The sequence below is a fragment of the Ovis canadensis genome, chromosome Y (assembly GCF_042477335.2).
Source record: "Ovis canadensis isolate MfBH-ARS-UI-01 breed Bighorn chromosome Y, ARS-UI_OviCan_v2, whole genome shotgun sequence".
NCBI classification, from domain to species: domain Eukaryota; kingdom Metazoa; phylum Chordata; class Mammalia; order Artiodactyla; family Bovidae; genus Ovis; species Ovis canadensis.
This window is the reverse complement of record NC_091271.1, coordinates 3014266-3158444: the sequence shown is the minus strand read 5'-3', so window position 1 is coordinate 3158444 and position 144179 is coordinate 3014266. Positions and strand designations below refer to the sequence as shown.

General features: G+C 42.8%; 3 protein-coding genes and 1 pseudogene across 3 annotated transcripts; all 4 read right to left on the bottom strand.

Annotated features, from left to right (window-relative positions):
• Positions 1-38776: 38776 nt before the first annotated feature.
• Positions 38777-45613, bottom strand: LOC138431269 (allergen Bos d 2-like). Its single transcript, XM_069573392.1, has 6 exons — positions 45480-45613; positions 44788-44927; positions 44519-44589; positions 43088-43195; positions 40839-40940; positions 38777-38844 (listed from the first exon to the last, which is right to left on the bottom strand). The coding sequence occupies exons 1-6, from the start codon at positions 45558-45560 to the stop codon at positions 38777-38779; spliced, it is 570 nt and encodes a 189-aa protein (XP_069429493.1). The 5' UTR covers positions 45561-45613.
• A 3207-nt stretch (positions 45614-48820) lies between these two features.
• LOC138431267 (allergen Bos d 2) lies at positions 48821-55277 on the bottom strand. Its single transcript, XM_069573391.1, has 6 exons — positions 55197-55277; positions 54514-54653; positions 54257-54325; positions 52632-52741; positions 51549-51650; positions 48821-48963 (listed from the first exon to the last, which is right to left on the bottom strand). Exons 1-6 carry the CDS (start codon positions 55275-55277, stop codon positions 48821-48823), a joined length of 645 nt encoding a protein of 214 aa, XP_069429492.1.
• Positions 55278-68581: 13304 nt separating this feature from the next.
• LOC138431266 (allergen Bos d 2-like) lies at positions 68582-73520 on the bottom strand (annotated as a pseudogene).
• A 6187-nt stretch (positions 73521-79707) lies between these two features.
• LOC138431265 (allergen Bos d 2-like) lies at positions 79708-142398 on the bottom strand. Its single transcript, XM_069573390.1, has 5 exons — positions 142318-142398; positions 83555-83694; positions 83292-83362; positions 81873-81980; positions 79708-79844 (listed from the first exon to the last, which is right to left on the bottom strand). Exons 1-5 carry the CDS (start codon positions 142396-142398, stop codon positions 79708-79710), a joined length of 537 nt encoding a protein of 178 aa, XP_069429491.1.
• Between the last annotated feature and the right edge of the window lie 1781 nt (positions 142399-144179).

The following is a 144179-nucleotide window of genomic DNA, read 5'->3' as shown; positions in this document are numbered from 1 at the left end:
TTGAAGGCAAGAGGAGAAAGAGATGACAGAGGATGAGACGGTTGGATGGTATCATTATCTCAATGGACATGAGCAAACTCCAGGAGATGGTGAAGGATAGGGGAGCTTGGCGTGCTGCAGTTCATGGGGTCACAAAGAGTCAGACAGAACTGAGAGACTGAACAGCAAGAAATTATACCAATCCTCGTAAATAGTAGAAAGAAAGAAAAATAAACTAGCTGAATAAAGAGTTTAAGGGAAGACTTAAAATTGCCATTAGTTGCAGAACTGATCTCCTACAAGACAAAAAAAAAATTTTTTCTATATGACTCAAATGTAATGAGAACTCAGCAAGATTATTTGACAAAAGGTTAGTTTACAAGATCAATTTTTATTTTTTATTTTTTTTATCTTTCACATTTATTTATTTTTTTTAATTTTAGTTTTTTATTTTTTAAATTTTAAAATCTTTAATTCTTACATGCATTCTTGTAGTATTTTTCTACTCAATAATGAGGTGTTAAGCATAATACAAACTAAATATATTGGAATATCTACTGGAATGTATTAAAATCTCAGAATTAACTTCTCTAAACACTTACAGTTCAACAAAGGAACACAAACTAATAGAGATGATTATCCAGATTCTGTAAAGCATGACAAATATATTAAGATAACTTCCCTCCAGACTTTAGTGTGCTGTCAGAGACATATCTGTAAGTTCCTGTTGGTTCTTTACAAACTGTAGTGACTACCTGAAAGTTCATATGGAGAGTAGAAAATACAACATAGCCACGTTAAAACCAAAAAATAAGAATGAGCAGAGCTGACTGTCTCATCTGATAAATATTTGCAAAGCCGTGAGTGAAGTAAGTGAAGTCGCTTAATCGTGTCCGACTCTTTGCGACCCCATGGACTGCAGCAGGCCAGGCCTCCCTGTCCAGGGATCGAACCCATGTCTCATGCATTGCACACAAATTCCTTACCTCGACTCTGTGCGACCCCACAGACGGCAGCCCACCGGGCTCCCCCATCCTTGGGATTCTCCAGGCAAGAATACTGGAGTGGGTTGCCATTTCCTTCTCCAGTGCATGAAAGTGAAAAGTGAAAGTGAAATCGCTCAGTTGCGTCTGACTCTTAGCGACCCCAGGGACTGCAGCCTACCAGGCTCCTCCACCCATGGGATTTTCCAGGCAAGAGTACTGGAGTGGGGTGCCATAACTTTCTCCGTATTAAAACTTACATGCTGGTAATTATATTTGTAATGTAATAATGGGAGGAAATCTATAGGTGGTGCTAGTGGTAAAGAACCCCGCTGCCAATGCCGGAGGTGTAAGGGACCTGGGTTCTTTCCCTGGGTCAGGAAGATTCCATGGAGAAGGGCATGGCAGCCCACTCCAGTATTTTTGCCTGGAGAAGCCCATGGACGGAGGACCCTGGCAGGCTACAGTCCATGGGGTCTCAAAGAGTCGGACACAACTGAGCAAGTAAACACTTAATGGGAGGAAAGCTATATAACAGAATAGAGCATGGGCCTTAGTATCCTAGTTTTCATTTTATGGGGTTGGCCAAACAGTTCATTCCGGTTTGTGTTACGGAAAAACCCAAACGAACGTTTTGGCCAACCCAGTATATCTTGGCCTTGTCACTAAGGTATGATATTGGATAACTGAGTCTCTGTGGGCCACACTCCTGTCTGTGGAAATGGAATAAGAGCGGTTCAAAATTTTGTAAGGATTAAATGATTTAACACATTGAAAGCAACGAAACTAATGCATGCAAATCTTCGCTCTTACATTAATTTTTCCTGAAAGGCTCATAAAGCAAATCCTAGACGTGTTTTAAGAAAGAAAATAAAATCCATCAGCACATGAAATTGAAATGTAGCGGACCAAAAAGATACAGCAGGAGATCCATTTACAGAGTGGTTTTCATTCTTGCTGTAATCTTTGGCCTAATGTTACACACACACACACACACACACACACACAAATTCTGTGTTTGTTTCATTCTCTGTAGTCCTCCGAGATGAGCCATTTCCGTTTCGCCAGCCCACATTTTGATGTCATTTCAAGACACTGCCTGCCGGTGCGGGATACAAGAGAGACGTGGGTTCCATCCCTGGGTCGGGAAGATGCCCTGGAGAAGGAAGTAGCAACCCGCTCCAGCGTTCTTGCCGGGAGAATCCCCTGGACAGAGGAGCCTGGCGGGCTACAGTCCACGGGGTTGCAAAGAGTCACACAGGACGTTGCAACTGAGGATTCAGGCAGACAACAGTAATTTCAGATCCTCTGTTGTGAGCTGCCGGACCGACCGCTCAGTTCAGTGACCTCACTGTCAGAAATGCTGGACGGCGGTAGGAAGGAAGGAAGGGAGCAGAGAGAGAGAGGGAAAAAGGATGGAAGGAAGGATTGATGGAGAAAGGGAAGAAAGAGGAAAGGGAGTGAGGAATGATGCAAGGGCAGGGCAGGAGAGAGGGCAAAACAGGAGACTCTAAGGGAGGGAAGAAAAGGGAGGAGCTCAGAGGAACGAAATACTCCCCATTGCTTGCTGCGGTCTCATCGAAGACAGAGGGATGTCCCGGTCCTCGCCGGACCAGCAACATGCAAGCCGATGTTCTCAGCAGCGTTCCCGGGTCAGCGTTACAGGGCAGGCTTTAGAGGGGAAGTGGGGAGGCTTTGATTTCTGACTCCCTGGGTGGCTGTCACTGCCTCTGTCTCTGGCACGGCCTGCTTTTTGTTAACCAGCTGTGGACGGAACCAATGCTGATACGTGCGTAGCTGCCTGCCGCGGGTGGGCAGGCTTGTGACTCAGCCGCAGTCTGACAGCAGAAAGCATCTGAGATCAGGTCCTGAATATTCACTGGAAGAACGGAAGCTGCAGCTCCAATGCTTGGGCCACCTGATGCGAAGGACTGACTCATTAGGAAAGACCCTGATGCTGGGCAAGATTGAAGGCGGGAGGAGAAGGGGACGACAGAGGATGAGATGGTTGCATGGCATCACCGACTCGATGGACATGAGTTTGGGTAAGCTCCAGGAGATGGTGATGGACAGGGAGGCCTGGCGTGCTGCAGTCCATGGGGTTGCAAAGCGTTGGACACGACTGAGCGGCTGAACTGAGCTGATGGTGAGAAGGGCCTCCAGGGTTGACCTTCTCATCACGTGCAGTGTTGTCTCCCCTCCCTGTGAACAACTGAGATCACCTCCCCATCCTGTTAAGAGGCATTACCTTCTCACACGGAGCAATTTTTGCTTCTTTCACGTGTACAGACAGTAATAGCATACTAGTGCTGAACGAGTCTGAGCTCCAAGGCAGTCACCATGACCTGTGGAAGGCATATAGCCTTGTCACAGAGTAAAAAAACAGTGTCTGTAAATATAATAATATATGGTTGCCCTGGATAATAGAATGGCTTTTCCTGGTGGCTCAGTGGGAAAGAATCTGCCTGCAGTGCAGGAGATGTACGTTGGATCCCTGGTTCGGGAAGATCCCCTGGAGGAGGGCATGGCAACTCCAGTATTCTTGCTTGGAGAATCCCATGGACAGAGAGGCCTGGCGGGCTATGGTCTATGGAGTCACAGAAGAGTCAGACACCACTAAGCAAATAAACATCAACAACAAATACACCAGGATTATGACATTCTGTAGTGATACTTGCTAACCCAGGTGTCTAGCATTACAGGCAGTGTCTTTACTATCTGAGCCACCAGGGAAGCCCAGTTATACGTTACACATAATATTAATATATTAAAATAGTGATATAGTTTCATTTCCTAAGGTGGATTGGCTTGCCTGAAGAGTTTGTGCATATTTTTCTGTTAACACCTGTTTTGAAAAAACCTGAATGAACGTTTTGACCAGCCCAGTATAATCTGACATAAGGATGAGATGGTTGGATGGCATCACTGACTCCGTGGACAGGAGTATGCCTAAGCTCTGGGAGTTGGTGGTGGACAGGGAAGCCTGGTGTGCTGCAGTCCATGGGGTTGCAAAGAGTCGGACACGACTGAGTGACTGAACTGGACTGAAGGATACACTGTTTAAAAAATCATTTTCTAGGGGGACACATGTACCTGGTGGGTGATTCATGTCAATGTATGAATGTATGTTAATATTTGGCAAAAACCACCACAATATTGTAAAGTAATTAGCCTCCAATTAAAATTAATTAAAGAATAATTTTCCTGCAAAATAAATGCTTCGTATTTCGTCATATCAATCCTTTGAAAACAGTGAAAGAAAGAAGCCATATAATAGAAAAATCATGTTACTATGCTAGTGAATGTTATATGATGTATTAATGTATTATACACTGTATCTATACATTGTGATAGATATATCATTAGCAATATGACGATTGATATGTACAAAGACTACATTCCTTATTGTTACAATTACTTTTTACACAAAATGAATCCATGTTAGTTTGTTTCATCAATTATGTATAACTACTCATTGGAAAAGACCCTGATGCTGGGAGGGATTGGGGGCAGGAGGAAAAGGGGACGACAGAGGATGAGATGGCTGGATGGCATCACAGACTCGATGGACATGGGTTTGGGTGAACTCCAGGAGTTGGTGATGGACAGGGAGGCCTGGCGTGCTGCAATTCATGGGGTCGCAAAGAGTCGGACACGACTGAGCGACTGAACTGAACTGAACTGAACAGTGAAGATCGGTGAAGAATCCCACTTTATGAAGGTGAGATCCCACTTTATGAATCCTTTATGAAGGTCCTCATGGGGCCATCAGAGAAGACGTGATCTCAAACGACATAACATATACTCAGGGGATCAGCTGTGTGCAGGGCCGTAGGGTTGGGACCTGGCTTGCAGCTACTCCAGGCTCTGAAATACGTTAGGGGAAGAAAGACACGGTTTGGTTGACCAGAAGGTGGTTTTGTTGTTTTTTTTTTTTTCAGGCAATAACAAGAGGTGTCTTTTCCACAAGCAGGCAGTAATCATTCCAGAACATGTTGACAGACACCTCAGAGGGAATCAGTGAGCTCTTTTAGACTGACCGCTGGTGCCGTTTAAGCGGAACTGCCTACCTGCACTGTGAATGAGAGAGGGGATACTTAGTCTGCAACCCGGGAGGTTGAATCCTTTCAGAAATCTCATGTTCTGTTATGTAGGGACAGTCCGTCCTGTGTTTCATGAAGTTCACGTGCATGCCTCTGTGTGTCTGTGTGTGTGTGTGCACGCTCAGTCGTGTCTGATTCTTTGCAACCCCGTGGATGCATAGATAGATATAAATTGCTATATATATACATTTCATGGCTTGTCTAATCACTAAGTCCTGTCTGTCTCTTTTCGCAACCCTATGGACTATAGCCCGCCAGGCTCCTCTGTCCAGGGGAGTCTCCAGGCAAGAATGCTGGAGTGGGTTGCCATGCCCTCCTCCAGGGGATCTTCCTGACGCAGGGATCAACCTCCTGCCTCTTATGTCTCCTGTATTGGCAGGTGGGTTCTCTACCACTAGTGCCTCCTGGGAAGCCCCTAAAAGAAATATGCAGCCCCAAAATATGAATCACAGACTATATATATATGCATTTTCCTCTCTCTGTATATATATACACATTTTCTTTCTCTCTGTTTATACACACACACACACACACACACACACACACACACGTTTCCTCTCTATATATACATATATTTCCTCTCTCTATATATATATACATATACAGACAGACAGACATACATACATACATATATATATATATATATACACATATATATTTCCTCTCTCCGAATGCCAGAGATCTTCCCAATCCAGGGACTGAACCCAGGTCTCTGCACTGCACGCAGACTCTTTACCGGCTGAGCCACAAGGGAAGCCCAAGAATACTGGAGTTGGTAGCCTATCCCTTCTCCAGGGGATCCTCCGAACCTAGGAATCCAACCGGGGTCTCCTGCATTGCAGGTGCATTCTTTACCAGCTGAGCTATCAGGGAAGCCCTTTCTTTCTCTCTCTCTGTCTCTCTCTCTCTATATATATATATATACACACACAGATATATATATATATATGTGTATATGTATATATATATATATACATACATACATCAGTTCAGTTCAGTTCAGTCGCTCAGTCGTGTCTGACTCTTTGCAACCCCATGAACCGCAGCACGCCAGGCCTCCCTGTCCATCACCAACTCCTGGAGTCTACCCAAACCCATGTCCATCAAGTTGGTGATGCCATCCAACCATCTCATCCTCTGTCATCCCCTTCTCCTCCTGCCCTCAATCTTGGCCAGCATCAGGGTCTTTTCCAGTGAGTCAGCTTTTCGCATCAGGTGGCCAAAGGATTGGAATTTCAGCCTCAACATATTTATATATATATATATATTTATAAAATATACATAAAATACGTAAATGTGACTTTTTTCCTGTAATCTTTCCCTTTAAAATGACTAAAAATGCCACTTTCTTTTCCAAAACACCCTCACAAAGGAAAGAATATTAATTCAAGGACTCAGGGTTGTGCAGAGCCACATGGTATCTCTGTTGGCATAGAAATAGGGAAATGTAATTAATGGCGATTCCTTCAAGGAGAGGATGCCCCCCACCTCTCCTGCAGGAGCCTTTATTAGCACCATTTCATCACACAGCATGAGGCTGCTTTGTAATCTAGCTCCATCCTCAGATGGAAGGATGGATGGCAGGCAGAGGGTTTTATCCTTTTTTTTTTTTTTCCTTTGGTGAATACTATGCAGCTGGGGACTGTCTCTTATCCTGTATTTAAGCGGTCAGTGAATTACTCCCAAGAATTTGAGAGGAATGACTTTGTGCTTGGAGGATTCAGGACTGTTTCAGGATTCTTTGGGGGGGCAAGTACACTCAGCCTTGAGAGAGAGAAAATTAGAGAGACAGACACGGAGAGTCTGGCAGAGATAAGGAGGGTCAGAGAAAGGGAGAGACAGAGAGCATCAAAGAGATGGAGACAGAGAGAGAGGGACAGAGACACAGAGAGAGACAGACAGACAGAAAGATACAGAGAGAGACACAGAGAGAGAGACAGAGGGAGAGACAGAGAGCGTCAAAGAGATGGAGACAGAGAGAGAGGGAGAGAGGCAGACAGAGAGAGGGACAGACAAAGAGAGAGACACAGAGAGAGACAGAGAGGGAGAGGCAGAGAGAGACACAGAGAGAGACAGAGAGGGACAGAGACAGCATCAAAGAAATGGAGATGGAGAGGGAGGAGAGAGATGGGAGACGTCGAGGGAGAGACAGAGAGGAGAGCAAGTGAGGCGTGGGGCGGAGACGCACAAACCGAGCGAGAGGCAGAGGTGGAGAGGAGCCCCTCCCCGCGCAGGGCGTCTCCCCCTGGGGTCGGCCGTGGCTCCATCCAGCGGCTCCTGAACGACCCCCGCCCCGCCCCGCCCCCAGCCTCCACCCTCGGGCGCCCCGCGCCTCCACCGGCCCAACTGTAGGCGGGTCTGGGCCCCCTGCCGGGGTGTCCCGCTCCCCTGTTTAATTCAGCGATTTCCGTGCAAACCAAAGTGCCACATTCCAGCCTCCCCCGCAGGCCTCCTGGAATTTCCGGGCGCAGCCGCACATCCGGTCTCTATGGAGCCTTGCAGAGCTAGGCTCGGCTCACAGGCCCAGGAGGGGCCTCCCTGGAGAAACACTGGGGGCCCGTGTGGCTGGGATCCCGTTACAGCTCGAGTCTCTGTCTGCAGGCAGAGGGGGCAGGAAGTATAGCAGGTTGCAAGGCCCGCTGAGCTGTGCAGAGTGCATACATAGGCTGGGCTTTGCAAGCACATGCTCTTGGCTTCCTCTTGCCCCCCTCCCAGGTAATGAGGGAATCTCCCCGAGCGCCACCCGCCCCCACCCCCAGAATATCAGGAGCACAGTCTGTGGATGAGCCTCTTTAAGCAGCTCCTGGGAGGACGCAGGGTTCTCTGTCGGGAAACGGTGAAAGCTCCCTCTCCAAGGCTCTGTTGGCCATTCGTCAACCAGCTTCTTGCTTTCCACCATAATTCGAGTTTGAGATACAGGTGCGATTTGTTTTAGTCCATCCAGGCTGTTTGAACAGAATGGATACATTGTCTTGACTGGTAAAGCACAGATGTTTATTGCCCACATGGAACCCGCAGCGTCAGAGCAGCGTGAGGTTCATTGTCTGGGGAGGCACCCCTTTACAGAAGGCACAGGAGGCTCCCCTTTACAGGAGGCTCCCCTTTACAGGAGGCACCCCTTTACAGAAGGCTCTCCTTTACAGGAGGCACCCTGTTACAGGAGGCATCCCTTTACAGGAGGCTCCCCTTTACAGGAGGCTCCCCTTTACAGAAGGCTGTCTTCTAGCTCAGTCCTCACCACGTGGAAGGGGCCGGTGGCTCCCTAGGGTCTCTACTCTCTCTTTTTTCTTTTCCTTCTACCAGTTTATTGCTACCAACCCATCTCCCTCCACCCTCATGCACGTAACTCCATGGACTGCAGCCCACCCAGCTCCTCTGTCCGTGGAATTTTCCAGATGGGAATGCTGGAGTGGTTTGCCTCTTCCTTCTCCCTGGGTTATGTCCTCTAAGGCCACCAATCCCCTTAGGCGGCTCCATCAACTCCCAAAGGCTCCATCCCGCAGTTCTATCATTCTGGGCATTTGGATTTCTTTCTTTCTTTTTTTTTTTCCTTTTTACTACATAGTTAATTTACATGACGACATGAGTTTCAAATGTACAACAAACTGATTCCATATTTTGAGAGACTGGTGCTGGTTTAGTCTCTCAGTTGTGTCCGACTCTTGCCACCCCATGGACTGCAGCCCACCAGGCTCCTCCGTCCATGGAATTTTCCAGGCAGGAACACTGGAGTGGCGTTGCCATTTCCCTCTCCACGGGATCTTCCCGATCCGGGGATCAAATTCAGGTCTCTTGCACTGCAGGTGGATTCTTTACTGACTTGAGCCACCATCAATATCAAGGGAAAGTATCACTAGGTGATGAAAAGCATTATTCAAGGGTGTCCTGTGATAATACATCAGCTGATAAATTATAGATTATGCCAGGCTTTTATCGTCAAATATTTTATTTTTCCTGGGAGAAATTTTAGCTGATGTTTTAGGATTTGTTATTGTGCACTACAGTATTATGTCAGTAAAGATAATAATAATACTGCGTGGTGGTCAAGTTAGGGGGCTTGCTAGCTTGTTGTTTGCTCTCTCTTTCTCTTTTTTTAATCCAGTGATATTGCCCAAATAAAAGAGAGTAAGAAACTAACATGACTATAAAATATACCTAACAAACAAGGTAGAAAATGTACCAAGTAAATACATTATGTTTTGAGTACAGCAGTAGTACTCTTTTATAGATTATACTCCGTTTAAACTTATTGCAAAATCATGGCTATATTTCCCTGTGTTGTACAATATATTCCTTAAAAAAAATTGTTAGTTTTGAATTGGGGTAGAGGCAATTAAGAAACAAGGCGTTAAGATTTAGCATATGAATTTTCTTGTTGTTCAGTTACTAACTCTGTACGACTCTTTGTGACCCCACGGACTGCAGGATGCCAGGCTTCCCTGCCCTTCACCATCTCCCTGGTGAAGTTGCTCAAATTCATCTCCATCGAGTTGGTGATGCCATCCAACCACCTCATCCTCTGTCATCCCCTTCTCCTCTTGCCTTCAGTCTTTCCTAGAATCAGGGTCTCTTCCAATAAACAAGCTCTTCACAGTGGCCTAAGGATTGCAGCTCGAATTCCGGTGAGGCACATTTAGACTATAGCACTATTTTTTTCTTTTTTGGTAACTCCATATTTTTTTCTGATTAATAAACATCAAATGTGCCCATCTAACTTATCATTCATTACTTTATTATAAGCATTCAATAAAATGCTTTTGTAATAAAACCTTCAATAAAACTGATTCTAATAGTTCTTCACTTAAATATCTGGTCTACCAGGAAACATTTTAAATTTTTAAAATAAGAAGTATTAATAATCTTTAGTCATTCTATGTCAGACTTCACAGGTTTTTGTTACATCAAAAATGAAATGTATGGCTTAGACCCTTTGTTGTTCACCTGAAATTGTCACAGCATTGTAAATCGGCTGTGTGTGTGTGTGTGGCCAGGCATTCAGTATTCTTCAACTCTTTCGACCCCTGTTGACTGTAGCCCGCCAGGCTTCTCTCTCCATGGGATTCTCCAGGCAAGAACACTGGAGCGGGTTGCCATGCCCTCCTCCAGGGGATCTTCCCCACCCATGGATTGAACTCGTGTCTCTGATATCTCCTGTATTGGCAAGAAGGTTCTTTACAACTACCCCCATCTGGGAGTCAAACAAGGAAATGAGAGAAAAAGAGCAGTTTGAACTCCTGCTAAATTTCAGATGATGGGAAGGACAAGAACTAAGCTTCCATTCAATCAACTTCTAGATAAGCTAATCAGCTTCTAGATAAGCCCGTTCATCTGCAATACCTCAATACAAAATGAAAAGTTAAAGAAAATGAAATTACAAAGCAAGTATAATAATCCATTATTATGGAATAATAATGAATCCAAGGGGTAGAGCGGATTATTTTTTTCCATAGCAGCTGTAATTTTTTTCCCATCGTCTGTGGTTTATTTTCTTCATTTTTTTTTCTTCCTCCATCCATTTCTCCTTGAATAAAAGGCCTCAGGACTACATGTCTGTGACAGCTCATTGTACTGAAGTGACCCAGACTCCTACATCAGGATTTGGAATAGGGCCTACGTTTGATATTTGTTCACTGGGTGAAAGAAAGATGAATCTGCTGGACAATGACAGAGCCCTCAGCAGTGGTATTTAAACCCAAACCTCAGGATACTCACCATTACAGTAGACCCTACAGGTTCACTGGCTTCTACCCCTCCACTCAAAATGCAGGTTCAGTTCAGTTCAGTCACTCAGTCGTGTCCGACTCCTTGCGACCCCATGGACTGCAGCACACCAGGCTTCCCTGTCCATCACCAACTCCTGGAGCTAGCTCAAACTGATGTAGGTAGAAATGTTGAGAGGATACTAAAAAAAAAAAAAAAAAAGGCTCTGAATGGGATGGGCAGGAAATAAATATATGAGGGAAAAATAGGTAAATTTCAGATGATCAGGACAAGAGCTAAGCTTCCATGCAGCCAACTTCTAGATAAACTATTTTTGTCTTTTTCCTATATTGCAATTTAGTGTGTGTTTACATGGGGTTCCTTTGTGGCTCGGCTGGTAAAGAATCCACCTACAATGTGGGAGACCTGGGTTCCATCTCTGGGTTGGGAAGACTCCGCTGGAGAAGGGAAAGGCTACCCACTCCAGTATTCTGGCCTGGAGAATCCCATGGACTGTTTGTGTGTTTAGATACAGAAAGGGTTCATCTTTAAAATATTTATTTTTAAATTATCTTCAGCTGTGTTGGGTCTTCGTTGCTGTGTGTGGGCCTTCTCTAGTTGAGGTGTTTGGGCTTCTCACTGAGGTCGCTTACTTGCTCTGTGGAATGTGGGGTCTTCCAGGACCAAGGATCGAACCCGTGTCCCCGGCATTGGTGGGCAGGTTCTTATCCACACTGCCACCAGGCAAGTACTTTGTAGGCTTCATTTTTATAAGAGTTAAATTCCCATTGCTTTTCTTTCTTTTTTATAAAAAATGATTAATTTATTGTTTTACTTTACAATATTGTACTGGTTTTGCCATACATTGACATGAATCAGCCATGGGTGTACATGTGTTTCCCATTCTGAACACCCCTCCCTCCTCCCTCCCCATCCCATCCCTCTGGGTCATCCCACTGCACCAGCCCGGAGCACCCTTGTCTTCTGCGTCAAACCTGGACTGGCCATCTACTTCACATATGATAATATACATGTTTCAGTGCTATTCTCCCATATCATCCCACCCTCGCCTTCTCCCACAGAGTCCAAAAGACTGTTCTTTACATCTGTGTCTCTTTTGCTGTCTCTCATACAGGGTTATTACCATCTTTCTAAATTCCATATATATGTGTTAGTATACTGTGTTGGTGTTTTTCTTTCTGGCTTACTTCACTCTGTATAATAGGCTCCAGTTTCATCCACCTCATTAGAACGGATTCAAATGTATTCTTTCTAATGGCTGAGTAATACTCTATTGTGTATATGGACCACAGCTTTCTTATCTATTCGTCTGCTGATGGACATCTGGGTTGCTTCCATGTCCTGGCTATTATAAACAGTGCTGCGATGAACATTGGGGTTCACGTGTCTCTTTCAATTCTGGCTTCCTCGGCGTGTATGCCCAGCAGTGGGATTGCTGGGTCGTATGGCAGTTTTATTTCCAGTTTTTTTAAGGAATCTCCACACTGTTCTCCATAGTGGCTGTACTAGTTTGCATTCCCACCAACAGTGTAAGAGGGTTCCCATTATAAGAGTTAAACTCCCATTGCTTTTCACGCTGAGCTGCAGTCTGTAAAATCCTGAGACAGGAAAAAAATACAGGTAAAACTTGCCTTCTCATTCGGGCAACTGACATAATTCACGGGCCCAAAAGCCTTAGATTCCGGCAATGCTTGAGTGAGTTAGAAGACATTAAAAAAAAATTAACTGAGAATTAAAATGATTCAGATGAGCTTGACCTCTTGAGTGCAGCTGAATGTGAACACTAATGTTCCCAAGGAAACAACACGCTCTTTTAAAAGGGGAATAAAGACTTTCATTATGCGAACCTGAATACGAAGCTCCATTATTCCCTTGAACTGTTCCATTGTCTTCCTACTGGCCTTCAGCACTGAAACAATCCGTTTCAAGTCACCCAGTCTATTCGCGTCACCAAAGCAACTGGTTTTTTTAAATGTTATTTTTCCCTACTTGGAAGACACGAAAGAAAAAAGTTTGTTCTTTAATAATAGGATCCTGATATCCAGTCCTTAACTTCTTCAGTTCAGTCGCTCAGTCACGTCTGACTCACTTCCCTGAAATTGCTCTGATGTATTTGTGATTGAAAGAAAATCAGTGATATTGGATCCAGCCGGACAGTTCGTACACAGGGTGTGGTGGAGAATTTCAGTGCATTCATTTAAGGGCTTTTGTGTTTTTCCTATCTCTCGTGGAGGCTAGTGGTCTTTCATTCCAGACAGAGAGTCAGACGTGATGGAACTCAGCATTGCCAAGACACTTCGGATCATGGTCGCTGGGACGCTGAGGAGAAAGTTCATTACTTAAAGTCAGGCATTTATAAAGTCTTGGCTGTGCTGTGCTTAGTTGGACAGTGTCCGACTCTGCAACCCCATGGACTGTAGCCCGTCAGGCTCCTCTGTCCATGGGATTCTCCAGGCAAGAATACTGGAGTGGGTTGCCATGCCCTCCTCCAGGGGATCTTCCTGACCCAGGGTTCAAACCCAGGTCTCCTGCATTGCAGGCAGATTCTTTACCAACTGAGCCACAAGGGAAGCCCCAGAATACTAGACTGGGTAGCCTGCCCCATCTCCAGGGGATCTTCCCAACCCAAGAATGGAACCGGGGTCTCCTGCATTGCAGGTGGATTCTTTACTAGGTGAGCTACCAGGGAAGCCCTTATAAAATCTAAAAAAGTATAAAAATAATTTCAGTTTCAACCAATGATTCTTGTTGTTCAGTTTCAATGTCATGTCTGACTCTTTACGACCCCATGGACTGCAGCATGCCAGGCTTCTTTGTCCTTCACTATCTCCCAGAGTTTACTCAAACTCATGTCCATTGAGTCGGTGATGCCATCCAACCATCTCACCCTCCGTCATCCCCTTCTCCTCTTGTCATCAGTCTTTCCCATCATCAGGGTCTTTTCCATTGAGCAGGCTCTTCCCATCACGTGGCCAAAGTATCAGCTTCAGCATCAGTCCTTCCAATAAATATTCAGAGTTGATTTCCTTTAGGATGGACTCGTTGGATCTCCTTGCTGTGCAAGGGAATCTCAAGCACCGTATTTTGAAACCATCAATTTTTGGATGCTGGAGCTACCCACTTCAGTATTCTGGCCTAGAGAATTCCGTGGACTGTATAGTCCATGGGGTCATAAAGAGTTGGACACGACTGAGCGACTTTTACTTCGTTTCAGCTTTCTTTATGGTCCAACAAATGAATGAAAAATTAGCTAATTGCCCAAATCAGTAAATCTCACATATCACAATTTGTTGAGGAATAAAAACACTATTTTAAAAAAGAACATTGTAAAGCTATCATCCTTCATTTAAAAATACATTTATAAAGAATGGAAACATCCTGAAACATTTGAATGGGAAAAACATTTGAATGGTGCCCTGAGTACATTCCGTAAGAGGTCCCTCTCATTGTAGCATTTGTAATTCGATGATTTGGGCATTCCCCCTTACATTTAATTGATAATAAATTGATAATAAGTAGGACTGCTGTAAGGGCTTCCTTGAAGCTCAGTTGGTAAAGACTCCGCCTGCAATGCATGACACCTGGGTTTGATCCCTGGGTCGGGAATATGCCCTGGAGAAGGGAAAGGCTACCCACTCCAGTATTCCTGCCTGGAGAATCCCATGGACAGAGGAGCCTGGCGGGCTACAGTCAGTGGTGTCGCAGAGAGTCGGACACGACTGAGCAGCTAAACCACCAACCACCACCAGGATTGCTGCACTGATGAATGTCACTGCGACTTTCCGTAAGGAAAGACTAAATCAGACCCCGTGAGCTTGGGTCCCCATGGCGTTTCTAACATAAGTAGGTGAGCAGTTGATGAAGACTCCGGGTAAGCTGAGAAGCAATTACGCTAGCTGGAACAAAGCCTGGAAGGGCCCTCAGTCCAGGAACTCCGTCAGGAAGGCACAGGGATTTCACTCCCAGAGCAGTTCTCTTGCTGATGGAGATACGAAGAAGGAAGCGACACGGAGAGAGAACACACGGAGTCTTCGTGGAGACACAACCCAGACAAGGCAGTGGTCCCCACTAAGTGGGAGGAGCGTGGTGCTGAGGTTGTAGCCACGACAACAGCGTCTGTCCAGGAAGCAGAGAGACACCATCAGAGCCGGTTCCCTTGTGGGAACAGCAGTCATCCGTGATCCCCTCTCCTCCTGGCTGCGTCTGTGTTCCAGCATCATCAACACTGACACTCAAGAAATCCAATGAACTGAAGCCGTTGGGAAAAAGCATGACTCAATGATGTTTACCAGGTCCTCTTGACAGGCATATTGTATTAGCCGCTTAGTCTTGTCTGACTCTTTGCCACCCCGTGGACTGTAGCGCGCCAGGCTCCTCCGTCCATGGGATTCTCCAGGCAAGAATACTGGAGTGGGTTACCATTCCCTTCTCCAGGGGATCTTCGTGACCTAGGGATGGAACACAGGTCTCCTGCACTGTAAGCAGATTCTTTACCTCTGAGCCACCAGGGAAGCCCAGAAGCCTCTTATCCCCTGTTTATTTAGATGGTAGACTCTCTGATGATACAAAGGATGTCATTAACAAAATATAATAAAGAGTGAGTCTCCAGAGCAAAAGCAGATTCGCACTTTCTGAGCCGGGGGTCGGGTTAGGATTCATTTTTGACTTTTCTCAGATAAATATAAATGCTTTTTAAAATTTATTTTTAGAGAGATTTAATTGACATAGAGCATCACATTAATTTCAGGCATAGAATATAATGATTCAGTATTTGTATACACTGTGAAGTGATCACCACAATAAATCTAATTAATATCCAACACCATGCATAGTTACAAACTATTATACTTGTGATGAGGACTGTTAAAATCGACTCTCTTAGTAACTTCAATGTATACAACACAGTATTGTTAACTGTGGGCTTCCCTGGTGGCTCAGACAGTAAAGAATCTGCCTGCGATGCAAGAGAGGTGGGTTTGATCCCCTGGGTTGGGAAGATCCCCTAGAGGAAGAAATGGCAACTCACTCAAGTATTCTGGCCTGGAGAATTCCATGGACTGTATTGGTATAGTCCATGAGGTCACAAAGAGTTGGACACAACTGAGTGACTTTCATTTTCACGAGCATATACATTTATGTATATGATATATATATCTATACATATACATGTATACATATAACATTTATATAACATGAATATACATTTATGTTATATATAGCATATATAATTATTCTAATATAATATAAATATAAATTGTTACAACTACTTCTAAATATAACAAATAATTATAAATTATAATTGTAAAATACACATTTTAATATATAATATACCATTTACAATATCATATATTATAATACAGTATATGTCATACAAATGTATCTGCATACCTTAACATCTTTTTCTCCCTAATATGTTATTCACTGTTCAATCTCATGAAATAAAAATGGGTAGTTCTTGTTCATCCTTGGTATTTTGGGTTAACATGTTTTTTTTGTTGTTGAACATATAACACCAATTTATATTTTCCTTTCCTTTTGCCATAAGAAAATATTTGTTTGACATGTGGACCAGGAAGCATATGCAGTTTTTATGTACTTTCCCTCTGTGAGTGTAATATGTGTGAAAAAGATAAGTAATTTAAATACCAGACTCTGATGCTCACGTTTACTAAAAGGAGTTCACTGCAAGATTGCCAAAGAAAGCAGTCAGCACACCTTTGTGCGTGCGCTGAAAAGAAAAATGGCTCTGAAATCAGTATCTCTGGCCAAGATGTTATCACCAAGCCACTGATTTTAACGCATCACGTCATGAGTGGATGAAGCGCTAGTCGCTCAGACTCTTTGTGACCCCATGGACTATAGCCTGTCGGCTCCTCCGTTCATGGGATTTTCCAGGCAAGAATATTGCAGTGGGTTGCCATGCCCTTCTTTAACAATGATAAAGCTAAAGCACATTGGAGAATTACTTTTGTTGCATCTTGAAAATGATAATCCTTGATGTTGAGTGGCTAGAACTAAGATCCTAGTATAGTGAGGTTTTTGTATTTGTTTGCTTGTTTTAAATGATGTGGTCTAGTAGGTTATTTAGACTCAAGTTTCTGCTTAAAAAAAACAACAACCTTGAATTTTAGGAAAAAAGCACTTTTGAAGTATGATGGTGCTCAAGAAGAGAAGAATAATGCCTAAGTTGGAACTTCAAACATGAAAAAATAAGACAAAATTATAATAAAAAAATTGTAAAACTATGTAAGTTTTTTTTTTCATCGAAATAAGTGACAGTTCCTTTTACAGCTTACTTCTACAAATCAGCATTGGATGTTTGGAGCTGGCAGACTGATTATCTCCACTGTGCTCAGTTTACAGAGTTGAGGATTATCGTTTTTATAGAAATACCATTTTCCCTCCAAATCCAAAATGATTACTTCGTATCCTGTGCCATTCAGAACTCACCAAGGATCTTTCCTTTTGGCATGAAAAGGCAGAGAAATCTGTGCTTCTCTAGAGGAAAATCAATTTGAAAAGAAAAAAAAATATTTTTATTACTTCTAAGGGAAGAGATTAAATCTAATTAAAAAAGTAATAAAAATACTATTTCTTCCACAGCATTTTTCTTGTTAGATTCGGGTTGTGTGTGTGTGTGTGTGTGTGTGTGTGTGTGTTTTCTGGCTTCACATTTTATTAGCTTCCTAGTGGAAAGAGGAATGATTTTAGGATGCTTTCCAAAAGCTTATTCTAGTAAAAACTAGAACAGAGTTTTAACTGAATCATTCTCATCTTTGAGAACAAAATTCTGACTTTGAGAAGAAATATACTTCTATAAATGAACAGAATTTGAAGTGGAAAGAATATTTATTCTGCATATATGTACATACAATCTGTATGCAAATGAGCTAACTTTTAAAAATGAATGTGCTTCTTTAATTTGCAGTTAATTATGATAAAAAGGGGTTTGGCCTGATAGCTTTTAAATTGCACATTAACTTATGTTGAAAACTCCACAGAACTAATTCTTGCCTTTGGGGGCCGATGTGGGTATCAGACATGCTGGTTCAGAGACAAGACTTTTCTCCTATAATTTAGAGAACTCCTTTTAGGACATTTGTGTTTGGTCTGAAAAAAAAAGTGTTCAACCTAGAACTGGCCCACTTTCCAGTTTTCTTAGAAGCTCGCCAAAACAACAGTAAACTCGATTGTGGATGAACTGATGTGGGTTAGGAGAAGGAAGAGGTTTCGGTGCTGTGCTCATATTTCAGATTCCATATAGGGTCTCATATATGATAATACAAGCTTCCCTTACTTCAGATTTCATTTAGGATCTTACATATAAGATATTTTGCTTTTGAACTGTGGTGTTGCAGAAGACTTTTGAGAGTTACTCGGACTGCAAGGAGATCCAACCAGTCCATCCTAAAGGAAATCAGTCCTGAATATTCACTGGAAGGACTGATGCTGAAGCTGAAGCTCCAATCCTTTGGCCACCTGATGCGAAGAGCTGACTCATTGGAAAAGACCCTGATGCTAGGAAAGATTGAAGGCAAGAGGAGAAGGGGACGACAGAGGATGAGATGGTTGGCTGGCATAGAGTCAGACACAGATGAGCAACTGAACTGAGCTGATATGATGATATCCGCTCTGTAGGAGTGACAAAGGCAAGTTGACTTACTTTTGTAGTATTTTGAAATGACTCGGAAAGCATAAAGACCATTGCTTTTCTCTACCATCTGCATGCTCTGTTGTGCCCAACTGTTTGCAACCCCGTGGACCATAGCCCGCCAGACTCCTCTGTCCATGCGATTTCCCAGGCAAGAATACTGGAGTGAGTTGGCATTTCCTTCTCTATCTTATCTCGAGGTGTGAGGCTAAGGACATAATGAGATGGAAAGAGGGAGAGGGAGAGAGAGAGAGAGAGAGAGAGAGAGAGAGAGGAAAGCAGAGAGAGGAAAAAAATATAGGGAAGTATCAGTAGAGTCTTTGTCCCCTGCAAACTAATATAAGAGTTGGATTCCCACCTGGGAAGTGGATCAACACCTTAGGAAATGGGGTGGGGGAATTGGGGGAGGCAGGGAAAGTGAATATCAGCTTCTGTTAGATCAACTGTGGGTTCATTCCTAGGGTATCCTAGGGTTTCATGGATGAATTACTCTCACTATAGACCTGGAAATCATAGATGATTAAAAAAAATTGTCACAGTAATTATGAATGACCACTAGCACTCTGTACAAGGAACTTGAAATGTGTACACTCACTCGTCACTCTTATCAGAGACTTCCAGATAAGGGTCTGCAATGCTTACATAGATAAATCTCAAGAGATGAGACAAGGCATCTCAAAGGGCTTCCCTGGTGGCTCAAGTGGTAAATAATCTGCCTGCAGTGCAGGAGACCCAGGTTCGATCCCTGAGTCAGGAAGAACCCCTGGTGAAGGGCATGGCAACCCACTCCTGTGTTCTTTCCCGGAGAATCCCCATGGACAGAGGAGCCTGATGGGCTACAGTCCATGAGGTCTCAAAGCGTTGGCCACAGCTGAGGGACTAGCCTTTTCAACCTTTCAAGGCTCCTTCAAAGTGTTCACGATTACTGCCCCAAAGTTTTCTTTGACAAGAAGTAGAGGAAATTCCCAGGTGATCCAGTGGTTATGACTTCATCTTCCGAGGCAGGGGGTGTGGGTTTGATCCCTGGTGGGGGAGCTCAGATCCCATACGCTTTACGATCAAACAACAGATAAAGGAAGCAATATTGTAACATGTTCAATACAGACTTTAAACATGGTCCTCATCAAAAAAATTTAAAAAAAAGAATGTATATGGATGTGAAGAGCCAGCTCATTGGAAAAGAGCCTGATGCTGGGTAAGACTGAAGGCAGGAGGAGAAGGGGACGACAGAGGATGAGATGGTTGGATGGCCTCATCGACTCAATGGACATGAGTTTGAGCGAGCTCCGAGAGATGATGATGGACAAGGAAGCCTAGCGTGCTTCGGTCCATGGGGTCGAAAATTTGGACACGACTGAGCGACTGAACAACAACTAAATTCCCAAACTAAGCAAATAATCCTAATAGACGATATATTCAGACATACTACATATAGTATCCTCTCATCCAGTGAGGAAAGTTGCTTACTCATTAGCAAAAGTCAGAAGTAGAATGTGGCATTTAAAATGCTCTCTCCCTGTAGCTTCTTTTCTCTGTATCTTCATGAACAGAGATGACTTTCCTGCAGGCTGCATGCATTCAATCCCTGGTTGGGGAGCTAAGATTTTGTATGCTTCATGGTGCAGCCAAAAAAATAAAAAATAGGGAGAACATTGTGGACCAGGCAAATCGTTTTCATGAATAGACTTTTTTGGACGCTATGCAGACACTCTATTTTCGTGTGCAAAAGTCTGCGTGATCATTACAAACTGAAGAAGCAGGACCACACGCTGCAGTTCAGTTCAGTTGCTTAATCGTGTCCAACTCTTTCCGACCCCAAGGACTGCAGCACGCCAGGCCTCCCTGTCCATCACCAACCCCCGGAGCTTGCTCAAACTCATGTCCATTGAGTCAGTGATGCCATCCGACCATCTCATCCTCTGTTGTCCCCTTCTGCTCCTGCCCTCAATCTTTCCCAGCATCAGGGTCTTTTCCAATGAGTTAGTTCTTCCCATCAGGTGGCCAAAGCATTGGAGTTTCAGCTTCAACATCAGTCCTTCCAATGAATATTGAGGGTTGATTTTCTTTAGGATGGACTGGTTGGACTGGTTGCAACACACTGCATTAGATTCTAAAAATATCCCTGTCTTAAGTTCATCATCTATGCTGAAAACTCACTGTCTGCAACTAATTGCCTGTCAACAGTCACGATAATCTGATCACATTTCTTAATAAGGAGCTAAAAACTGTTGATCTTAAGGAACAATAATTAATACAGGTTCCCTATAGTGCCGGCATCACATTCTCGTAGCTGCAGTGTCTTGCCAGCGTAAAGGACTCAAGAGTGAGCCGGTGACCCACATAGATCTCACATGCGGAACCGCTCAACCATCTCCTAAAAATTATTTCCCTCATAAAATGTAAACAATCACAGGCAGATTGCTGGAATGTAAAGTCATGCTTTGCTTGTTGAGTGGGATCTGCAGTCATCTGGAAATGCCAAGGAGCTCTTCAGAACAGAAGGGTTTACCTACAATACACCAAACGTTCTGTCTGAGTCTCCCTCAGGTTACAGTGGTAAGAAAACAGCCTCGTGGAGGCGTTTGGAGCATGCCATGCGTCAGGAAGTTCCCCTGGAGAAGGGATTGGCTACCCACTTCAGTATTCTTGGACTTCCCTGGTGGCTCAGCTGGTAAAGAATCCACCTGCAAGGCGGGAGACCCGGGTTTGATCCCTGGGTTGGGAAGATCCCTTGAAGAAGGGAAAGGTTACCCACTTCAGTATTCTGGCCTGGAGAATCCCATGGACAGAGGAGCCTGGCGGGCTACCATCCACAAAGCATGGAGTCACAAATTGTCAGACACAATTGAGCGACTAACACTTACTTAGAGACAATTAACAATGCTGTGATAGTTTCAGCTGGACATAAGTTGTCAGCTGCTCAGTCGCGTCTGACTCTTGGCGACCCCATGGACTGTAGCCCCACCAGGCTCCTCTGTCCATGGGATTCTCCAGGCAAGAATACTGGAGTGGGTTGCCATGCCCTCCTCCAGGGGATCTTCCTGACCCAGGGGTCCAACTGGCCTCTCCTGCATTGGCAGGGGGGTTCTGTCCCACTGAGCCACTGGGCAAGTCAAATGCTATAGATGCATAACTAATGAAAACTTACTGTATGGCTCAGGAACACTGCTGAACTCTCTGTGATGACCTCAGTGGGAAGGAAACCCCAAAAGAGGCGGGGGGTATATTTATACAGAAAGCTGATTGACTTTGCTGTACAGCAGAAACCAACACCAGCCTGTAAAGCAACTATACGGCAATAATAATTAATTAAGTAGGAAAGATGAAGAGAGTTGACAGGACAAACACACTCTTGTCCTCAGCAAACCCTTTCTGTCCATGGTTGCAGATGATTCGTAGTTCCTCCCTCCTGGTTTGTGCTTCATGCCGTCCCAGGGAGCCTCCTTTCTCACTGTGTGCACACCTGCCCCCCCCCCCCCGGGGAGGTGTAGTGGGAGCATGTTTCCCATCCTGTTGATCCAGGGGGACTGGAACCATGATCAAGGAGCAGACTCATCACTGTTTCCCTTGCTGCTTGAAATACAGGGCATCCAACAGGAAATGAACTCCTGCCGCCCTCAGAGCTTCACAGCTTATTTGTAGATGTGGCATCGAGTCCACATTCCACACCTAGCCAATAGGGCAGCCAATAATACCTACCTGTTTTGCCGTATAACACAAAGTGGTTGTTCAGTCCCTTGCTGCTGCTGCTGCTGCTGCTGCTGCTGCTGCTGCTGCTAAGTCGCTTCAGTCGTGTCCGACTCTTCACAACCCCATGGACTGCAGCTCACCAGGCTCCCCCGTCCCTGGGATTCTCCAGGCAAGAACACTGGAGTGGGTTGCCATTTCCTTCTCCAATGCATGAAAGTGGAAGTGAAGTCGCTCAGTCGTGTCCAACTCTTAGCGACCCCATGGACTGCAGCCCACCAGGCTCCTCCATCCATGGGATTTTCCAGGCAAGAGTACTGGAGTGGGGTGCCATTGCTTTCTCCGGTTCAGTCCCTTAGTCGTGTCCGACTCTTTGCGACCCAATGGACTGCAGCACGCCAGGACTCCCTGTCCATCACCAACTCCCGGAGTTCACTCAGACTCATGCCCATCGATTCAGTGATGCCATCCAGCCATCTCATCCTCTGTCACCCCCTTCTCCTTTTGCCATCAATCTTTCCCAGCACCAGGGTCTTTTCCAAAGACTGTATCAGGTGGCCAAAGTATTGGAACTTCAGCTTCAGCATCAGTCCTTCTTATCACTAGTCAGGGTTGATGTCCTTTAGGATTGTTTTGATCTCCTTTCCATCCAAGGGACTCTGAAGAGTCTTTTCCAGCACCACAGTTCAAAAGCATCAATTCTTTGGCCCTCAGCCTTCTCTATGGTCCAACTCTCACGTCGGTATATAACTCCTGGAAAAACCATAGCTTTGACTAGATGGATCTTTGTTGGAAAAGTGATCTCTCTGCTTTTTAATACTATAAGGGGGGGAAACATCAAATACTTGTAACATAAATTATCTCATTTGTACTGATCAGGAGTAAGGGGACTTAACTGATGTTCTGGAAACCACTTGCATTCTACTTATTTTGAGAGGATGACTTTAGATTTTTATGGAAGACTGCTAAACACACACAAACACTTCCTCTGATTAATGTGAACTTCTCTACCTGAAATTAGCTTCATCAAAGAAAAAAATCATCTTAGGATAGCAAATATAAGTGCCTTATCTCCTAATTTTAAACATAATCATCTCCTTGCTTGCATACTGATAGAAAGTTAATCAGAGAGAGAAATCTCTAACAATTTTTGTCCCTTTAAATATTAATAGGATATACCTGATGTTTTATGTTTCAGGAATAAATTTCATGACTGTCTACTATATTTCCTCAGATAGAAGTCTCAATAGATAGTTGTTTTCATCATGAATTCCTTTCATTTTTACATGTGCCATAGTTGGCAAATTTTGTATAGTCAGTGGAAATATAATTTTTCATGAAGATCAGGCAGCACAGTTTTGTGAATTAATAGCGAAAGAGCTTAAACAGAACATGTAACCACATTTTGTGGTGACATTTATAAATATACTTTAGCTTTAAATCTATGAGATTGTTTGCATGCCCAAGTCAGAAAACCAGTGTATAATTTTGTCCTTTGTCTTACGTATCATGTCTCAAACTTGTAGTAGTTGTGCTGGAGAGATTCTGTCTCTTTCACATTGCGCTTGCAGGCTATGTCGCTTCGGTCGTGTCCGGTTCTGTGTGACCCCATGGACTGTAGCCTGGCAGGCTCCTCTGTCCATGGGATCGTTCCAGCAAGAACACTGGAGTGGGTTGCCATGCCCTCCTTCAGGGGATCTTCCCCACCCACGGATGGAACCTGCATCTCTTTCATGTCCTGTGTTGGCAGGTTGGGATCGTTACCACTAGCGGCACCGGGGAATTCCCACCATTTTCACCTTTAGAAAAATGTAATAAAAATCTTCTAGTGATGTTAGCTGTACCTTTTAAAAAACTGGTATTTAACAAATGGCATTAAATTGAGAAAAGACGGTTTTCCTTGAGTTAAATTTTGTTTTCCTCAGTGTTACATTAATTTTCGAACACAAACTCACCCCCACTGGTCAGTCACTGACAAGCATATTGAATATCTACATGTGGCTTGTTGGGATAAATAGATTCTCAAGAATTCTTTTAAGCCACAGTCTATCAATCTATGCGCTCAAGAGTTTTACAGAATATATTCATTTTGAGAAAGTACCTCCCAAGATTTTTAAAGAACATGATGTTAAGATACTTTCTGAAATTATTTGACCGTATGTAATATGTGCATATATATGCAAGGGCCAAAAATCAGGCCTCTTTGTAAGTGGCAACGTCCATTGTTGGGACTGCTAAGGTTTCAGCCAGGGAAACTTCAAGCTGGATTAGAAATAGTCTTAGTTTTGTAGTTTAATACTAGGTTGATCCATTTTGGATTATGGAAAAAACTGATACTTCCTAACTATGTATTTCAGGGCTTATAAACTCATTATATATGCAAGACCTATGTTGATTAATATTATATATATCCTCTGCTTCATTGATGGTCTTAATTCTCAGATTTCAGTTTCCTCCATTTTTAAAACCATTCCCATTCAATGTCATAGCAACTGCTATTCAAACATTTCTTAAGTAAGATCTTTAGCACCCTGCTTCCTAAACTGAATCATCATTGTTTCGTCACTAACTCATGTCCACCTCTTTTGTGATCCACCATGGACTGTAGCCCGTGAGGCTCTTCTCTCCATGGGATTCTCCAGGCAAGAATACTGGACTGGGTTGCCATTCCCTTCTTCAGGGGATCTTCCTGACCCAGGGATCAAACCTGGGTCTTCTGTATTGCAGACGGATTCTTTACAAGGAAGTCCCAAATCATCACTAGACACTTTTTTTATCATAGCATTATTTTTTGTGCGTGTGTCTGTCTATAGTGCACGTGTTTCCATGAGTGAAACTGTAATAATTGAATCTGTTTACCTGTAGAAAACTTAGCTGTTATCACTATCTCCCTCTATATTTGCATAATGTCTGTCCATACCTAATGTCTAATCTGTATCTACAGTGAGATGATAAATAATGAAAGTCTTTCTAGGTGGTTGAGAATGTTAAAAGTAGGGACAGACTTTTGTTTCTTTTTAACTGCCTCAGTTTTATGTCAAAAATATAAATATTATGTTGTAATACATAAGAAAGGAAAGGGATTCCATTTAATATTTATGTTATAATGTTGATTGTCCATAAAACGTATAGTAAATAAGGTGTTATCCCTAGCCGTTTTATAAATAGGATCTCTTAACTTTAAACCAAGCATTTTGGAGCAAGAAATGATGATTTCATATTTGAGGAATATTGGCAGGTGTTTACAACTCAGAGTTCTGGTGTTATTTCCAGGAAATAAGAATGATACATTTGCATTCAAAAGCATGATTTTTTCTTTTTTTTTTTTTTAGAACTGAAAAACATCTGGAACGGTGTTTATTTATTTATCTATCTTGATGGATAAATCTGAACAGTGCATTTTAAGCTCAACCATATACAGTTTTAGGGCTTTCTTAGTTGCTCAGATGGTAAGGAATCTGCCTGCAATGCGAGAGACCCAGCTGTGATCCCTGGGTGGAGAAGATCCCCTGGAGAAGGGAATGGCAACCCACTCCAGTGTTCTTGCCTGGAGAATCCCATGGACAGAGGAGCCTGGCGGGCTACAGTCCATGGGGTTGCAAAGACTCGGACGTGACTGAGCGACTAACACACACACACACATACACACACACACATATACACACACACACATACAGAGTTTTGCTGTTTTGTGCAGTGTACACACATCCTTGCGTCATTTTCATTTCCTACCTATAGTACATACTTGCCAGCATATTTATAATTATTGCGTTATTAAATGTGATTTTAAGAATTTTTGACATGAGGTTCAATTATCCATGCTTGGCCAAGTGTCAAGGTTCATGGGGCCATCCTGTATCTATTTCAGACGTTAGCGCAATTTTTATGATCCAGTGTCTCTTCTTCTGTGGCTTTCTTTTGGCTTTCTTTTATCGTCCTTACAGAGAACTGTTTATAAAGCAGCACTATGATTCATTTGACTCTCTCTCTCTTCCTTTGCTTCTCTTTGCTAAAATTCTTAAAACTCAATTTAATTAGTTCAGTTTTGGTAAAGATAATTAAAGCAAAGAGACAAACATGCACGTTGCTGAAAGTACTAAAGTGAGAGATTTATTTGAAAAGCTCCATTAGGTGACAGCATGTATTTGCACACATAGGAAGGTATGCATTGTATATTTTCCATATCTGCAGCCATGTATCTTTATTCATTTTCATTTTGTTCTGTGTACTCACCACTCACACAAATGATGGAGAGAGCCATTCTGAAATGTTCTCAGTATTTTACTTAAATGGTCAGGGGGAAAAAAAAAAAAGACTATTTAAATAGGAGACTATTAACTCAATCATTGAAGCAGAAAATGTTCCGAGAGTCATCCAAAAGTATCTTCCTTTATACCACTTTCATTTTCATTCCAGAAAGTTGGGTTATTAAGACCATAATGTTTTCCTGGAAATTCTGACATTTACAGATAGGTGCAAGTCAGCTGGAAAGCAAGTCCAAAGACTTATTAGGCATCTGTAGCTAGCAGCTGAGTCTCTCCATGTGGACTTCATTTTCGTCACCTATTGTCTAGATTTATTTTAGGTTAAAAGTGAAGTGAAATGGAAATCTGTGTTGTGTTACTCGCTCAGTCATGTCGGACTCTTTGCGGCCCCATGGGTTGGAGCTCAGCAGGCTCCAGGCAAGGATACTCCAGGCAGGAATTCTCCAGGCAACAATACTGGAGTGGGTTGCCATTTCCTTCTCCAGGGCATCGTCCCAACCCACAGAAAGAACCCAGGTCTCTTAGGTCTCCTGCATTGGCAGGCAGCTTCTTCATGGTCTGAGCCATCACGGAAGCCCTTAGTAACTAAAAAGACAATTCTGATTTTTCACAGTTGAAATTGGTCTGAGAAATAGCACCCACCTGATGGGACGTCCCTGATGCGTCAGTGATTAAGACTACACCTTTCAATGAAGGGGTTGCCGATTTGATCCCTGGTTGGGAAACCGAGGTACCACGTGTCTTGGGGCCAAAACACTAAGATGTGAAAAAGAAGTAATATAGTAACAACTTCACTGCTGCTGCTAAGTCGCTTCAGTCATGTCTGGCTCTGTGCAACCCCACAGATGGCAGCCCACCAGGCTCCCCTGTCCCTGGGATTCTCCAGGCAAGAACACTGGAGTGGGTTGCCATTTCCTTCTCCAATGCATGAAAGTGAAAAGTGAAAGTGAAGTCTCTCAGTCGGGCCCGACTGTTAGCGACCCCATGGATTGCAGCCTACCAGGCTCCTCCGCCCATGGGATTTTCCAGGCAAGAGTACTGGAGAGGGTTGCCATTGCCTTCTCCGACAAATTCACTAAAGCCTTTAAAAATGGTTCACATTAAAAAAAAAAAAAAAAAACCTTGAAAAAATGCAACGAAAACAAGAGGCAGAAGGGACATATAAAAGCCAATTTTGTGTTTTGCATGTTCTCATGAAAAAGATTTTTAGTACATCTTTTCTCTTTATAATTTCTTTAAAAATAACATTTGACAAAATAATGCCACTTGCCGTGAAACTGATGGACCTGGAGACTGTGATCCTGAGTGAAATTAGTCACACAGAGAAGGCCAAATACCCTATGGCATCCCTTATACGTGAAATTTAAAACGAAATGATACAAATGAACTTATAAAACAGAAACAGCCTCACAGAGTTTGAGAATAAGCTTATGGTTGCTGGGGAGAAGGATGGGGGAAGGGATAGTCAGGGAGTCTGGGATGGACATGGACCCACAGCTGCATTTAACATGGAGAACCACCAAGGACCTGCTGGACAGCACAGGGAACTCTGCTCAATCCTCTGTAATAACCTGATGGTTCCCAGGAGGAAGGATGGGGGAAGGGCTACTCAGGGAGTCTGGGATGGACATGGACACCCTGCTGTGTTTAACATGGAGAACCAGCAAGGACCTGATGGACAGCACAGGGAACTCTGCTCAATCCTCTGTAATAACCTGATGGTTCCCAGGAGGAAGGATGGGGGAAGGGCTACTCAGGGAGTCTGGGATGGACATGGACACCCTGCTGTGTTTAACATGGAGAACCAGCAAGGACCTGATGGACAGCACAGGGAACTCTGCTCAATCCTCTGTAATAACCTGATGGTTCCCAGGAGGAAGGATGGGGGAAGGGATAGTCAGGGAGTCTGGGATGGACATGGACACACTGCTGTATTTAACATGGAGAACAAGCAAGGACCTGCTGTCCAGCACAGGGAACTCTGCCCCGTGATATGTGGCAGCCTGGATGGGAGGGGAGTTTAGGGGACAAGGGATCCGTGTGTATGTGTGCCTGAGTCCCTTTGCTGTCCACCTGAAACTGTCACAGTGTGGGTCATCTGCTATTTCTTGTCATTCAGTTGTGAAGTCCTCTCCAGTGAGTCAGCTCTTTGCATCAGGTGGCCAAAGGATTGGAGCTTCAGCTTCAGCATCAGTCCTTCCAATGAAAACTCAGGGTTGATTTCCTTTAGGATGGACTGCTTTGATCTCCTTGCTGTCCAAGGGGCTCTCAAGAGTTTTCTGTAGCACTACATTTTAAAGCATCAATTCTCATTGCCTGTACCTCAATACAAAATTTTTTTTAAAAAGAAATAAATAGAAATAACATTTGAAATGCTTCTTTGCTAAGAGATTACTGAAAAATAGATTCCACCAAAAGAAAACAAACAAAAAACGCAAGAATGCTAATGGTTGAAACTGCTGTCCAGTTTTCACTTTTTGAAGGCTTCCCAGGTGACAGTAGCTCTGAAGAACCCCCCTGCCATTGCAGGGAGCAGATTCGATGCAGGTTCTATCCCTGGGTCAGGAAGATCCCCTGGAGGAGGGCAGGGCAACCCACTCCACTATTCTTGCCTGGAGAATCCCATGGACAGAGGAGCCTGGTAGGGGCCACAGTCCATTGAGTCTCAAAGAGTCGGACATGACTGAAGTGACTTAGCAAGCAACCACTTTACCTTTTTCTTTGTTGGTTGGCTGATCAATTTTTCTCTTTATTAGGCCCCTGGAAAGGAATTGCTCACCCTGGAGATAATAAATTAACAAAAAAAAGAGCCTGTCCTGGTTTGTTTTCTTTTTTTTTTTTTCATTCTTGCTTGTTGAAGGGGTCCATCTCAGTGTGGCTGCTCCCAGGATGATGGAATTGGGAACTTTTATTAGTTTAATTGTTGAAATGCCTTTCCCTATAGGCCACTTACAGAACTCTTAACAGAAGGCTGTAAATTGTGGGAGACAGCCAGATGAACTAGGACACAGTCTCATTTGCTGTTGAACTGGACAAGCAGTTAATGGTTGGCAGGGGGACGTGGGCGGACGGGAGTGAAGCAAAGCTAGATAGAAACGTCTGCTAATAGACCGACACGTGTAACATGGGATATTTTGTAATTAGATGTCTTTGGTTTTTTGGAGCAGAGGGCTGTTGTCTCCGGGAGCTTGACCTGCAAAAAGCATGACCTAGCCTCAAGCCAGAAAATACGTATTCAGTGCCAATGTTTAAGGAGGTGCTGTGAATTTCCCGAGAGAGGCGAAGACTCCGAAGACTTCCACAGATTTGTGTCAACAGCATCAACTGTCCATGGTTCATAAACTTGTGAAAATAGAATTGCTTATCCATTTGTCAATCATTAGGCTGGGTGGCATCACCGACTCGATGGACGCGAGTCTGAGTGAACTCCGGGAGTTGGTGATGGACAGGGAGGCCTGGCGTGCTGCGATTCACGGGGTCGCAAAGAGTCGGACATGACTGAGAGACTGAACTGAACTGAGCCCTATTATACATTTCTACCGATTTTTCCCTAGGGGGCCTGTCTGAAACAAAAAGACATTAGTTTTGCTATGTTTTGGACCCAGGTCCGAGATCATCATCATCTTTTTTTTTGTTGTTGTTAATATTTATTCATAGATTTATTTGGCTGCGTTGGGTCTTTGTGGTGGCATACGGGATCTTTTGCCTTGGCACACGGACTACAGTTTGTATCCCCTGGAGAATGAATAGGCTACCCACTCCAATATTCTTGGGCTTCCCTTGTGGCCCTTGAGGTTTGAACTGTAGGGACTGAACCCACGTCCCCAGCATTGCATGGTGTTCCTAACCACTGGACCGCCACGGACGCCCCCAAGGCCATTCTTTCAGCAACCTTCTTCCCCTAGACTCTGAGAGACAAGCCCCTCTTCATCACCTAGAGACTTCTGTGGGGCCTTGTGAGACTGCGTGAACTAGAATCGTTGTTACATGGACACTCATTCTCTAGGCTGCCGTGATTTCAGGACTCACAGTTTGCGAGCAAAGAGGCAAGCCTTGAAAACATTAATTGTAGCTGAGCAAAAGCTTGAGACTCGCTGACCCCTCAGCCGAAGAAGATGGTAGTGTGTGATATGGTAGTATGTGAACGTCACTCAGTCGTGTCCGACTCTTTTGTGAACCCTCAGACTATACAGACCATGGAATTCTCCAGGCCAGAATCTTGGAGTGGGCAGAGGTTCCCTTCTCCAAGGGATCTTCCCAACCCAGGGATGGAACCCAGGTCTCCCGCATTGCAGGTGGATTCTTTACCAGCTGAGCCACTAGGGAAGCCCAAGAATACTGGAGTCGGTAGCCTATCCCTTCTCCAAGGGATCTTCCCACCCCAGGAATTGAACCCAGGTCTCCTGCATTGCAGGTGGATTCTTTACCAACTGAGCTATCAGGGAAGCCCCCATAAGCTAATAATAACCTAAGAAGATATACATTTTCAAACATAAAGTTTTAAGTGACGGAAACAAGTCCTCATTTTTTTTTCAATTATATGAAAAACCCTAGTAAATTCATTCTAGTGTAATATATATGTGCTGTAAAAAAAAAAAATGTCTTTCAGCGACTTATAGTCTCATTCTCTGTGAAGAATTTCAGAAACAGGAAATGTGGGCCTGCCCTCCCTTGTGTGAATCTGTAAATACATTTTGGAATTAAAACTATTTTGAATTTCAGCTAATTAATGTACCTTCCAGAGTCTAAAAAGTTTTGCAAATCTTTGTGCAAATTTATCTTTCGCTGCACAATATTAAAGACAGAAACGGGCCCTCTTTTCCAGAGCATGGTCTACTAAGAATCTAGTGTGTGGGGAACCGTGGTGAGGTGTTTACTGCCTGGTAATGTTTTCTCAAGAATTAAATGGTAGCAGCAATCTCCCTGACTCAACGATTCATACACCTCCCGTCTTCTGACCACACCTCCACTCTCTGCTGGCCTTATGAGCGAGTTATGGAAACTCTGAAGCCTTCTGTGTTTGAGAAAAGTCACCCCTTCACTCATCAAGTTATTGGAGAAACGTCTGTAAAGGGTAGCACGTGTGGTGTCTGTGTGCAATCTCTCAGTGACCTCTTCCCATTAACTACAGAGCTGCCCCCGTGATTTTCAGTCCAGGACCAAGAAAAACAGCATGTGTGCAGACACACACACGCACACACACAAAGACACACACACACACACAGAGAGAGAAATAACATGTACATACAGACACACAGACATATACACAGGGAAACGCAGAGACACACACACAGACACACACACACACACACAGATGCATACACAGATATACAAACCCACACACACATAGACACACACACACACAAACACAGCTGCACACAAACAGAGCCACGCTGGTATCCTCAATCTGTGGGCACATAGTAGCTCTGGTTCCATATTTGTCTTGCAAAACTTGGCACGTAGATAAGCCTGGGGCTTGGTTGCCCAGGACCCTTCCAGGCGCTCCGCAAGTTTCAAGATTCCTCCGCCATCTCTGTCTATGGTGTTGCAAGCCTCAGACTCACAGCAGGCAGCATCCAGGCAGGTTAGAAGCAAGGTCAGAGGCCCGCTCTGCTTTGCCTCTGAAGCCCCAACAAGACTATTTATTTAATTCCCCTAAGGACGGTCCAGCCAGACTAAATAATAATAGTTTGGTCATTAAGCAAAGTCAAGGACCTTCGGTTCCTCCTCAAGGGGTGCAGGCAATACTCTGAGCCGTATTCTGTGGGCTGTCTTATAGCTACCGAAACTCTCACCAGGTGGAGAGGTTTCGATGACCAGACTGTAGCCAGGTCATGGGCTGACACAGTTCCAAGACCTGGCCTCGAGAAATGGGAATGGAGCAACTCTGGAACTCAAGGTTAACTGCACCTGAGATAGTTAAGATGACGCTTAGCAGACAACCGGTGATCAGTTTCAAGCTGACTGTGAGAGGTGCCTGCTGTTTGTACTTGCGTGGAGCAGCCCCCCTCTGGCTGTAAAAGCTCTTGCCTCCTGACTGTCAGCTGGAGGGAGGGGGCGGGCAGGGTGTCAGCCTTTGGACAGGAGTTCGGTCTCCACCTCTCCCTTGCTGCCGGCTTTCAAAATGAACTTTCCTTTCCATCAACCTGGTCTTATCACTGGCTTCGGAGCAGGGAGCAGCCAGACCCCACTTTGGGTGGCATTACGAAGCTGCCCACGTTGGTGGGTTGTTCCACTTCATTTCTGATTAGAATTCATGTGTGAATACCCCATCTTTTTTTGTTTGTTTGTTTGATCCCTTGTCTGTGCTGTGGGCATAATGAGAGTACTTCCAGTTTGGGGTTCTTGAGGAGGAAGCAGCAGGCAGTTAGTTGACTTTCGTGGGGACCGGGCTCAATCATCTTACATAAATATCTAGGGGGGAAACTAGATAGGAGAGATTGCCATAGATGTCGGGGAAGTGGGAGGGAACTTGTCAGAGTGGCTGAACTGGTTTTCATCCTCCCCTGCAGGGCATGACAGCTAAATAGGCTCCCTTTTAAGAACCCTGAAGGGTCTGTAAGGAAAGACACAGGGAAGGGGAACAGCTGCTGTCTTTTCACATGTCTTTTCTGGCATCAGAGAAGTTGGTGCTGGAAAATAAAATATATACGGTAGCAAAGAAACCCCTGCTGACGCAGCAGACCTGGTTTTCATCCCTGGGTTGGGAAGATCCCCTGGAGGAGGAGCTGGCAACCCACTCCAGTGTTTTTGCCTGGAGAATCCCACGGACAGAGGAGGATGTGCTTTGTCACTCAGTTGTATCTGACTCTCCGAGAACCCTGGAGTGCAGCCCACCAGGTACCACCATCCGCATGGATTCTCCTGGCAAGAATACTGGAGTGGGTAGCCATTCCCTTTTCCAGGGGATCTTCCCAACCCCAGGGATGGAACCCAGGTCTCCCGAATTACAAGCGGGTTATTTACCGTCCCTAAGTCCCACTCGTGTGACCTCCATGGAGTGAAGCCCGCCAGGCTCCTCTGTCCATGGGATTCTCCCGGCAAGAATACTGGAGGGGGTTGCCATTTCCTTCTCCCAGAGTAGCCTAGTGGATTACAGTCCATGGGGTCATAAAGAATTGAACAGACTGAGCTACTGAGCAATAAGCAGCCCAGGTGTCTCTACTGTAGCAATCACGCTGCAATCGTGGGTTAATCCGTGATTAACCGCTACCCTGAATTTTTGGTTTGTTTTTATTGTAGTAAAAGTCACATAATAATAAAACATATTATTCTAACCATATTTAACTGTGGTAAAGGGCTTCCCTGGTGGCTCAGACGGTAAAGCATCTGCCTGCAGCAATCCAGGAGACTCGAGTTCGATTCCTGGGTCGGGAAGATCCCCTGGAGAGGGAAATGAGGTAAAAGTCATATAATAATAAAACATATTATTTTAACCATATTTAACTGTACAGTTCAGAGGCAGTAAGCACATTCTCATTGTTGTGTCCTGCAAGTATTTATTTATCATCTCTGGCCTAGTTATTATGTTGTTTTTCTGTAAGGTTATACCCAACTCTTGCCACCTCATGAATTGCACGGATCCAACTCTTGCTGTGTGTGTGTGTAAGGTTGTATCCTTCTGTGTAAGGTTGAATCCTTGCACAAGGATACAAAGTTGCATCCTTACTTTTGTGTAAGGTTGTATCCAACTCTTGCGAAACCCCATGTAGCCTGCCAGGTTCCTCTATCCATGGTGTTTTCCAGGCAAGAATACTGGAGTGAGGTGCCATTTCCTTCTTCAGGGAATCTTCCGACCCACGGATCGAACCTGAGTCTCCTGCATTACAGGCAGAGTGCTGTCTGAGCTGCACTCTAGACCGTGCTTTTACATTTTAATTATTTATTTTTATTTTTGACTCGACTGGATCTTTCTTGCGGCACACAGGCTTCCTTTATTTGCAGGGAGCCGGGGCTACTTTTCCTTGGGGTGGAAGGTTTCACGGTGTCTTCTCTTGCTGCACAGCACTGGGCTACATGCTCAACGGCTTCAGGAGTATTTCTCTCTCTCTCTTTCTCTCTCTCTCTCTCTTTCTCTCTCTCTCTCTCTCTCTATATATATATATTTATTTATTTTTCTTTGAAAGCTTTACTCTTTAACCAAAGACCTACAGAGAGTTACCAGTCTTCCAGTCAGCAGGCAACCTGCAAGGCTGCGTGGTTGGCTGCAGTCTTTCTCTCCAGGAACCTGGAGTCTCAGCTACGCTTGGTTGAGCTGAGCGACTGGCTGGCACCACGCGCCCCTCCCCAGGCCTGCGCACCTGTGCCTGCGTGTGCGGGGTACCCTCGTGATCGCGGGGGGCTGGGGGCACAGTCCTGTCTGCACAGAAGGACCGAGAGCAGGCCTTGTCCGCATCTCCTGTGTGCCCCTGGCCTCACTGTGCTGTCTCTATGGGCCTGCCCGCCAGTGTGTGTGTGTGGGGCGGGGGGGGGGGGGTACCCTTGTGATCACAGGGGTCTGGGGGCGCTGTCCCGTTTGCATAGAAGGACCTCGGGCAGGCTTTGTCTGCATCGCTCTTGTCTCTCTGGCCTGGCTGCATAGTCACCACCGGGCCTGCAGCTTCGTCTCCTACCATCCACCCTCCGCCCTGGCCTTCCCTGGAGGCGGACTGGCGGCCGGGTCCTCCCATCGCCTCGCCTGGTGCCAGCTGGACGCCCTCTCCTTCCACCATGCTGGGCGTCTGCATTTGCTGGGCGTCCAGCTAGACGAACTTGGTTCAGTGACCTGTTCCGGAAGCCAGCAGGAGCCAGTCCTTTTAAATTAAAAAAAAATTTTTTTTAAATTTATTTTTGACTTTGCTGGCTCTTCGGTTGCTTTTGTGTGGGCTTTCTGTAGTCATGTCGAGCGGAAGCTTCTCTTCCTTGCAGGGAACAGGGGATTCTCATTGTGGTGGCTTGTCTTGTCGTCCAACATGGACTCAACACTTGTGGGTCCCAGACTTAGTTTTTCTCCAGGAGACATGTGGGATCTTTATGGAGCAGCCCCGTGTCTCCTGCATGGGCAGGCAGATTCTTTTTTTATTTTTACTTATTTTTTTTTAACAGTATACCATTTATTATTGATGGTTTTAATGAAGTTAGTGAAGCTGAAGAGAAAATCAGGCAAAATTTATGTATTTGATAGCTTAGTGCAAGTTACGTTTACGTTTAGATCCATCTTTTTGAATACATCACCAGTCAGTTCAGTTGCTCAGCCGTGTCTGACTCTGCGACCCCATGGACTGCAGCACACCAGGCTTCCCTGTACATCAACAACTCCCAGACTTTACTCAAAATCATGTCCACTGAGTTGATGTCACTAATGTTTATACATATTTGCACATGTTTGTACACATTTGATGCAGAAGGTGATGGCACCCCACTCCAGTACTCTTGCCTGGAAAATCCCATGGATGGAGGAGCCTGGTAGGCTGCAGTCTATGGGGTCACGAAGAGTCGGTCTCGACTGAGCAACTTCACGTTCACTTTTCACTTCCGTTCATTGGAGAAGGAAATGGCACCCCACTCCAGTGTTCTTGCCTGGAGAATCCCAGGGACGGGGGAGCCTGGTGGGCTGCAGTCTATGGAGTCTCACAGAGTTGGACACGACTGAAGCAACGCAGAAGCAGCAGCATACACATTTGATGGATATATTGCTCATTATTCCAAACACACTTTCTAGGTTCTAGAAAGTTTATTTGCAAAAAATCTTGGTATTTATAGACAACATCTATTCATTTACATGATAGAGTTTTACAAATGTCCTTTAAATTTAGTACTTTTTTTGTCATGGGAGTATTCTGATATGTAGTTGCCAAATAATAATAATGGCGTTCGCGCTACATTTTTAAAAGAAAACAGCAATTGACTTCATCAAGTACCTAGTTTAGATCGTTGTGGTTGGCAGGTGGATTCTTAACCACAAAGCCACCAGGGAGACCCAGGGATGGCTTTAAGAATGAGCTGTGCGCATTCAGGGATGGTGGCTTTTTCTGTGGGGTTCAGGTGTCCCGCTCCAGGCATCTGTTTGGGGACCCAGCCACGTGCGTTACAGAGAAGCAAGCAGCTGATGACTCATAGGAGCATGACACGCAGACACCCTGGATCCTTCCAGGCCTGCTTGGAACAACCCTTCAGAACCCCCATTCCAGGGCCTTGGCTCTGAATGCAGAAAAGCTGGGTCCTTCTCTGCGTCCTGCTCACTATAAACCGTGAACGTGGCTTTTCCTTCTGTCTCGGCATCCCTGACAGCACATCCCATTCTCACCAAGGGTGGAGGTCGGGGGACCGACCTGGTAAAGGGACCCAAGGCATCCAGTTGTACTGACTTGCGGTGGGGTTAGGCTGACTGCGGTGTTTACTAGGAGATCACGTGTTGAGGGAGGAAGACTGAGCTAGTGGAGGTGATGGAACCCCAGTTGAGCTGTTTCAAATCTTAAAAGATGATGCTGTGAAAGTGCTGCACCCAATATGCCAGCAAATTTGAAAAACTCAGCAGTGGTCACAGGACTGGAAAAGGACAGTTTTCATTCCAATCCCTAAGAAAGACAATGCCAGAGAATGCTCAAACTACCTCACAACTGCGCTCATCTCACACACTAGCAAAGTGATGCTCAAAATTCTCCAAGCCAGGCTTCAACAGTACATGAACTGTGAACTTCCAGATGTTCAAGCTGGTTTTAGAAAAGGCAGAGGAACCAGAGATCAAATTGCCGACATCCACTGGATCATAGTAAAAGCAAGAGAGTTCCAGAAAAACATCTATTTCTGCTTTATTGACTACGCTAAAGGCTTTGACTGTGTGGATCACAATAAACTGTGGAAAATTCTGAAAGAGATGGGAGTACCAGACCACCTGACCAGCCTCCTGAGAAATCTGTAGGCAGGTCAAGAAGCAACAGTTAGAACTGAACATGGAACAACAGACTGGTTCCAAATCAGGAAAGGAGTACGTCAAGGCTGTGTATTGTCACCCTGCTTATTTAACTTCTATGCAGAGTACATCATGAGAAATGCTGGGCTGGAAGAAGCACCAGCTGGAATCAAGATTGCAGGGAGAATATCAATAACCTCAGATATGCAGATGACACCACCCTTATGGCAGAAAGTGAAGAGGAGCTAAAGAGCTTCTTGATGAAAGTCAAACAGGAGAGTGAAAAAGTTTGCTTAAAGCTCAACATTCAGAAAACTAAGATCATGGCATCCGGTCTCATCACTTCATGGCAAATAGATGGGGAAATAGTAGAAACAGTGACAGACATTATTTTTGGGGGCTCTAAAATCACTGCAGATGGTGCCTGCAGCCATGAAATTAAAAGACGCTTACTCCTTGGAAGAAAAGTTATGACCAACCTAGACAGCATATTGAAAAGCAGAGATATTACTTTGCCAACAAAGGTCTGTCTAGTCAAAGCTATGGTTTTTCCAGTGGTCATGTATGGATGTGAGAGTTGAACTATAAAGAAAGCTAAGCGCTGAAGAATTGATGCTTAACTGTGGTGTTGGAGAAGACTCTTGAGAGTCCCTTGAACTGCAAGGAGATCCAACCAGTCCATCCTAAAGGAGATCAGTCTTGAGTGTTCATCTGAAGGACTGATGCTGAAGCGGAAGCTCCAGTACTTTGGCCACCTTATACAAAGAGCCGACTTATTAGGAAAGACCCTGATGCTGGGAAAGATTGAAGGCAGGAGGAGAAGGGGGGCGAGAGAGGATGAGATGGTTGGATGGCATCACTGCCTCAATGGACATGAGTTTGAGTAAACTCTGGGAGTTGGTGATGGACAGGGAGGCCTGGCGTGCTGCAGTCCACGGGATTGCAAAGAGTCAGACACGACTGAGTGACTGAACTGAACTGAACTGTGCAGACTAGTGACTCAGTTGTACACATACAGATATTCTTTTTCTGATATTCTTTCCCCATGTGGTTTATTTCAGGAGACTGGATATAGTCCTGTCCTCTACAGTAGGACCTGTTGTTTGTCCATCCTGCATATACAAGTTTGCATCCGCTAATGTCAAACTCCCACGCCATCCCTTCCCTACCTCTTGGCACCCACAAGTCTGATCTCTATGTCCGCGAGACTCTATTTCTGTTTTGTCAAACAGGTTCACTTGTGGACGCTCTATGTTATTATTGCATGTTGTTCCCATTGCAATCCAGGGGAGGCACTGTAAAACTACTGTCTGTGGTTTATTCTCTCTTCTTACCAAGACAGTTTAAGGATTCACACCACGTGTCCTAAACAGGGTTATCACCTGCTTCATTGTGCCCTCGATTTCTACCCGGTTGGATTTACATGCTTTGTGCGTTAGATGTATGGCACACGCCCTCACTGACACCTATGTGCATTAATCAGTTTATTGATCACTTTAGGAATCCAGTAACATCAACAAGAGCACAGGGGACTCGTAGTAGGCAAGTCGCGGGTCGTGACTTCCTGGGAGAGACGAAATGACAATTTCAAGGAAAAGGTCTATTATCCTGATACAGATGATTAGTGCTATGATGCTGCTCGTATTCTTGACTTTGTTTTCTGCTTGAAACACGAAAAAAAAAAAAGTAGCACTTGCTGAGCTGATTAGGATTAACATGATGTTGGTGATAGCAGAAAGGAGAAGAGAGAAGCAGTGGATGGTGGACCCAGGGGAGAATTTTTTCCCTTCACCTTTCACAGAAGTCCTTCTGTGAGTGGGGCCGTGAGGGATTATTCCTACAAGACCCTTTTCACAGAAGTCCCTGTGTGTGTCCCTGTGGGCTTGCATAGCGTTACCACCTGGTGAAACTAGCGATAAGCAGTCCTGCATCAGCTCATCTGCTGAGAGTCGCTAGGTTACATATTCAGAGGCCTGAGATGTAGGAGATGATATCCTGTGTCACCTGTGCGGCTTACGTCGATTGCAGTCTCCTTTATCATCACAGATGTGTTGCGGCTGCAAGGTCCTTCATTCCCAGTGGGATTCACCGGGGGGGTCATCACATCTCACAGCTCGGGGCTTCACACCGCCTCCTCCTCTGTCCTCAGAGCATCTCACCGTGGAGTCTACACCAGTGTTGTGTTTGGACATTTAAATCCAACCACTTACGGAAGCCCGAGGCTTTGCTGTCCAGCAAGGTGGACTGTTTTCTTCTCCTATTCTTTCTGTAAATCAGTTTTTATTGAAACATCCTAGATTTGCAGCGTTGCGTTACTTTCAGCTGTACAGCAAGTGATTTGTCTGTACATTTGTGGTGGTTTAGTTGCTAAGTCATGTCCCACTGTTTGCATCCTATGGCCTAAAGCTTGCCAGAGTCCTCTGTCCATTGGATTTTCCAGGCAAGAATACTGGAGTGGGTTACCATTTTCTACTGCAAGGGATCTTTCTAACTCATGGACAGAAGCCACGTCTCCTGTGTCTCCTCACTGGCAGGCAGATTCTTGACCACTGAGTCACCTCCAAAGCCTCAGTTATACATATATGTAGGTAAATGTATTTCGAAGAAGGCAGTGGCACCCCACTCCAGTACTCTTGCCTGGAAAATCCCATGGACGGAGGAACCTGGTGGGCTGCAGTCCATGGGGTCGCTAAGAATCGGACAGGACTGAGCGACTTCACTTTCACTTTTCACTCTCATGCATTGGAGAAGGAAATGGCAACCCAGTCCCGTGTTCTTGCCTGGAGCATCCCAGGGACGGGGGATCCTGGTGGGCTGTCGTCTATGGGGTCACACAGAGTCGGACTCGACTGAAGCGACTTAGCAGCAGCAGGTGAATGTATACCTTTTAGATTCTTCTTTTGAACGTTATTACAAGACATTGCGTATAGTTCTCTGTGTTATCCACTATGCCTTTGTCATTTATTTTAAAAGTTTTACTGTGTATCTGCTCATCTTAAACTCCTAATTTACCCCTTGCCTGCTTCCCCTTTGGTGACCATTAATTTTGTCTGTGTTTGAGAGTCTGTCTCTGTTTTATGAATGGTTCATTGGCATCATATTTTTACGATTCCATGTGGAAGTGATGGCATATGATGTTTGCCTTTCTCTGTCTGACTTAGTTCACTTAGTAAGATCATCTCTGGGCCCATCCATGTGGCTGCAAATGGCATCGTTTCATTCTTTTTCACGGCTGAGTAATATTCCATTGTGTATGTATCCCATTCTTAAAACAGTGAAAACTTGCACCTCCCCCAAAGAGCGAACCGACGGAGAAAAACCTCAGTGTCGGAAGTGTTACGTCTCTACTCACCCAGCTGATGTTCTCTGTTCTTATGGAGGACAGTCGTCTGTGAAAGAGAATGAATAAGGGGAATAATGACCATTGATATGCCTCTGTTTCCAAGGATTATTTCATAACAGCTTTGTACAAAGATATCTGTGTCAATGGGAATTTTGAATTGGATGTCCTAGTGACGTGTTTTCATTTTGGAAACCTGTCATCCTCTGGGGCTTTACCTGTTTCGATGACATGTTCTATATTTTCATTTGGAATCCCTCTCTCAGTGTTCAGCTGCTGATACTTCTGAAATTCTTCTTGAGTGAAACTGGTTCCTTTGGCTGGATTTCATAGCAGACAGGGCAGAAGAGGTGTGTATTAGAATCTGTTTTGGGTTGTAGAGAGTCACCTGGCTCCTACCTGTAGTGATCAGTAAGTCTCACCAACACCGCTGGCCTCCACCATCACCTAAACCCAGGTATTTTTCTACAGACGTGCCTGTGTGTGCACACAGGTCTTCACGGGAGTCCATGGGGGTAGAGTCCACATAGTTACCATGTTACCACGTTCCAGTTCTTACCACTACTGAGTGAGCTACAGGTCATTCAGCTGTGAGCTTAAGCATGCCCCAGGGAGATGCAGCTTTTCATGGTACAGTGGAGAAGGTCGTGGTAAGTCTGAGACTCAACTCTCAGACTCTAATGCTTCCTGTCCACTTTGTCTACATCCTAGAATTCCATCCCTGGGGTTTTCACGAACCCTCATGAAATGGAGAAGGAAACGGCAACTCACTCCAGTCTTCTTGCCTGGAGAATCCCAGGGACAGAGGAGCCTGGTGGGCTGCCGTCCATGGGGTTGCACAGAGTCGGACATGACTGACGCAACTTAGCAGCAGCAGCATGGAATGAATGGGCGGGGGGATGATTTGGAATTTTCAAAAGCACACTGACCCCACTGAGATGGTGGATCACCTTATGTTCAATGCCCCATAGCTGATATTTTCTGCCTGCTTTTTGTCTGTGAACGATTTTAGTCAAAGTGTAAGTTTATCAGAGGATTGCGAATGTCATATAGCAAAGGAAAACTGTCAGAGGAGATGAAATAATAATAATGTAGTCATGAAGCATAGACAAGGATCTGTAGTTCCTCCCCAAGAGCAATAGATACTGTTCTGGGTCATATCCTATGCGCTGTCTTATAGACGCTGAAACCCCACCCTGATGGACAAGTTAACTACAGGATGACTAGATTGTAGCTGCAACATAAGCTGCCACAGTTCAGAGAATTGGTTTCAAGGAGTTGGGAACTGTCGATTCACTGTGCCTAAAACAGTCACGATGATGCTGTTCGGACCACTGATGATCGATTTCAAAATGACTGTTGGAGCTGACCTCTGTTTTTGCAAGGAGCCCTCTCCCTCTGTCTATAAGAGCACTTTTCCCTCTGTTTGCCAGTTGTGGGCTGGGGCAGTCAGCCTTTGGACAGAAGTCCACTCTCCCTGTAGGTGTCTGCATCTGAATGAGAGCAGACTTTTCTTTCTAAGAAGCTGGGCTCTTGGTTGCCTTTTGAAAGGCAGGCAGCAAGATCCCACATTTGGTGACAACGTCACACATGCTACTGAGGAAAACTCACACTTTGTCATCCTCAAAGAACAGACACAACCCCCACCCATCCCCGATGAGGATATAATATCAGAGGGGATAAAGCGGTGTGGGAGTGAACCCAGGGGATTGGGCGGATGGCAGAATGACTACCATTCCAGACCACGCTGCCTCTGCAGTCTTCAGTGTGGTCCGGTGGTATCTGCAGAGCATTGGGTTCAGGTTCAGGCAGTACTTTCATGACTGTGACAAAGGAGAAAGCATTTGTCATGGAGATGAATGCAGTCATGGCCGGGGACCTGTGAGTTTCTAAACTCAGGTTTACACCTTGGTTCACTTTGGCGTCAGGACCCAGCAACTCTGTATGATACTTGACAAGAAACTCATGGAGCATCCTGAAATGTTTCCTTGGATCTCTGGGATAACTATATCTCATTTTTAAAAGAGCCATCTGATAGAATCCCCCAGTGGATACTTTTCCACAGTTTTCTAGCAGACAGACTTTCTGTATCCCCGACTCACATCACATGAAGTCTGAATTCGCCGTGTGAACACACATCTGTTCAAATGCGCTTCATATAAGGTGCTGTGCTCAGTCGCTCAGTCATGTCTGACTCTTTGTGACCCCATGGAGTATAGACCACCAGGCTCCTCTGTCCGTGGGATTCTTCAGGCAAGAATACTGGAGTGCATTGCTATTCCCTCCTCCAGGGGATCTTCCCAACCCAGGGATCAAACCCAGGTCTCCCACACTGCAGGTGATTTCTTTCACATCTGAGCCACAGGTCAAGCCCTAATATAAGTTATGTGTGTACCTCTCTCCTTTCTGTAAAAATACTGATCATGTGAACACATCTAGTTTGTATTGGGGAAGCTATAGTACATACCGCAACCTTCAGTTAATTTTGTGATCTTCTGTCCATCATCATTTTCAAAATAAAGTACCAGGATGTTGTCTGATACGTGAATGATTTGCAAATAATTTGCACCTTCGACTGTGGCAGAGGAAAAAAAACAAACAAACATCAAACCTCAATATGATTAACTTCTTTTCTTTTCATTTGAGCCTGACTTATTCTTCACATGCTATCGTGAGTCTTGCCTTGGATGGTGAACTGTATCTCACTGAGATTTCTAGTGATGCGTTGTTAGAAGTAGTTAAGATAGCTAGTGAACTAGGAAAGCTTTCTCCACCCCACCCCCTCTTCTCCTGAAGATGAAGACTTCCAGTCTTCTAGACTGAGCAGTCTTTGAATGAAAAAAAGTTGTCTATTGTGACTCTAGGAGGTGTTGAACCTCAGCTATGTCATAGGACCTCACAAGAGCTGACTGTTAAATTTTCAAGAATTTGGTAACCCAGTTTGCAAGTACAATCATGGTTTGAGAGGAATTCAAAAATTTAAATGAATGATATTAAAATAAATGTCAGTCCATCATCCAGAGTTATTTCCTAGGACAAGAGGAGATAAAAGAGGTACAGATTAGTCTATCGCAAAATGTTGGGCATATATAATGTGAAATGCTTGCAGATTAGATCCTGCGGCTCTGTGTCCACAGTTGAAATTAAAATAAATGCATAAGACCACGATTAGAGTGCTCTGTTGTACATTTTTTTCCCCATAAAAATGAAACATACAGACATTTGATCACTGAGTAGACTATTACAGTACTGATATTAATATTTGAGATTTATGTCCTCTTATTTTAATTATAGGTAGAAATCTATGTTAATCCCCCTTTTAAATTATGTATTAATATTCATATTTGAGAATTATTTCTCCTTATTTTAAGGTATAGAGATAGAAGTCTATGCTAAAGTCCCTTTCAAATTATATAAAAAATGAGGTTGAAATTTTGGCTGTTATTTTAACTGTTTCCATTTTTGGACTTTAAGTTAATCATGTTCTACTTACTAAACCTATTAATGAAAAACTTTGAATATTTAAAGAATTTCTTTAGTCCAAACAAATTTAATCATGTAGGTCAAGTAAAAGAAAAAATTGTAAAAGAGTCATCATTATCCTAAGTAGGTGATCACACTTCTCCATGCCCAAGGAACATGAGGAGTCCATGTTCTGGGGCTTTTTCTCAGAGACCATCAGTGGCCACATTCCAACCTCGGACCTCATCCTGGTGTTGTGGGACGGAATTCATTGCTGAAAAGTTAAATGGCTTTTCCAAGGTTGCACTGGTAACAAGTACAGGAAATAGTCCACCCGTCGAGACATCTAGTTGTTTTGGGTGAAACACAGACTATCCATCTGAACATGCTCCATGCTTTGGGGAAGACCACCTGTCCGAGGAGCTGGAATACTCACATTCTATGAAGTAAACACCTCCTTCTTGTCTCTTTAGCACTCCTGAGAAAAACTGGCATCTCCCGTCAAATCTGAAAAACACAGCAGACAAGACAATTCCTTCCCACCCGTTCACTCTCCAGGGCTTGAGGAGGACACCCTTCTGGGAATAGAGTTCGCACACCCAACTTCACAGCCATGCCTCACATCTCTCGCTGCACATTGGAGCCTGGACCCCATGTCAGAAGTCAACAGACTGCTGGCTTTCAGCTGAGGAGGACTGTGCTTACTTGACGTAAAATGAAATGGAGAGGTGTTCGCAGTCATCAGTACATTCGATCTTGCGATTGTAACACCTCAGCGGGCCCCCTTCCACAATCTTCTCCTCGTTATCCGCGGCCGAATAAATCGTGCGCCACTCACCTGTAACCTAAGAAGGAAGTTCCTCATAAACAGCAGTCAATCTCTTTTCTGCTTACTTACCAATACACCGCACCACTATGCTTCTGCGTTTACCACAGAAGAGAAGCAAATTGAATCTTATTAAAGCAAAGAGGAGTCCCTCCCTCTACCTTGCAGAACGACACGACAGGAAATCATCTTTCCTATTGGAGCACAAAGCGTAGAATTCAGAAAGTTTTGCAGACAATGCAGAGTGTTTTGAAATAGCTAAAAGCACGCCTGTAAAGGCCGTGACAGTCCATATCTTTCTGAACGTTAGCTTGTTAGGCTTTTTGTTTGTTTCTTTTGCCTACAGATGAATAAGATAAATGGAAAATAACCAAGAACAGATAAACAGAGGGCAATATTACGTTCATGTAGATATGTCGACCACAGAAGGTACACAATCTGGTCATACATGTACACAGAATCATCTCTGTCAGATGCACACACAGCCTCTCACACACACATGCACACACACACACACACACACTCGATCAAGCAAGCAAGACCTCCTAGCAGATCAGCTCATGCTGGGTACCTTTGAGGGGTCTATCTCAGCTGGAGTTTCCTGGGCGGCACAAACCAGGACAAGGACGAGACTCAGCAACAGAACCTTCATCTTGTGACTCTCGACGTCCTTCTTCTACAGAATCTGAGGGCTCCCCGGTTACTGGAGAGTATGTACACTGGTCCCGCTTTTTATAGGATACATCCCTTGGCAGAATACATATTGGTCAAACAGTGGCTAATCGCACCATCACGGTGACCTAAGCATAATCTTCTGACATCCTGGTTGGCAGCGGAGCAGTTTGGCATTCTGTCCTTCTTATACAACTCCTGTGTTATTTCTTTCACATTGAAGAGGTCTGTTTAAGCTTATTTTCTAAAACGAATGTTGGCACCTTTGGTTTAAGAAGATAAATAGGAGGTATCTCTACCAGGAATCAGTTACCAGGGAATTCGTCAGAGGGGTCAATATATATATTTTTAATATTAAAATTGCACTACAGATGATGTACAATATTTTTTTGCTACAAGTGTAGCACATAGGTATTTATAATTTCATTTCTACCTTTAGACTTATAAAATATTGCCTTTGTTATTCCCTATGTTTTCCAATCTTTATTTGTCAAATAATCTTTGTATGTTATTAAGAGTTGGGCACGACTGAGCAACTGAACTGAACTGAACTGACCTCTTATTCCACTCCTTGTCTGCGTGTTACTGACTTCTTTCCCTCAGCATATTCATTTGAATAAACATCTATGTATTTTTCTAGACTCCTTCCCCACTGCCCCTGCATAGTGCCATCAGGATATGTCCCACTTTTATCCATTCCGGTGTTGATGGATACACATTTATAGGCACGATTTCGTAAGGAAGTGAGCCATCTTAACTCCTGGGTAGAGACTTAGGGGTTGAGCTGCTGGATCTCTGTGGCTCTGATTTTCGATCCCTACCAACAGGAGATGAGAATTTCTGCTGCTCCATCCTTGCCAGGACTCAGTATGGTCAGCTGTTTTCATGTCAGAGACTGTAACGAGTGTGTTCGTGCATACAGTTTCAGGAGTATTTTCCATTTCCTCGGTGAGTAAAGTGGGGTGGTTGCCATCTGTTTATTCCCTTTGTCAGGCATCTCTGCAAGTCGGTTTGTTCACTACTGTGTGAATTATTTGTTTTTCATGAAGTCTGTAGGTTTTTACCTTTTCTGGATATGAGTCTCTTTTCAGATGGAGATGTGCGAATATTTTCCCCCTGTCACTGGCTTCACTTGTGTTTCCTTAAGGTTGTCCCTCAAAGATGTAAATATTTTGATTGAGGCTTGGTTATTAACATTCTGTTCCCAGTGTGGGATCCTGTTTGGTGTATATTTTAATCAGTAACCGCCTAATCTTTGATCACTGTGTCCACCTGTGTTTTAACTCTAGAGTCTTTCTTGCTTTGGGTCTTACATACACGTCTATGAATCTCTCTGTGTTAGTTGTAAAACGTGGAGCAATGAAAGAGTTGAAGTTATTATTATTTTTTTTTTGGTCACATGAATTCTCAATTTCTCCCACAGTTTTCCTTATAAGATTATTGTTCTCTTCTGAATTTCCTTTGTAACTGTATCCAAAATCTATTTGTCTCTATATTCCTGTCCTTTCCCCACGAGCATATTTGGTTGTGTCCTGGTTTGTGTTTCTCCATTCTTGGTTCTCTTTTTGGGGCAGTGTTAAAAAGACAGTTAGAACGTGAGGATCACACGAGTGGCCTTCAACAAGTTTGTGTCAAAAGCAAAGCATTCACGGTTCCCATCTTGTGAAAATAGAATTGTCATCCATTTACGGATCATTAGAGCAGTACATGTTTCTGTTGATTTTCACAAAGCGTGTCTGAAAGAGCAAGACATTAGTTTTGCTACATTTTGGAGCCAAAAGAAATAATCCTTGAATAAATGGTGGCTTCAGAGTTCTCAGCATAAGCAAATACTCAGTTTCACACATAAGGGTTTAATTGACTTAAGTTCTACTTCAGGTGTTTTTTTTTTTTTTTTCTTTTGTTATATTTTTTCCTGTTTATTTATAACTAGCTAAAGAGCTCCTGTGATTTAAAGAAATATGTAATGAACTGAATGGTGACTATGACAAATAGGATTGCACATATACCTGTCAGTGGCTTAGAGCAAAACTTTTAAGTGTTTTTATCACACACACACACACACATACACACACGGGGTAAAATGAGTAACAGATGTGTTAGTCAACTTATGTCTTATGTAAATCACCAATGATGGTTTTTCTTTGACTCTAGCTTCCTACTCCTGATCTTCCTGCAAACTTCTAAGAGTTGGTATATCCACACTGATTAAAGTTTATACACTTGTGAGAGAGGATCCCTCTTCCCCAGGATGTGATATATTGTCAACTGGATAGAGATCCTTGAAAATAATTTTTCAGGTAAAATTTTTTTTAACGGTTCCTATTTCCTGCCTGGTTCCTAATGTTTTCATTATTCACACGTCAACTGTTTCCCTGAGAATTTTTTAAAAGTATTTTAGTGGGGTATCTCAGTGGCCATACTTCTTATAGCTTTTGCTAAGGGTTTGTTTTCGTTTTAAATTTTACAACGCACACTGGCTCTTGCTTGCTGTGTTCTGCCTTTCGCTCGTGATGGAGGGAGGGCTTGTCGTTGTGATGGTTCTCTTGTTCAGGCTCTGGAGCACGAGCGGAGTTTGTGTAGTGTGTGGCCTTTGCTATCATACACACGTGGGATCTTCCAGGATATGGATTCAGTGTGTGTCCCCTGCGTTGGCAGGTGGAATCTGAACCACTGGACCCCTGGGGAAGGCCCTCTGCTCCGTTTGTCCTTTCTTCGTTTTAATTCTTGTTTAAGGTCGCTTCCTTGGATCAGACCTAAGTGAGCATAGCTTCATTCTTCCTGGGGCTATTAGTAGCTGTCCTCCACACCACGCCAGGAGCAATATTGGACACCTTCCAACCTGGAGGTGGGGGGCTCATCTTTCAGTGTCATGTCTGTTTGGCACTTTGTACAGCTCATGGGGTTCCCACAGCAAGAATACTGCAGTGGTTGGCCACTGCCCCCCTCCAGTGGGTCGCCTTCTGTCAGAACTGTTCACAGTGACCCGTTCTGTCTTGGGTGGCCCTACACGAAATGGCCCGTAGCTTCGCTGAGTCATGCCAGCCCCTTCAGCACAAAAGGCAGTGATCCATGTAGGGAGTATAGCTTATTCGTCAACCGCCATTGTTCTGTTTTCCATCAACAACCCGAGTCAACGGACACCAGTATCTTGACCTTGGACATCAGTGTGTGCTTGTAACATGCATTCAGAGTGCACGCAGCTTACATTGAGCCCTGGCAGGGTCCAGGCCCAGTGCCCTATTCTGTCTTGCCTCTCACTTCACAGCCGTTCAGGTGCACCCAGCCTTCCACCTCCTCATGAATCCACCAGAGATCTCCAGAGTGGTCTAGGATGGCCTCATCTTTTTCACCTCCCTGACACATTTTTCCTGGTGCCTTGTCTGGTCAAGTGGCATGACCTACGGGACACCCATGATGCTTCTTTGGCCCATTGGTTGGCACCAGTCAATGACTATTACTTTGAGAAATATCTGACGAGCAAGCACCTTCTATGCAGAGCTTTAGGTAACTCTGCACCTGCATTGCGTCAGCATCAAAGTCTCTGCTTCTGGGGTTTGAGAAGGAGAGTAGCCCCCCTCTAGTCGGACATCACAGACCCTGTGCTTTGTAAACACCATCGCTGCCCTTTCTTTAGTAAACACTGTTCACTTTTGGTGTGTGTGTGTGTGTGTGTGTGTGTGTGTGTGTGTGTGTGCGCGCCCGCGCGCTCAGTTCATAAATCATGCCTGACTCTAACGGCTCCTTGGACTGTAGCCTGCCAGACTCCTCTGTTCATGGATTCTCCAGGCAAGAATACTGGAGTGGGGTTCCATTACCTTCTCCAGGGTATCTTCTTGACCCAGGGATCAAACCTACATCTCTTCCATCCCCTGAAACAGTAGGTGTATTTTTTTTACCACTGTGCCCCCTGGAAGCCATGTAAGACTTCATTCTGAAACATCTCTACCACCTCCTGCAACCCCACAGCAGATGAACACTGCTTGACACCATCGTTGAGTTGTTTTCAGGTTCCACTTAGGACAGCTCAGAATAAGGTACCTGAAAACCAATCCCATTTCTCATGTGACAACTGATCAGAACCTCATTTCAGCATATAAAACTACCTTCTGTGGCTTTTTCTCTCATCTCACAGAAACACTTGCAGAATTCACACCATGCATCCTAAACAGAGTTATTTCCACCTTCTTTGTACACTCGATTTTCCACACAGTTGAATTTACATGTGTAGAGTCTTTGCAAATATAGAAACTTTGTTCACTACACATATGTGCTTTAATCAATTTATTGATCAGTTCAGGAATCCAGTAACATTAGCAAGAACAGAGGACATTCATAGTTGGACAGCCGTGGGTTCAGGGTCATGATTTCCTGGGAGAGAATAAATGATGATTTTGAGGAAAAGGTCTACCGTCTTCATATGGATGATTGGAAGACCTTAGTGCTTTGATGCTGCTCTATTCTTGCTTCATTTTTCTCTTTTAACATGAAAAAAAGTAAAACATTGTTGACCTGATTAGCACGAATATGATATTGTCTGAAACATGATAGAAGCAGTTGCTGATGGAAGCAGTGGGGAAATTTTCCTACAAGACTCATTTCACAGAAGTTGGTCTGTGTGTGTACCCCTGGGGGTTCCATGAAATTACCATGTGGTGAAACTAGCTGTGAGCAGTCTGGTATGAGGTCTGATATCCAGAGACACTAAGTTACATGTTCACAGCTCTTTGAGATGCAGGAGATTATATGCTGTGTGCCCTGTGCCGCGTACATCTTCTGTGATATCATTAATCATCACACATGTGTTGTGGCTGCGAGCCCATTCATTCACAGTGGGATTCCCCAGCGATCATCATCACTCCCAGCTCAGGCCTTCACACCACCTCCGTTGTCCTCAAAGCATCTCACAGTGGATTCTACACCAATGTCAGTGTTTAGATATTCTCAATCAAAGACTAAGGAAGCCCAACCCTTTGACACTTGGCAAGGTGAAGGGTTTGGTCATCCCAATCTTTTTTTTAAGTTAATTTTTATTGAAATGTAGTTGATGTTCAATGTTGCATTAGATTCAGGTACAGAGCAAAGTGACGCATTCATACTTTTGCTGCTGCTTTCTCGGTATGTTGTTGCTACCGTGACGGTATGCACTATAGCTTCCCAGATTCCTGCGTCCATTGGAATTTCCAGGCAACTTTACTGGTGTGGGGGTGCCATTTCCTATTCGAAGGACCTTCCTGACGCAGGGATAGATTCATGTTTCCTGTGTCTCCTGCATTGGCAGGCAGATTCTGGAACTCGGAGTCACCTGGGAAGCCCTCACTTACATATATGTGTAGGTAAATGTATACCTTTTTTCATTCTTCTTCTTAAAAGTTATTAGAAGACACTCAGTATAGGTCCCTGTTCTCTCCAGTTGGTCTTTGTCATTTGTTTTGTGTATTTTAGTGTCTATCTGCTCATATTATCTGTGTTTGAGTCTGCCTCCATTCTTTATTGGTTCATTTGAATGCTATTTTAGATTCCACGTGGAAGTGATGGCATATGATATTTGCCTTTCTCTTTCTGAGCTACTTTACTTAGTAACATCATCTCTAACCCCATCCAGGTTGCTGCAAATGGTATTTTTCATTCTTTTTGTTGGCTGAGTAATATTCCATTGTGTATGTACCCCATTCTTAAAGAGGCAAAAACCCCCCTCCCCCAAAGTGTTAAGCTACTGAGGAAAAAAAAAAATATGTTGTAAGCGTCATAATTCTACTTACCCAACCGCTCTTCACTGTTCTTATGGAGGACAATTGTCTGTGAAAGAGAATGAATAAGAGGGAAAATGATTATTGACATGCCTCTATTTCAAAGGATTATTTCAAAACAGCTCTTATTCAAGATATCTCTGCCAATAGGTAATTTGAATGGGATGTTCTGGTAATGTGTTTTCATTTTGGAAACCTGTCATCCTCTGGGGCTTTACCTGTTTCGATGACATTTTCTATATTTTCATTTGGAACCTCCCTTTCGCTGTTCAGCTGCTGATACTTCTGAAGTTCTTCTTGGGTGAAACTGGTTCCTTTGGCTGGATTTCATAGCAGACAGGGCAGAAGAGGTGTGTGTTAGAATCCGTTATGGGTTGTAGAGAGTCAGCTGGCCCCTACCTGTAGTGATAGGTAAGTCTCAGCAACACCACTGCCCTCCACCATCACCTAAACCCTGCTTTCCAGGTAGTTATTTACAGAGGTGCCCAAGTGCACACAGGTCTTCAGATGTGTCCGTGGGGGTAGAGTCCACACGGTTAACATGTTATCCCCTTCCAGTTCAGAGTACTAGTCATTGAACTGCTAATCATTCAGCCGAGACCTTAGGCAGCCCCCTGTGAGATGCAGTCTTTCATGGGACATCACAGAAGGTCATGGCGGGTCTGAGACTCGGAATTCCTCCCAACTCCATCTCTTCCTGTCCACATTGTTGACATTCTAGAAGTCCATCCCTGCTGTTTTCATGAACCCTTGTGAAATGAATGGGCACGGGAATGGGGAAGTTTTGAAACCACACTGGTCCTAGTGAGATGGAACAGAACCTTGTGTTCCTTGCCCCACCCACCCTGTTTTTTGGCCTGCCTTTTGTCTGTGAAATATTTAAGTCAAAGGATAAGTTTAATCAGAGAAATGAGAATGCGGGAAAGCAAAGGGAAATGGTCAAAAGAGACCAAGGAAGAATAATGTAGTCATGAAGCAAAGACAAGCACCTGTAGCTCCCCTCCAAGGACAACAGATACTGTTCTGGGTCATATCCTGCAAGCTGTTTGTTACCCCATGGACTCTAGCCCGCCAGGCTCCTCTGCCCATGGGGTTTTCCAGGCGAGAATACTGGAGTGGGTTGCTATGCCCTCCTCCATGGAATCTTCCCTACCCAGGGATCAAACCCAGCTCTCCCACATTGGATGTGGGTTCTTTCCCAGCTGAGCCACCTGAAGCCCTATCATAAGGTGTCTGTACCTCTCTCCTTAGTGTAAAAGTACTGATCATAGGAGCTCATCTACATAAGCTCCAGTGCTTACCAAGACCTTCAGTCATTTTTGTGATCCTCTCCCCATCATAATTTTCAGCATAAGTTACCAGCATGTTTTCTGACACATGAATCACTTCCAAAGTATTGGTACCGTTGACTGTGACAGAAAAAAAAAAAAAAAATTCAAACCTCCGTATGATGAACTTCTTTCCTTTTCAGTTGAACATGTATTATTCTTCTCACGCTCTCTATCGTCTGTTTTCTCTCTGATGGTAAACTTTGTCTCAAAGACATTTCTAGTGGTGTATTGTTAGAATCTTTAAGAGAGCTAGTGAAGTAGGAAAGCCCTCTCCACAGCCCCCTCTCCTGAAGATCATCAAGAATTTCAGTCTTCGAAACTGAGCACTCTGTGGACGATAGCAAAGTTGCTTGTTTGCAACTATAGTTGAACCTCAGCCATCTCATAGCCGCTCACAAGAGCTGACTGTTACACTTTCAGGAATTTTGTGACCCAATTTGCAAGTACCATCATGGTTAGAAAGCAGTTCTAAAAAATTAGATGAATCTTAGTAAAATGAGAGTTACTGCATATCCAGAGTTATTTCCTAGCATAAGAGCTAACAAAAGAGGTATACGTTAGTCTACTGTCTGATGTTGGACATACATACTCTTGAACGATTGCAGATGAGATCCTGTGGCTGCATGTCCACAGCTCAAATTAAAATAGTTGCATCAGACCAAGATCAGAGTGCTCTGTTGTATACGTTGTCAATGAAAATGAATCCTGTGGACACTGGATCACTTAATGTAATGTTACAGTGTTGGTATTAATACTTGAGGATCATTTCCTGTTATTTTCAAATACAGGGAAAGAAATCTGTTAGTGCTCCTTTCAGCTTATGTATTGATACTATATTTGAGAAATATTTCTTGTTATTTCAAACTGTGGAGATAGAAGTCTATGCTAAACTCACTTTCAATACATGCAAAGATTCTTTGAAATTTTTGCTCTTGTTTTGAAGTGAAGCGAAAATCACTCAGTTGTGTCTGACATGTGTGAACCTCGGCCTGCCACCCATCAGACTCCCCTGTCCATGGGATTCTCCAGGCAAGAAGACTAGAGTAGGTAGTCATTTTCTTCTCCAGGGTACTTCCAAACCCAGGAATAAAACCTGGGTCTTCTGCATTGCAGAGCTCTTATTTTAGCTGCTCTCATTTGGGGGCTTTAAATTAATCTTGTTCTACTTACTACACTTACTAATAAAGAAAGTTAATACTTAAGAAATTTCTTCACTTTAAGCAAATTTGATCATGTAGATGAAATAAGAGGTAAAAACAACTTTGAAAGAGTCTTTATAATCTTAAAATAGTAATATATACATAATCTTATGCCCTTCACCATGCCCAGGGAACATGTATAGTCACCGTTCTGGGGCTTTTTCTCAGAGATCATCAATGGCCACATTCCACCCTTGGACCTCATGCCGGTGTTGTGGAACAGAATTGATTCCTGAAAAATTAAATGGCTTTTCCAAGATTGCATTGGTAATGAGTAGAGGAAGCAGTCCACCCATCCAGACATCTAGTTTTCTTTGATGGAACCGAGGCTATCCAACTGAACATGTTGCATGGTTTTGGGAAGACAGCCCATCGGAAAAGCTGGAATACTTATATTCTATGACGTACACATATCCTTCTTTTCTCTTTGCCACTTCTGTGAGCAACAGACATGCGCCATCGTCCCTGAAAAACCAACAGACAAGACATTCCTTCTCACCATCCATTTCCCAGTGCTTGAGGACACCTTTGAATAGAGTTCACACCCTCAGCTTCACAGCCATGACTCCCACCTTTCACTGCACATTGGAGCCCAGACCCTGTCTCCAAAGTCAGCAGTCTCCTTGCTTTCCATTAAGGAGGACTGTGCTTACTTGAGATAAAATGTAATGGAGAGAGATTCACAGTCATCGATGCATTCAATCCGACGATAGTAATTCCTCAGTGGGCCCCCTTCCACAATCTTGTCCTTGTTATCTGCAGCTGCGTAAATGGTACGCCACTCTCCTGGAATCTAAGAAGGAAGGTCTCCATAAGCGTCAGTCAATATCTCTTTTGGTTACTCACCAGTACACAGCACCACCTTTGCTTCTGCCTTTCACACAGAAGAGAAGTAAATTCAGCCTTATTAAGCAGAGTTCTACCCCTTACCTTGTTGAATAACATGACATGAATTCATGATTCCTGTTCAGGCAGAAAGTGTAGAATTCAGGGGTTTTTTTGAAATAAAACATGTCATGATTGGTCATGACTCTCTGAATGATAGCATGATAAATTGTTTCCTTTTTTTTTTTTTTTTAGCCTATAGACTAATAAGATGAAGAAAAAATAAAAGAGCGGATAGACAAACGGTTGCATTTTTCTCAGGTAGTTACATGGACCCCGGTATGTATACAATCTGACCCTGCATATAAATGAGCTAATCTCTTACATGTACACAAAAACAAGCACACACACACACATGCACCCAGACATACACACACACACACACACACACACACACACACACACACTCAAACAAGCAAGACCTTCTAGGAGATCACCTCATTCTGCGTACCTTTGAGGGGTCTATCTCAGCTGGAGTTTCCTGGGCAGCACCAACCAGACCACAGAGGAGAGTCAGGAACACAGCCTTCATCTTGGGATTCTCGTGGCCCTTCTTCTAGAGAAGCTGAGGGCGTCCCAGCTGTTGGAGAGGTTGTGAATTGGTTGCACTTTTTATAGGATACGTCTCTTGGCAGAATACATAATGATCAAACAGTGGTCAGTCACACCATGTGCTTACATAGATGCCATCTTCCCATATCCTGGATGGCAGCTGAGCTTTTTTCGTGGTTTTCTGTGGATCTTATAAAGCTATTTACTTTTAGACAAGCTGCAGTGGACCTGGACATTAAGTCTTCGCTGTAAATAAGAAATCACAGGACACTTGAGGTATTTCCAGGACAGTGATATTTATATTCTTGTCCATCCTCCAAGCGTCCAAGACACATATCCTCAACCTCTGTGTTATTTCGTTCCCATTGAAGAAGTCTGTTTAAGCTTATTTTCTACAAGTACAGATGGCACTGTCCAATTTAAGAAGATAAATATGAGTTGTCTCTACCAGGACTCAGTTCTCAGGGCCTTCCTCAGAGGGGTCTGCATGTTTTTTATGTTGAAATTGAAATATAGTTGATGTACAATATTTTTTGGTACTGGTATACCGTATAGGTATTCGTAATTTTATTGCTTCTTTTGAAGTTACAAGTATGCAGGCTTTGTTTTATTGCCTATGTAGTACAGTATATATTTATATGTTATTTATCTTAACATAGTAGTTTGTACGTCTTATTCTACTCTTCCTGTCTGAACCTACCACTTTCCTTCACCCCACTGGTTGCAACTAGTTTCTTCTCTGTATCTTTTTTGTTGTTGTTGTTATATTCTGGAGTTTGTTTTATTTTTTACTTTGCACATATAAGTGGGATGCAACACTTTGGCTCTCCATTCTTTTATTTTTTCTTCATCTTATTTTTCTGTAGGTCTATAAAAAACTTGGCATGTTATCATTCATAGAGTCCTGAACTGTCACAGCCATTTGCCATGATATTGTACGGTATTCGCCTTTCTCCATCTGACTGCTCTCACTTAGCATCATACCCTAAGGTCCATCCACACTGCTCTAAAATTCACATATTTATGGTTGGCAAGTATTCCACTGATTTGTGTATGCATATACACAAATAGATACCGGAGAAGGCAATGGCACCCCACTCCAGCACTCTTGCCTGGAAAATCTCACGGACGGAGGAGCCTGCTAGGCTGCAGTCCGTGGGGTCGCTAGGAGTCTGACATGACTGAGCGACTTCCCTTTCACTTTTCACTTTCATGCATTGGAGAAGGAAATGGCAACCCACTCCAGTGTGCTTGCCTGGAGAATCCCAGGGACGAGGGAGCCTGGTGGGCTGCCGTCTATGGGGTCGCACAGAGTCAGACATGATTGAAACGACTTAGCAGCATACACAGGTACGTCTGTGTGTGTATACGTATATAGATGTTCAAGCTGAATTTAGAAAAGGCAGAGGAACAAGAAATCAAATTGCCAACATCTATTGGATCATCCAAAAAGCAAGAGAGATCCAGAAAAGCATCTGTGTGTGTGTGTTAGTTGCTCAGTCGTGTCTGACTCTTTGCGATCCCACAGACTGTAACCAGCCAGGCTTCTCTGTCCATGGATTTCTCCAGACAAGAATACTGGAGTGGATTGCCATTCCCTTTTCCAGAGGAACTTCCCAACTCAGGGACTGATCTCTCGTCTCCTGCATCGCAGGAAGGTTCTTTACTCTTTGATCTACAGGTAAGTCCATCTACTTCTGCGTTATTGACTATGCCAGACTTTGACTATGTGGATCATAACAAAATGTGGAAAATTCTTCAAGAGATGGGAATACCAGACCAACTTACGTGCCTCTGGAGAAATCTGTACGCAGGTCAAGAAGCAACAGTTAGAACAGGACATAGAAGAATGGACTGGTTTCAAGTTGGGAAAGGAGTACATCAAGGCTGTATGTTGTCACCCTGCTGATTTAACTGATATGCAGAGTACATCATGAGGAATGCTGGGCTGGAAGAAGCACAAGCTGGAATCAAGACTGCCAGGAGAAATATCAGTAACCTCAGATATGCAGATGACACCACTGTTATGGCACAAAGTGAAGAACTAAAGAGCCTGTTGATGAAGGCTAAAGAGAAGAGTGAAGAAGCTGTCTTAAAACTCAACCTTCCAAAAACTTAGATCACAGCATCTGGTCCCATCACATCATGGCAAATAGAGGGGAAACAATGGAAACAGTGAGAGACTTTATTTTCTTGGGCTCCAAAATCACTGCAGATGGTGACTGCAGCCATGAAATTAAAAGTCACTTGCTCTCTGGAAGAAAAAGCTATGACCAACCTAGACAGCATATTGAAAAGCAGAGACATTACTTTGCCAACAAAGGTCCATCTACTAAGAGCTATGGTTTTTCCAGTGGTCATGTATGGATATGAGAGTTGGACCATAGAGATGGCTGAGTGCTGAAGAATTGATGCTTTTGAACTGTGGCGTTGGAGAAGACTCTTGAGAGTCCCTTGGCCTGCAAGGGGATCCAGCCAGTCAAACCCAAGGGAAATTAGTCCTGAATATACATTGGAAGAACTGATGTTGAGGGTGAACCTCTAATAATTTGGCCACCAGATGCGAAGAACTGATTCATTGGTAAAGACCCTGATGCTGGGAAAGATTGAAGGTGGGCGAGAAGGGGATGACAGAGGATGGCATCACCAACTCAATGGACATGAGTTTGAGCAAACTTGGGAAGATGATGAATGACCGGGAAACCTAGCTAGTTGCAGTCCATGGTGCTGCAAAGAGTCGGATATGACTGAACGACTGAACTGAACTAATGTATATAAATAAATATATATGCATAAACTTCCTATGCTTCTTTGGGCTTCCCAGGCAGTGCTAGTGCTAAAGAACCCACCTGCCAATGCAAGAGATGAGTGCAGATTCCGTCCTTGATTTGGGAAGATCCCCTGGAGAAGGAAATAGCAGCCAACTTCAGTGTTCTTTCCTGGAGAATCTCAGACACAGGAGCCTAGCGGGCTACAGTCCCTGGGGTCACAAGGGTTGGACATGACTTAGTGACTAAACCATCATCACCATGCTTTCTTTATATATTTTATTTAAATTTAATGAAAAATTTTCAACAGGAGAAAATTTTCATCTTCTGCCCCACTCAAGAATGCCTCCCAAATTTGTCTCTCCAATGTACTTTTGCCTTTAGGTTATAAACTACAGTCAGTGCAGCGTATGAGATTTCTGCCCTGCATGCAGCCCCTGACACTGAGATCCAGGTTCTTTCAACCATCCTCCTGCCTGTTGATGCATCAGGCAAACTAGATTAACGAACCTATGGGCAGCCACTCTCTAAATGACAGTCTCTTGGACAGTTTGCTTCCAGGATGCCACCAGCACGACGATGATCATCAGTTCAGTTCAGTCGCTCAGTCATGTCTGACTCTGTGACCCCATGGACTGCAGCACGCCAGGCCTCCCTGTCCATCAGCAACTCCCAGAGTTACTGAAACTCATGTCCATTGAGTCAGTAATTCCTTCCCACCATCTCATCCTCTGTCGTCCCCTTCTTCTCCTGCCCTCAATCTTTCCCAGCATCAGGGTCTTTTGAAATGAGTCAGCTCATCGCATCAGGTGGCCAAAGTATTGGAGTGTCAGCTTCAGCATCAGTTCCTCAAATGAACACTCAGGACTGATTTCCTTTAGGATGGACTGGTTGGATCTCCTTGCAGTCCAAGGGGCTCTCAAGAGTCTTCTCCAACATCACAGTTCAAAACCATCAGTTCTTCAGCGCTCAGGTTTGTTTTCAGTCCAACTCTCACATCCATACATGACTCCTGGAAAAACCATAGCCTTGACTAGATGGACAGTTGTCGGCAAAGTAATGTCTCTGTTTTTTAATATGCTGTCTAGGTTGGTCATAACTTTCCTTCCAAGGAGTAAGTGTCTTTTAATTTCATGGCTACAGTCACCATCTGCAGTGATTTTGAGCCCCAAGTCAGCCACTGTTTCCACTGTATCCCCATCTATTTGCCATGAAGTGACGGGACCAGATGCCATGATCTTAGTTTTATGAATGTTGAGCATCATCTTGTAGGATTTGAAATAGCTCAACTGGAATTCCATCACCTCCACTAATTTTGTTCATAGTGATGTTTCCTAAGGCCCGCTTGACTTCACATTCCCAGTTGTCTGGCTCTAGGTGAGTGATCACACCATTGTGATTATCTGGGTCATGAAGATCTTTTCTGTACAGTTCTGTGTATTCTTGCCACGTCATCTTAAAATCTTCTGCTTGTGTTAGGTCCATATCATTTCTGCCTTTATTGAGCCCATGTTTGCATTAAATGTTCCCTTGGTACCTCTAATTTTCTTGAAGAGCTCTCTAGTCTTTCCCATTCTACTGTTTTCCTCTATGTCTTTGCACTGATCACTGAGGAAGGCCTTCTTATCTCTGCTTCTTATTCTTTGGAACTCTGCATTCAGATGCTTATATCTTTCCTTTTCTCCTTTGCTTTTCACTTCTCTTCTTTTTGCAGCTATTTGTAAGGCCTCCCCAGACAGCCGTTTGCTTTTTTGCACTTCTTTTCCATGGGGATGGTCTTGATCCCTGTCTCCGGTACAATGTCACAAACCTCCGTCCATAGTTCATCAGGCACTCTGTCTGTCACATCTAGTCCCTTAAATCTATTTCTCACTTCCACTGTATAATCATAAGGGATTTGATTTAGGTCATACCTGAATGGTCTACTGGTTTTCCATACTTTCTTCAATTTGAGTCTGAATTTGGCAATAAGGAGTTCATGATCTGAGCCACAGTCCACTCCAGGTCTTGTTTTTGCTGACTGTATAGAGCTTCTCCATCTTTGGCTGCAAAGAATATAGTCAATCTGATTTTGGTGTTGACCATCTGGTGATGTCCATGTGTAGAGTCTTCTCTTGTGTTGTTGGAAGAGTGTGTTTGCTATGACCAGTGCACTCTCTTGGCAGAACTCTATTAGCTGTCGGGAGCCAGCATGAGGAATTCCACTCGTGACAAGGTCATGCGGCAGAACTCTGATGGCAAGGCTAATCAGACCTCAGGTTTTCCCCCTGGAATTTCCTGAGCATCCACCCCTCAAAAATAAGAATCTGCCTGCTTTTCCACTCTTCTAATATTCTCTGGAAAAAAGTCAAATCAGGGCTTTAGTCTTCTGCATTTGAAAGGGATGTTTCAGTTAAAACCCCCTCTGATAGCTCTCTAGCTTGCCTAACAGGTTCCCTCGGACCTCTTACAGCTTGTGAATTGCTTACAGGCCCCCAACTGCGAGAAGCATAAAGCTTAAAAGCATCTTAAAGATACAGAGCCTTTTCTAAAGAGTTAAAAATTATATTGGTAGAGGGTTTTCACTGTTGACTCAATGACTGCTGCCAGGCCTCCGTATTCTTTACCTTTTTGGCACCTGGGAGGATGTTAATCAATGTAAACGAGATATGGAAAAAGATATATAGTAGTTTTGATGTTACCAACACTAGACTTTTGAGTTAATTACTTTTCTCTTTGTTATATATCACTGCACTCCTCTTGTGTCCTTGCTACTTAAGAATGCAACTTTATTTAGTGCTTTCTGAGAGGGGCACCAGACTTTGGGAAGATCAACACAAATAAGTCTTCTGGTTGACAAACCCTTATCAGAAAAAAGGCTGCAAAATGTTAATTTGCCCTTTTTGGCCAGAAGATGATGTAAATCACCTAAGACTTGTGTATACAATTAGGTATGCAGAGAGAAAAGCCTGGTTTTGATAACAGTCTGGACTGCTAACGCTGCATAACTTTGTGTTAACCATTGATCTCCATGTTTTATCAAAAGTATAAAAGGCCTTCTGAACAATAGAGGACAGAGCCAGTCGCTGGACTGGTTTCCCCCGTGTCTCCTCTTTACTCTAATTTCAGGCGGAATTCCCATCTGGAGCGGGGTGGCTCACTAAGTCTACTTACTTGCCCTGGTTTTTAAGACCCGCATGAAAGGGAGCTTAAGGAGGGGCACCCTTAGATATTCAAGTGGGCGCTGGTGGCCCAGCATAGATAGTGCAGGCTCCTTGTCTGGAACTTTATTGGCCTTCCCCATAAGCCAAGTTATTCAGCCTTCTTTCTCCCCTTAATATTCCTACTATACTATTGTTTCTTAATCTAATCTTATATTAATAAACAAATAAGTCTTTCCTCGCCAACGCCGTCCTCGCTTTGAATTCCCTGGATTCACCGGGGCTGGACCCGGCAATTAGCCTTTGCCCTGCTTCATTCTGTACTTCAAGGCCAACTCTGCCTGTTACTCCAGGTGTCTCTTGACTTCCTGCTTTTGCATTCCAGTCCCCTATAATGAAAAGGACATCTTTTGGGGGTGTTAGTTCTTGAAGGTCTTTTAGGTCTTCATAGAACCATTCAACTTCGGCCTTTTCAGCATTACTGGTCAGTACATAGACTTGGATCGCCATGAATTTGAATGGTTTGCCCTGGAAACGAACGGAAACCATTTTGTTGTTTTTGAACTGCATCCAAGTACTTCATTTACAACTCTCTTGTTGACGGTGATGGCTACTCCATGTCTTCTAAGACGGCAAGACAGTAAGTGTGGCGAGTTCGCATTTAGAACCAAACCCTGTTCCTGCCAGAGACTCTCAGAGGGCCCAAACAAACCTTGTGCTCACCAGAGATCCCACAGAGACTGAGGCAGAACTGTGTTTGGGCATCTCCTGCGGAGGTACATGTCAGCTGTGGTCCACCTCACCGACAGGGGCTCTGGGTGTGGCTATGACATAAATCGTCTTGGAGGAGGTCGCCATTAGCCCCACTATAGAGAAGCCAGAACTTACAAAGATTGGGAAATAGACTCAGAGGACACAACAGAACCTTGTTCTCCAGGACTCAAGAGAAACGAACACTGACCCCATAGGAGACATGCCTGTGGGTGTCCAGGAGTCTCTGGCGACGGTGTGGGTCAGTGTTGGCCTGCTGCAGGGGTGTGGGTATGGGCTGTGGCAATGCATGCTTGGGATGTTTTGATGGAGGTCACCATTTTCTTCATTACTGCCACCATAGTTTGAGTGAAGTGAAGTGAAGCCACTCAGTCATGTCTGACTCTTTGGGACCCCATGGACTATAGCCCACCAGGCTCACCGGTCCATGGAATTTTCCAAGCAAGCATACTGGTGTGGGTTGCCATTTCCTTCTCCAGGGGATCTTCCCAACCCAGGGATCGAACCTCGGTCTCCAGCATTGCAGGCGGATTCTTTACCATCTGAGCCACCAGGGAAGCCTCCATAGTTTGGCCCTTCGGTTCGGCAGTAGTCAGCCACACGGTCAGGGTCTCTGGGTATGGGAATGGCATTAATCCTCTTGGAGGAGGTCGCCATTAACCCCACTATAGAGAAGACAAAACTTATATAGGACTGGGAAATATACTCAGAGGGCACAACAGAAGCTGGTGTACCAAGACTCAAGAGAAATGAACACTGACCCCATAGGAGATATGCCTGTGGGTGTCTGGGAGTCTCTGGCGACGGCCTGGGTCAGTGTTGGCCTGCTGCAGGGTTGGGGGCATGGACTGTAGCAGAGCATGCCTGGGATCTTTTGAGGGAAGTCACCATTTTCTTCATTACCCCCACCATAGTTTGGCCCCAGGTAAATAGGGAGAATCCCAGGGGTGGGGGAGCCTGGTGGGCTTCCGTCTATGGGGTCGCACAGAGTTGGACATGACTGAAGGGACTTAGCAGCAGCACAAAATGACAGGGAGAGAACACAGCTCCACCCATCAACAGAAATTGGATTAAAGGTTTACAGAGCATGGCCCCGCCCATCAGAGCAAGAGCCAGTATCCCCCTCAGTCAGTCTATCCCATCAGGAAGCTTTCATAAGCCTCTTACCTCTCTCCATCAGAGGGCAGACAGACTGAAAACCAGCATCACAGAAAACTAACCAGTCTAGTTGCATGGACCACAGCCTTGTCTAAACTCAGTGTAACTATGAGCCCGGTGTGTAGGGCCACCCAAGACGGACGGATCATTGTGAAGAGTTCTGACAAAATGTGGTCCCCTGGAGAAGCGAACGGCAAGCCACTTCAGTATTCCTGCCTTGAGAGCCCTATGAACAGTATGAAAAGGCAGAAAGATAGGACACTGAAAGAGGAACTCCCCAGGTTGGTAGGTGCCCAGTATGCTACTGGAGATCAGTGGAGAAATAACTCCAGCCAGAATGAAGAGATGGAGCCAAAGCAAAAACAACACCCAGTGGTGAATGTGACTGGTGATGGAAGCAAGGTCAGATACTATAAAGAGCAATATTGCATAGGAACCTGGGATGTTAGGTCCATGAATCAAGGCAAACTGGAAGTGATCAAACAGGAGATGGCAAGAGTGAACGTCGACATTTGAGGAATCAACAAAGTAAAATGCACCGGAATGGCTGAATTTAACTCAGATGACCATTATGTCTACTACTGTGGGCCAGAATCCATTAGTAGAAGAAATGATGACCATGGTAATAATAAAAAACGAAAACGCATGGATCCTGATTAGAGCTGTAAAATACAAAAATTAAACTAGACCTGTGTTACTGAACTGAGCTGTACAGCTGAACTGAAAGAAGAGTTTTTAAAACTCTTGGTTGAGATGTAACGGACACACAACAGAAACTCACATATTTCTGATTGTACAGTGGATAAACTTTGGATGAATAGAGCTGTGAAACCTTTTCCCCAGTTAGTATCTGAGTATATCTGTCAGCTTCAAAACTATCCTTGGGCTCCCTGATGATACCTACTTCTGCCCTTTTCAACCACCTCCCCCAGCCCAGACTTGGGAACCCACTCCTCAGTTTGCAGGCACAATAGGTTAATTGGTATTCTTTAGAATTTTTCAAACTTTGAATCTGTGTGTGTGTGTCTGGCTTATTTCCGTCAGCATATTCGTTTGAGCAAAACCTAAATTTTTGTATTCCCATGGGCCCTGCATGATGTCTTCAGGGTATGTCCCACTTTTATCCTTTGCAGTGTTGATGGATACATGTTCATAGGCAGGTTTTCTAAGGAACTAAGCTGCTCATCGGCTGGGTCGTCACTTAGGGGTGGAACTGCTGGGTCTCAGTGACTTCTGAGTCTTGATTCCTGCCTACAGGAAACGAGAGTCGCCTTTGCTCTGTCCTTGCCAGCATTCCATGCGCCCAGTCGTGTTCCGTTTAGATAAGTGTGTGGTGGTATGCAGTTACACTTGTGATTTCCATTTCCTGAATGAATACAGAGGGGGAGCTGCCATTTGTCTATTCTCTTTGTGAAGTGTCTCTGCAAGTCATTTGTTCCTTCCTGAGTTTATTAAGGTTTTATTTTTTATGCAGTTTGTAGGTTTGTAAGATATTCTGGATATGAGTCCCTTTTCAGATAGGGACTCAATATCTTTCCCCCATCGCTGGCTTGTCTTCTGCTTCCGTAAGGTTGTCCCCCAAAGATGCAAATATTTTGACTGAGGCCTGGTTATTAACATAGTGTTCCCAGTGTGGGATCCTGCTTGGTGTATATCCTAATCAGTAACTATGCAAACTTTGTCCACAGTGTATCCACGTGTGTTTTGCCTCTAGAGTCTTTCTTGCTTTCTGTCTTACACAGGTCTGTGAGTCTCTCTGTGTAACTTGTAAAACACGTAGCAATGCATGGGCTGAAGTGATTATTATTATTATTTTTTTGGTCATATGAATTTCCAATTTCCCTGACAGTTTTCCCTATACGATAATTATTTTACTGAATTTCCTTTGTTACTGTATCCAAAGTCTATTTGTCTGTATATTCCTGTCCCTTTCCCAGGAGCAGATTTGGTTGTGTTTTGGTATATCTTTCCCCACTCTAGATTCCTTCCTTTGGGCAAGGCAAAGACAGTCGGAGGATGAAGGTCATATGACTAGCCTTCAGCAAATCTGTGCCGAAAGCAAAATGTTCACGGTTCACAAGCTTGTGAAAATAGGATTTTCATCCATTTATGCATCTTAGAGTATTGCATGTATGTTTTGATTTTCACAAAGGGTGTCTGAAATAGCAAGACATTAGTTTTGCTACATTTTGGAGCCAGAAGAAATAATCCTTGAGTAAATGCTGGCTGCAGAGTTTTCAACAGAAGTAGATATTTACTTTCAAACATAAGGCTTTAATTGACGTAAGTTCTACTTTCTTTCTTTCTTTCTTTTTTTTTTTGTATGTGTTTTTCTGTTTACTGTATTATCTGAAGAGCTCATGTGATTTAAAGAAAGATGTAATGAACAGCATGGTGACTATGATGAATAGGATTGCACATACACCTATCCATTGATTAGGGCAGAACTTTAAGTGTTTTTATCTCCAACACACACACACACACACACGCGCACACACACACACACACACACACACACACACACACGGGCTTACTACGTGAGGAGACCAATGTATTATTTAACTTGTGTCTTATGTAAATCACCAGCGACGTTTTTTTTCTCTGACTCTACCTTCCTGCTCGTTAACTCCCTGGAAAGTCCTGAGTTCCTAGATTCAGTGGATTAAATGTAATGCACTTGTGATAGAGGATCCCTCTTTCCCAGGATTTGCTATAGCCTCAATTGGATAATGTTCCTTGAAAGTAATTTTTCAGATAAAATTTTTTAATGGTTCATGTTTCTTACCTGATTCCTACTGTTGTTTTCATGATTCAATCTGCACCTTTTACTGTTAGAATTTTTAAGACACTTTTAATGGTGTGTCTCAGTAGTGATACTTCTTATAACCTCTGCTCAGGTGTTTTTTTTTTTTAATTTAAAAACACAGACTGGGCCTCAGTGCTGTGCTCTGAGTGCTTTTCTCTACTTGCAGTTCAAGCGCTTCTCATGGGGACAGTTCTATCTTTCAAGCTCTTTAGCACAAACACAAGTCCATGGGCTTGTCATTCAGCACGTGGGATCTTCCCCGATGAGGAATTCAGTCTGTGTCCCCTGCATTGGCAGGTGGATTCTGAACTAGTGGGCCTCTGGAGAAGTCCCTCTGCTCAGATGTTTTGGTTTGTTTCTTAGAATTAGTTGGTTTTTTTTTTTTTAACTTTTTGTTGTTGTTGTTGTTGTTTAATTTTTTACTTTTTTTAAAAAAATTTTTATTTTTACTTTATTTTACTTTACAATACTATATCGGTTTTGCCATACATTGACATGAATCCACCACGGGTGTACACGCGATCCCAAACATGAACCCCCCTCCCACCTCCCTCCCCACAACATCCCTCTGGGTCATCCCCGTGCACCAGCCCCAAGCATGCTGTATCCTGCATTTTAGGCTGGCTTCCTTGGGTGAGACCTAAGTGAGCATAGCTTCACTCTTCCCAGAGCTATTAGCAGCTGCCCTCCACTCTTCCGCAGTAGCAATACTGGACACCTTCCAACCTGGAGGGCTCATCTTTCACTGTCATATCTGTATGCCATTTGACACAGCTCATGCAGCTCTCCAAGCAAGAAAACTGGAGTTGGTTTGCCATGCGTTCCTCCAGGGAATCACGTTCACCTTCTGCCAGAACTCTCCACTGTGACACGTTTGTCATTGGTGGCCCTACACGAAACGGCTCATAGCTTCACTGAGTCATGCCTTTCAGCACACAGGCAGTAGTTCAGGAAGGGGGCACAGCTTATTCGTCAACCAATACTGTTCCATTTTCTGTCGACAACTTGAGTCAATGGACACAAACACCTGGACCTTGGAGAGCCGTGTGTGGTTGTAACATGCATTCAAGGTGCATGCAGCTTGCAACGAGTCCTGGCAGGCGACATCCCCAGTGCCCTGTTTTGTCTTCCCTGTCACTTCTCAGCCTTTCAGCTGCACCGAGCCTTCCACATCCTCAGGAGCCTACCAGGGGGCTCCAGAGTGGTGTAGGACTGCCTCATCTTTCCCATACCACTTACAGACTTTTCTGATCTCTTGTCTGGTCCAGTGTCATGACCTGCGGGGGTGCCCTTGATTCTCCTTTTGCCCATCAGTTGGCAGCAATCCATGCCTATCACTTTGAAAAGTGTCTGATGAGGGGCTTTTATACAGAACTGTAGGTAGCTTAGCACCTGCAGCAGCATCAAGGCCTCTGCCTCCGGGATTTGAGCTGGAGAGTGGCTGCCCCGAGTCAGACACTGCAGACCCCATGCTTTGTAAATACCACCCGAGCTCTTTCTCGGTAAACACTGTTCATGTCTGTTGTTTGTGTGTGTGTGCTCAGCTGAGAAATCAGGTCTGACTCTTGCAACCCCGTGGACTCTAGCCTGCCAGGCTCCTCTGTCCGTGGGATTCTCCAGGTGAGAATTCTGGAGGGGGCTACCTCTTCCTTTTCCAGTGCATCTCCTTGGCCCAGGGATTGAACCTGCGGCTCAGGTGTCTCCTCTCTTTGTAGGTGTATCTTTTTTCCCCACTGCACTTCCTGGAAGCGCATGTAAGACTGCATTCTGCAACATCCTTACCACCCCTGGCAAAGCCACAGCAGATGAACGCTGCTTAACACCATAGTTCAGTTTTTATTTCAGGTGCCACTTGGAACAGCTCAGATTCTGTTTGTAGTAGTCTGACTAACCAGTTCCATCTCTCACATGACATCTGGTCAGAAGCTTATATCACCATATAAAAGTACCATCTGTGGTTTATTCTCCCTTCTCGAAAAGAGACTTGTGTGATTCACACCATGCGTCCTATGTAGATAAATGTATACTTTTTTAGATTCTTCTTCGTCAGGTTATTACAAGACATTGGGTATAGTTCTCTCTGCTCTTCAGTAGGTCTTTGCTGTTTATTTTACATATTTTAGTGTGTATTTGCTAATTTACCCCTTGCCTGCTTCCCCTTTGGTAACCATTAGTTTTTTCTCTGTTGAGAGTCTGTTTCTGTTTTATTAATGGCTCATTTGCATCGTAGTTTAGATTCCACATGGAAGTGATAAAACCATGTTTCGCTTTCCTTTGTGACTTGCTTAGGAAGATCATCTCTAGCTCCATGCATGTTGCTGCAAATGGCCTATTTCATCCTTTTTTTCATGGGTGGGCAATACTCCACTGTGTATGCATCTCATTGTTAAAGCAGTGAACGCCTCCCCCCACCAAAGTGTTAGCCTAGTGTAAAAAAGCTCAGTGTTATACGTGGTATATTTCTACTCACCCAACTGATTCTCTCTGTTCTTGTGGAGGACAATTGTCTGAGAAGGAGAATGAACATGGGGAATAATGACCATTGACATGCCTTTATTTCCAAGAATTTTTCATAACAGCTCTTTACGAAGATGTCTGTGCCAAGGGGCATTTTGAATTGAATGTCCTAGGGATGTGGTTTTCATTTCAGATACCTGTTGTCCTCTGGGGCTTTACCTGTTTCAATGACATTTTCTATATTTTCATTTGGAATCCCTCTTTCATTGTTTAGCTCCAGATACTTTTGAAGTTTTTCTTGAGTGAAACTGTCTCCTTCTGCCAGATTTCATAGCAAACAGGGCGGAAGAGGTGTGCCTTAGAATCTTTCATAGGTTATAGAGAGTCACCTGGCTCGTACCTGTAGTGATGGGTAAGCCTCACCAACACTGCTGCCCTCCACCATCACCTAGGCAGTGCTCTCCAGATAGTTTTCCACAGAGGTGCCCAAGTGTGCACACTGGTCTTCAGCTGGGTCCGTGGTGGTAGAGTCCACACGGTTAACATGTTCCACTCCTCACAGCTCCCGAGTGAGCTACAGATCATTCAGCTCTGAGCTTAAGCATGCCCCAGGGAGATGCAGTCTTTCGTGGAACGTCGAAGAAGGCCATGGACAGTCTGAGACTCAGAACTCCCCCCAACTCTAACTCTTCCTGTCCATTTTGTCCACATCCTAGAAGTCCATCCCTGAGGTTTTCATGATCCCTCCTGAAATGAATGCGGCGGGGGAATGATTTGGATTTTTCAGAAGCACACGGACCCCATTGAGACAGTGCAGGACCCTGTGATCCTTGCTCCACTCAGCATGATTTTGGCCTGCCTTCTGTCTGTGAAAGATTCTACTCAAAGAATAAGTTTAAGCAGAGCAGTAAGAACCTGGGAAATAAGGAAGCCAGTCAAAGGAGAGCAAATAATGGTGTGTTCGTGAAGCAAAGACAAGGACCTCTATTTCCTCCCCAAGGGGCAATAGATACCGTTTGGGGCCATTCTGTGAGCTGTCTTATAGACACTGAAAGCCGCACCCAGTGGACAGGTTAACTTCAGGATGACCAGACTGTAACCGTGACATAAGCTGCCACGATTCAGAGAATTGACGTCAAGGACATGGGATTACAGTGACCCTGGAGCTGTCGATTAACTGTGCTTGAAACAGTCATGATGATGCTGGTCAGACCACCAATCAAGTTCAAAGTGACTGTCTGAGTTGACTCTGTTGTTTCTGCAAGGAGCCTGTTTCCTCTGTCTATAGAACTCTAACTTCCTGAATGTCAGTTGTGGGGTGGGGCATTCAGCCTTTGTACAGAAGTCCACCCTCCACCCAGTTGTCAGCATCTGAACGAAAGAAGACTTTTCTTTCTATGAAGCTGGCGTCTCATTTGGCTTTTGAAGGGTGGGCAGCAGGAACCCACTTTTGGTAACCACATCACAGATGCTACTGAGGAAAAAACTCATGCTTTGTCATCCTCAAAGACCAGACACAACACCCACCCATCTCCAGTGAGGGTATAATATGAGAAAGGATAGAGGGACATGTCAGTGAATCCAGGGGATTGGCCAGATTGCAGAAAGACTGACATTCCTGACCACACTGCCTCTGCAGTCTTCAATATGGTCCAGTGGTATATGCAGAGCTTTGGGTTCAGGTTCAGGCAGTACTTTCATGACTGTGATAAAGAAGAAAGTGTTTGTGGTGGAGATGAATGCAGTCATGGCCGGGACCTGTGAGTCTGCTAAACTCCGAGTTAAACCTTGGTTCTTTTTGGTGTCAGGACCCGGCAACTCTGTTGTGTGATACTCGGCGAGAAAGTCATGGAGCATCCTAGAATATTTCATTTGAAGTCTGGGATAAGTGTATCTCATTTTTTTTAATAGTTCTTGAGCTCTGCTTTTATTTTTAAATTTATTTATTTTTTAATTGAATGAGCTCTGCTTTCATAATTTTTTTAAATTTATTTTTAATTCATTTTTAAAATTATTTTATTATTATTATTATTATTTTTTTTTTACTTTACAATACTGTATTGGTTTGGGAACTTATGTATCTCATTTTTAAAAGAGCCATCTGATAGAATCCCCAGTGGATACATTTCCTCATTTTTCTAGCAGACAACCTTTCTATATCCCTGACTCATGTCCTGTGAAGTCTGAATTCTCCATGTGAACACACATTTGTTCCAGTGTATTCCATATAAGGTTCTGTGCTTAGTCACTCAGTCATGTCCAACTCTTTGTGACCCCATGGACTGTAGCCTATCAGGCTCCTCTTTCCATGGGTATTTTCGAGGCAATAATATTCGTGTGGGTTCCCATGCCCTCCTCCAGGGAATCTTCCCAACCCAGGGATCAAACCCAGGTGTCCCTCACCGCAGGTGGGTTCTTTCCAATCTGAACCACCAGTCAGGCCCTGATATAAGTTATGTGTGTACCTCTCTCCTTTCTGTAAAAACACTGATCGTGTGAACACATCTAGTTTATATTGGGTAAGCTACAGTACCTACCGGCAACTTCAGTTACTTTTGTGATCTTCTGTCCATCATCATTTTCAAAATTAGTTACCAGCATGTTATCTGGTACATGAATCAGCTGCAAAACATTTATACCCGTGTCTATAACAGAAGGAAAAAAAATCAAACTTCAATATGATTAACTTCTTTTCATTTGAGAGTGTCTTATTCTTCACATGCAATCATCAGTCTTCCCTCAGATGGTTGACTCTATCTCACTGAGATTTCTAGCGATGTGCTGTTAGAACTGGTTAGTGAACTAGTTAGCAAACTAGGAAAGCTTTCTCCGCACCCCGTTCTCCTGAAGAGAATGAAGACTTCCCGTCTTCTAGACTGCGCAGTTGGTGGATGAGTCAAAAGTTGCTTATTGCAGCTCTAGTAGGTTTGAATCTCAACCATCTCATGCGAGCTCACAAGAGCTGACTGTTAAATATTCAGGAATTTTGTGACCCAGTTTGCCAGTACAAAATGGTTAGAAAGGAATTCAAAAATTTTAAATGAATGATATTTAAATCAAAGTTAGTACATCATCCAGAGTTATTTAGTAGTAGAAGGGCTAATTGAAGACGCACAGATGAGTCTATGGCAAAATGTCAGACGCATAAACTCTGAAATGATTGCAGATTTCTTCCTGTGGCTGTGTTCCCACAGCTGAAAAATAAAATAAATGCAGCAGACCAAGATTAGAGTGCTCTATTGTACATTTTTTCCCGTCATCATGAAACATCGACATTTGATCACTGGATAGAATATTACAGTATTGATATTAATATTTGAGATTTATTTCCTGTTATTTTATTACAGATAGAAACCTATGCTAATTACCCTTTCAAGTTATGTATTAATATTCCTATTTGAGAATTATTTCTCCTTATTTTAAGCTATAGAGATAGAAGTCTATGCTAAAAGTCCCTTTCAAATTATGTAAAATTAAGTTTGAAATTTTCACTCTTATTTTAGCTGTTGTCATTTTAGGGCTTTAAGTTAATTTTGTTCTACTTACCAAACTTGCTAATGAAAAACTTTTAATATTTAAAGAATTTCTTTACTTAAAGCAAAATTCATCATGTAGGTCAAGTGAAAGAAAAAATTGTGAAAAAGTCCTTATTATCCTATGTAGGTTATTTCAGTTCTCCATGCCCAAGAAACGTGAGGAGTCAATGTTCTGGGGCTTTTTCTCAGAGACCATCAGTGGCCACATTCGACCCTTGAACCTCATCCTGGTGTTGTGGGAAAGAATTGATTGTTAAAAAATTAAATGGCTTTTCCAAGGTTGCCCTGGTAATGAGTAGAGGAAATAGTTCACCGATCTAGACATCTAGTTGTCTTGGATGAAACGGAGACTATCAATCTGAACACGTTCTTTGGTTTGGGGAAGACAACCCGAGAAGCTGCAATACTCACATCCTATTTCGTAAACTTCTCCTCCTTCTCTCTTTAGCACTTCTGTGAATAATTGGCATCTCCCGTCAATCTTGAAAAGCCAACAGACAAGACATTCCTTCATCACCATTCACTCCCCAGGGCTTGAGGACACCCTTCTTGGAATAGAGTTTGCACACCCAACTTCACAGCCATGACTCACACCTCTCAGTGCACATGGAGACCAGACCCCATGTCAGAAGTCATGTTCTCCGTGGAGGCAGATTGTGCTTACTTGGCATACAATGTAAGGGAGACGTATTCACAGTCATTGATACATTCAGTCTGAGGATAGTAACCCCTCAGTGGGCCCCCTTCCACAACCTTCTCCTTGTTGTCTGCGGTGCATAAATGGTGCGCCACTCTCCTGTAACCTAAGAAGGAAGTTGCTCATAAATGCCAGTCCATCTCTTCTCTGGTTACTCACCAATATACAGCACCACTATGCTTCTGCATTTACCACAGAAAAGATGTAAATTAAATCTTATTAAGCAAAGAGGAGTTATACCCCCTACCTTGCTGAATAACACGACATGAAATCGTCTTTCCTGTTGGAGCAGAAAACATCAAATTCAGAGATTTTAGCAGAGAATTCAGAGTTATTTGAAATAAATGAAACAATGACAATAAAGATTGTCACAGTTCATAACTTTCTGAATGATAGCACTTTTTTTTAACATACAGACAAGATTAAAAAAGAAAAAAAAGGGAAAGAGCAGATAGACAGAGGGTGATATTATGCTCATGTAGATACGTGGACCAAGATATGTATACAAGCTGTTCATGTATAGAAACATATAAAAGAATATCTGTGCCACATGCACACACAACCTCGCAGACACACACACGCAAACACACACTCACACACTCAAACAAGCAAGACCTCCTAGCAGATCAGCTCATGCTGGGTACCTTTGAGGGGTCTATCTCAGCTGGAGTTTCCTGGGCGGCACAAACCAGGACAAGGACAAGACTCAGCAACAGAACCTGCAACTTCTGACTCTCATCATCCTTCTACAGAATCTGAGGGTGCCCAGTTACTGGACAGAATGTGCATTGCTTCCACTTTTTATAGGACCCGTCTCTTGGCAGAGTACATAGTGATCTGACAGTGTTTAATCACAAGACGTAGGTTACATAGATGTGGTCTTCTGACATCCTGGTTGGCAGCGGAGCATTTTGGCATTCTGTGCTTCTTATACAACTCCTGTGTTTTATCTTTCACATTGAAGAGGTCTGTTTAAGCTTATTTTCTAAAACTGATGATGGCGCCTTCAGTTTAAGAAGATAAATATCTGGTGTCTACCAGGAATCAGTTATCAGGGCATTCCTCAGAAAGGTCTATATTATTTGAATATTGAAATTGAAATATAGTTGATGCACAATATTTTTTGTTACAGGTGTACCTTATAGGAGGTATTCATAATTTTATTTCTCTTTCTGAAGTTATATAAATATTGGCTTTTTTATTCCCTGTGTTGTACAATCTTTATTTTTCAGATAATCTTTGTCCATTATTTATCTTATACATAGCACTTTGTACCTCAAGTTCCATTTCCTCGTGTGTGTGTTTCCAACTTCTTTCCCTCCGCATATTTGTCTGAATAAACATCTATATTTTTTTATAGACTGTTCCCATTACCCCTGCATAGTATCATCAGGATATGTCCCATTTTTATCCATGCCAGTGTGGACGGATGCATGTTCATAGACGAGTCTTTGTACGGAAGTGAGCCATCTTATCTTCTGGGGAGAGACTTGGGCGTGGAACTGTTGGATCTCAATGCCTTCTGATTTTCGATTCCTGCCAACAGGGAATGAGACTTTCCATTGCTCCATCCTTGCCAGGACTCAGTGGGGTCAGCCATTTTCATTTTATTATTATAATAATGTGTGATTGTATCCAGTTTCCATGGTACTTTCCATTTCCTGAAAGAATAAAGAGGTGGAATTGCCGTTTGTCTATTTTCTCTGTTAAGTGTCTCTGCAAGTCACTTGTTCATCACTGAGTGAATTATTTGTTTGTTTTCTATGAAGTTATTACGTTTTTCAACACATTCTGCACACGAGTCTCTTTTCAGATGGAGATAGGCCAATAGATTTCCCCCATCGTTGCTGGCTTCTCTTGTGTTTCCTTAAGCTTGTCCCTCAAAGATGTAAATATTTTAATTGAGGCTTGATTATTCATGTTCTGTTCCCAGTGTGGGATCCTGGTTGGTGTATATTCTAATCAGTAACAACCTAATCTTTAGTCAGAGATTATCCACCTCTTCACCTCTAGAGTCTTTCTTGCTTTTGCTCTTAAATGTACGTCTATGAGTTTCTGTGTAAATTGTCAAACATGGAGCAATGAAAGGATTGAGCTCTCGGTATCTTTTTTGCATGTGCGTTTCCAATTTCTCCAATAGTTTTCCCTATAAAATTATTATCTTCTTCTGAATCTCCTTTGCATCTGTTTCCAAAATCTGTTTGTCTCTATATTCCAGTCCCTTCCCCTAGAGCAGATTTCTCTGTGTTCTGGTTTGTGTTTCCCCATTCTTGATTCATTTTTGGGGGGCAGTCTTAAAGACAGTTAGAACGGTAAAGCGTCTGTCTACAGTGCGGGAGACTCGGGTTCAATCCCTGGGTTGAGAACATCTGCTGGAGAAGGAAATGGCAATCCACTCGAGTACTATTGCCTGGAAAGTCCCATGTTCAGAGGAGCCTGGGGGTCCAGGCTGGGAGTCCATAGGGTCGCAAAGAGTTGGACATGACTGAGCGACTTCACTTACTTACTAAAGACAGTTAGAACGTGAAGATCACATGCGTGGCCTTCAACAAGTTTGTCTCAAAAGCAAAGCTTTCATGGTTCACAAGCTTGAGAAGATAGGATTTCTCATCCATTTATGGATATTCGAAAGTGAAAGTAATTCAGTCACATTCAGCTCTTTGTGACCCCATGGACTATAGAGTCCCTGGAATTCTCTAGGCCAGAATACTGGAGTGGGTAACTGTTCCCTTCTCCATGGTATGTTCCCAACCCAAGGATTGAACCCAGGACTCCTGCATTGCAGGCAGATTCTTTACCAGCTGAGGCACCAGGGAAGCCAGAGTAGTGTGTGTTTCATTTTACTGAGGGTGTCTGAAAGAGCAAGACATTAGTTTTGCTACGTTTTGGAGCCAAAACACATAACTGTTGAATAAATGCTGGCTGCAGATAAGGAAATGGAAACCTACTCCCGTGTTCTTGCCTGGAGAAATCCAGGGATGGAGGAGCCTGGTGGGGTACCGTCTATGGGGTCGCACAGAGTCAGACACAGTACTGAAGCGAGTTAGCAGCAGCAGTAGCAGCTTCATCCTTTCTGGGGCTATTAGGAGTCGCTCTCCACTCTTCCCCAGCAGCAATATTGGACACCTTCCAACCTGGCGGGCTCATCTTTCAGTGTCATGTCTGTTTGCCTTTTTATACAGCTCATGGGGTTCCCACAGCAATGATACTGGAGCGGTTGGCCATGCGCTCCTCCAGTGGGTCACGTTCTCTCGGAACTCTTCACTATGGTCTGTCCTGCCTTGGGTGGCCCTGCACGAAAAGTTTCATAGCTTCACTGAGTTATGCCAGCCCCTTCAGCACACAAGGCAGTGATCCAGGAGAGGGTATAGCTTAGTCGTCAACCACTACTGTTCCATTTTCTGTCAACAACTCCAGTTAATGGATACAAATATCTTGACCTTGGAGACCACAGTGTGGTTGTTACAAGCAATTAAATGCATCTAGTTTACAAAGAGCCCTGGCAAGGTGGGTGCCCAGTGCCCGATTTTGCCTTTCCTCTCACTCCTGCAGGATTTCAGGTGCACCCAGCCTTCCTTATCCTCAGAAGCGCATGACAGACGACTGAGTTGTCTAGGACTGCCTCATCTTTCCTATCTCCTTTAAACATTTTTCCTGGTCTCTTTTCTGGTCCCACCAAAGAATACTCAAACTGTTTTTTTTTTTTTTTCTTGCATGGGAGGTCCTCCAAAATCACTGCAGATGGTGACTGCAGCCATGAAATAAAAAGACGCTTACTCCTTGAAAGAAAAGTTATGACCAACGTAGACAGCATATTAAAAAGCAGAGACATTACTTTGCCAGCAAAGGTCCATCTAGGCAGGGCTATGGTTTTTCCAGTGGTCATGTACGGATGTGAGAGTTGGACTATAAAGAAAGCTGAGTGCCGAAGAATTGATGCTTTTGAACTGTGGTGTTGGAGAAGACACTTGAGAGTCCCTTGGATTGCAAGGAGATCCAAGCAGTCCATCCTAAGGACATCAGTCCTGGGTGTTCATTGGAAGGACTGATGCTGAAGCTGAAACTCCAGTCCTTTGGTCACCTGATGCAAAGAGCTGACTCTTTTGAAAAGACCCTGATGCTGGGAAAGATTGAAGGCACGAGGAGAAGGGGATGACAGAGGATGAGATGGTTGGATGGCATCACCTACTCAATGGACATGAGTTTTAGTAAACCCCGGGAGCTGGTGATGGACAGGGAGGCCTAGAGTGCAGTGGTCCATGGGGTTGCAAAGAGTTGGATAGGACTGAGTGACTGAACTGAACAGAACTGTCTGGTCCAGTTGCATGATCTATTGGGTACCCATGATGCTATTTTCTTCCCATCAGTTGGCACCAATCAATGACTGTTATTTTGAAAAATGTCTGATGAGGAACTTATATGCAGAGCTTTAGGTAATTCTGCACCTGCATCAGCATAAAGGCCTGTGCTTCTGAGGTTGAGCTGGATAGTAGCACCCCCTAGTTGGACACGAGAGACCCCGTGCATTGTAAACACCATCAGGGTTCTTTCTTTAGTAAACACTGTTCAGTTTTGTTGTATGTGTGTGTGTGCTCAGTTGATAAATTGCGTCTGACTCTTGTGACCCCATGGACAGTAGCCCACCAGGCTCCTCCGTCTGTGGGATTCACCTGGCAAGAATCCTGGAGTGGATTACCATTTCCTCCTCTGGGGCATCTTCTCGACCTAGGGATCAAAGTTTATCCTTGTGTCTCCTGCCTTAGTAGGTGTATTCTTTCCCACTGTGCCCCCTGGGAGACTGCAGGCTGCAAAATCCTTACCAGCCCCTGCAACCTCACAGCCGATGAACACTGCTTAACCCCATACTTGAGTTGTTTTCATGTGTTCCTCAGGACAGCTCAGATTCTTTTTGAAGCTGTCTGACTAAGCAATTCCATCTCTCCCGTGACATCTGATAGGAACCTTATGTCACCATATACAACTACCCTCTGTGGGTTTTTCTCTCTTCTCGGAAACACACTTGCAGAACTCACACCACATGTCCTAAACAGTTACCTCCTGCTTTGTTGTACAAAGGAAGATTTTCTTCATAGTTGAATTTACATGTTGTGTGCATTTGCCAATGGAAGTTTGTTCACTACACATATATGCAGTAATGAATTTATTGATCAGATTAGGAATCCAGTAACATCCGGAAGAAGAGAGGACATTCCTAGTTGGAAACCCGTGGGTTCTGGGTCATGATTTCCTGGGAGAGAGGGAATGATGATTTCAAGGGAAAGGTCCATTATCTTCATACGTATGATTGGGACACATTCCTGCTTCGATGCTGCCCGTATTCTCCCTTCATTTTTTTCTTTGAGCCTGAAAGGAGAGTAAAAGGTTGTTGAGCTTTCTAGGGTTAATATGATATTGCCCAGAGGGGGAATTATAAAAGAAAAACCGTTTTTAATGGAAACAGTGTAGAAGTTTTCCTACGAGATTCATTCCGCAGAAGTTCATCTGTGTGTGTTTGCCCCTGTGTGGTTGCACAGAATTACCACCTGGTGAAATTAGTTGTGAGCAGTCTGGTATCAAGTCTTATGTTGAGAGGTACTACATTACGTATTCAGAGCTGTGAAATGTAGGAGATTGTAAACTAAGTGACTTCTGTAGGCTCATATTTCATCAGGGATGTGTAGTGGCTACCAAGTCATTCCCAGTGGGATTCCCCAGCAATCATCGTAACTCACAGCTCAGGGCATCACACCACCCCCATTGTCCTCAAAGCATCATTCTGTGGAGTCTAGACCATGTCAGTCTTCAGATATCTAATACAAATACTTAAGGAAGTCTGAGCTTTTGGCCAGCGGCAATGTGAAATGTTCTGTCATCCCATTCTTTTTGAAAATTGATTTTTGTTGATGTGTAGTTGATGCACAATGCTGTATTACAGGAACAGGAAAGTTGCTCAGTCATGTCCAACTCTTTGCGGCCCCATGGACTGTAGCCTACCAGGCTCCTCTGTCCATGGGCTTTTCCAGGCAATAGTACTGGAGTGGATTGCCATTTCCTTCTCCAGCGGATCTTCCTGACCCAGGGATCGAACCTGGGTCTCCCGCATTGTAGACAGATGCTTTATGTGGCATTAGTGTCATGTATAGAGGAAAGTAATTCATCTAAACATTTGTTGTTTCCGAGTCACTAAGGTGTGTCCCAAACTTTGTGTCCTATGGACTATATCTTGCCAGACTCCTCGTTCATTGGATTTTCCAGGCAAGAATATTGGATGGGGTTTCCATTTCCTACTCCAAGGGGTCGTCCTGAGCCAGGGATAGAACCAGCCTCTCCTGTGTTTCCTGCATTGGCAGGCAGTTTCTTGACCTCTGAGTCACCTTGGAAACCCTCATTAATATATGTGTGTGTGTGTGTGTGTGTGTGTGTGTGTGTGTGTGTAGGTAAATGTATACCTTTTTATCGATTCTTCTTCTTTTATGTTACTACAAGACATTGACTATAGTTCAATTGTAGATCTTTTTAGTTTATTTTATATATTTTACTGGGTATCTGCTCATCTGAAACTCCTAATTTACCCTTTGGTAACCACTAATTTTCTCTATGTTTGAGAGTCTGATTCTGTTTTATGAATGGTTCGTTTGCATCATGCTTTAGACTCCACATAGAAGTGATAGCATATATTTGTGTTTCTCTTTCTGACTTAACTTCTCTCAGTAAGACCATATCTAGGTCCTTCCATGTTGCTACAAATGACAGTATTTCATTCTTTTTCATGACTGGGTAATATGACATTGCGTATGTATCCCATTCTTAAAGCAGTTAAAAATACCCTCCCGCCCCCCTTCCCCCAAAAAATGTTAACCTACAGAAAACAAACTCAGTGTTGCTACCTGTCACCTGTCTACTCACCCAACTGATGTTCTCTGTTCTTGTGGAGGACAGTTGTCTGTGAAAGAGAATGAATAAGGGGAAAGATGGCCACTGACATGCCTCTGTTTCCAAGGATTATTTCAAAGCAGCTTTTATAACAGATGTCTCTGCGAAAGGGAAATTTGATAGGAATGTCCTAGTGATGTGTTTTCATTTCCGATACCTGCTGTCCTCTGGGGCTTTACCTGTTTCGATGACATTTTCTATATTTTCATTTGGAATCCCCCTTTTACTGTTCAGCTCCTGATACTTCTGAAGTTCTTCTTGAGCGAAGCTGTCTCCTCTGCCTGGATTTCATAGCAAACAGGGCACAAGAGGTGTGCATGAGAATCCTTTATTGTTACAGAGAGTCACCTGGCTCCTACCTGTAGTGTCCAGTAAGACTCAGCAGCACCATTCTCTCCCCATCACCTAAACCCTGCTCTCCAGGTAGTGTTCCACAGACGTGCCTGAGTGTGCTCACAGGTCTTCCGGTTTCTCCATGGGGTGAAGTCCACATGGTTAACATGTTATCACGTTCCCATTCTCACAAGTACTGAGTGAGCTACAGATCATTCACCTGTGAGCTTAAGCTCACAGTGAGATGCAATACTTTGTGGTACACTGAAGAAGTTCATGGCGAGTCTGAGACTCAGAATTCTTCCCAACTCTAACTCTTCCTGTTCACTTTGTGTGCATTCTAGAATTCCATCCCTGGGGTTTTCATGAACCCTCATGCAATGAATGGAGAGGGGAATGATTCGGAATTATCAAAAGCACACTGACCCCCCAATGAGACGGTGCAGGACCTTACGTTCCTTGCCCCACCCCTGACATTTTCTGCCTGCCTTTTGTCTGTGAAAGATTTTAGTCAAAGAATACGTTTAATCAGAGAATTGAGGATGTAGATAGCAAAGGAAAACAGACAAAGGAGATGAAATAATGATAATGTAGTCATGAAGCAAAGACAAGGACCTGTGGTTCCTCTGCAAGGGCAGTAGATATTACTCTGGGTCATATCCTGCGAGCTGTCTTACAGACACTGAAACCCCCACCTAGTGGACAAGTTTACTACCTGATAACCAGACTGCAGCCACGACAGAAGCTGCCACGATTTAGAGAACTGACGTCCAGGAGATGGGAACATAGCGACCCTGGAACTGAAGATTAACTGTACCGAATACATCAAGATAATGCTGGTCACCCGCTCACGGCCAATTTCAAAACGACTGTCAGAGCTGACTGCTGTTTCTGCAAGAAGCCCCCTCCCTCTGTTTACAAGAGCTCCTGCCCCACTGGTTGCCAGTTGTGGGGTGGGGCAGTCAGCCTTTGGACAGAAGTCGACCCTCCCACTTTGTTTTCAGCATATGAATGAAAGCAGGCATTCCTTCCTACGAAGCTGGGCTCTTAGTTGGCTATTGAAAGGCGGGCAGCAAGAACCCACATTTGGTAAAAACATCGCATGGCCCACTCAGGGATTCGTTCAGGCTTTGTCATCCTCAAATACGACACAGAACAGCCATCCACCTCCGATGCCCATATAGTAGCAGAAAGGATAGCGGGATGTCAGAGAACCCAGGGGATTGCGCGGATGGCAGAATGATTGACGTGCCTGTCCACACTTCCTCTGCGGAATTCAGTGTCATCGAGAGGTATTTGCAGAGCTTAGCATTCAAGTTCGGGCAGTATTTTAAACATTGTGACAAAGAAGAAAGAGTTTGTTGTAGAGATGAATGCAGCCATGGCCGTGACCTGTGAGCCAGCTAAACTCAGACGTAAACCTTGGTTCTCTTTGGCATTAGGACCTGGCAACTCTGTTGTGTGATACTTGGTGAGAAACTCATGGAGCTTCCTGGAGTATTTCATTTGGAATCTGGGACAAGTGTATCTCATGTTTAAAAATGTCATCTGATAGAATTCCCAGTAGGTACATGTCCTCATTTTTCTCGTAGACAGACTTTCTATATCCCTGACTCATGTCACATGAAGTCTGAATTCTCTGTGTAAACACACGTCTGTTCTGGGCTTCTTCATATGGTGGGCTAGGGTTAGTTGCTCAGTCCTATCTGACTCTGATCCCATGAACTCTTGCCTGCCAGTCTCCTCTGTCCATGGGGTTCTCCAGCCAAGAATACTGGAGTGGGTTCATATGCTCTCCCCCAGGGATTTCCTGACCCAGGGAGAGAATCCAAGTGCCCTACATTGCAGGTGAGTTCTTTCCTGTCTGAACAGCAGCGAAGCCATAATATAAAGTATCTGTGTACTTCTCACATTAGTATAAAAATGCTGATCATAGGAACACATCTACTTTGTACTGGATAAACTACAGTATGTACCAACACCTTCAGTTATTTTTGTGATCTTCTCTCCATCATCATTTTCAAAATAAGTTACCACCATGTTGTCCGACACATAAATCAACTGCAAAACATTGGTACCCGTGACTGTAACAGAAAAAGAAGAAATCAAGCCTCAGTATGATCAACTTCTTTTCTTTTCATTTGACCGCGTCTTCTTCTTCACATGCTGTCATCAGTCGTCCCTCGGATGGTGAACCTTGTCTCACTGACATTTCTAGTGGTGTGTTGCTGAAACGAGTTCAGACAGCTGGTGAACTAGGAAAACTTTCTCCACACCCCTTTCTCCTGAAGATGAAAGACTTCCAGCCTTCTAGACTCAGCAGTCGGTGGACGAGGCAACGTTTCTCATTGCAGCTGTAGTAAGTGTTGAACCTCAGCCGTCTCATACCAGCTCACAAGCTCCAACTGTTAAATTTTCAAGAGTTTTGTGATCCAATACGGAGGTGCAGTCATGGTTAGAAAGGAATTCTAATAATTTGAATGAATCATAGTACAATAAAAGTTAATGCCCAATCCAGAGTTATTTCCTAGTACAAGAGCTTAAAAAAAGAGGTACAAATGAGTCTATTGTGAAATGTTGGACATATACACTCTGCAGTGATTTCAGGTTAGATCCTGTGGCTGTGTGTCCACAGTTGAAATTAGAAAAGATTCATCAGACAGAGATTAGAATCCTCCGTTCTACATTTTTTCCATGAAAGTGAAATATATGGACACTTGATCACTTAATATATTACAATATTGATATTAATATTTGAGAATTATTTTCTGTTATTTTCAACTACAGAGATAGAATCTCTGTTAATACGGCTTTCAAATTATAGATTGATATGTGTATTTGAGAATTATTTCTCCTTATTTTAAGCTCTAGAGATAGAAGTCTATGGTATAAAGTCCCTTTCAATTCTGTAAAATTAGTTTAAACTTTTGGGCTCTTATTTTAGCTGTTGTAATTTGGGGGGCTTTAAGTTAATCATGTTCTACTTACTAAACTTGCTAATGAAGAACCTTTAATATTTAAAGAATTTCTTTAGTTTTTGCAAATTTGATCGTGTAGGTCAAATGAAACAAATAAATTTTGAGAGAGTTGTTACAGTCCTAAGTAGGTTATCACACTTCTCCATGCCCAAGGAACATGAGGAGTCAGTGTTCTGGAGCTTTTTCTCAGAGGCCATCAGTGGCCACATTCCAACCTTGCACCTCATCCTGGTGTTGTGGGACAGAATTGATTGCTGAAAAGTTAAATGGCTTTTCCAAGGTTGCATTGGTAATGAGTACAGGAAATAGTTCACCCATCCAGACATCTAGTTGTCTTGGATGAAACAGAGACTATCCATCTAAACATGTTCCATGGTTTTCTGGAAGACATCTCTTCTGAAAAGCTCAAACACTCACACTCTATGACGTAAACATCTCCTTCTTGTCTCTTTATCACTTCTGTGAATAACTGGCATCCCCCGTCATCCCTGAAAACCAAACAGACAAGACATTCCTTCTGACTGTTCATTTCCCAGGGCTTGAGGACACCCTTCCGTGAATAGAGTTCACACACCCAACTTCACAGCCATGACTCACACCTCTCACTGCACATTGGAGACGGGACCCCATGTCAGAAATCAACAGACTGCTTGTTTTCAGCTGGGTCAGATTGTGCTTACTTGGCGTAAAATGTAAGGGAGGGGTATTTGCAGTCGTTGATACATTCAATCTGATGGTAGTAACATCTCAGCGGGCCCCCTTTCATAATCTTCTCCTTGTTATCTGCAGCTGCGTAAATGGTGTGCCACTGTCCTGTAACCTAACAAGGAAGGTGTCTGTTAACATCAGTCAATCTCTTTTCTGGTTCGCCACCAATACACAGCACTGTCTTGGTTCTGCATTTACCACAGATGAGAAGTACATTGAATCTTATTAAGCACAAGATTGGAAAAGGTCAGTTTTCATTCCAATCCCAAAGAGAGGCAGTGCCAAAGAATGCTCTAACTACTCCACAATTGAACTCATCTCACACGCTAGTAAAGTAATGCTTAAAATTCTCCAAGTCAGGATTCAGCAATACACGAACCATGGAATTTCAGATGTTCAAGCTAGTTTTAGAGAAGGCAGAGGAACCAGAGATCAAATTACCAACATCTGTTAGATCATCAAAAAAGCAAGAGAGTTCCAGAAAAACATCTATTTCTGCTTTATTGACTATGCCAAAGCCTTTGACTTTGTGGATCCAAGAAACTGTGGAAAATTCTGAAAGAGATGGGAATAGCAGACCACCTAACCTGCCTCTTGAGAAACCTATATGCAGGTCAGGAAGCAACAGTTAGAACTGGACATGGAACAACAGACTGGTTCCAAATAGGAAAAGGAGTATGCCAAGGCTGTATATTGTCACCCTGCTTAATTAACTTATATGCAGAGTACATCATGAGAAACGCTGGGCTGGAAGAAGCACAAGCTGGAATCAAGATTGCCGGGAGCAATATTAATAACCTCAGATATGCAGATGACACCACCCTTATGGCAGAAAGTGAAGAAGCACTAAGGAGCCTCTTGATGAAGGTGAAAGAGGAGAGTGAAACCGTTGGCTTAAAGCTCAACATTCAGAAAACTAAGATAATGGCATCCGGTCCCATCACTTCATGGGAAATAGATGGAGAAACAGTGGAAACAGTGTCAGACTTTATTTTTTTGGCCACCTCATGTGAAGAGTTGACTCATTGGAAAAGACCCTGATGCTGGGAGGGATTGGGGGCAGGAGGAGAAGGGGACGACAGAGGATGAGATGGCTGGATGGCATCACTGACTGGATGGACATGAGTTTGGGTGAACTCCAGGAGTTGGTGATGGACAGGGAGGCCTGGCGTGCTGCGATTCATGGGGTCACAAAGAGTCGGACATGACTGAGCAACTGAACTGAACTGAACTGTGTTATTCCTTTCACACTGAAGAGGTCTCTTTAAGTTTATTTTCTAAAACTAAAGATGGTACTGTCCTGTTTAAGAAGATAAATATGTAGTATCTCTACCAGGAATCAGTTTTCAGGGAATTCCTCCTAGGGGTCTCTGTTTTTTTATGTTGAAATTGTGGCATAGTTGATGTACAATTTTTTTGTTGTTGTTGTTACAGGTATACCGTATAGGTACTCATAATTGTATTTCTCCTTTTGAAGTTATAAAAATATTGGCTTTCCCCTCCTTTGCTGTACAATCTTTATTTTTCAATCTTTGTCCATTATTCATTTTATACATAGTACTGTGTGCCTTATTCCACTCCTCCTGAGTGCGTGTTTCCGACTTCTTTCCCTCAGCATATTTATTTGAAAAAACATCTATATATTTTTATAGACTCCATTACCATTGCCCCTGCAAACTATTGTCAGGATATGTCCCATTTGTATCCATTCCAGTGTTGATGGATACGTGTTCATAGACAAGTCTTTGTAAGGAACTGACCGTGTTGTCTTGTGGGTAGAGACTTGGATGTGAAACTGCTCGATCTCAATGCCTTCTGATTTTCAACTTCTGCCAACAGGAGATGAGACTTTCCATTGCTCCATCCTTGCCAGGACTCAATATGGTCAGTTGTTTTCATTTCAGAGATTATAATAAGGGTGTGACTGTATCCAGTTACAGTAGTAACTTTCATTTCCTGAATGAATAAAGTGGTGGGATTGCCGTGTGTCTATTTTCTCTGTTAAGTATCTCTGCAAATCATCTGTTCATTCCTGAGTGAATTATGTTTTTTTTTAAATTTTTAGGTTTTTAATATAGTCTGGATTGAGTCCCTTTTCAGATATAGATGTGCCAATATTTTTCCCCACTTGCTGGCTTCTCTTGGGCTTTCTTAAGGGTGTCTCTCAGAGATGTAAATATTTTGACTGAGGCTTAGTTACTAGCGTACTGTTCCCAGTGTGGGATCCTGGTTGGCATATATTCTAATCAGTAACCACCTAATGTTGGTCACAGAATATCTGCCTGTGTTTTGCCTCTAGAGTCTTTCTTGCTTTTGGTCTTACATACAGGTCTATGAGTCTCTCTGTGTCGGTTGTAAAACAAGGAGCAATGAGGGGGTCGAAGCTTGTATTTTTGTTTTTTTTCTATTTGGCATATGAATTCACAATTTCTCCAAAAGTCTTCTCTATATGATTATTATTTTCTACTGAATATCTTTTGTAGGTATTCAGCTCAGTTCAGGCGCTCAGTCATGTCCGACTCTTTGTGACCCCATGAACCACAGCACGCCAGGTCTCCCTGTCCACCACCAACTCCTGGAGTCCACCCAAACTCCAGGTCCATTGAGTCGGTGATGCCATCCAGCCATCTCATCCTCTGTCATCCCCTTCTCAGCCTGCCATCAATCTTTCCCAGCATCAGGGTCTTTTTAAATGAGTCAGCTCTTCGCATGAGGTGGCCAAAGCATTGGAGTTTCAGCTTCAGCATCAGTCCTTCCAATGAACACCCAGAACTGATCTCCATTAGGATGGACTGGTTGGATCTCCTTGCAGTCCAAGGGACTCTCAAGAGTCTTCTCCAACACCACAGTTTGTAAGTATATCCAAAATCTACTTGTATATTCCTGTCCCTTCCACAAGAGCAGATGTGTGTGTGTGTTGGTTTGTGTTTCCCCATTCTTGGTGCCTTCATTTTTGGCAAGGCTAAAGATAGTTGGAACATGAAGATCATATGACTAGCCTTCAACAAGTTTGTGTCCTAAACAAAGTGTTCATGGTTCAGAAGCTTGTGGAAATAGAATTTCTCATCCATTTATGGATCATTAGAATATTATATATTCTGTTGATTTTCACAAAGGATGTGTAAAATAGCAAGACATTAGTTTTGTTACATTTTGGAGCCAAAATAAATAATCACTGGGTAAATGCTGGCCACAGAGTCCTCAACATATGCCGATATCACATTAAAACATAAGGCTTTAATTGACTGAAGTTCTACTGGTTTTTTTTTTTCTCTTTTTGTATGCATTTTTCTGTTCAGTGGTAATTACCTGAAGACCTCCTATGGCTTAAAGAAAGATGTAATGAACAGCATTTTGACTATGGAACTGAACTGAATAGTACTTCACACACACATGTCAATCACTTAGAGCAGAAATTTAAGTGTTTTTAATCTCATATACACACACACACGTACATGGGGTAGCTATGTGAGGAGACAGATGTGTTAGTTCTCTTGTTTCTTATGTCAATCAGCCATGTCATTTATTTTTCACTCTTCCTTACTACTCCTTAACCGCCTGCAAACTTCTCAGTGTTTGTACATCCACATTGGTTAAACGCAGTCCACTTGTCATATATCCCTATTCCCCAGGATTTGATATATCGTCAACTGGATAAAGATCCTTGAAAATAATTTTTTAACCACTCTGTATAATAGGCTCCAGTTTCATCCACCTCATTAGAACTGATTCAAATGAATTCTTTTTAACGGCTGAGTAATACTCCATTGTGTATATGTACCACAGTTTTCTTATCCATTCATCTGCTGATGGACATCTAGGTTGTTTCCATGTCCTGGCTATTCTAAACAGTGCTGCGATGAACATTGGGGTACACATGTCTCTTTCAACATTTCAATGTATGGCAAAACCGATACAGTATTGTAAAGCAAAATAAAGTGAAAATAAAAATGAAAAAAAAAGTTTAACCAAAATTTTTTTTAATGGTTCGTATGTCCTGCCTGGTTCGTAATGTTGCTTTCATTATTCAAACTGCAGCTTTTTCTCTTAGAAGTTTTAAGCTCTTGTAGTGGTGTGACTCGTGGTGATGGTTCTCTCTTCCGGGCTCTTTACCTCAAGCACAGCTGATGGAGTGCATGGGCTTGCTTGTTGTACAGCATGTGGAATCTTCCCAGATGAGGAATTCAATCTGTGTTCCCTGCATTGGCAGGTGGATTCTGAACCACTGGGCCCCTAGCAAAGTCCCTCTGCTCAGTTGCTTTTTTCCTGTTTCTTAGTTTTGCTTCTTGTTTTAGGCTGCCTTGCTCGGGTGAGACCTAAGTGAGCATAGCTTCCTTCTTTCTGGGGCTATTAGCAGTTGTCCTCCACACCTTCCCAGTAGTGACACTGGACACCTTCCAACCTGGGGGACTCACGTTCAGTGTCATATCTCTTTGCCATTTGACGCAGCTCATGGGGATCTCACAGCAAGAATACTGGAGTGGTTTGACACTCTCCTCCTACAATATATCATGTTCTGTCAGAGCTCTTCACAGTGACACGTTTGTCATTGGTGGCCCTACACGAAATGGCTCATAGCTTCACTGAGGCATGCAAGCCCCTTTAGCACACAAGGCAGTCATCCATGAAGGGAGTATAGCATAGACATCAACCAACATTTTTCTGTATTCTGTCAACAACTTGAGTCAAAGGACACCAATATCTTGACCTTGGAGAGCCGTGTGTGGTTGTAATGTGCATTCAAGGTGCGTGCAGCTTACAATGAGCCCTGGCAGGGAACGTGCCCAGTGCCCTGTTTTGTCTTCCCTTTCACTCCACAGCCTTTCAGCTGCACGCAGCCTTCCATGTCCTCAGGAGCCTACCAGAGGTCTCCAGAGTGGTCTAGGACTGCCTAACCTTTCCCATCCCCCTTATACATTTTTCCTGGTCTCTTGTCTGTTCGAGGGGCAAGACCTACATGATGCCAAATATTTTCCTTTTTTCAAATCAATTGGTACCATTCAGTGAGTATTGCTTTGAAAAATGTCTGATGAGGAACTTTTACGCAGAACTTTAGGTAACTCTGCACCTGCAGCGAGGCCTCTGCTTCTGGGGTTTGAGCTGGAGAATAGCCCCCTTAGTCAGACACCACAGACCCCATGCTTTGTAAACACCATCAGTGCTCTTTCTTTAGTAAACACTGTTCACTTTTGTTGTATGTGTGTGTGTGTGTGCTTGGTTGATAAATCGTGTCTGATCTTGCGATCCCGACCCCATGAACTGTAGCCCACCAGGCTCCTCTGTCCATAGGATTCTCCAGGCAAGAACACTGCCATTTCCTCCTCCAGGGCCCTTCTTGACCTCGGGATTAACCTGTGTCTCCTGCAGCTCTTGCATTTGTAGGTACTTTACCACTGCACCCCCAGGTAGCCCATGTAAGACTGCATGCAGAATCCTTTCCACCCCTGCAGCCCCACAGCGGATGAATGCTGCTTAACCCCATAGTTGTGCTGTTTTCAGGGGCCACACTGAACAACTCAGATTCTGTTTGTAGTTGTCTTGACTAACCAATCCCGTCTCTCATGTGACATCTGGTTGGAATCTTATACTGCCATATACAACTACCATCGGTGGTATATTCACTTTTCTTTGAAGGACACTTGCATGATTCACACCATGCGTCCTAAGCAGAGTTATTTCCCCTTTCCTTGAACACTCGATTTGCTGCATAGTTGAAATTACATGTTTTGTGCATTTGAAAATGTAGCACCTTTGTTCACTACACATTTGTGCTTTAATCAATTTATTGATCAGTTTAAGAATCCAGTAACATCAGCAAGAGCAGAGACACTCATAGTTGGAAAGCTGTGGGTTCAGATTCTTGATTTCCTGGGAGAGAAGAAATGATGATGTCAAGGAAAAGGTCTATTATCTTCATCTGGATGATTGGGACACATTAGTGCTTCGGTGCTGCTCATATGCTTATTTCGTTTATTTCTTTAAAAATGAAAAAAAAAAAGTAGCACTTGTTGAGCTGATTAGGATGAACATGATGTTGGTGATAGCAGAAAGGAGAAGAGAGAAGCAGTGGATGGTGGACCCAGGAGAGAATTTTCCCTGCACCTTTCACAGAAGTCCTTCTGTGAGTGGGGCCGTGAGGGATTATCCTACAAGACCCTTTTCACAGAAGTCCCTCTGTGTGTCCCTGTGGGCTTGCATAGCGTTACCACCTGGTGAAATTAGCGGTGAGCGGTCCTGCATCAGCTCGTCTGCTGAGAGTCGCCTGGTTACATATTCAGAGGCCTGAGATGTAGGAGATGATATCCTGTGTCACCTGTGCGGCTTACGTCGTCTCCTTTATCATCACGGATGTGTTGCGGCTGCAAGGTCCTTCGTTCCCAGTGGGATTCACTGGGGTGTCATCACATCTCACAGCTCGGGGCTTCACACCGCCTCCTCCTCTGTCCTCAGAGCATCTCACCGTGGAGTCTAGACTGGTGTGAGTGTTTAGATATTTAATCCAAATACTAAGGAAGCCCGGAGTTGTTGCCACCTGGCAAGGTAGACTTCTTTGTTATCCTATTCTTTTTCTGTAAGTTAATTTTAATTGGAAAGTCCTTGGTTTGCAATACTGTGTTACTTTCTGCCGTACAGCAGCGTGATTTATTTATACCTTTGTTGTTGTTATTTAGTCACTAAATTGTGTCCCACTTTTTGCGCCCTATCGACTGCAGCTTGCCAGACTCCTCTGTCTTTTGGATTTCCGGGGCAAGAATACTGGTGTGGTTTACCATTCCCTGCTCCATGGGATCTTCCCCTTTTCAGGGATAGAACTCACCTCTCCTGTGTCTCCTGCATTGGAAGGAAGATTCTTGACCTCTGAGTCACCTGGAAAGCCCTCAGTAAATGAGAAAATGTAGGTAAATGTATGCCGTTGTACATTCTTGTTCTTGTGAGTCATTTCAAGACATTGAGCATAGTTCTCTCTGCTCTCCAGTAGGTCTTTGTCATTTACTTTCGTGTCTATCTGTTCATCTCAAACTCCCAGTTTATCCCTTGCTACTTCCCCTTGGTAACTATTAATTTTGCCTGTGTTTGAGAGTCTGTTTCTGTTTTATGTATGGTTATTTTAGATTCCATGTGGAAGTGATACCATATGATATTTGCCTTTCTTTTTCTGACTTCCTTCACATAGTAAGATCATTTCTAGATCCATCCATGTTGTTGCAAATGGCATTATGTCATTTTTCTTCGTGGCCAGGTAATATTCCACTGTATACATATACCATTCTTAAAGCAGTACAACCCTACCCCACCCCACCCCACCCCCCAAAAAAAGTGTGAACATAGTGAAAAAAAGCTCAGTGTTGTTGGTGTCACATGTCTACTCACCCAACTGATGTTCTCTTTTCTTATGGAGGACAATTGTCTATGAAAGAGAATGAATAAGGGGGGAAATTACCATTGACATGTCTCTATTTCAAAGGATTATTTCAGAACAGCTTTTATAAAACATGTCTCTGTCAATAGGAAATTTGACTTGAATGTCCTAGAGATGTATTTTCATTTTGGGTACCTGCTGTCCTCTGGGGCTTTACCTGTTTCAATGGCATATTCTATATTTCCATTTGGAGTCCCCCTTTCACTGTTCAGTTCCTGATACTTCTGAAGTTCTTCTTGAGTGAAGCTGTCTCCTTTCACTGGATTTCACAGCAAACAGGGCAGAAGGGGTGTGCGTTAGAATCTTTTATAGGTTATAGTTGGTGATGCCATCCAGCCATCTCATCCTCTGTCGTCCCCTTCTCCTCCTGCCCCCAATCCCTCCCAGCATCAGAGTCTTTTCCAATGAATCTACTCTTCTCATGAGGTGGCCAAAGTACTGGAGTTTCAGCTTTAGCATCAGTCCTTCCAAAGAACACCCAGGGCTGATCTCCTTTAGAATGGACTGGTTGGATCTCCTTGCAGTCCAAGGGACACTCAAGAGTCTTCTTCAACACCACAGTTCAAAAGCATCAATTCTTCAGCACTCAGCTTTCTTCACAGTCCAACTCTCTATACATGACCACTGGGAAAACCATAGCCTTAACTAGACATACCATTGTTGGCAAGGTAATATCTCTCCTTTTCAATATGCTGTCTAGGTTGGTCATAACTTTCCTTCCAAGGAGTAAGTGTTTTTTAATTTCATGGCTGCCGTCAACATCTGCGGTGATTTTGGAGCCCCAAAAAATAAAGTCTGACACTGTTTCTACTGTTTCCCCATCTATTTCCCATGAAATGATGGGACCAGATGCCATGATCTTCGTTTTCTGAATGTTGAGCTTTAAGCCAACTTTTTCACTCTCTTCTTTCACTTTCATCAAGAGTCTCTGGTTCCTCTTAACTTTCTGCCATAAGGGTGGTGTCATCTGCATATCTGAGGTTATTGATATTTCTCCTGGCAATCTTAATTTCAGCTTGTGCTTCTTCCAGCCCAGCGTTTCTTATGATGTACTCTGCATATAAGTAAAATAAGCAGGGTGACAATATACAGCCTTGACATACTCCTTTTCCTATTTGAAACCAGTCTATTGTTCCATGTCCAGTTGTAACTTTTGCTTCCTGACCTGCATACAGGTTTCTCAAGAGCCAGGTCTGGTGGTCTGGTATTCCCATTTCTATTAGAATTTTCCACAGTTTATTGTGATCCACACAGTCAAGGCCTTTGGCATAGTCAATCAAGCAGAAATAGATGTTTTTCTGGAACTCTCTTGCTTTTTCAATGATCCCGTGAATGTTGGCAATTTGATCTCTGGTTCCTCTGCCTTTTCTAAAACCAGCTTGAACATCTGGAAGTTCACGGTTCACGTATCACTGAAGCCTGGCTTGGAGGATTTTGGGCATTACTTTACTAGCATGTGAGATGAATGCAGTTGTGCGGTAGTTTGAGCATTCTTTGGCATTGTTTGGCATTGCCTTTCATTTGGAATAAGTGAGCATACCTTCATTCTTTCTGGGATTATTAGTAGGGGTCCTCCACTCTTCCCAGTAGCAATAATGGAGACCTTCTGACGTGGTGGGGGTGGAGCTCATCTTTCAGCGTCATAACTTTTTGCCTTTTTATACAGTTCATGCAGTACTCACTGTAGGAATCCTGGAGTGGTTTGCCACTGCCTGCCCCAGTGATCACATTCGGACAGCACTCTCTGGGATGACACGTCTTTCTTGGGTGGCCCTACACGAAATTGCTCATGCCTTCACTAAGTTATGCATAGCCATTTGCCACACACGTCTGGAGAAGGGAATGGCAAATGGCAAACCACTTCAGTATTCTTGCCTCGGGGACCCCATGAACAGTATGAAAAGGCAAAAAGATGTGACAATGATCACTGATCTTCCGGGGCCAGTAGGTGCCTGATATGCTGCTGGAGACGAGTGGAGAAACATTTCCAGGAAGAATGAACAGGTGTAGCCAAAGCGAAGACAACGGTCAGTTGTGGATGTGTCTGGTGATGGAAGTAAAGGCTGATGTTGTGAAGAACAATATTGCATAGGAACCTGGAATGTTAGATCCGTGAGTCAAGGTAAATGAGAAGTGGTCAGACAGAATATGGCAAGACTGAACATCAACAATCTAGAGATAAGTGAACAAGAGGGACTGGATTGGGTGAATTTAATTCAGGTGACCCTTATATCTACTACTGTGGGCGAGAATCCTTTAGACGACGTGGAGTAGCCCTCATAGTCAACAAAAGAGTCCAAAAGGCAGTACTTGGATGCAGTCTCAAAAACGACAGAATGATCTCTGTTCGTTTCCAAGGCAAACCATTCGATATCACAGTGATCCAAGTCTCCTCCCCAAATGCTAATGCTGAAGAAACTGAAGTCGAACACTTTTATAATGACCTAGAAGACCATCTAGAACTAACATCGAAAAAGATGTCCTTTTCCTTATAGGCGACTGGAATGCTAAAGCAGGCAGTCAAGAGATCCCAGGAGTAACAGGCAAGTTTGACTTTAGAGTACAAAATGAAGGAGGGCTAAGGCTAACAGAATTTAGCAGAGAGAATGCACTGGTCATAGCAAACACCCTCTTCCAGCAACACAAGAGACGACTGCACACAGGACATCGTTAGATGGTCAATACGAAATGATATTGGTTATATTCTTTATGACACGAGGCAGTGATCCATGCAGGAGGCATAGGCTAGTAGTCAACCACTATTGTTCCATGTTCTTTGAACAGTTCAAGTGATCAGGCACTAAGATCTTATCCTTGGAGAGCTTCGTATGGGTATAACATGCATTCAAAGTGCATGTAGCTTACAGTAAGCCCTGGGTGACCAGGGCTCTAGTCTGTCCTTCCTGCCCCTCCACTAGTTTTTCAAGTGGACACAGCCTTCCACATCCCCAGAAACCTACCAAATGTCTCCAGAGGGGTCTAGGCCTACCTCATCTTCCCCATCTCCCTGAGACATTTTTTCACAGTTTCTTGGCTGGTCAGCCGCACGATCATTTTGGGTACCCACAATATTCCTTTCTTTTCCCCTTCAGTTGGCACCAATCAATGAATATTATTTTGAAAACATCCCTGATGAGGCGCATTTATGCAGAACCTCAGGTTACTCAGGACCTGCGTCAGTAACGAGGCCACTGCTTCTGGGGGTGGAGCTGGACGTAGCCGCCCCAAGTTGGACACGACAGACCCCGTTCTTTCTAACTACCATCAGTGCTCTTTCTTGAGTAAATACTGTTCACTTTTTGCTGTACACATATCCATGCTCAATCAGTAAATGGCATCTGACTCTTTGCGACCTCATGCACTGGAGCCCACTGGGCTCCTCTTTCCATGAGATTCTCAGGCAGGAATACTGGAGTGGGTTGCCATTTCCTCCTCCAGGGGATTTTCCTGACCTAGGGGTCAAAACTGCATTTTTTTACGTCTCCTACATTGCCAGGCAGGTTCCTTTCCACTGTACCACCTTGCAAGGCCATGTAACACTGTATTCTGCTAAATCTTTACCACTAGCAGCTTCCCTGATGGTTCCGCTGGTGAAGTATCCGCCTGCAATGCAGGAGACCTGGGCTCGATCCCCTGGAGAAGGGAACGGCTACCCATTCCAGTACTCTGGCCTGGAGAATTCCACGGACTGTATGGTTCATGAGGGTCACAAAAATTGGACACGACCGAGCGACTTTCACTTCACTTCACTTCACCCCGCAGCTGATGAACACTGCTTAACTGCATAATTGAGTTGTTTTCAGGTGCCAGTCAGGACAGAACATATTCTATTTTGAAGCTGTCTGACTGACTAGTCCCATCTCTCACGTGACATCTGGTGGGAACCTTACATCACTTTGTAATAAACTACCAAATGTGGCTTATTCTCTCTTTCACCGTAACACTTGCAGGATTCACACCGTGTGTCCTAAACAGAGTTATTTCCTCCTTCATTGTATACTTGATTTTCTGCCTGATTGGATTTACAAGTTTTGTGCATTTTCAAATATGGCACATTTCCTTACTGACACATATGTACGTCAATCAATTCATTGAATAATTTAAGAATTCAGTAACATCAGCAAGAGCAGAGGAGATTCATTGTTGGAAAGCCATGGGTTGAGGGTCATGATATCCTGGGAGATAAGAAATGATGATTTCAAGGAAAGCGTCTGTTATATTCATATGGATGATTGGGACACATTAGTGCTTCTATGTTGCTCATATTCTTTTTTTTTTTTTTCCTCTAAACAAGAGAAAAAGTAATACATTGTTGAGCTGATTAGGATTAACATGATATTGGCCAGAGCATGAAAGGGAAAATAGAAGAGGTTACTGATGGGAGCTGTGGATAAATTTCCCTACAAGAGACATTTCACAGAAGTCCCTCTGTGTGAATGCCCCTGTGGGTTTGTATAGAATCACCATCTGGTGAAACTAGCAGTGAGCAGTTGTGCATCAGTTGTGTTATGTTGAGAGGCACTAAGTTACGTGTGCACATGTCCAGGATGTAGGAGATGGTATAGCAGGTAACTTGTGCCACTTATATCATCTGTAATCTTATTTATCATCATGAAGGTGTTGTGGCTGCAAAGTCCTTCATGCACAGTGGGATTCCCCAGGGATCATCATATTTCCCAGCTCTTCTTCCCAGGTCTTCTCCTTTGACCTCAGAGCATCCCACCGTGGACTGCAGACCAATGTGAGTGATTGGACATTTAAATCCAAAGACTTAAGGAAGCCCGAGACTTTGTCACGTGGTAAGATGCATGTTTTGTTATCTCAGTCTTTTTAAAAAATTAATTTATATTGAAATGTACATATTGCAGGCAATGTAATTTATTTGTGCGTTTCTTCTTGTTCGGTCACTAAGTCACATCCGTCTCTTGTGTTCCTGTGGAATGTAGACTGCTGGACTACTCTGTCCGTGGGATTTCCCATGGAAAAATATTGGAGTGTGTTGCCATTTCTTCCATCAGGCTATCTTTATGACCCAGAGATCAAACTCACATCTCCTGCATTGGAAAGCAGATTCTTTACCCTTGAGCCGCCAGGGAAGCCCTCAGTTATACATCTGTGTAGGTAAATATATACCTTTTTAGAATCTTTTTGTTTATAGGTTATTACAAGACAAGTAGATTTCTGTGTTATATAGTAGTTCCTATATAGTAGGTCCTGTTATTTATTTTATGTATAGTAGTGTATATCTATTAATCTCAAACTCCTAATTTTCCCCTCCCCCAAAATTTTCTCTTTAGTAATGACAAATTTGTCTCCTGTGTCTGTGAGTCTGTTTCTGTTTTAGAAATAGTTCATTTGCATCTCATTTTACGTTTCCCCTGTAAGTGATGTCATATGATATTTGCTATTCTCTTTCTGACTTACTTCAGTTAGTATGATCATCTGTCCAACCGTGTCACTGGACATGGAGTTACTTATTCTTTTTCTTAGCTGAGTAATAGTTCATTGTGTATCTATCGCATTCTTCAAGCAGTACACAACAGAAGAAATGTCTTCGCTTACAAAGAAAACTCAGTATTGTATGTATCACTGTTCTACTCACCCAGCGGAGGTTCTCAGTTCTTGTTTAGGACAGTTTTCTGTGAAAGAGAATGGATAAGGGGCAAAAAATGACCACTGACATGCCTCTATCTCAGAGGATTGTTTTATAGCAGCCTTGGTAAAAGATGGCTGTGCGAATAGGAAATTTGAATCGAGTGTCCTTGTGATGCGTTTTCATTTATGATACCTGTTGTCCTCTGGGGTGTTACCCATTTTGGCGGCATTTTTTCAGGAATCCCTCTTTCGTTGTTTGGTTCTTCATACTTCTGAATTTCTTCTGCAGTGAAACTGACTCCTTCGGCTGGATTTCATAGCAAACAGGGCAGAAGGTGTGTGCATTAGAATCTTTCATAGGTTGTAGAGTATCACCTGGCTCCTACCTGTAGTGTCCAGTAAGCCTCACCAGCACCACTGCCCTCCACCATCACGTAAACGCTGCTCACCAGGTCATTCAGTACAGCGGTGCCTGTGGTGCATACAAGTCTTCAGATGGGGGGTCCATAGGGGTACAGTGCACACAGTTAACATTTTCTCACGTTCTACTTGTTACAACTACTGAGAGAACCACAGACCATTCACCTGTGAGCTTAAGCATCTCCGAGTCAGATGTATGCACTAATGATATGCCAGAAAAGGTCCTGGTGGGCCCTGAGAAGGTCCTGGTGGGCCCTGAGAAGGTCATGGTGGGCCCTGAGACTCAGAAATCCTCCCAACTCTTAACTCTTTCTGTGCAACTTGTCTAATTAATTAGTAACTGAAAGTTTCTCAGTTGTTTCTGACTCTTTGTGACCACATGGCCTGTAGCCGGCCAGGCTCTTCTGTCCATGGAATTCTCCAGGCCAGAATACTGGAGTGGTTTGCCATTTCCTTCTCAAGGGAATCTTCCCAACTCTGGGATAGAACCTGGTCTCCTGCACTGCAGGAGGATTCTTTACTATCAGCCACCAGGGAAGGCCAAGAATACTGGAGTGGGTAGGCTATCCTTTCTCCAGTGGATCTTCCCAACTCAGGAATCAACCTGGGGTCTCCTGCATTGCAGGCAGATTCTTTACCACTGTAATTCTTCCTGTGGTTTCATGAACCCCAGACACATGAGATGGTTAGATAGCATCACCGAGTCAATGGACATATTTTGAGCAAACTCCAGGAGACAGTGAAGGACAGAGGAGCCTGGTGTGCTGGAGTCCACGGAGTCGCAATGAATCAGGCAGGACTTAGCAACTGGAAAACAATATTCAAATGACTGGGGGAAAGTGACTGGGAATTTTCACCAGGCACATTAATCCCATTACACATGCTACTGAGGGGAAAATACACACTTTTTCATTCTCAGAGAGCAGACACAATCTCCACCACCCACCAATGTGGATATAATATCAGAAAGGTTAAAGCTACCTGTCAGTGACCTCTGTGGGGTTGGCCAGATGCATAATGATTAGCATACCTGAACACATGACTCTGAAAGTTCAGTAGGAACCAGTGCTTATTTTCAGAGCATTGGATTCAGGTGTCACGCATCCTTTAAGTGATTTTGACAAAAAATAGAGTATATGTGGTGTAGATGAACGCGGTCAAGGATGGGGCCTGTGAATCTGTTAAACTCAAATTTAAACCTTGGTTCACTTTGGTGTCAGAATTTGGCAACCCCAACATGTGATATTTGGCAAGAATCCTATGGACCATCTTGGAATATTTCATTGCATCTTCATGATAAGTGTGTCTGATGTTTTAAAATGCCATCTTATAGAATCCCCCGTGGATACATTGGTTCAGTTTCCTATTAGACAACATTTCCGCCGCCCTGACTCATGTGATGTAAAGTCTGAATTCTCTCGCTTGAACACATGTCTGCTGTAGTGTACTTAATATAATATAAGCTGTGTATGCACCTCTGTTCTTAATATAAAAATACTGATAATATGAACATGACTAGGTTGCATAGAATATGCTACATACGTACCGAGGCACGAGTCACTTTTGTGGTCTTCACTCTATCAAAGTTTTCAGCATAGAGTACCAACGTGTTGCTGATACACGAATCAGTTCAGAAAAATTTTTACACGTCTGTGACCAAAAAAAAAAAAAAAAAATTGAAACCTCAGTACAATTAACTTTTTTCCTTTTCAACTGGACATGTCTTGTTCTTCTCACACTGTCTTCAGTCATGCCTCCTATGGTAAACTCTGTCTCACTGACATTTCTAGAGGCTGTGTTGCTAGAATGAGCTAAGACAGCTAGTGAACTAGGAAAGCTTTTTCCACACACTCCTCTTCTTAAGACACCAAGGACTTCCGGTCTTCTAGACTGAACGGTCTGTGAACGATAGCAATGTCGTTTATTGCAGCAACTATCGTAGGTGGTGGGACTCAGCTGTCTCATACCAGCTCACAAGAGCTAACTGTTCAATCTTCAGGAAAGTGGTGGCTGAATTTGCAAGTACAGTGGTGATTAAAAATTAATTCTATAAATTCTAATAAATCATATTAAAAGTTATAGAAAAATCAAAGTCATTTACTAGTATAAGAGGTGATAAAGGGGGTAGAAGTGAAGATATTAGAAAATGTTGGACATATGTACTTGAAATGATTCTTAGTTTCTGTGGCTACATGCCTACAGTGGAAATTATAAACGGCGCTTCAGGTGAAGATTAGAAAACTCTGTTGTACATTTTTCCTGTGAAAATAAAATATTTAGACATTTAATCCCTTATTATGATAATATTAAGTGATTACACTGTTAAGTATTGGATTTGAGAATTATTTCCCATAATTTATACTATAGAGATAGAACTCTGAAACGGTGTTCCTTTTGCTTTCATATTATGCAAAAATTAGTTTGAAACTTTTTGGCATTTTACCTGTTTTCATACTTTTCTGTGAGATTTTAATTGATTAGTTTCTACCCCTTAAATACATACATGAAGAACTTTCAAGATTTAAAGAATTTCTGTAGTTAAAGCAAATTTGATCATGACGGTCAAACAAAGGGTCAAATAAATATGTGGGTCAGTTAGTGTTGCAGAGAATTTGCCTGTCAGTGCATTAAATGGGAGTAGGAAATGACAACCCTCTTCCGTCTTCTTGCCTGGAAAATCCCATGGACAGAAGATCCTAGTGGGCTACAGTCCACGCAGTCACAAAGAGTCAGAGCAACTAACGCGCTTGAGAGGATGCACGTATCAGACACTCTGGAATACTCACATCCTTCGACATAAACATACCTGTCTTTCTTTGCAACTACGTTGAGTAACATGCATGTCTCCTAACGCCTGAAAAACAAAGACATCCCTTCCTCACCATTCCCTCCCGGTCTGTTCTGCAGCGCTTTAGGACACCTTTCCATCAATAGTGTCCACACACTCAACTTCACAGACATGACACACACCTTTCAGTGCACACTGAAGGCAGGACCCCATCTAGGTAGACAGCAGTCTCCTTGTTGTCATTTTAGGCAGATTGTACTTACTTGACATAAAAAGTAATGGAGAGTTGTTCTCAGATGTTAATACACTGAAGCCGAAGTATGTATCCCCTCAGTGAGTCTCCTTCCTCAATCATCTCATTACCCACGGCCGTGTAAACGGTGCAGCGTTCTCCTGGTATATAACAAGGATGGTTTCCATAACCATCAGGCAGTCTCTTTAGTTGTTTCGTACCAATACACAGCGCACTCTTTGCTTCTGCATTTACTTCAAAAAAGAAATACATTCAATCTTATCAGGTGAAGATGAGTTCTACCCCTCACCTTGCTGAACAACATGAAATGAAGTAATGATTCATATTCAGTCACAAGCATAGCATTCAAGGTTTCTTGAAAGAGCTGAATGAATGCCACTGAAAACCTTGGCCTTCATAGCTGTCTAAATGAAAACATGTTAGGGTTTTTTTTTTTTTTCTAACATACAGAAAAACAGAATAAAAGACAAATGCAAAGTGCAGAAAGACAGCTTTCTATTATGCTCACGTACAGACATTGCCCATGGTACATATAAAATCTGTTTGTACATGTAAACAAGACTCTTTCACACACTCACACACAGACACACACACACACACACACACACACTCACAGTACCAAGACCTTCTCCTGCTTCATCTCGTTCTGGGTACCTCTCAGGGGTCTAGCTCAGCTGGAGTTTCCTGAGTGACACAGACCGCAACAAGGACAAGAGTCAGCGACAGAACCTTCATCTTATGATTCTCCTGGTCCTTCTTCTGGAGAAGCTGAGGACATTGGAGAGGATATGAATTGGTGCCACTTTTTATAGGACAGGCCAACTGGCAGTATACATAATGATCAAACAGTGGTTAACCACATGACCTTGCTTATTTGCAGCTGGTTCTCTAATATCCTGCTTGGCAGATGGGCCTACGTAGCAATCTGCAGTTATTATAATGAGATTAATTGGAGGACCATCTACAATGGATCTGGACGTTTGTCCTTCAGACTAAGTGAGAAATCCCAGGACGTATGAGGTATTTCAAGGACAGTGATATTTTTATTCTTTTATAGTCTCAGTTTCCAAATGGGATCCACAGTGCAAGACACATAGCCCCAAGTCCTGTGCTCTTTAACATCGAAGAGGTCTCTTAAGCTTCTTTTCTAAAACAAACGATGGGCCTGTCCAGTTTAAGAAGATAAATATGGGGCATCTCTACCAGGAATCTGTTATCAGGGCATTCTTCAGAGGAGGAAATAAATATAGTTGATGGTCACATTTTTTTTGGGGGGGGGTTACAGGTGTTCCGTGTAATGATTCACAATTTTGTATACTTCATTTATAGTGTAAAAATACTGTCTTATTCTCTATGTTGTTCAATACATCTTTTAACATAATTTTTTTCAGCTTAGCTTACACCTCGTACTCTGCTCATCATATATTACCTCCACCCCTTTCCTCCTCCCACTGGTTACCGCTACTTTGTTCTCTGTGAGTCTTCTCCTTTTTTGTTATATTCAATAGTTTGATTTATCTTTTAGATTGCATGATAAGTGCTATTATACAGTCTTTGCCTTTTTCCGTCTGACTAATTTCATTTAGCCTAATGCCCTGGGTGCCATCCGCATTGCTGCAAATGGCAAAAGGTTCAATGTTTTATGGTTGGGTGGTCTTCCACTGTGTTTGCGTATGGATACAAACACACTTGTGTGCATCTGTGTGTACACACAGAGACATCTGTACATGCATTCTATGACGTCTTTGGGCTTCCCAGAAGGTACTAGTGGTAAAGGACCCACCTGCCAACGCAAAAGATGTAAGCGATGGGTCACAGTTCAATCCCTGACTCAGGAAGATCCCCTGAGGGAAGAAATGGCAACCCACTTCAGTGTTCTTACCTAGAGAATCCCACCAGCAGAGGAGCTGGGTGGGCTACCGTCCATGGGGTCACAAGGGTTGGACATGCTTAGGGACTAAACCATCATCACCACGGCGGCTTTATATTTATATTTTAATATTTAAATTTAACGAAATATTTTCATCATGAGGCAAATTCTTATCTTCTACCCCACTCAAAGATCCCTCCCAAATTTGTCTCTACCATTTCATTTTACCTTGAGGGTACAATCATGTCACTAGAGCGTATGAGATTTCTGCTTTACATGTATCCCCTAACATGAAAATCCAGGTTCTCTTAACCATCGTTCTGACTGTTCATACATCAGGCAAACTAAAGACACCATGGACAGCCACTGTCTAAGTAGAACTCACTTGGACAGTTTGCTGCCACCAGCCCTGTGATGACCGTGGTGAAAATGAAACAAGGGAATGAATGAATACTGATTAGAAGTATATTAAAAAAGAAGAAATTGAACTTGACCTCTGTAAATGAGATGACCTCTATAGCTGAACTGAGAGATGAGTTTTAAAAACTCTTTGTTGAGATGTAAATGATACACAGCAAAATTTCACATATTTCAGGTGGTACCATTGCTAAGCTGTGACTAAATAGAGCTGTGCAAACTTTTCCTCAGTCAGTGTGTGAGCATATCTGTTATGTTCCAAACTATCCTTTGGCTTCTTGGTCATCCTTTCTCCTCTAGCCCCTTCTCCACTGCCTCCCCAAAACCAGGTTGGGGAACCCCTTCCTCAGTTTTCTGCAACAATAGATTAGTTGGTCTTCTTTTAGTTCAGTTCAGTCGCTCAGTCGTGTCTGACTCCTTGCGACCTCATGGACTGCAGCACGCCAGGCCTCCCTGTCCATCACCAACTCCCGGAGTCCACTGAAATCCATGTCCATCGAGTTGGTGATGACATCCAGCCATCTCATCCTCTGTTGTCCCCTTCTCCTCCTGCCTCCAATCCCTCCCAGCATGATGGTCTTTTCCAATGAGTCAACTCTTCACATCAGGTGGCCAAAGTACTGGAGTTTCAGCTTCCGCATCAGTCCTTCCAATGAACACCCAGGACTGATGTCCTTTAGGATGGACTGGTTGGATCTTCTTGCAGTCCAAGGGCCTCTCAAGAGTCTTCTCCAACAGCACAGTTCAAAAGCATCAATTTTTTTAGATGTTTTCAAAAATTAAATCTGTGTGTGTTTCTGGCTTCTTTCACTTGGCATATCCATTTGAATAAACTTTTTTTTTTTTTTCAGACCCCATTCCCATTGCCTCTGCACAGTATCATCAGGATATGTCCCATTTTTATCCATCCAGATATTGATGGCTACATGTTCATAGAGAGGTCTTTGTGAAGAACGGAGCTGTCTTATCTCCTGGGCAGAGACTTAGTGGTGGAACTGCTGGATCTCACTGCCTTCTGATTTTCGATTCCTGCCAACAAGAGATGAGAATTTCTGTTGCTCCAGATCCTTGCCAGGACTCAATGTGGCCAGTTGTTTTCATTTCAGAGATTGTCATAAGTGTTTGATGCTATCCAGATTTAGTAGTAATTTCCATTTCCTGAATAAATAAAGACTTGGGATTGCCATTCGTCTATTTTCTTTGGTATGTGTCTCTCCAGGTCCTTTGTTCAATACTGAGTCCATTATTTGTTAACTTTGTATGAAGTTTGCAGGTTTTTAATATATTTGAATATGAGTCCCTTTTCAGATGGAAGATGTGCCAATAATTTCCCCCCCAGTCGCTGACTTCTCTTGTGCTTCCTTATGGTTGTCCCTCAAAGATGTAAATATTTCCATGTTGATTGAGGCCTGCTCACTATAATGCCGAATTCCCAGTGAAGTATCCTGCTTGGCGTATATTCTCATCAGTAACCACTTAATCTTTGGTCTTGGAATTTCCACCTGTAGTTTACCTGTCGAGTGTTCCTTGCTTTAGGTCTTACATGTAGGTTTACCAGTCTCTCTGTGTTAGCTGTAAAACATGGAGCAGTGAATGGGTTAAAGCTCTTTTGTATTTTTTTGGCATATGGATTTCCAATTTCTCCGAGAAATTTACTCATATTATTTTCTACCGAATTTCATTTACAACTTTATCCACAACCTATTTGTCCCTTCCCCAGGAGCAGGATTTGGTAGGGTTTTGGTTTGTTTTTTCGCCATTATTGATTCCTGCTTTGGGCAATGTTAGACACATTCAGAACACGATGGTTGCATGACTAGCCTTCAACAAGTTTGTGTCAAAAGCAAAGTGTTCACAGTTTACACCTTGTGAAAATAAAATTTCTAAGCCATTTATAGATCATTAGAGTATCATATATTTCTACTGATGTTCACAAGAGGTATCTGAAATAGCACAACATTAGTTTTGCTATGTTTTGGAGCCAAAAACAAATGATCATATCAGGTCTTATGTTGAGAGGTAGTAAGTTACGTATTCACAGGTCCGAGATGTAGGAGACCATATATGTAAAATGCGCCACTTACATCCTCTGTAGTCTCATTCATCATCATGAAGGTGTGGCTGCAAGGTCATTCATTCAGAGTGGGATTCCCCGGGAATCGTCATATTTCAAGCTGAGGGCTTTACACAGCCTCCTCCTTTGCCTTCAAAGTGTCTCACCATGGAGTCTAGCCCAGTGTGTGTGTTTTTAGATTTAAATCCAGGGACTAAGGAAGCCTGAGCCCTTGGCACGTGGCAAGGTGAAGTGTTTTGTTATCCCATTCTTTCCTAAAATTAATTTTTGTTCCAATATAGTTGCTGTGCAGTGTTCTGTTAGTTTCAGTAAAAAGCAAAGTGATTCATTTATACGTTTGTGGTTGTTTAGTTGCTAAGTCGTGTCCCATTCTCTTGTGAGCACACACACACACACACACACACACACACACACATATATATATATATATATATATATATATATATATATATATATATAGCTTCCCAGATGCCTCTGTCCATTGGATTTTTCAGGCAAGAATACTGGTGTGGGGTACCATTTCCTACTCCAAGGGATCTTCCCAACCCAGGGATAGAACCTGCATCCCCTGTGTCTCCTGCATTGGCAGGCAGATTCTTGACCATTGGGTCACCTGGGATGCTCTCAGTTATAAATATATGGAGGTAAATGTACACCTTTTAAAATTCTTCTTCTTATAAGTTATTACAAGACATTGAGTATAGTTCTCTGTGCTATCCGATAGGTCTTCATTGTTTATTTTATATATTTTGGTGTGTATCTGTTCATCTCAAACTCCTAATGTATCCTTTGCCTGCTTTCCCTCAGCTCAGTTCAGTTCAGTCACTCAGTCGTGTCCGACTCTAGACTTCTTTTCTAGAGAAAAGAAACTCAGCCTTGTATTTGCCACATTTCTAGTCACCCAACTGATGTTCTCTCTCCTTATGGAGGACAACTGTCTGTGAAAGAGAATGAATAAGGCAAAAAGTGACCATTGATATGCCTCTATTTCCAAGGCTTATTTCATAACAGCTTGTCTAACATCTGTCTGTGTGATTGGGAACTTTGAATTGGATGTCCTAGTGATATACGTTCATTTCAGATACCTGTTTTCCTCTGGGGCTTTCCTTGTTTTGATGAGATTTTCTGTATTTTCATTTGGAACCCCATTTTCCTTGTTCAGTTCCTGATACTTCTGAATTTCTTCTTGAGTGAAACTGTTTCTTTGGCTGGATTTCATAGCAAACAGAGCAGAAGAGGTGTGCACTAGAAGCCTTTTTAGGTTATAGAGTGTCGCCTGGATCGTACATATAGTGTCCAGTAAGTCTCACCATAATTACTGCCCTCCACCATCACCTAAATAGTGCTCACCATGTAATTTTCTACAGAGGTGCCCAAGTGTGTAAACAGGTCTTCAGATGTGTCTGTGGGAATAGAGTCCAGATAATTAACATGTCATCACATTCTAGTTCTCGCAACCTCTGAGACAACTACAAATCATTCACCCGTGAGCTTAAACATGCCCCAGTGACATGCAATCTTTCATGGCACATCGGAGAAGGTTGTGGCGAGTCTGAGACTCAGAATTTGCCCCAACTCTATCTCTTCCTGTCCACTTTGTCTATATCCTAGAAGTCCACCCCCGGGGTTTTCATGAACACTCGTGGACTGAATGGGGTGTGGGGAATGATTTGGAATTTTCACCAAGCACACTAATCCCACTGATAAGGAACAGGACCCTGTGTTCCTTGCTGCACCCACCATGTTTTCAGCCTGCCTTTTCTCTGTGACAGATTTTAGTCAAAGAATAAGCTTAATCAGATAATGGAGAATGTGCAAAAGCAAAGGAAAACAGCTAAAGGAGACCAGATAATAATAATGCAATCATGAAGCAAAGCCAAGGACCCGTAGTTTGTCCCTAAGGGCAATAGATTATAGTCTGGGTCATGTCCCCTGAGCTATCTTAGAGACACTGAAACCCCTACCCAGGGGACAAGTTTACTACAGGATGACCAGACTATTGTCATGACATAAGCTGCCATGATTCAGAGAAGTGACGTCAAGGAGATAGGGACATAGCAACCCTGGAACTGACGATTCAGTCAGTTCAGTCGCTCAGTCGCGTCTGACTCTTTGCCATCCCATGGACGGCAGCATGCCAGGCCTCCCTGTCCGTCACCATCTCCCAGAGTTTGCTCAAACTCATATCAATCAAGTTGGTGATGCCATTCAACCATCTCTTCCTCTGTCAATGCCTTCTCCTGCTGCCCTCAATTTTTCCCAACATCAGGGTCTTTTCCAATGAGTCAACTCTTCACATCAGGTGGCCAAAATATTGGAGTTTCAGATTCAACATCAGTTCTTCCAATGAACACCCAGGACTAATCCTTTTGGATGGACTGGTTGGATCTTGTTGCATTTCTTTTTTTTTTATTTTTTTTTTTTAGTTTTTTATTTTTTAAATTTTAAAATCTTTAATTCTTACATGCATTCCCCAACATGAACCCCCCTCCCACCTCCCTCCACATAACATCTTTCTGGGTCATCCCCATGCACCAGCCCCAAGCATGCTGCATCCTGTGACAGACATAGACTGGCGATTCAATTCACATGATAGTATACATGTTAGAATGTCATTCTCCCAAATCATCCCACCCTCTCCCTCTCCCTCTGAGTCTAAAAGTCCGTTATACACATCTGTGTCTCTTTCCCTGTCTTGCATACAGGGTCTTCATTGCCATCTTCCTAAATTCCATATATATGTGTTAGTATACTGTATTGGTGTTTTTCTTTCTGGCTTACTTCACTCTGTATAATCGGCTCCAGTTTCATCCATCTCATCAGAACTGATTCAAATGAATTCTTTTTAACAGCTGAGTAATACTCCATTGTGTATATGTGCCACAGCTTTCTTATCCATTCATCTGCTGATGGACATCTAGGTTGTTTCCACGTCCTGGCTATTATAGACAGTGCTGCGATGAACATTGGGGTACATGTGTCTCTTTCAATTCTGGTTTCCTCGGTGTGTATGCCCAGCAGTGGGATTGCTGGGTCATAAGGTAGTTCTATTTGCAATTTTTTAAGGAATCTCCACACTGTTCTCCATAGTGGCTGTACTAGTTTGCATTCCCACCAACAGTGTAGGAGGGTTCCCTTTTCTCCACACCCTCTCCAGCAATTATTGCTTGCAGATTTTTGGATCGCAGCCATTCTGACTGGTGTGAAGTGGTACCTCATTGTGGTTTTGATTTGCATTTCTCTAATAATGAGTGAAGTTGAGCATCTTTTCATGTGTTTGTTAGCCATCCGTATGTCTTCTTTGGAGAAATGTCTATTTAGTTCTTTGGCCCATTTTTTGATTGGGTCGTTTATTTTTCTGGAATTGAGCTGCATAAGTTGCTTGTATATTTTTGAGATTAGTTGTTTGTCAGTTGCTTCATTTGCTATTATTTTCTCCCATTCAGAAGGCTGTCTTTTCACCTTGCTTATATTTTCCTTTGTTGTGCAGAAGCTTTTAATTTTAATTAGATCCCATTTGTTTATTTTTGCTTTTATTTCCAGAATTCTGGGAGGTGGATCATAGAGGATCCTGCTGTGATTTATGTCTGAGAGTGTTTTGCCTATGTTCTCCTCTAGGAGTTTTATAGTGTCTGATCTTACATTTAGATCTTTAATCCATTTTGAGTTTATTTTTGTGTGCGGTGTTAGAAAGTGATCTAGTTTCATTCTTTTACAAGTGGTTGACCAGTTTTCCCAGCACCACTTGTTAAAGAGATTGTCTTTACTCCATTGTATATTCTTGCCTCCTTTGTCAAAGATAAGGTGTCCGTATGTGTGTGGATTTATCTCTGGGCTTTCTATTTTGTTCCATTGATCTATATGTCTGTCTTTGTGCCAGTACCATACTGTCTTGATGACTGTGGCTTTGTAGTAGAGCCTGAAGTCAGGCAAGTTGATTCCTCCAGTTCCATTCTTCTTTCTCAAGATTGCTTTGGCTATTCGAGGTTTTTTGTATTTCCATACAAATCTTGAAATTATTTGTTCTAGTTCTGTGAAAAATGTGGCTGGTAGCTTGATAGGGATTGCATTGAATTTGTAAATTGCTTTGGGTAGTATACTCATTTTCACTATATTGATTCTTCCAATCCATGAACATGGTATATTTCTCCATCTATTAGTGTCCTCTTTGATTTCTTTCATCAGTGTTTTATAGTTTTCTATATATAGGTCTTTAGTTTCTTTAGGTAGATATATTCCTAAGTATTTTATTCTTTTCGTTGCAATGGTGAATGGAATTGTTTCCTTAATTTCTTTTTCTACTTTCTCATTATTCGTGTATAGGAATGCAAGGGATTTCTGTGTGTTGATTTTATATCCTGCAACTTTACTATATTCATTGATGAGCTCTAGTAATTTTCTGGTGGAGTCTTTAGGGTTTTCCATGTAGAGGATCATATCATCTGCAAACAGTGAGAGTTTTACTTCTTCTTTTCCAATTTGGATTCCTTTTATTTCTTTTTCTGCTCTGATTGATGTGGCCAAAACTTCCAGAACTATTTGCAGAGGAAGGTAAACTTCCAAACTCATTCTATGAGGCCACCATCACCCTAATACCAAAACCTGACAAAGATGTCACAAAAAAAAGAAAACTACAGGCCAATATCTCTGATGAACATAGATGAAAAAATCCTCAACAAAATTCTAGCAATCAGAATCCAACAACACATTAAAAAGATCATACACCATGACCAAGTGGGCTTTATCCCAGGGATGCAAGGATTCTTCAATATCCGCAAATCAATCAATGTAATTCACCACATTAACAAATTGAAAAATAAAAACCATATGATTATCTCAATAGATGCAGAGAAGGCCTTTGACAAAATTCAACATCCATTTATGATAAAAAACTCTCCAGAAAGCAGGAATAGAAGGAACATACCTCAACATAATAAAAGCTATCTACGACAAACCCACAGCAAACATTATCCTCAATGGTGAAAAATTGAAACCATTTCCCCTAAAGTCAGGAACAAGACAAGGGTGTCCACTTTCAAACTCTTTCAAACTGATTCTTGTATCAGAGAACTCATTAGCAATCTACGGTGAAAACTTTGATGGTGTGAAGGTTACAAAAGTAACTCAACTCCTTGGTACGTTACTGAAGCTTACTCTGAGCAAATTAACAGTGCTCATATTATCATCATTTCGTTTAACGACAGGGGTGCATGGACACCTTATATTTTATTACGCACACTAGAGCAGACATGAATTCACAAGGGAGAATTCAGACTTCATGTGCCATGATCCAGGGCTGAAGAAAGGTGGTCTGGTAGAAAACTGAAAAGATGCGTCCACTGGGGATTCTACTGGATGACATTTTAAAAAACAATAGATACACTTACCCAGGAGGTGCAATGAAATATTCCAGGATGCCCCATGCGTTTCTTGATAAATATCACATATTGGAGTTGCCGGGTTTGGACACCAAAGTAAACCAAGGTTGGAACTTGGAGTTCAGACACTCGCAGGTCCTGGCCATGACTGATTCCTCTTGAATACAAATGCTTTCTCTTTTTTTTTTTTTTTTGTTGCCACAATCATTAAAATAATACCTAAAATCTAAACCCTAACCTCTGCAAATCAACCCTGGATCGTATAGAATGCTTCAGAAGCAGCGTGCTCAGTCATGTCAATCTTTCTGACAATCGGCCAACCAAAAGGTGCATTTTACATGACCCTTTATCCCTTCTGATATTATATCCAAATTGTGGGTGGGTGAGACTTGTGTCTCTTTTCTGAGGGTGACAGAGCCTGAGTTTTTCTCTGTCTCGCATGTGCGATGAGATTAGTGTGCTTGGTGAAAACTCCAAAAAATGTATCCCCCATGCATTTCAACATTGTTGTTCAGTCATACGTCGTGTCTGACTCATTGCGGCTCCACAGGCCGCAGCACACAAAGCTCCTCTGACCTCCACTGTCTCCCAGAGTTTGCTCAAAGTTTGTCGATTGAGTCAGTGATGGTCTCTATGCATCTTAATAGGTCCAGGAAAACCCAGAGATGGAATTCTAGGATGCAGACAACGTAGACAGGAGGAGTTAGACTTGGGAGGATATCTGAGTCTCAGGACCCACCATGACCTTCTCCAACGGACCATTCCAGCGTGCATCTGACTCAGAGATGCATAGGCTCACGGGAAAATGGTCTGTAGTTCACCCAGTAGTTGTAAGAACTGGATTATGATAAAATGTTCACTATGTGGACTCTATCCCCTGGACACACCTGAAGACCTGATGTCAACACTCAGGCACCTCTGTAGAAACTGTCCTCGTGAGCAGGGTTTAGGTGATGGAAGAGAGCAATGGTGATGATGAGACCGATTGGACACTCGGATTGGGTGACACTCTATAAGCTGCCAAGGATTCTAACGCACACCTCTTCTGCCCTCTTTGTTATTAAACCCAGCCAAAGGAGATGGCACCACTGAAGAAGAAATTCAGCACTATGAGGAACTGAACAAAGAAAGGGGGATTCCACCAGAACATGTAAAAGACCTCACTCAAACAGGTAAAGCCAAGAGGACAACAGGGAATCCGAAATGAAACCATATCACGAGGATACTCGATTCAAATTTCCTAAACCATATCATGAGGACACTCGATTCAAATTTCCTATTCGCACAGTCATCTTTTACAAAGGCTGTTATGAAAGAATCCTTTGAAACAGAGGCATACCACTGATTATTTTTCCTCCTATTCATTCTCTTTCGCAGACGACTGTCCTCAATAAGATCTGACAGCCTCTTCTAGGTGAGTAGATTAATGACATACACAACACTGAGTTTTCTTTCTAAGGTAAAGACTTTTTTTCTGGGGCATCCCACTTTAACCATGGGATATATACACAAGGGACTATATTACTCAACTATGTAAAAGAATGAAATGATACCATTTGCAGTAACAAGGGCACATCTAGAGATTGTCATGCTAAGGGAAGTAAGAAAGAGAAAGGCAAGCTTGATATCACTTCCATGTGGAACCAAACAAAAAAATGGCACAAATGTATTATTTACGAAACAAAAAAACAGGCTCAGAGTCCAAAAACGCCTCATGGTTCCTAAAGAGAAAATGGGGAGAGGGATATACTAGGAGTTTGGGTTTAAGAGATATACACTCCTGGCTTGTATATACATGCATGTCTAACTGAGGGCTTCCTAATGGTTCAGTGATAAAGAATCCACCTGCCAATGCAGGAAATCTGGGTTTGATCCCTGGGTCGGGAAGATTTCCGGGAGTTGGAAATGGCAACCCACTCCAGTAGGCTTGCCTGGGAAATCCCATGGACAGAGGAGTCTGGCAGGCTAAAGTCCACAGGAACACAAAGGTGTGGGACAGGATTGGTGCCTAAACAACAACAGCAACAAAATGCATAAACCATCATGTCGCTATACACTTGAAACTAACTCAACATTGCATATCAACTGCATTCCAATAAAAATTAGTTTTAAAAAGGAAAAGGAAACACAAAGCTCTTTACCTTTCCACATGGTAAGGGCTGGGGATCCCGTTAAGTGTTAGGAATTAAATATCTAAACAATCGCGCTGGTCTAGACTGCACAGTGAGATGCTTCGGGGACCAAAGAGGAGATTGTGTGAAGCCCTGAGCTGTGAAATACGATGATCCCTGGTGAATACCAATGCGAGTGAATGACCTTACAGCCACAACACCTTCATGATGAAAAATAAGATTTATAGGACACGTAGGAGGAACAGGTTACACAGTATTCTCCTACACCAGGGAGCTGTGGATATGCAACTCAGCAACTCTCAACATACCAGCTGACCCACGACTGCTCACAAATAGTTTCATCAGGTGGTAGTTCTAGGCAACCCCCTATGGGCATGCACACAGAGAGACTTCTGCAAAATGCGTCTTGTAGGGAAATTTCTCCAGTGCTTTCAACCACAAGTGCTTTTATTCTCTGTTTCATTCTCTGACCAATATCATGTTAATCCTAATCAGCTCAACTACGTTCTACATTTTTTTCTGTTTATAGAAGTGAATAAGGAAAGAATATGTGTTGCATCACAGCACTAATATGTCACAATCAGCCACATGAAGATAAAAGATATTTTCCTTGAAATCCTCGTTTCTTCTCTCCCAGGAAGTCGTGATCCTGGAAACATGGCTTTCACTATGAATCTCCTCTGCCCTTGCTGATGTTACTGGATTCCTAAACTGATCAATAAATTGATTAATGCACAGATGTGTAGTGATCAAACGTGCATAACTGCAACCACACGAAACATGTAAATTCAACTGTTCGGAAAATCTAGCAACAATAAAGCAGGGGAACTCTGTTTAGGACGCATGGTGTGAATCCTGCAAGGGTGCTGTTGAGAAGAGAATAAACCACAGGTGGTGGTTTTGTAGGGTTGTATAACGTGCCCACCAGAAGTCATGAGAGAGATGGGGTTGGTCAGTCAGATAACTTCGAGTAGAATGGAAGCTGTCCTAAGTAGCAGCTGAAATTCACTCAACTATGAGGTAAAGCAGTATTCATCTGCTGTGGGGTTGCAGGGGGTGTAAGGATTTAGCAGAATGCAGTCTTCCATGGGCTTCCAGAGGTGCACTGGTTAAAAAAAAAATACACGTAGAAAGGCAGGAGATGCAAGAGATTCAGGTTCGATCCCTGGGTTGAGAAGATGCCCTGGAAGAGGAACTGGAAACCCAGTCAAGTCATCTTGCCTGAAGAATCCCATGAACAGAGGAATCTGGTGGGCTATACATTCCATGAGGTGGCAAAGAGTCAGACACGATTTATCAACTGAACACACAGACACATACAACCAAACTGAACAGTACTTACTCAAGAAAGAGCAGTCACGATCGAGACAAAGCACCGGGTCTCTGGTATCCAACTCAGGGCTATTGCCCAGCCCCAACCGCGGAAGCAGTGATCTTCCTGCTGATACAGGTGCTGGGTTATCTCCACTCTGCAGAAAAGTCCCTCGCAAGGGGTGTTTTAAGATAATAGTCATTGCTTGGTGCCCGCTGCTGCTGCTGCTGCTGCTAAGTTGCTTCAGTCGTGTCCAACTCTGCATGACCCCATAGATGGCAGCCCACCAGGTTCCCTGTCCCTGGGATTCTCCAGGCAAGAACACTGCAGTAGGTTGCCATTTCCTTCTCCAAAGCGTGAAAGTGAAAGTGAAAGTGACGTCACTCAGTTGTGTCTGACTCCTAGCGACCCCATGGGCTGCAGCCTACCAGCCTCCTCCATCCATGGGATTCTCCAGGCAACAGTACTGGAGTGGACCTACCTGATGGGAAAAAAGGAGCATTGTGGGTGCCCAGAACGGTCATGCCGCTGGAGCAGTCGAGAGATCAGGAAAGTGGTTAAGGGAGATGGGAGAGATGAAGCAATCCTAGAACACTCTGGAGGTCTTGATAGACTCCTGGGGATGTGGAAGGCTGTGTGCACCTGAAATTCAACAGGAGTGACAGGAAAGAGAGAACAGAACACTGGTCACCCAGGGCTCACTGGGAGCTACACACACTTTGTCTGTTCCATGCATATGAAGGTCTCCAAAGGCAAGACATTTGAGCCTGGTCACTTGAATTGTGTTGTAAGAGAATGGAGCAAGAGTGCTGGAGGACTAAGCTATTTTCCCCTTCATGGATCACTGACTTGTGTGATGAAGGGGCTTGCATAATTCAGTGAAGCTATGAGCCATTTCGTGTAGCGCCAGCCATACACACGAATAGTGGAGAGTCTGACAGAACGAGATCCGCTGGAGGACCGAGTGGCAAAGCACTCCAGTATTCTCGCCATGAGAACCCCACGAGCTGTGTGAAACAGCTAACAGATATGACACCGCAAGCTGAGACGACACCCCCTGCAGTACTGCAACATGTCCAACATGCTACTGGGGAAGAAAGGAATGGAGGTGACCTGGGTTCACTCCCTGGGTCAGTACGATCTTCTGGAGAAGGAAATGGCAACGCACTAAAGTATTCCTGCCTGGAAAATTCCATGGGCAGAGGAGCCTGGAAGGCTACATACCATGCAGTCAGAGGTGGACATGACTGAGCAATGTTATTTTAATCTGAAAAGGAAGTGGTATGCAGAATGTATTAAAAGCCTACAAACTTCATTAAAAAAAATAAATAATTCACTCAGTAATGAACCAAGGACTTGGAGAGACACCAAAGGAAACAGACAAATGGCAATCCCACCTCTTCATTCATTCAGGAAATGGAAATTACAAGTGTAACTGGATAGCATCACACACTTATTATAATGTCCGAAATGAAGATGACTGCCCATACAGAGTCCTGGCAAGGATGGGGTAATGGAAATTCTCATCTCCTGTTGGCAGGACTCAAAAATCAGAAGGCAGTGAGATCCAGCAGTTCCACCCCTAAGCATGTACCTAGGAGATAAGACAGCTCAGATTCATACAAAGATTTGTGTGTGAACATGTATCTACAGACATCTGAATGGATGGAAATGGGATATATCCTGAAGATAATATGCAGGGGAAATGGGAACAGAGTCTACAAAAAAATATATGAAGATATTTATTTAAACAAATATGCTAAGTGAAACCTGTGAGAAACACACAGAGGTTCAATTTTTGAAAAATTTTAAAGAATACCAATAATCTATCATGCTAGAAAACTGAGCGGTAGGTTCCCAAGTCTAGGTTGTGGAGGCAGCTGCGAAAGGGACAGGAGGCAGAGTCACCGAGAAGCTAAAGGATATCGTTTTGAACTTACATGTAGTTTCAGGAGCTGTATATAAGGCAGAAATCTCATATGCTAGTTATAGCCTCAAGGCCAAATGAAATTGTGGAGAGGAATTTGGGAGGGATCTTTGAGTAGGGGAGAAGATGAGAATGTGCTCTTGTTCAAAACATTTCAGTAAATCTAAAATATATATAAATATAAAGAAGCCACGGTGGTGGTAATGATGCTTTAGTCACTAAACATGTCCCAACTCTTGAGACCACATGGACTGTAGCCATGGAATACTACGCAACCATGAAACGGTGAAATTTTGCCATTTGCAGCAACATGGATGGACTTCCAGGATATGACGCTAAGTAAAATAAGTCAGATGGACAAGGACAAACACATTATTATATAGTGTGTTGGTTGCTCAGTCGTGTCCTACTCTTTGCGACCCCATGGACTGTAGACCACCAGGCTCCTCTCTCAACGGGATTCTCCAGGCAAGAATGCTGGAGTGGGTTGCCATTTCCTTCTCCAATTATATCACTCAATGTGGAATTTAAAAGACAAAACAAACTATTGTATATAACAAAATATGGGAGACTCATACACACAGGGAAAAGACAATGGAGACCCACTCCAGTACTCTTGCCTGGAAAATCCCATGGGCAGAGGAGCCTGGTGGGCTGCAGTCCATGGGGTCACAGAGAGTCGGACACGACTGAACGACTTCACTTTCACTGCTCACTTTCATGCGTCTGAGAAGGAAATGGCAACTCACTCCAGTGTTCCTGCCTGGAGAATCCCAGGGACGGAGGAGCCTGGTGGGCTGCCGTCTATGGGATTGCTCAGAGTCAGACACTACTGAAGCGCCATAGCAGCAGCAGCGTAGATACAGAGCACAAATCAGTAGAGACCAATGGGTGGGGGGAAGTGGTGAGGATAACATATGAGGAGCAGAGTAAGAGGTATAAACTAATTTGAATAAAATAAATAATGTAAAAAGATATATTGAACAAAGTGGAGAATAAGACAATATTTTTATACTATTAATGGAGTATACAAAATTGTGAATTATTATATGGAACACCTGTAACAACAACAACAACAACAACAACAACAACAACAAAAACCAATACACATCAACTATACTTATTTCCTCCACTGAGGAATGCCCTTACAACTGATTCCTGATAGAGAAGCCACATATGTATCTTCTTAAACCAGACAGGACCATCCTTTGTTTTAGAAAAGAAGTTTAACAGACCTCTTCAATGTTAAACAACACAGGACTTGGGGCTATGTGTCTTGGACTGTCTGTCCCATTTGGAAACTGAGGATATAAAAAGAATACAAATATCACTGTCCTTGAAATACCTCGTATGTCCTGTGATTCCTCACTTAGTCTGAAGGACAAATGTCGAGATCCACTGTAGATTCTCTTCGAATTAACCTCATAATAATAAGAACAGACTGCCAGAAAAGCTCGCCTGCCAACCAGGATAAAAGAGAAAGAGTTGCAAATAACCAAGGTTGTGTGATTAACCACTGTTTGATCCATATGTATTCTGCCAAGAGACCCATCCCATAAAAAGTGGGACCAACTCAAACATCTCTTCACTACTTTTTATGTCAAGCAAGCACAATCTGCCTAAACTGAAAATGGCAAGACTGCTGGCTTAAAGCTCAACATTCAGATCATGGCATCCGGTCCCATCACTTCATGGGAAATAGATGGGGAAACAGTGGAAACAGTGTCAGACTTTATTTTAGGTCGCTCCAAAATCACTGCAGATGGTGACTGCAGCCATGAAATAAAAAGACACTTACTCCTTGGAAGAAAAGTTATGACCAACCTAGATAGTATATTCAAAAGCAGAGATATTACTTTGCCGACTAAGGTCCGTCTAGTCAAGGCTATGGTTTTTCCAGAGGTCATGTATAGATGTGAGAGTTGGACTGTGAAGAAGGCTGAGCACCGAAGAATTGATGCTTTTGAACTGTGGTGTTGGAGAAGACTCTTGAGAGTCCCTTGGACTGCAAGGAGATCCAACCAGTCCATTCTGAAGGAGATCAGCCCTGGGTGTTCTTTGGAAGGAATGATGCTAAAGCTGAAACTCCAGTACTTTGGACACCTCATGGGAAGAGTTGACTCACTGGAAAAGACTCTGATGCTGGGAGGGATTTGGGGGCAGGAGGAGAAGGGGACGACAGAGGATGAGATGGCTGGATGGCATCACTGGCTCGATGGACGTGAGTCTGAGTGAACTCTGGGAGTTGATGATGAACAGGGAGGCCTGGCGTGCTGCAATTCATGGGGTCGCAGAGTCGGACACAACTGAGCGACTGAACTGAACTGAACTGAACTGAAGCACAATCTGCCTAAACTGAAAATGGCAAGACTGCTGTCTACCTAGATGGGGTCCTGCTATCGATGTGCAGTGAAAGATGTGAGTCATGGCTGCGAATTTGAGTGTGTAAACACTATTGACACAAAGGTGTCCTAAAGTCCTGGAGATCAGACGGGGAAGGAATGGTGAGGAAGGAAGGTCTTCCTTTTTCAGGCGTTGCGAGACATGCATGCCACTCCATGTAGTTGCAAAGAGAGACGGGGATGTTTATGTCGTAGGATGTGCGTATTCTAGAGTTTCTGACGCATGCATCTTCTCAAGTGTGTTGGTTGCTCTGTCTTGTCTGACTCTTTGCGGCCCCGTGGACTGCAGCCCACCAGGATTCTCTGTCCATGGGATATCATCCCAGGCAAGAAGACTGGAGTGAGTTGCCATTTCCTCCTCCAGGGCATCTTAACAACAAGGGATCGAACCCACATGTACCGCACTGGCAGGCAGATTCTCTGCAACATTGACCCACCCAATTATTTATCTGACCCACATGATTGAGAAAATTTGCTTTAACTAAAGAAATGCTATAACAAAAAGTTACTTACATATGTATTTAAGACGTAGAATCTTTAAAATCTAACAGAAAATTATGAAAAGAGGTAAAATGACCAAAAAATTCTGCTAAATTTTTGCGTAACTTGAAAGCAAAGGAACACTGTTTCAGACTTCTATCTATAGTTTAAAATACTGGAAATAATTCTCAAATTCAATACTTAATAGTGAAATCACTTAATATTAAGTGATCAAATGTCTACATATTTGATTTTCATGGGGAAAAAAATGTACAACAGAGCATTCTAATATTCGCCTGAAGCATCTTTTATAATTTGCACTGGGGACATGCAGCGACAGGAACTAAGAACCGGTTTGAGTACATATGTGCAACATTTGGTAATATCCTCATTTCTACCTCTTTATTACCTCTTGTACTAGTAAATGACTTTGGTTTTTCTATAAAATTTTATTTTAATATGGCTTATTTATAGAATTACTTTTTTTTTTTACTTATGACCATGCTTGCAAATCTGGTCACACCATTCCTAAAAATTTTAACAGTCAGCTCTTGTGAGCTGGTATGAGATGGTTGAGCTCCACCTCCTCCTATAGCTGCAATAAGCAATGTTTCTCTCATTCACACACTGTTCAGTCTGGAAGACTGGAAGTCAGAAGAAGGGTATGCAGAAAAAGCTTTCCTAGTTCACTAGCTGTCTTAACTCATTCTAGCAACCACAGCCTCTAGAAATGTCAGTGTAACAGAGTTCACCATGGGAAGGAAGACTGAAGATAGCATGTGAAGAATAGGAAAAGTCCAACTGAAGAGGAAAGAAGTCAATAATACTTAGGTTTCAATTTCTTTTTTTTTTTTTTTTTTGTCACAGACATGGGTAAAAAATTTTTTCCGAGCTGATTCCTGTGTCAGACAACATGTTGGTACTCTATGCTGAAAACTTTGATGGAGTTTTTGACCACAAAAGTGACTTATGCCCTCGGTATGTACTGTAGCTTATTCTATGCAAACTGCTGCTGCTGCTACTACAAAGTCACTTCAGTCTTGTCCAACTCTGTGTGACCCCATAGACAGCAGCCCACCAGGCTCCCCCCTCCCCGGGATTCTCCAGGCAAGAACACTGGAGTGGGTTGCCATTTCCTTCTCCAATGGATGAAAATGAAAAGAGAAAGGGAATTCACTCAGTCATGTCCGACTCTTCACGACCCCATGGACCACAGCCTACCAGGCTCCTCTGTTGATGGGATTTTTCAGGCAAGAGTATTGGAGTGGGGTGCCATCGCCTTCTCTGCTATGCAAACTAGTCATATTCATATTATCCGTATTTTCATACTAAGGACAGAAGTGCGTATACATCTTATATTAAAGACACTACGGCAGGTGTGTGTTCACACAGAGAATTCAGAGGTTGTCTACTAGAATAATGAACAAATCTATCCACCGGAGGTTCAATCAGATGGCTTTTAAAACATTAGATACACTTATCGTGGAGAGGCAATGAAATATTTCGGGATGGTGAGCGGTATTCCTGCCACATATGACATATTGGCGTTGCTGGGTTCTGACACCAAAATGAACCAAGGTTTAAATTTGAGTATAACAGACTCACAGGTCCTGTCCTTGACTGCATTTATCTACACCACATGAAATTGAAGTCGCTCAGTCGTGTCCCACTCTTTGCAACCCCAGGCTCCTCCGTCCATGGGATTTTCCAGGCGAGAGTACTGGAGTGGGTTGCCATTTCCTTCTCCAGGGGATCTTCCTGACTCAGGGATCGAGCCTGGGTCTCCCACATTGTAGGCAGACACGTTACCGTCTGAGCCACCAGGGAAGCCATCTACACTGCATCCACTCTATTTTTTGTCAAAATCACTTAAAGGATGCCTGACACCTGAACCCAATGCTCTGAAAATAACCCCTTGTTCCTACTGATCCTTCAGAGGCATATAGTAAGGTATGTCAATCACTGTGCATCCAGCCCACCCCACGGGCTCTCTGACAGGTAGCTTTACCTTGCTGCTATTACTATCCACATTGGCAGAAGTTGGCGGCTATGTCTGCTCTCTGAGAAGGAAAAAGCATGTGTTTTTCCCTTGGTAGCATGCATGATGAGATTAATGTGCCAGGTGAAAAGTCCAAATCATTTTCTCCGCCATCTCTTGAATATCGTTGTTCAGTCACTAAGTCCTGCCTGGCTCACTGCGACTCCATGGACTCCAGCACACCAGGCTCCTCTGTCCTCCACTGTCTCCTGGAGTTTGCTCAAAGCATGTCCAGTGACTCAGTAATGTTATCTAACCATCTCATTTGCCCGAGGTTCATGAAAACCACAGGAAAGAATTACAGCTGCTAAAGAATCTGCCTGCAATGCAGGAGACCTCAGTGCAATTCCTGGGTTGTGTCCACCTGAAAAGCTAACGGAGGGGCAGGAAAGACGGAATAGAGCCCTGGTCACCCAGGGCTTACTGTAAGCTACAAGCACTTTGAGTGCATGTTACACCCATACGAAGCTCTCCAAGGATAAGATATTAGTCCTGATCACTTGAACTGTTCAAAGAACATGGAACATTAGTGGTTGACTACTAGTCTATGCCGCCTGCATGGATCACTGCCTCGTGTGGCAAAGAATATAACCAATATCATTTTGTATTGACCACCTAGTGATGTCCTGTGTAGAGTCGCCTCTTGTGTTGTTGGAAGAGGCTGTTTGCTATGACCAGTGCGTTCTCTTGGCTAAATTCTGTTAGCCTTGGCCCTCCTTCATTTTGTACTCTAAAGTCAAACTTGCCTGTTACTCCTAGGACCTCTTGACTGCCTACTTTAGCATTCCAGTCCCCTATAAGGAAAAAGACATCTTTCTCAGTGTTAGTTCTAGACAGTCTTTTAGGGCATCGTAGAACTGTTCAAGTTCTTCTGCATTAGAGGTTGAGGCAGAGATTTAGATTACTGTGAGACTGAATGGTTTGCCTTTGAAACGAACAGAGATCATCCTGTCATGTTTGAGACTGCACCCCAGTACTGCGTTTCAGACTCTTTTGTTGACTATGAGGGCTACTCCATATTGTCTAAGGTATTCTTGCCCGCAGTATTCTTGTCCCCAATAAATACTGTGGGCAGTATTCTTGCCCACAGTATTTAATTAATTAATATTAATTAATTAATAAAATTTAATTAATTAATTAATTTGAATTAAATTCACCTATTCTGGTCCATTTTAGTTCACTGATTCCTAAAATGTCAATGTCCACTCTTTTCATTTACTGTTTGACCACTTGCATTTTACCTTGATGCTTGGATTTAACATTCCAGATTCTTATGCAATTTTATTCTTTACAGCAGCATCGAATTTCACTTCCATTCCAGGCGCATCCACACCTGGGTGCTGCCTTCTCTTTGGCTCTGTGTTTCCATTCTTTCTGGAGTTATTCCTCCACTCTTCCCCAGTAGCATACTGGGCACCTACCGACCTGGGAAGTTCATCGTTCACTGTCACATCTTTTTGCCTTTTCATACTCTTCATGGCAAGAATACCAGCGGGGTTTGCCATTCCCTTCTCCAGAGATGTGTGGCAAAGGCGTATGCATAGCTCAGTAAGGCTATGAGCAGTTTCATATAGGGCCACCCAAGAAAGACGTGCCATAGCGGAGAGTTGTGACAGAATGTGAGCCACTGGAGGAGGGAGTGGCCAGCCACTCCAGGATGCTTGCCGTGAATTTGGCATGAACTGTATAAAAAAAGCACAAAGATATGACACTGAAAAATGAGCCGTCCCCTTACCATGTCAGAAGGTGTCCAATATTGCTACTGGGGAAGAGTGGAGGACACCTACTAATGACCCCAGAAAGAATGAAGCTGTGCTGGCTTAACTGCAGGGGAAAAAAAAAAAAAGCTGACCAGAGGCACTTTCCTAGGGGTCCAGTGCTTTGCAATCCATCTGCCAGTGCGGGCGATGTGGATTAAATTCCTGATCCTGGAAGATCCCACACGCTGGAGGAAACCAAGTCTATGTGCTGCATCGGATATGCTTGTGCTCCAGAGCCCCAGCAAGAGAACCATCACCAGGAGAAGCCCTCAACCCACAAATAGAGAAATGCAGAGCACAGCAACTAACACCCACCGTGCGTTTAAAAAAAAAAAGAACTTAGCAAAGGTTATAAGAAGTGTGACCACGGAGACACACCGCTAAAACAGCTTAGAAAATTCTCAGAGAAAGACCTGCAGTTAGAATAGTGAAAGCAACTCCTGGAGTTCACTCAAACTCAAGTCCATTGAGACAGTGATGCCATCCAACCATCTCATCCTCTGTCATCCCCTTCTCCTCCTGCCTTCAATCTTTCCCAGCATCAGGGTCTTTTCTAGTGAGTCACTTCTTCACATCAGGTGGGCAGAGGACTGGAGTTTCAGCTTCAGCTTCAGTCCTTCCAATGAACGTTTAGGACTGATTTCCTGTAGGGTGGACAGGTTGGATCTCCAGCAGTCCAAAGGACACTCAAGAGTCTTCTCCATCACCATAGTTCAAAAGCATCAATTTTTCAACACTCAGCTTTCTTTAAAATCCAACTCTCACATCCATACATGACTAGTGGAAAAACCATAGCTTTGAGTAGCTGGACCTCTGTTGGCAAAGAAGTCTCTCTGCTTTTTTAATATGCTGTCTAGGCTGGTCATAACTTTTCTTCAAAGGAGCAAGCGTCTTTTAATTTCATGGCTGCAGTCACCATCTGCAGTGATTTTGGAGCCCCAAAAAATAAAGTCTCTCACTATTTCCAATGTTTCCCTATCTATTTCCCATGAAGCAGTGGGACCAGATGCCATGATCTTAGTTTTCTGAACGTTGAGTTTTAAGCCAACTTTTTCACTCTCCTCTTTCACTTTCATCAAGAGGCTTTTTAGTTCTTCTTCACTTTCTGCCATAAGGGTGGTGTCATCTGCATATCTGAGGTTACTGATGTTTCTCTTGGAAGTTTTGATTCCAGCTTGTGCTTCTTCCAGCCCAGTGTTTCTCATGAAGTACTCTACATATAAGTTAAATGAGCAGGGTGACAATATACAGCCTTGACGGACTCCTTTCCCGGTTTGGAACCAACCAGTCTGTTGTTCCATGTCCAGTTCTAACTGTTGCTTCCTGACCTGCATACAGGTTTCTCAGGAGGCAGGTCAGGTGGTCTGGTATTCCCATCTCTTGAAGAATTTTCCACAATTTGTTGTGGCCAGTCCAGCGAAGTGCAGCCACCGCTCCTGACCTTGGACGTGGGATATCTCTTCATGGCTGCTCCAGCGAAGGGCAGGCTCCACTCCTGACCTTGGATGTAGGGTATCTCCTCTCGACAGCTTGCTGCTCCAGTGCCACACAGACGCACGGAGAAAAGAACTCAGTAAAATGGTAGACACTGGAGCACTGTGAGGAGATATTCCATGCCCAAAGGCAAAGGAGAAGCCCCAGCAAGATGGTAGGAAGGGCAAATTAGCATTTAAAATCAAACTCTGTTCCTGCCAGAGACACTCAGGGGGCTCAAACAAACCTTGTGTGCACCAGGACCAGGGACGCCACAGAGTCTGAGACAGAACTGTGTTTGAGCATCTCCTGTGGAGGTACGGGTTGACAGTGGTCTGCTGCAGGGACAGGGGCTCTGGGTGTGGGTATGGCATAAGTCCTCTTGGAGGAGGTCACCATTAACCCCACTATAGAGCTGCCAGAACTCACACAGGACTGGGGAATAGACCCTTGGAGGGCACTTCAGAACCTTGTGCCCTAGGACCCAGGAGAAAGGAAGTGACCCCCAGTAGACTCGCCTGTGGGTGTCCAGGAATCTCTGGTGAAGGTGTGGGTTGGTGGTGGCCTGCTGCAGGGTTGGGGGCATGGACTGTGGCAGTACATGCCTGGGATATTTTCAGGGAGGTCACCGTTATCTTCATTATCTCCACCATAGTTTGGCCCCAAAGTAAATAGCAGGGAGGGAACACAGCTCAACCCATCAACAGAAAATTGGATTAAAGATTTACTGAGCATGGTCCTCCCATCAGAGCAAGACTCAGTTTCCCTGCTCAGTCATTCTCTCCCATTAGGAAGCTTCCATAAGCTTCTTCTCTTTCTCCATCAGAGGATAGACTGAAAACCCCAATCACAGAAAACAAACCAATCTGATCACATGGACCACAGCCTTGTCTAACTGAATGAAACGGTGAGCCATGCCATGTGGGGCCACCCAGGATGGACGGGTCATGGGGGAGAGTTCTGACAAAATGGGGTCCACTGGAGAAGGCAATGGCAAACCACTTCAGTATTCTTGCCTTGAGAACCCCATGAACAGTATGAAAAGGCAAGAAGATAGGACACTGAAAGAGGAACTCCCCAGGTCGGTAGGTGCCCAATATGCTACTGGAGATCAGTGGAGAAATAAGTCCAGAAAGAATGAAGAGACGGAGCCAAAGCAAAAACAACACCCAGTGGTGGATGTGACTGGTGATGGAAGCAAGGTCCGATGCTGTAAAGAGCAATATTGCATAGGAACTTGGAATGTCAGGTCCATGAATCAAGGCAAATTGGCAATGATCAAACAGGAGATGGCAAGAGTGAGCATTGACATTTTAGGAATCAGTGAACTAAAATGTACTGGAATGGGTGAATTTAAATCAGACGATCATTATATCTACCACTGTGGGCAAGAATCCCTTAGAAGAAATGGAGTAGCCATCATAGTCAACAAAAGAGTCCAAAATGCAGTACTTGGATGCAGTCTCAAAAACGACAGAATGATCTCTGTTCATTTCCAAGGTAAACCATTCAGTATCACGGTAATCCAAGGCTATGCTGCGAGCACCAATGCTGAAGAAGCTGAAGTGGAACAGTTTTAGGAAGACCTACAAGACCTTCTAGAACTAACAACCCCCAAAAGATGTCCTTTTCATTATAGGTGACTGGAATGCAAAAGTAGGAAGACAAGAACAACCTGGAGTAAAAGGCAAATTGTCCTATGGTACAGAATGAAGCAGGGTAATAGAGTTCTGCCAAGAGAATGCACTGGTCAGAGCAAACACCCTCTTCCAACAACACAAGAGAAGACTCTACACATGGACATCACCAGATGGCCAACACCAAAATCAGATTGATTATATTCTTTGCAGCCAAAGATGGAGAAGCTCTATACAGTCAGCAAAAACAAGACTGGGAGCTGACTGTGGCTCAGATCATGAACTCTTTATTGACAAATTCAGACTTAAATTAAAGAAAGTAGGAGAAACCACTAGATCATTCAGGTATGACCTAAATCAAATCCCTTATGATTATACAGTGAAAGTGAGAAACAGATTTAAGGGCCTACCTGATGAACTATGGACAGAGGTTCATGACATTGTACAAGAGACAGGGAGCAAGATCACCCCCAAGAAAAAGAAATGCAAAAAAGCAAAACTGCTCTCTGAAGAGGCCTTACAAATAGCTATGAAAAGAAGAGGAGTCAAAAGCAGAGGAGAAAAGGAAAGATATACCCATTTGAATGCAGAGTTCCAAAGAATAGAAAGGAGAGATAAGAAAGGCTTCCTCAGCGATCAATGTAAAGACAGAGGAAAGCATTAGAATGGGAAAGACTAGAGATTTCTTTAAGAAAATTAGAGATACCAAGGGAATATTTCATGCCAAGATGGGCACAATAAGTGAAATAAATGGTATGGACCTAACAGAAATAGAAGATATTAAGATGAGGTGGCAAGAATATACAGAAGAACTGTACAAAAAAAGATCTTCACGACTCAGATAATCACAATGGTGTGATCACTCACCTAGAGCCAGACATCCTGGAATGTGAAGTCAAGTGGGCCTTAGGAAGCATCACTATGAACAAAGCTAGTGGAGCTGATGGAATTCCAGTTGAACCATTTCAAACCCTAAAAGATGATGCTGTGAAAGTGCTGCACTCAATATGCCAGCAAATTTGGAAAACCCTAAAAAATGATGCTGTGAAAGTAACTTTATTATGAACATGAACATCATAGTGCTGGTGACATCATGGGAGCAAACTGCCCAAGTGAGTGTCATTTAGAGAGCGAATGCCCTTGGTTTCTTTCATCTAGTTTGCCTGATTCATGGATGGACAGGATGATGGTTGGAGGAGCCTGAATCTCAGTGTCAGGCCTACATGTAAAAGAGCAATCTGATCCGCTGTGGTCCGACTAGGTGATGTACTAAAGGCAAAATGAAATCATAATGATGAATTTGCGAAGGATCCTTGAGTAGGGTAGAAGATGAGAATTTGCTCCTGTTGAAAATATTTCATTAAATTTAAATAAAAATATACAGAGGGCATGGTAATGATGGTTTATGCAGTAAGTCCTGTCCAACACTTGTGACCCCAGGGACCGCAGATCGCCAGATCCCTCTGTCCATGGGATTCTCCAGGCAAGAATGCTGCAGTGGGTTGCCACTTCCTTCTCCAGGGGATCGTCCCAACTCAGGGATCGAATCTGCACCCATCTCTTGCATTGGCAGGTGGATTCTTTACATTTAGTGCCACCTGAGGAGCCCAAAGAAGCCACAAAATGTATGTGTATATGTGTGTATATATATATATATATATATATATATACACACACAGACACACATATGTGTGTGCATCATACACAAATACAGTGGAATACTTGTGCATATATATATATATGTATATACAGACACACGTATCTATGTGTATCCATACACAAATACATGGAATATTTGTGCACCTGTAAATACATATATAGGTGTATATATGTTTATGCGTATATGTGTGTGTATCATACACAAATCAGTGGAATACCTGTGCATATGTATATATATGTATGTGTGGGTGGGTGTATACACACACACACACACATCTGTGTGTATCATACACAAATCAGTGGACCATTTGGCAACCATAAAAATGAGAAATTTGCAACAGCATGGATGGACTTGGAGGGCATTATGCTAAGTGAGATTAGTCAGATGCAGAAAGACAGGTACTGTATGATATCACTCATATGTGGAATTGAAAAAAAAAGGAAACGAGCTTTTGAATATAACAAAAAAGGAGCAGGCACAGAGAGAACAAACCAGTGGTGATGAGTGGGGTGGTGGAAAGTGCTGGGTTAAGACAGAAGGTGTGCAGTAAGAGGTACAAGCTACTATGTAGAAAATAAATAATGTACAAAAATATACTGTATAACATAGGGAATAAAAAAGCCAATATTTTTATAACATTAGAAAGAGAAATAAAATGGTGAGTATCTACATCATACCCCATAATAACAACAACAACAAAACTGTACATCAATAATACCCCTCTGAAGAATGCCCTGATAAATGACTCCTGGTAGAGACACCACAGATTTATCTTCTTAAACCAGACAGTGCCATCTTTGGTTTTAGAAAGTGAAAGTGAAGTCGCTCAGTCGTGTCTGACTCTTTGCGACCCCATGGACTGTAGCCTACCGGGCTCCTCTGTCCATGGGATTTTCCAGGCAAGAGTACTGGAGTGGATTGCTATTTCCTTCTCCAGGGGATCTTCCCAACCCACGGGTCGAACCCGGGTCTCCCGCATTGTAGACAGACGCTTTACCCTCTGAGCCACCGAAATAAGCTTAAACAGGCCTCTTCAACATGAAAGAAATAAGATAGGAGTTGAGGATATTTGATGTGGGCTGTTTGTCCCATTTTGAAATCTGAGGACAGAAAAGAATATAAAAATCACTGTCTTTGAAATAGCTCTTGAGTTCTGTGATTTCTTATTTACTCTGAAGGCACAACATCTAGACCCACTGTAGCTTCTCTTAAAATTAATATCACTATAAGAAGCACAGAATACTAAAAGAGCTCAGCTGCCAACCAAGCTGTCAGAAGATTATGGCTATGCAACCAAGGCCTTGTGATTAATCATTGCTTGATCATTATGTACTGAGCCAAGAGACATATCCTATAAAAAGTGGAACCAATTCACAGCCTATCCAACAGGCAGCACACTCTCACCTTCTCTGGAAGAAGGACCATGTGAGTCACAAGATAAACGTTCTGTTACTGACTCTTATCCTTGTCCTGGTTTGCGCTGCCCAGGAAACTCCAGCTGAGATAGACCCCTCACATGTACCCAGAATGAGCTGATCTGCTAGGAGGTCTTGCTTGTTTGAGTGTGTGTATGTGTGTGTGTGTGTGTCTGTCTGTCTGTCTGTCTGTCTGTCTGTCTGTGTCTGTGTCTGTGTGTGTGAGGTTGTGTTGGTGTGTGCATGTGACAGAGATATTCTTGTTTGTATGGAGGACATACTCTATGGATACCTTGGTCCACGTATTTGCATGAGCATAATATCTCTAGCTATAAAGCCCTCTATGTATCCACTCTTTCATTTTCTTTTCATAAAAGAAAAAATCTTAACATGCTATCATTCAGAGAGTTATGAAATGTCACGGTCATTACTGATGTTGTTTTCACTGTTTCAAAAAACTCTGAATGCTATGCTGTCTACGCAAATGTGAATCACAATTTCATTTCATGTTATTTGGCAAAGTAGGGGGTAGAACACTTCTTTGCTTAATAAGACTCAATTTGCTTCTCCTCTGTGATAAGTTCAGTTCAGTTCAGTCGCTCAGTCGTGTCCAACTCTTTGCAACCTCATGAACTGCAGCACGCCAGGCCCCCCTGTCCATCACCAAAAGTTCACTCAAACTCATGTCCATTGAGTCAGTGATGCCATCTAGCCAGCTCATCCTCTGTCGTCCCCTTCTCCTCCTGCCCCCAATCCCTCCCAGCATCAGTCTTTTCCAATGAGTCAACTCCTTGCATGAGGTGGCCAAAGCATTGGAGGTTCAGCTTTAGCATCATTCCCTCCAAAGAAATACCAGGGCTGATCTCCTTTACAATGGACAATACAGAAGCAGATATATTGCTGTGTATTGGTAAGTAACCAGAGACGAAATTAACTGACGTTTATAGAGACTTTCCTTCTTTGATTACTGGAGACTGGCATACCATTTACATGGCCAGAGATAACAAGATTGTGGAAGGGGGCCCACTGAGAGGTTACTATCATCAGATCAAAATGTATCAACTGCTGCAAATGCATCTCCTTTACATTTTATGTCAAGTAAGCACAATCGGACCCAACTGCAAACAAGGAGACTGTGAACTTCTGAATGGGGTCTGGTCTCCAATGTGAGTGAAACGTGTGGGTCATGGCTGTGACGTTGAGTATGTGAACTCTATTCTCGAAAGGGTGTCTTCAAGCCCTGGGGAATGGCTGGTGAGGAAGGAATGTTTTGTCTGTTGCCTTTTCAGGGTTGACAGGACATGCCTGTTATTCACAGAAGTGGCAAAGAGACAAGAAGGAGATGCGTTATGTCACAAAATGTAGTGTTGAGCTTTTCCAATGTATTCCCACAACCTTGGAACGTGTTCAGATGGATAGTCTTGGTTCCATACGAAACAACTAGATGTCTGGATTGGTGGACTATCTCCTCTACTCATTACCAATGCAATCTTGGAAAAGCCATTTAATTTTTCAGCAATCAGTTCTGTCCCAAAACACCAGGATGAGATCCAAGGTTGGAACGTGGCCTTTGACGGTATCTGAGAAGAATCCCCAGAACGTTGACGCCTCGTGTTCCCTGGGCATGGAGAACTGTGTAAAGCTAATTAAGATTACAATGACTCCGTGAATTTTTTTCCTATCTTTTTATTTGACCTACATGATCAAACGTGCTTTAATTCAAGAAATTCTTTAAATATTAAAAGTTCAATACAATATTGTAATTAGCCTCCAATTAAAATGAATAAATTTATATTTAAAAAAATGAACTGTGATGTTGGAGAAGAAAAAGAAATAAACAAATTCAGTTTAGTACCTAAAATAAATAAACAATAGTTCTTCGCTAGCAAGTTTAGTAAGTAGAACATGATTAGTTTAAAGCCCAAAGATGAGGACAGTTAAAATAAGAGTCAAACTTTCAAATTAAATTTTACATAATTTGAAAGCAACTTTACCATAGACTTCTATCTCTATAATTTAAAATAATGATGAACAATTCTCAAATATGAATATCAATACATAATTCAAAAGGGGAATTAACACGGACTTATATCTCAGTAGCTGAAAATAACAGCAAAAATATTCTCAAATCTTAATATCAATACTGTAATATTCAATTCAGTGATCAAATGTCCATCTGCTTTATTTTCTTGGGGAAAAAAAAGGTATAACAGAGCACTCTAATCTTGGTCTGATGCATTTATTTTAATTTCAACTGTGGACATGCAGCCACAGGATCTAATATGCAATCATTAAGGAGTATATATGTCAACACTTTACAATAGACTAATCGGTACCTCTTTTATGACCTCTTGTCCTAGGAAATAATTCTGGTTGATGCACAAACTTGTAATATGATTCATTTACATTTTTAGAATTCCTTTCTCACCATGACTGTATGTGTGAACCGGGTCACAAAATTCTGAAAAATTTAACAGTCAGTTCTTGTGAGCTGGTATGAGATGGTTGAGCTTCAACACCTACTATGGATGCAATAAGCAACTTTGCTGTCCTTCACAGACTGCTCAGTCTAGAACATTGGAAGTCTTAATTATCTTCAGGAGAGGGGTGTGTGGAGAAAGCTTTCCTACTTCAAGCTGTCATAGCTAGTTCTAAAAACACACCACTGGAAATGTCATTGAGACAGAGTTCACCATCAGAAGGAAGACAGAAGATAGCGTGTGAAGAATAAGACACATTCAATTGAAAAGGAAAGAAGTTAATCACATCGAGGTGTTGGCATATATTGTAGATTACCCAGTACAAGGTAGATCTGTTCATATGATCAGTATTTTTATGCTATGGAGAAAAGTACATGTATACTTTATATTAGAGATTTGCTGGTGGCTCAGACAGGAAAGAATCTGCCTGCAATGTGGGAGACCTGGGTTTGATCACTGGGATGGAAAGATACCCTGGGGGAGGGCATAACATCCCAGTCCAGTATTCTTGCCTGGAAAATCCCCATGGACAGAGTAGCCTGGTGGACTACAGTCCATGTGGTAGCAAAATGTTGGACATGTAACCTCAGCACCTCACGTGAAGAACGCTGGAGCAGACATGTGTTCACACAGAAAATTCAGACTCCATGTGACATGAGTCAGTGCCACAGAATGGTAGAGTCTGCTAGAAAAATGAGGAAATGAATCCACTAGGGATTCTATCAGATGGCTTTTTTAGAAAAATGAGATACATTTATCCCAGAGATCCAATGAAATATTCCAAAACGGTCCATCGGTTTCCTGTCAAATATCACACAATGGAGTTGCTGGGTCCTGACACAAAAGTGAACCAAATCTGCTAAATCTGAGTTTAGCAGACTCACAGGTCCCAGCCATGACTGCATTCATCTCCAACACAAATGCTTTCTTCTTTGTCACAATCATTAAAACACTTCCTGAGACCTGAACCCAATGCTCTGCAAATACCACTGAATCATATTGAATCCCGCAGAGGCAGTGTGGACAGGCATGTCAGTCATTCTGCCATCCAGCCAGCCCCTGGGTTCACTGACATGTCCCTTTATCCTTCCTGATATTATATCCTCATTGGGGTGGGGAGGGGGTTGTGTCTGGTCATTGAGGATGACAATGCATAAATTTTTCCCTCAGTAGCATGGGTGATGTTGTTACCAACAGTGGGATCCTGCTGCCCACCCTTCAAAAGCCAACCAAGAATCCACCTTTTTGAAAGTAAAGTCTGCTTTCATTCAGGTGCCAACTACCGGGGGAAGGTTGGACTTCTGTTCAAAGGCTGTCTATCTCAACTAGTGATACTCAGTGGGTAAGATCTCTATAGACAGATGGAGGGGGCTCCATGAAGAAACAGCACAGGTACCTTCAACACCCATTTTGAAATTGGTCACTGGTGGTCTGAACTGTGTAACTATGATTGTTTTAGGTACACTTAAAGGTACACTTGATGACTGATTAAGGTACACTTAATCATCAGCTACCTTCTTTAATGTAAGTCTCAATTTTGCAATAAGGAGTTCATGATCTAAGCCACAGTCAAGCTCCTAGTCTTGTTTTTGTTAAGTATATAGAGTTTCTTCATCTTTTTCTTAATTTATTTTAACTGGAGGCTAATTGCTTTACAATATTGTGGTGGTTTTTGCCATACATTGACATGAATCAGCCATGGGTGTACATGTTGTTTGCCATCCTGACCATCCCTCTCACCTCCCTCCCCATCCCATCCCTCTGAGTCATCCCAGTCCACCAGCCCTGAGCAGCCTGTCTCATGCATGGAACCTGGACTGGCGATCTGTTTCACATATGGAAATATACATGTTTCAAACCTGTTCTTTCAAATCATCCCACCCTCGCTTTCTCCCACAGAGCCCAAAAGACTATTTTGTACATCTGCGTCTCATTCTCTGTCTTGCATATAGGGCCATCATTCAGTTCAGTTCAGTTCAGTTCAGTCGCTCACTCATGTCTGACTATTTGCAACCCCATGAATCACAGCACACCAGGCCTCCCTGTCCATCACCATCTCCCGGAGTTCACTCAGACTCATGTCCATCGAGTCAGTGGTGCCATCCAGCCATCTCATCCTGTGTCGTCCCCTTCTCTTCCTGCTCGCAATCATTCCCAACATCAGAGTCTTTTCCAAAGAGCAACTCTTCGCAAGAGTGGCCAAAGTACTGGAGTTTCAGCTTTAGCATCATTCCTTCCAAAGAACACCCAGGGCTCATCTCCTTTAGAATGGACTGGTTGGATTTCCTTGCAGTCCAAGGGACTCTCAAGAGTCTTCTCCAACACCACAGTTCAAAAGCATCAATTCTTCAATGCTCAGCTTTCTTCACAGTCCAACTCTCACATCCATGCATAATCACTGGAAAAACCATAGCCTTGACTAGACAGAACTTTGTTGGCAAAGTAATGTCTCTGCTTTTCAATATGCTATCTAGGTGGGTTATAACTTTTCTTCCAAGGAAGTAAGTGTTTTTTAATTTCATGGCTGCAGTCACCATCTGCAGTGATTCATCATTACTATTGTTCTAAATTCCATATATATATCCGTTAATATACTCAGGATGGGGAACACATGTACACCCATGGCTGATTCATGTCAATGTGTGGCAAAATCTAATTTAGAAATAATAATTTTTTAAAAGTCTGTTCTTTATGTCTGTGTCTCTTTTGCTGTCTTGCATATAGGATCATCGTTACCATCTTCCTAAATTCCATATATATGCTTTACTATACTGTATTGCTCTCTTTCTTTCTGACTGACTTCACTCTGTATAATAGGCTCCAGTTTCATCCACCTCATTAGAACTGATTCAAATGCATTCTCTTTAATAGCTGAGTAATATTCTATTGTGTATATGTACCACAGCGTTCTTATCCATTCGTGTGCTGATGGACATCTAGGTTGCTTCCATGTCCTGGCTATTGTAAACAGTGCTGCAGTGAACACTGGGGTACACATGTCTCTTTCAATTCTGGTTTCCTCAGTGTGTATGCCCAGCAGTGGGATTGCTGGGTCATAAGGCAGTTCTATTTCCAATTTTTAAAGGAGTCTCCACACTGTTCTCCACAGTGGCTGTGCTAGTTTGCATTCCCACCAACAGTGTAAGAAGGTTCCTTTTTCTCCACACCCTCTCCAGCATTTATTGCTTGCAGACATTTTGATAGCAGCCATTCTGACTGACGTGAGATGGTACCTCATTGTGGTTTTGATTTGCATTTCTCTGATAATGAGTGATGTTGAGCATCTTTTCAAGTGTGTGTTGAACCAAACAAACATCTGTGTGTCTTCTCTGGAGAAATGTCTGTTTAGATCTCTGGCCCATTTTTTGATTGGGCCGTCTATTTTTCTGGAGTTGAGCTGCAGGAGTTGCTCATATATTTTTGAGATTAATTGTTTGTCAATTGCTTTATTTGCTATTATTTTCTCCCATGCTGAAGGCATTCTTTTCACCTTGCTCATAGTTTCCTTCATTGTACAAAAGATTTTAAGTTTAATTAGGTCCCATTTGTTTATGTTTGCTTTTATTTCTATTACTCTGGGAGGTGAATCATAAAGGATCCTTCTATGATTTACGTCAGAGACTGTTTTGCCTATGTTTTCCTCTAGGAGTTTTATAAGTTTCTGGTCTTACATTTAGTTCTTTAATCCACTTTGAGTTTATTTTTGTGTATGCTGTTAGAAAGTGTCCTGGTTTCATTCTTTTACAAGTGGTTGACCAGTTTTCCCAGCACCACTTGTAAAAGAGATTGTCTTTACTCCATTGTATATTCTTGCCTCTTTTGTCAAAGATAAGGTGTCCGTAGGTGAGTGGGTTTATCTCTGGGCTTTCTATTTTGTTCCACTGATCTATGTTTCTGTCTTTGTGCCACTACCATACCATCTTGATGACTGTTGCTTTCTAGTTTAACCGGAAGTCAGGCAGGTTGATTCCTCCAGTTCCATTCCTCTTTCTCAAGATTGCTTTGGCTACTCGAGGTTTTTTGTATTTCCATACAAATTGTGAAATTATTTGTTAGAGCTCTGTGAAAAATACCGTTGGTAGCTTGATAGGGATTGCATTGAATCTATAGATCTCTTTGAGAAGCATACTCATTTTCACAATCTTGATTCTCCCAATCCATGGACATGGTATATTTCTCCATCTATTTGTGTCCTCTTTGATTTCTTTCATCAGTGTTTTATAACTTTCTATATATAGACCTTTTGTTTTCTCAGGTAAATTTATTCCTAAGTATTTTATTCTTTTCGTTGCGATGGTGAATGGAATTGTTTCCTTAATTTCTCGTTCTGTTTTCTCATTGTTAGTGTGTAGGAATGCAAGGGATTTCTGTGTGTTTATTTTATATCCTGCAACTTTACTATATTCATTGATTAGCTCTAGTAATTTTCTGGTAGAGTCTTTAGGGTTTCCTATGTAGAGGATCATGTCATCTGCAAACAGTGAGAGTTTTATTTCTTCTTTTCCAATCTGGATTCCTTTTATTTCTTTTTCTTCTCTGATTGCCATAGTTAAAACTTCCCAAACTATGTTGAGTAGTAATGGTGAGAGTGGGGACCTTTGTCTTGTTCCTGTCTTTAGGGAAAATGCTTTCAATTTTTCACCATTGAGGATAATGTTTGCTGCAGGTTTATCAATTATGGCTTTTATTATGTTGAAGTGTGTTCCTTCTATGCCTGCTTGCTGGAGGGTTTTTATCATAAATGGATGTTGAATTTTGTCAAAGGCCTTCTCTGCATCTATTGAGATAAACATATGGCTTTTATTTTTCAGTTTATTAATGTGGTGAATTACATTGATTGATTTGCAAATATTGAAGAATCCTTGCATCCCTGGGATAAAGGCCACTTGGTCATGATGTGTGATCTTTTTAATATGTTGTTGGATTCTGTTTGCTAGGATTGTGTTAAGGATTTTTGCATCTATGTTCAACAGTAATATTGGCCTATAGTTTTCTTTTTTTGTGTGGCATATTTGTCTGGCTTTGGTATTAGGGTGACGGTGGCCTCATAGAATGAGTTTGGAAGTTTACCTTCCTCTGCAATTTTCTGGAAGTGTTTGAGTAGGATATGTGTTAGCTCTTCTCTAAATTTGTGGTAGAATTCAGTTGTGAAGCCATCTGGTCCTGGGTTGGGAAGATCCCCTGCAGAAGGAAATGGCAACCCACTCCAGTACTTTCGCCTGTAGAATCCCATGGAGGGAGGAGCCTGGTAGGCTACAGTCCATGGGGCTGCAAAGAGTCCGACACGACTGAGTGACTTCACTTTCACTTTTCTGGTCCTGGGCTTTTGTTTGCTGGAAGACTTCTGATTACAATTTTGATTTCTGTGCTTGTGATGGGTCTGTTAAGATTTTCTATTTCTTCCCGGTTCAGTTTTGGAAAGTTATACTTTTCTAAGAATTTGTCCATTTCTTCCAAGTTGTCCATTTTATTGGCATATACACCCTTATGTCAGAAAGTGACAAGAACTAAAGAGCCTCTTGATGAAAGTGAAAGAGAGTGAAAAAGTTGCCTTAAAACTCAGCATTCAGAATACTAAGATCATGGCATCTTGTCCCATTACTTCATTGCAAAAAGATTGGGAAACAATGGAAAGAGCGACAGATTTTATTTATTGATTGATCTCCAAAATCACTGTACATGATGCCTGCAGCCATGAAATTAAACACTGCTTACTCCTTGGAAGAAAAGTTATGACCAACCTAGACAACATAAAAAAGCATAGACATTAGTTTGCCAACAAAGGTCCATGTAGTCAAGGCTATTGTTTTTCCAGTAGTCATGTATGGATGTGAGAGTTGGACTAAAAAGAAAGCTGAGTGCCGAGGAATTGATACTTTTGAACTGTGGTTTTGGAGAAGACTCTTGAGAGTCCTTTGAAATGCAACAAGATCGTAGTCTCTTATGATCCTTTGTATTTCTGTGTTGTCTGTTGTGATCTCTCCATTTTCATTTCTAATTTTATTGATTTGATTTTTCTCTCTTTGCTTCTTGATGAGTCTGGCTAATGGTTTGTCAATTTTATTTATCCTTTCAAAGAACCAGCTTTTGGCTTTGTTGATTTTTGCTATGGTCTCTTTTGTTTCTTTTGCATTTATTTCTGCCCTAATTTTTAAGATTTCTTTCCTTCTACTAACTCTGGGGTTCTCCAACTCTTCCTTTTCTAGTTGCTTTAGTTGTAGAGTTAGGTTATTTATTTGACTTTTTTCTAGTTTCTTGAGGTATGCCTGTATTGCTATGAACTTTCCTCTTAGCACTGCTTTTATAGTGTCCCACAGGTTTTGGGTTGTTGTGTTTTCATTTTCATTCGTTTCTATGTATATTTTGTTTTCTTTTTTGATTTCTTCTGTGATTTGTTGGTTATTCAGAAGTGTGTTGTTCAACCTCCATATGTTGGAATTTTTAATAGTTTTTCTCCTGTACTTGAGATCTAATCTTAATGCATTATGGTCAGAAAAGATGCTTGGAATGATTTCGATTTTTTTGAACTTATCAAGTTTAGATTTATGGCCCAGGATGTGATCTATCCTGGAGAAGGTTCCATGAGCACTTGAAAAAAAGGTGAAATTCATTGTTTTGGGGTGAAATGTCCTATAGATATCAATTAGGTCTAACTGATCTAATGTATCATTTAAAGTTTGCGTTTCTTTGTTAATTTTCTGTTTAGTTGATCTGTCCATAGGTGTGAGTGGGGTATTAAAGTCTCCCACTATTATTGTGTTATTGTTGATTTCCCCTTTCATACTTAAATGGACAACGTGGAAGAAATGGACAAATTCTTAGAAAAGTACAATTTTCCAAAACTGAACCAGGAAGAAATAGAAAATCTTAACAGACCCATCACAAGCACGGAAATTGATACTGTAATCAGAAATCTTCCAGCAAACAAAAGCCCAGGTCCAGACGGCTTCACAGCTGAATTCTACCAAGAATTTCGAGAAGAGCTAACACCTATCCTCCTCAAACTCTTCCAGAAAATTGCAGAGGAAGGTAAACTTCCAAACTCATTCTATGAGGCCACCATCACCCTAATACCAAAACCTGACAAAGATGTCACAAAAAAAGAAAACTACAGGCCAATATCTCTGATGAACATAGATGCAAAAATCCTCAACAAAATTCTAGCAATCAGAATCCAACAACACATTAAAAAGATCATACACCATGACCAAGTGGGCTTTATCCCAGGGATGCAAGGATTCTTCAATATCCGCAAATCAATCAATGTAATTCACCACATTAACAAATTGAAAAATAAAAACCATATGATTATCTCAATAGATGCAGAGAAGGCCTTTGACAAAATTCAACATCCATTTATGATAAAAACTCTCCAGAAAGCAGGAATAGAAGGAACATACCTCAACATAATAAAAGCTATCTACGACAAACCCACAGCAAACATTATCCTCAATGGTGAAAAATTGAAAGCATTTCCCCTAAAGTCAGGAACAAGACAAGGGTGTCCACTTTCACCGCTACTATTCAACATAGTTCTGGAAGTTTTGGCCACAGCAATCAGAGCAGAAAAAGAAATAAAAGGAATCCAAATTGGAAAAGAAGAAGTAAAACTCTCACTGTTTGCAGATGACATGATCCTCTACATGGAAAACCCTAAAGACTCCACCAGAAAATTACTAGAGCTAATCAATGAATATAGTAAAGTTGCAGGATATAAAATCAACACACAGAAATCCCTTGCATTCCTATACACGAATAATGAGAAAGTAGAAAAAGAAATTAAGGAAACAATTCCATTCACCATTGCAACGAAAAGAATAAAATACTTAGGAATATATCTACCTAAAGAAACTAAAGACCTATATATAGAAAACTATAAAACACTGATGAAAGAAATCAAAGAGGACACTAATAGATGGAGAAATATACCATGTTCATGGATTGGAAGAATCAATATAGTGAAAATGAGTATACTACCCAAAGCAATTTACAAATTCAATGCAATCCCTATCAAGCTACCAGCCACATTTTTCACAGAACTAGAACAAATAATTTCAAGATTTGTATGGAAATACAAAAAACCTCGAATAGCCAAAGCAATCTTGAGAAAGAAGAATGGAACTGGAGGAATCAACTTGCCTGACTTCAGGCTCTACTACAAAGCCACAGTCATCAAGACAGTATGGTACTGGCACAAAGACAGACATATAGATCAATGGAACAAAATAGAAAGCCCAGAGATAAATCCACACACATACGGACACCTTATCTTTGACAAAGGAGGCAAGAATATACAATGGAGTAAAGACAATCTCTTTAACAAGTGGTGCTGGGAAAACTGGTCAACCACTTGTAAAAGAATGAAACTAGATCACTTTCTAACACCGCACACAAAAATAAACTCAAAATGGATTAAAGATCTAAATGTAAGATCAGACACTATAAAACTCCTAGAGGAGAACATAGGCAAAACACTCTCAGACATAAATCACAGCAGGATCCTCTATGATCCACCTCCCAGAATTCTGGAAATAAAAGCAAAAATAAACAAATGGGATCTAATTAAAATTAAAAGCTTCTGCACAACAAAGGAAAATATAAGCAAGGTGAAAAGACAGCCTTCTGAATGGGAGAAAATAATAGCAAATGAAGCAACTGACAAACAACTAATCTCAAAAATATACAAGCAACTTATGCAGCTCAATTCCAGAAAAATAAACGACCCAATCAAAAAATGGGCCAAAGAACTAAATAGACATTTCTCCAAAGAAGACATACGGATGGCTAACAAACACATGAAAAGATGCTCAACTTCACTCATTATTAGAGAAATGCAAATCAAAACCACAATGAGGTACCACTTCACACCAGTCAGAATGGCTGCGATCCAAAAATCTGCAAGCAATAATTGCTGGAGAGGGTGTGGAGAAAAGGGAACCCTCCTACACTATTGGTGGGAATGCAAACTAGTACAGCCACTATGGAGAACAGTGTGGAGATTCCTTAAAAAATTGCAAATAGAACTACCTTATGACCCAGCAATCCCACTGCTGGGCATACACACCGAGGAAACCAGAATTGAAAGAGACACATGTACCCCAATGTTCATCGCAGCACTGTCTATAATAGCCAGGACGTGGAAACAACCTAGATGTCCATCAGCAGATGAATGGATAAGAAAGCTGTGGCACATATACACAATGGAGTATTACTCAGCCGTTAAAAAGAATTCATTTGAATCAGTTCTGATGAGATGGATGAAACTGGAGCCGATTATACAGAGTGAAGTAAGCCAGAAAGAAAAACACCAATACAGTATACTAACACATATATATGGAATTTAGGAAGATGGCAATGAAGACCCTGTATGCAAGACAGGGAAAGAGACACAGATGTGTATAACGGACTTTTAGACTCAGAGGGAGAGGGAGAGGGTGGGATGATTTGGGAGAATGACATTCTAACATGTATACTATCATGTGAATTGAATCGCCAGTCTATGTCTGACACAGGATGCAGCATGCTTGGGGCTGGTGCATGGGGATGACCCAGAAAGATGTTATGGGGAGGGAGGTGGGAGGGGGGTTCATGGTTGGGAATACATGTAAGAATTAAAGATTTTAAAATTTAAAAAATAAAAAACTAAAAAAAAAAAAAGAAAAGAAAGAGTTTGAACCCATATCTGTGACAGGGAAAAAAAAATCAAATCTCAGTGTGATTAACGTCTTTACATTTGGCCATGTCACATTCTTCACGTTTATCATCAGTCCTCACTCTGCTCGTGAGATGCCACCATCTCCCTGGCATTTCCTGTGGTCTGTGGTTAGAACCTGCGGGAACAGTTAGTGAGCTTGGAAGGCTTTCTCCACACACCCCTCATCTTAAGACAGTAACGACTTCCAGTCTTCTAGACCAAACAGTCTGTGAACAATAGCAAAGTTGCGTATCGCAACTATAGTAGGAGTTGGACCTCAGTCATCTCATATGAATTCACCAGAGCTGACTGTGAGAGTTTCAGGATTTTTTTTGACCAAATTCACAAGTACAGTCATGATTACAAAGATATCCTGTGAATTTAAGGAAATCATGTGAAAATAAAACTTAACAGATAAAACAAAGTGACCTTCTGGTATAGAGGTAATCAGAGAGGTATAAATGAAAGTATTGCCAAATGTTAGAGATAAATACTCTGAAATGTTTCCTAATTAGGTCCTATGTCCAATATCCACAGATAAAAAAAAAAATGCCTCTGACCAAGATTAGAATGTTCCACTGTACGTTTTCCCCATGAAAATCAAATAGGTATTTTTCATTATTTAACATTACAATATTGGTATTTGAGGTTTCTTTCTAGTATTGAAACTATAGAGATAGAGGTCTGTGCCAGTGCCCGTTTTGGTTTCAAATTAGGTAAAACTTAGTGTGAAAGTTTTTGCTGTAATTTTAGCTATTCTCATACTTATCTGTGAGATTTAAGTGAATCAGGTTCTACTTCTTCAACATGCTGAAAAAGAACTCTTCATGTTTAAAGGATTTCTTTAGCTAAAGAAAATTTGATCTTGACAGTTAAATAAGGGGTTTCTCAGGTGGCTCAGCAATAAAGAATGCGCTTGCCATTGCTGGAGATGCAGGAGACTTGAGCTCAATCCCTGGGTCAGGAAGATGCCCTGGAGGAGGAAATGACAACCCATTCTAGTGTTCTGCCTGCAGCACCCCATGGACAGAGGAGCCTGGTGGGCTAGAGTCCATGGGGTCAGAAATAGTCGGACACAGCTGAGCAACTGTCATAGTTGGAAAGACACACACATTGGCAGAGCTCGAATACTCACATCCTACTTGATAACCATCCCCTTCTCTCTCTGCAACTACATTGAGGAATGTGCATTGCTTGGGAAACCTGAGAAGCAAACAGACAAGAGGTTCCTTTGTCATCATCTGTTCCCCAGAGCTTGAGGGCACCCTCCCATCGATAGAGTTCACACACTCATCTTCACAACCATGACTCACACCGTTCACTGCACATTGTCGACCGGACCCCATGTCAGAAGTCAGCAGTCTCATTGTTTTCAGTTTGGGCAGATTTTGCTTACTTGGCATAAAATTTAATGGATAGTGAGGAACAGCTATCAATACATTCAAGCCGACGGACGTATGCCCTCAGGGGGCCTTCTTCCTCAATCTTCTCCTTATTATCTGCAGCTGTAAGAATGCTGCGCCAGTCTCCTGTAATCTAAGATAGAAGGTCTCCATAAATATCACTCAGTCTTTTCACTGGATTCTCACCAATACCCAATACAATCATTGCCTCTGCATTTACCTCAGAAGAGAAAAAAAATTCAATCTTATTAAACAAAGTAGGATTCTACCCCCTGCCTTGCAGAATAACATGAAATGAAATAATCATTCATATTCAAGCAGAAAGCATAGAGTTTGAGTCTCTTAAAATAGCTAAAAGAGCAACATTAAAGACCATGGCAGCTCATTGATCTCTAAAATATAGCATGGTAGGCTTTTTTCTTTTATTTTTTCACGTAGAGACAAGTAATTGGAGGGTAGGGAGAAATGCAAAGAGCAGAAAGATACAGGGTTTTATATATTCTCATGTAGATAGGTGGACCATGGCACGTCTACACAATCTGGTCATACATATAAACAAGGCTCTCTCTCTCTCTCTCTCTCTCTCTCTCTCTCTCTCTCTCTCTCTCTCACACACACACACACACACACACACACACACACACACACACACACACACACTCACAGACCAACAAAGACGTTCTCCCAGATCAGCTAAATTTGGGTACCTGTGAGGGGTCTAGCTCAGCTGGAGCTTCCTGGGCAGCACAAACCAGACCAAGGAGAAGAGTCAGGAACCCAGCCTTCATCTTGTGACTCTTGTGGTCCTTCTTCTACAGAAGCTGAGGGCGCCCCAGGTGTTGGAGAGGTTGTGAATTCATCCCTCTTCTTATAGGATGGATCTCTTGGCAGAATACATAATAATCAAACTATGGTTAATCACAAGATCTTAGTTACATAGACATCATCTTCTGATATCCTGGTTGGCAGGTGAGCTTATTTTATAACCTGTGGTTTTTATAAAGAGATAAATTTTAAGGGAAGCATTGATGTGGACAATTCCCTTCACATTAAATGAGAAATTAGAGAACATACGAGGTATTTCAAAGACACTGATACTTATATTCTTTAATATCTGGGACAAACAGTCCAAGACTCATAGCCCCAACTCTTGTGTTATTTATTTAGCACTGAAAGGCCAGTTTAAACTTATACCCTAAAACTAAAGACAGTATAATCTGGTTTAAAAGATTAATATGTGGCTTCTTTACCAGGAATTCGTTGTCAGGGCATCCCTCAGAGAAGTCTGTATTTTTTTGTTTTGAAATTGATATATAGTTGATGTACCAAATTATATAAGTTAGAGATGTACCATATAGTGATTGTAATTTTTATGTACTCCACTTATAGCTATAAAATATAGGCTTTATTCCCTATGCTGTACCATATATCTTTGTACACTGTTTATTTGATACATAGTAGTTTGTACCTCTTATTCCCCTCCTGTTACATTACCCCTGCACCCATTCCCACACTTCTAACCTCTAGTTAAATATTCGGATAGAGGCCTGGTTACTGTTCCCACTGAAGGATCCTTCTTGGTGTGTATTCTAATCAGTAACCACCTAATCTTTGCTCACAGAGTATCCACCTGTGTTTTCCTGCCAGAGTCTGTCTTGCTTTTGGTCTTACATATAGGTATGTGAGTTTCTCTGTTAGTTGTAAAACATGGAGTAACGAATGGGATGAAGTTCTTTTTTTTTTGGGGGGGGGGTGCATATGGATTTCTAATTTCTCTAGCAACTTATCTCTATCAGTTCAGTTCAGTTCAGTAGTTCAGTCTTGTCTGACTCTTTGTGACCCCATGGACTGCAGCACGCCAGGCCTCCCTGTCCATCACCTACTCCCGTAGTTTACTCAAACTCATGTTCACTGATTTGGTGATGCCATCCAAACATCTCATCCTCTGTTGTCCCTCTCTCCTCCTGCCTTCAATCTTTCCCAGCATCAGGGTCTTTTCCAATAAGTCAGTTCTTCCCATCAGGTGGCCAAAGGATTGGAGTTTCAGCTTCAGCATCAGTCTTTCCAATGAATATTCAGGACTGATGTCCTTTAGGATGGATTGGTTGGATCTCCTTGCAGTCCAAGGGACTCTCAAGAGTCTTCTCCAACACCACAGTTCAAAAACATCAGTTCTTCGGTGCTCTGTATTCTTTACAGTCCAACTCTCACATCCATTCATGACTACTGGAAAAGCCCTAGCCTTGATTAGATGGGACTTGTTGGCAAAGTAATGTCTCTGCTTTTGAATATGCTGTCTAGGTTGGTCATAGCTTCTCTTCCAAGCAGTGAGTATCTTTTAATTTCATTGCTGAGTCATCATCTGCACTGATTTTGGAGCACTCCAAAAATAAAGTCTCTCACTGTTTCCATTGCTTCCCTGTCTATTTCTCATGAAGTAAAGGGACAGATTTGCCATGATCTTAGTTTTCTGAATGTTAACTTTTAAGCCAACATTTTCACTCTCCTCTTTCACTTTCATCAAGAGCCTCTTTAGTTCCTCTTCACTTTCTGCCATAAGGGTGGTGTC

Excerpts from the sequence above, each read along its gene's own strand:
- LOC138431269 (XM_069573392.1), bottom strand. The coding sequence starts at position 45,560 with ATGAAGGTTCTGTTGCTGAGTCTCGTCCTTGTCCTGGTTTGTGCCGCC. Across the intron at positions 44,590-44,787 it reads TCCATTTCATTTTACGTCAA|ATTTGACGGGAGATGCCAGT; the intron begins GTAAGCACAGTC and ends TGTGTTTTTCAG. Across the intron at positions 43,196-44,518 it reads AGGTGTTTACTTCATAGAAT|TCGAAGGTGCAAATTATTTG; the intron begins GTGAGTATTCCA and ends CCTCTGCCACAG.
- LOC138431267 (XM_069573391.1), bottom strand. The coding sequence starts at position 55,277 with ATGAAGGCTGTGTTCCTGACTCTCCTCTGTGGTCTGGTTGGTGCTGCC. Across the intron at positions 52,742-54,256 it reads GGATATGTGTACGTCATAGA|AGTCAACGGTACCAATACTT; the intron begins ATATAAGTATTC and ends TTTTTCTGTCAC. Across the intron at positions 51,651-52,631 it reads AAAAATGACTGAAGGTCTTG|CCAAAGGAACCAGTTTCACC; the intron begins GTAAGCACTGGA and ends TATGAAATCCAG.
- LOC138431265 (XM_069573390.1), bottom strand. The coding sequence starts at position 142,398 with ATGAAGGCTGGGTTCCTGACTCTTCTCCTTGGTCTGGTTTGTGCTGCC. Across the intron at positions 83,363-83,554 it reads TCCCTTACATTTTACGCCAA|GGATGACGGGGGATGCCAGT; the intron begins GTAAGCACAATC and ends TTTGGTTTTCAG. Across the intron at positions 81,981-83,291 it reads AGATGTTTACGTCATAGAGT|TCACGGGTACCAATGTTTTG; the intron begins GTGAGTGTTTGA and ends TTTCTGTTACAG.